The 144,179-nt window shown below is 38.8% G+C and overlaps 4 protein-coding genes and 1 long non-coding RNA gene across 9 annotated transcripts; 3 read left to right on the top strand and 2 right to left on the bottom strand.

Moving 5' to 3' along the window:
* Window positions 1-49,664: 49,664 nt before the first annotated feature.
* On the top strand, window positions 49,665-55,257 carry LOC110878201. The gene is made up of 5 exons (XM_022126473.2): window positions 49,665-50,962; window positions 51,051-51,109; window positions 51,719-51,847; window positions 51,965-52,100; window positions 54,548-55,257. The coding sequence occupies exons 1-5, from the start codon at window positions 50,258-50,260 to the stop codon at window positions 54,857-54,859; spliced, it is 1,341 nt and encodes a 446-aa protein (XP_021982165.1). The 5' UTR covers window positions 49,665-50,257; the 3' UTR covers window positions 54,860-55,257.
* A 1,052-nt stretch (window positions 55,258-56,309) lies between these two features.
* LOC110878200 (gibberellin 20-oxidase-like protein) lies at window positions 56,310-58,761 on the bottom strand. 4 transcript variants are annotated; one of them, XM_022126470.2, is made up of 4 exons: window positions 57,770-58,761; window positions 57,653-57,685; window positions 57,106-57,508; window positions 56,310-56,934 (listed from the first exon to the last, which is right to left on the bottom strand). In XM_022126470.2, exons 3-4 carry the CDS (start codon window positions 57,462-57,464, stop codon window positions 56,331-56,333), a joined length of 963 nt encoding a protein of 320 aa, XP_021982162.1. In that variant the 5' UTR covers window positions 57,465-57,508; window positions 57,653-57,685; window positions 57,770-58,761; the 3' UTR covers window positions 56,310-56,330. The 4 variants fall into 4 exon arrangements, with proteins under 4 accessions (XP_021982162.1, XP_021982161.1, XP_021982160.1 ...); XM_022126469.2 differs by having other exon boundaries at window positions 57,106-57,685; XM_022126468.2 differs by having other exon boundaries at window positions 57,653-58,761.
* Window positions 58,762-66,817: 8,056 nt separating this feature from the next.
* On the top strand, window positions 66,818-72,146 carry LOC110878199 (U-box domain-containing protein 32). 2 transcript variants are annotated; one of them, XM_022126465.2, is made up of 9 exons: window positions 66,818-67,276; window positions 67,664-67,728; window positions 67,863-67,984; window positions 68,112-68,216; window positions 68,379-68,454; window positions 68,543-68,689; window positions 69,657-70,184; window positions 70,891-71,595; window positions 71,846-72,146. In XM_022126465.2, the coding sequence occupies exons 1-9, from the start codon at window positions 67,105-67,107 to the stop codon at window positions 72,026-72,028; spliced, it is 2,103 nt and encodes a 700-aa protein (XP_021982157.1). In that variant the 5' UTR covers window positions 66,818-67,104; the 3' UTR covers window positions 72,029-72,146. The 2 variants fall into 2 exon arrangements, with proteins under 2 accessions (XP_021982157.1, XP_021982158.1); XM_022126466.2 differs by having other exon boundaries at window positions 66,873-67,276; window positions 68,105-68,216.
* A 4,670-nt stretch (window positions 72,147-76,816) lies between these two features.
* LOC110874526 lies at window positions 76,817-79,628 on the bottom strand. The gene is made up of 5 exons (XR_002556025.2): window positions 79,509-79,628; window positions 78,988-79,099; window positions 78,696-78,842; window positions 78,049-78,202; window positions 76,817-77,330 (listed from the first exon to the last, which is right to left on the bottom strand). It is a non-coding gene; the product is annotated as an uncharacterized LOC110874526 (long non-coding RNA).
* A 679-nt stretch (window positions 79,629-80,307) lies between these two features.
* On the top strand, window positions 80,308-81,024 carry LOC110876122. The gene has a single exon (XM_022124299.1). The coding sequence runs from the start codon at window positions 80,308-80,310 to the stop codon at window positions 81,022-81,024; it is 717 nt and encodes a 238-aa protein (XP_021979991.1).
* Window positions 81,025-144,179: the final 63,155 nt, after the last annotated feature.

Consider the following 144,179-nt stretch of genomic DNA (forward strand, 5'->3'; position numbering starts at 1 on the left):
TTTCGTCTTCGGCAACTTGGTGATAAAATCCATTGTCACCATTTCCCACTTCCATTTGGGAATTTCAGGTTGTTGAAGCAAACCTGACGGCTTCTGATGCTCGGCCTTGACTTGCGCACAAGTCAAGCATTTAGCTACATGCTCAGCTACTGACTTTTTCAAACCAATCCACCAGTAGTTTGTTTTCAAATCCTGGTACATCTTATCAGCTCCAGGATGAACGGAGTATTTAGAGCTGTGGGCTTCCTGGAGGATAACATCCCGAAGTCCTCCATAAACTGGAACCCATATTCGTCCGTTTAGTCGTAGCATTCCATCTTTGTCGTGGGATAACTGCTCCTCAGTTACTCCCAACTTTTCTGCAGGATAGTTAACTTCCAGCACAGCTTCCTTCTGTGCAGCTAACACCCTTTCATTCAGATTATTCCTTATCTCAATGCGCTTGGCATTGATTCTGATCGGTTTAACCCTTTCTTTTCTGCTTAAGGCGTTGGCAACCACATTTGCCTTGCCTGGATGGTATCTTATCTCGCAGTCATAATCATTGAGAGTTTCCATCCATCGCCTTTGACGCATGTTCAATTCCTTCTGATTGAACAGATGCTGAAGACTCTTGTGATCCGAATAAATTATGCACTTGGTGCCATACAAGTAATGTCTCCATAGCTTCAATGCAAATACAACCGCACCCAATTCCAAATCGTGGGTGGTGTAGTTCTTCTCGTGCACCTTTAGCTGGCGAGAAGCGTAGGCAATGACTTTGCCTTTCTGCATGAGTACGCAACCCATGCCCGTATGTGATGCGTCACAATACACCACAAATTCCTCTATTCCATCAGGCAATGTCAACACTGGCGCATTGCTCAACTTCTTCTTCAAGATATCGAAGGATTCTCGCTGCTTAGGGCCCCAATCAAACTTAATCTTCTTACGAGTCAACGAAGTTAGGGGCGCAGCAATTCTTGAAAAGTTCTCAATAAATCGCCTATAGTATCCTGCCAATCCGAGGAAACTGCGAATCTCAGTAGGAGTCTTCGGCTCTTGCCAGTTCATGATTGCTTCTACTTTAGCGGGATCTACTTGGATACCACGCTCGCTTACAACATGTCCAAGGAATTGGACTTCTCGAAGCCAAAATTCACACTTCGAGAATTTGGCATAAAGCTTCTCTTGATGCAGAAGTTTGAGAATACAACGAAGGTGTTTCTCATGATCAGCTTGGCTCTTCGAGTAGATAAGAATGTCATCAATGAAGACGATGACGAACTTATCTAAATAAGGTTTGCAGACGCGATTCATGAGATCCATGAACGCGACTGGTGCGTTAGTGAGCCCAAACGGCATCACTAGGAACTCGTAATGTCCATAACGAGTCCTAAACGCTGTCTTGTGTACGTCTTCCTCCTTGACCTTTAACTGATGATATCCTGACCTTAGGTCAATCTTGGAGAAATAGCTTGCTCCTTGCAACTGATCGAACAGATCGTCGATCCTGGGTAACGGATATCTATTCTTGATAGTGACCTTGTTAAGCTCACGATAATCGATGCACAGACGCATCGACCCATCCTTCTTTTTAACGAACAAGATTGGCGCTCCCCAAGGGGATGAGCTAGGTCTGATAAAACCCTTAGCTAATAAATCATCCAACTGCGTCCTCAACTCCTTCATCTCTGTTGGTGCCAATCTATATGGTGCTCTTGCTACAGGTGCTGCACCTGGAATAATGTCTATCCGGAACTCCACTTGTCTATCCGGTGGCAACCCGGGTAGCTCTTCAGGAAATACTTCAGGATATTCCGAGATAACAGGGATATCCTCAATCTTCGGTTTCGGCTCATCAATGGTAACTTGTGCCATATAGATGACACATCCCTTCTGCATGCATCTGGATGCCTTGAGCATGGACACTTGTCCTGGCAATCCATGCTGGGTATCTCCTTGAATAGTAAGTGACTCACCAGATGGAGTCTTTACTATCACTTGCTTTCTATTGCACAGAATCTTGGCTTGGTTACTTGACAACCAATCCATGCCTATTACTATATCGAATCCAGCTAGCTTAAAGGGAAGCAAGGATAACGGGAAGGAATGATTCCTAATGGATATAACACATCCATCTAGAACAGTCGAGGCGGTTTCTATGGTTCCATCGGCTAATTCCACCTCATATTTCACGCTTAAGGTTTTAACAGGAAGGTTCAACAATTTACAAAACTTATCATCTACAAACGACTTATCGGCTCCTGAATCAAACAAGACTCTAGCAAAAACATCATTTACAAGAAACGTACCGGTAATGACGTTGTCGTCAAGGACTGCTTCCTTAGCGTCCATTCTGAAGACTCTCGCATTAGTCTTCTTCCCATCATCTGCTTTCTTCGCATTCTTTGGGCAGTTGGGCCGAATATGCCCTTTCTCGTTGCAACCGAAACAAGTTGCATCCTTCATTTTCTTGCAATCCACAGCTTTATGATCTGTGGACTTGCAGATCCCACAACGTTTCTCGAAAGACTGGGACTTAGACTCCTGCCTGCATCTCCCAAAATGATGCCTCTTACAAACCTTGCATTTGGGTTTCTCACCCGACTGATCCCCTTTCTTGAACCCCGACCCTTTCCTATGGTCGTTGTTTCCCTTGTGTCGTTTCTCAGATCTTCGTGAGGTGTCATCCTCACGTTTCCTTTTGTTTTCCTCCGAGCTCTTCATAGCTCTAAGTCTGACGACATCTTGAGTGAGGGAGAGGGATAGATCAGCTACTGATCTAAATGTAGTAGGCCTTGAAGCCTTGACGCTTGCCTTTATCTCCGGTGCCAGACCCCCAATAAATCGAGCAATCCTACGCGGCTCCGGGGTCACCAGATAAGGCACTAACCGGGATAAGGTGTTGAACGTAGTAAGATACGCTTGACAATCGAGATTCTTCATAACTAGAGACACAAAATCCGATTCAATTCTCTCGACCTCATGCTGCGGACAGAAATTTTCCTTGATCAGTGCTACAAACTGATCCCAAGTCATGCTATACAGAGCGGTCTTTCCAGTAGCTTGTAGAAGCGACTTCCACCATGCTAACGCGTCTCCCTTGAACGACTGGGACGCGTACTTCACAACATCCCTATCAGCACACCCGCTGATATCGACCACAGTATCCATCTCATCAATCCACGTCATACAATCGACGGCTCCCTTTTCCCCAGTGAAATCTCTGGGCTTGCAAGATACGAAGTATTTGTACGTACAGGACCTGCTGTGCGTATCATGGTTCATCTTAACTTCTTGCTTTGGGATGCTGCTGTGGTTGGAGGAGTGATTATCATCCTCAGCTTTCTTCGGCTCACTCTTTTTAGATGGCGGCTTACTATGAGCCCCTGAATGAGTCTTAGACTTGACATGCGTCACTGTGCGGGTTCTACTCTGAGTACCACTAGATTCCTTGAACTGCCTATCCATAGCCTTGGCGACAGCATTATCTATCAGTGCTTGCAATTCTTCACCAGTGACGTGAATCCTGGTATTGTCTGGGTGCTCCCAGAATGACTGTTGGTTTCCTCCGGTTTGGCCATTGTAGCTTTAAGCTACAATAAAGGACAAGGTCTATTTAGAACCTAACAGTATTATCGTTCTAAACGATTTATTAACCATGGTATCAAGAACCTTAGCAGTTAATTTAATAAATTTCATTCAGGCTCTTATTAGCAATCAAGGAATGAAAATATATATATTGGCACCATAGGCCTAGTCACATGGACAATCACTAAATTATAAAATTTAGATTTTTATAGGATTATAAATTGTATAATTAAACAAATAATCCTTTTTTTCTAGACAGAGAGTCATAAACCACAACTGTCACTATATGACATAGTCATAACCCGTAGGTATCAAGTCATTAATAGACTTGTATACAGATATAAAATCTGTAGATAATTTATTAAAAAGGGTGACGTGGGTGATTTTACGAATCACGCTTAGTCAAGAATGTTAACATGTTCTCAGACGTTAACAGGGAGTTGAATCTTTTCAACCAGGTTTTACCATCATGGCCAGGCCTATTAATAAGGCATTCAAGCTAGGTTATACCTTACTAAGATTCTTATAAAATGGCAAATCAAATAAAAATTGATATTTTCCATTATTTTAATATTATATTCATGCATATAAATAAAATGAGAAATCCAAATTAACCATTTCAAATTTCAAATAAAGTACTAGTACATATTTGCCCTAAACGAGACTTTAATTCAAATAACACGAATAACATGCCCGCGCAGGGGCTAAACAACTAACAACAACAACAAATAAAATAAAACAAACCCACGCAGGGGTTAACAGAACCACATACCCACGCAGGGGTAGAATAAGATAGATATACCCACGCAGGGGTAGAATACAAGAATAGATGTCCACGTAGGGACATGAGTAATGAGATAACAATCAAAGGATTCAATGATCCTTCTTACTCTTACCCTTGAGTAAGTCAAACACCTTCTTGAACATACCACTGTTGCGTCGGCGATCAGCTCGCATCTCGTGTTGCAACTCGCGTCGCATACTGTCAATCCCATGCAGGATTTCTTGAACCTGCGGCGGCGACATCATAGGCGCCGGTGACGGTGGCTGGTACTGCTGTGGCTGCGGTGGCTGTGGCTGCTGGTAACCCGGAGGGTAGCCAAAGGTAGACTGCCCAGCGGTCCAAGTGTCTCCAAATGGACCACTAGGTGGAAGTGAGCTGTAGTTCACAGCTTGCCAATAAGGGTCTCCTGTGTAATCATAACCCTGAGGGAAAACATGCTCGAACGGGTTAAACTGAGCTGCACTAGCATAAGCCGGAATCGGCTCTCCATAGTTCTGCGGCGGCAGAGGCGGGATCGGTACTGAAGTGACCTCCGATACGGGATGCTGAGACTCCCCCGTCTCGGACTCCTCGGGAAGAGGTGTGTAGCGGCTGCTACCAACATGTGGAGGGATGCCTATGCGAATCCCTCCGCGCGTAGACATACGCGCATTCCTCCTTGGCCTCTGAGGCGGAGGAGGTAAAACTGGTGGCGGCGGTGGTGACGGAGTGATCACGTCACGCCATAGGGCCTCAGATAGGTCCTGCGGTAGAGGCGGCTGCTGCTGAAGCTGCTGCTGCTGCGAGTGGTGCTGCGAGTGCACCGGCGAAACCTGGTGAGACTGGAGCATCGGAGAGTTGTGGCCGGGGGTGTAATACCAATCATACTGCTTAAATCTCTCCTGAAAGCTGTCCCCACCATTCTAGGGTGATCCCCTAAATGGCGACCCATCCGATATCTCGATGGGATGGTTGGGCGTACCTGACGGCGGTAGCGAGGGGTCCGTATCCTCGTCGACGTCCATCTCGTGACCACCAGAAAAGTGGTCCTCCGGTCCGAGTGGGTTATGACCCACTGGCTCATCCACAAAAGCATCAGGGTTATATAAACCCTGGTAGACTGGTGCTGGATACTGGTGCGGTGACTGATGCAAAGGTATGTAGGATCCATGCGAACCATGGGGCCCATTCTCCGAGTGGGGCCCAAACGAGTGGGGTAATGACGGTGAAGTGCTCGCGGATACCGAGTGTCTAGCAGGCTCGGCGAAAGACCTCCAAAGGTCGTTGGCGGCTGTGTTGTGCGTGGCGGATGGAGCTCGCCTATGTGAGGGCCCTGCCTCATGGTCGTGAGATGTAGCAAATCCTCCTCGACCTCTCATACGGGGCGGCATAGTGATCCTGTCAAAAGTCAAACAAGTTGCACAACAAAATATATAAGACAAAGCAAAATAATAAAAATAAATTAAACGAAATGTTGAACATTTCCTAAGTTCTTTGTCTAGACTCGAAAATCGAGGAATGTGCAATTGTGTAACTGAGATTAAACACATTAGGATAGTGTTTAATTCACTCAGCGTTGGCTCTGATACCAACCTGTCACACCCCGATTTCCACGTGTCACCGGTGGGCCCGGTGTGGGGTACAGTGACGTAGTTGGCATCGTCATAGACAATCAACACAATATAATAATGCACAGCGGAAGCAGAATAGATACATTTCAACTTTTAAATAAATTGCAATAATAAATATCACAATAGTTGAAACGGATCCACAGGCGGATCAAATACAAATAAGATAAAATATTGTTCAACAGATATTTGTCGTCCGAGCTTGCGAGACTATAGTGGACGCTCTTAGGAAACAGCCAGCCTATTTTCGTATAGTACCTGCACTTAACCTTTTGGTAAAAATACGTCAGTTTACACTGGTAAATACAAATCGACTGACTCATTTTGAAAATGATTGAAAATTGATTTAAATGCACAAGGCATAAATATTTTTATTAACTTGGGATAATTAGATAATATAAACTTGTGAACGATTTACATGCACTCGTATCTTTGGTGGCCCGGAATCTGCTGTCCGGGCTAAGAATTAAATGACACACCACATTAAAGAGTTATACACGACGAGTGTACGCCTACACCCCGTGCTCTGGTCGTGGCCATCTCGTAAGATAATGCCAAGGATATCCGGGACACGGTCAATAACCCCCCAAAGCCTAAAGTAAGACAAGACTGTTTAAACGAGTCGCACAAGCTATTCAAGACTGTACACCCATAAGGTGCAGGACTTGTGCGCCCGATCAAGCGGTATTTTAAATACCGTACCCCAAGCCCGTATAGGGAAAATAAGTCAAAATGTATTTACCTGAGCAAGTATGTAACACAAACGGTAAGTGTGGTAGCTTTTACTGGGCCTCCTAATCTGGAACAAAGGTTTATAATTAACCTATTAGATTCCTAACGGGTCCTTTATTTAAGCTTAAGCTTTGACCGGTTAGTTTAAGGATGATTCGGTTTACGCACGATTAAGCGAAAGACCGGATAGAATGTGATTTAGACCCGACAAGTTCGAATACTTGTATAATATGGGTATACTAAATACATTCTGGATTTTGAAATAAAAATGATATCGTTTGACCCGTTTCGGTCAATTTACGCAAACTAGTTACGTAAACCGAACCGAACGCGAAAAGGGCGTTACGGGTAGCCAAAGGAACCAAATGCAAGTTTCCTGATATAATATGCTTTAAATATGATATAATATAGTAAGTTATGTTCTATATTTCCCGGAATAATTTTAAACTCAATTTATGCCTTAGAAGGGCATTTTGGTCTTTTTAAAAGATAATAAAAGAGTAAAATTAGAAATCTGAGTTTCGGGTCTGGTTCATACAGTAAATATACTTAATATAACATATTATATCAGTAGGGTATGGCCCATATATCAAATTTATCATTTAAAACCAAACTATGCACCGTAGGGGTATTTTAGTAAATTCACAAGGGCTAAAAATGCCAAAACTGGAAATCTGAGATCATATACTTATACTTACTGTTATTATATGAAAATATGCTAATTACATCAGTAGGTATGAGTCTTATATGTTTAAAACAAGTATAACGCTTACTATGCGCTTAAAACGCTAAATATGCGATTTAGAGCCGTTTCCGGGTTTATATATGGAAGCTGAGATTTTTATATTTCCAGAAGGCTCAAAATAATTTATTTAACATTTGAAATCAGTAGAAAAAGGTTTCGGGTCAAAAGGATGTGTAAAACTCATTTTATGGCTTAAACGGTCAAAACCGACATAACCCGAAATAACTAGGCGATCTAGGATCCGTTCAGCCAAAAATTAATTAAAAATCATCAAAACTCCCAGAATATTATAATACATCAGTTGGTAAAAAGTTTTGCATCAAAACGTGGCCAGAAACGGGTTCTACGCGAAAAGGGCCGTTTATGTAAATTTATAATATAGTTTTACGCTAATGGCCATAACTCACAATCTGGACCACCAACTGATCCGAAATTTTCGGTGCAAGTTTATATATTAGAAATAAAGATTTCTACTCTTTCACTTTTCCAAAAATCACGTTTTATATCAAAAAGGGCAAAATAGTCAACTTTATGCATAAATCGGAAACATGCATTCGAATCGGCTAAGCCTAGACTTAATCAACAAAAATTCCAGAAAGTGTTACCAAAATAAAAATGGTCAAAAATACTCTCCAATACAGATCTCAAACATGCATGTACGAATCCGAATCGATAGTCTACGAATTAGTCGTTTTATAGGACTTTCGGCTCCGATTCGTATTTATACTATATATTGTCGAGTTGATGATGATAAAACACATTCTTATATGTATTACAAGTTATTTATGATGATCAATCAGATTGCATGTCTAATATATTAACATTCAAGCTTATTTTTGCAAAAATCACTTCTGTTGACTTTTTAGAAACATGTTTGACTCGACAATTAGCATGCATATAGTGGGATTCAGATAGTACCCTTTAGAGGGTTTGTTTCCCACATAAATACCAACATATATCAGGTTTCAATTCGAGAAATGACTGAAAGAAATCCGTTTAATCAGTAAGTCAAAGCTTATGAACAAACAGTTTGACTTTTAGCAATAATCAAAGCAAGAACGGATTATAGAACGAATTGGAAGCTTACAAAGGTCCTATAGGTGCTTAGTGAACACTAGGATCGGCCTTGATGATCAGATTAGCTCCAGGGAGTCTTGAGAACTTTTGCAAGTCTTGAGAGTTCTTGTTCACAATTGTAAATGCCCAAGAATTTGATGAAACAACTGATTTAAAGCTGGAAATTCAGGGTTACTGTTTGCCTAGCCATGCATGGCATTTGATTGGAGCAAAAGGAGGCGAGAACCAGCTGTTTACCACTTAAATTCGGACCCAAATCAACCCAGTTCGCTATTTCTGTCGCTGGCAGCCCCATGCGGCCCGCTTGGGTCAGACCAGGCGGGTCGCCTGACCCCTGATCTGCCAAACTTGATTCCAGTTTGGCAGCTTTAGTCCCTGAACTTGCGCGCGATGTTTCGACTTCATATCTTGACCCGTAAACCCCCAAACTTGGTTTCTAAGAACCTTAGGACTTTTACCAACATGGAAATGTCCTCGGAAAATTTTGCGCTCAACCGAAAAGCCCTGAAATTCGACGTTGACGCTTTTAGTCCTTCAAGTACGGTTTTGGCCATAACTTTCTCATACGTTGACGAAACTTCACGAAATTTTAACCACATATTCTAGTGAGTATATGTTAGCTTCTCAAAGCTTCGGGTCTGCCAAAAGTTCACTCAGAGGTATAACTTTAACATGTTGACACTTTTGGCCCCTATAGTTTGCAATACTTCACTTTTGTGCAATTTCCGCGTCGTATGATCCATGAACCATCCGTTTAAGGTTATAAACATTATGTAGGGTTATCATAGAGCCTATTTATCCATTGTTGACACTTTGGACCCTTACGTTCCATAGTTTTCACTGTTTGTCACTTTTAGTCCCTCTAAAGTATATTTTCACATGCCGGAACCTTATGACACGTGTCAAGACATTATTGGACGAAATTTTTCGAGGTGTTACAATGCTATATGTGATCATGTATTAGGTTTCAAACCATATGTAATGTTAGGGCCTATGTAATTTTTATGTATGTTAAATGTAATACTGTCACACCCCAACCAATGGCGGAATCATCGGAGTGGGATGAAGAAAGATTGCTCATCACACATAACACTAATTGTGACAATATAATTAAAAATAAATTGATTTCATTCATAAAAAAATGTTACAATACATGGAACTTGAAATACAACATGTTCAATACAAGAAAAACAATACAACAAACAAGTACAAAATTGATACAATATATTAAAACCCAAGACGTCTAAATGTGTATCTAAGCATCATCACTACTTCAGTTTCAAAGCATCGTCATCCTCAACCTGTAACATGTTTAAAATAAAGTTCAATGCAAAAGCAAATACGAGTATACGGGTTTTCGTACATAGCATAAGAAGATAAGTTTTAAACAATTCCACATGGCAAGCTATTGAAACAAGATAAACAATAAAATCGGCATGTGTTTAACTAATCAAACCAATGATGACACGCGATAAGCTCTTAACATAACCCAAAGTTTATAGGCGGTGTGTTAATCCTATAGCGCTATATATGTCAAGGATAGGCTCGTACGAAGTTAATGATAAGTCTAACACAACAGTATAACCCCAAGTTTAAAGTATCAAGTAACAAGTATGCATGCATGTATAAGGAATGTTTGTGCATTTAAGAATAAAGTTTAAGTGTAAGTTTTCATAGTTTAACATGTTACACCCCAAATGTGGTAAACGAAAAGGGGGTTCAAGTATACTCACAAAATTGCTAATTCTTCCGATTATCCAAGTGTTGACGAGTGAATGAGTTTAGGAGGTTGAATGTATACGGATTGGAGTTCAAGGTATGTTTAGAGTCGGAATTCAGAATTTAAAAGTAGTAAAGGTATGTATAAATGAAAGTAATATCTAAGTTCTAAGAGTTTGTTTATGACACCATATCAAGTGGTTTCATGGATCCCAAATTGCCCATTGGAATCATAACAAGAACTCTAGAATCTTTGATATGATAGCTTAGGTTTATGATGGGTAATCATGGTTTGATTAACACCACAAACTCAGCCATATTTTTATATAATTATATATAGTTTATATAGTAATTATACCTCCTAAAAACTAAGTCCAATCATGTATTGCCATATAGCATCATGTATGTCAAGCATGGAGGTTAGAATACCTCATTATAAGATTCACCACTACACACACCATCTTGAAGATGGTGGGAGGGTCATGAATAACAATAAAGTAAATCTAATCTAATCAAATCATAAAAGTATTCAAATGAAGGAATGGAACTTAATTTGGAGGGCCAAAGCCTCCATTTGTTCATACTTCACAAGTCACAAGTTCATCATATAGAAGATGATGATTTGTGCTTGTTTTCATCATTTGTTTATCAAGTTTAAACAGAAAATAAGTGAGTGTTTGAACTCATAAATTTTATGGTAATCACCCTAATACAAACCCACAATCATAGAATTGATTGGGAGCTTGATGGGAACAAGATTCCATCAAGTTATCAACATGAAAATGAACATACAAAGAAATAAAAATGAGCATAAATTTTATTACACTTTGGGCCTCAAAAATGGCGAGGTTTCACCTTAAGTTATCCAAGTAATCTTGTGAAAACCTTCCTAGAGGTAATTCAAGTGTTAGGAAGAAAGAAATGAGTAGAAAAGAGCAAATGAAGTGAGTTAGAACCCACTTAGAAAGTCTTGAACTTTCTGATTTTGTTGTTGGAAATCAGCTGTGTTTAAGTGTGTTTTTGAGAGGGTTTAACGGTTGTAAACGTGGTAAAGTGGCTGGAAATAAGTGGGTATTTATAGGGAAATGATTAGGGTTTAAGCGGGTTGGGCTTTGAATGTGATTAGTGGGTAGTAAACTAACAAAACAAAGGGCTTAATGCAACCCATATGTCATCGCAAATTCTGGCAGCCTTTATTCTTCTTTTTACATTTAATTGTTGTATATTAGCTGAATATGTTATGTATTAAAGATATGACAAGGTTTATTTAACATACACAAGGCCTAAAATGCAAAGGAACATGTTTTAATTAAAATAAAAGTGTGATGAAATAGGTGTGTGTAACAAATCAATGTAATAAGTATGTATGATTTGTATTTTGGTATTAATCAAGTGAAAATCATATAACTATCGAATAACCAAGTGTTTGAAGGTATGGAAGGTTTAAGAATTATGAATACACGATCATTGTCTACGAGTTAAACTTACGTTTATGCGAATTACGAATCATGTATCAAACGAATGCACGTATCGATGTATAAACATGTATAAACAATGAGTATTTCACACAAAGGATCAATTTCATTACGATCGAAGTCTCGGATTTACAATGGTTTGGAACGAAATACGATTAGAGAGGAAACGAGTTTCCGAAAATAGAGGTACGATACAATCTTTCTAAAAACGGAAAGCTGCGGAAAGTGAGGCGTTACAAATATGCATATAATGCATGTTTTCATATTTATGATCTGTTAACATGACTGGCCCATTTGAAATGGTATGAAAATGTATGAAATGTGCAATATTTGACATGTGCAAATGTAAACATGACTCGCCCATTTGAAATGATATGAAAATGTACAGACCTTATCAAATGCAGATGTCACACCCCAACCGATGGCTGAATCATCGGGGCATGGCACTGAGCGAAACAGATTGTCCAAAAGTTTCCATAAAAACTATCATTACTATTCAATTTATATAATACGTCCCATACCGTACCTTAAATAGCAAACAAATTATTACAGATAACATCAAGTCAAATATTCTGTTCCGACAACTCAGATTTCAAATATAAATATTATTTATCTGTGCCTAGAGACTCAGGCTGCAAGATCTACAGACAACTATGCTCTAGACTTTTATTCTAGCTTCGCCTCCCTAGCAGATAAGCATCTTAAACACCTGTCACATACGTTAAAATAAAGTCAATACATAAAATGTAAATGTGAGCATACAAGTTTGATAATAGCATAATAGAGTTCGAAATAGTTTACGCATAACCAGCACGTACACAGAGGAAAACGAAGCATGTTAATTATCGACATGGATCTGTCGATACCAATGACTGCGGGTTGACTGCCCGAGGCAGTTCGCAATACATGATTACCACCGTAATCCATGCAAGTAATTGTCCTTAACAACCCCCGTGTGAACGGGTGCTGAGTCCAAACTATAGTACTATCGTCGTTAAGGCAGGTAGTCAGCATTCCACGTGTAAACATAACAACAAGCATTCATTTAGTCACGTAATACATGCGGTAACGGTTAGCGTTTAAAGTAATTGAGTAGTGTGTTCGATTGTGATTTAGAATAAGTAACGTATGTAACACCCAAAAGTGCTAAAGCAAAAAGGGTTCGAGTATACTCACAGTGATTGATGGATTGAAGGGAGCACTTGAGAGTAGGGTTAGCCTGAATAGTTTGATAGCATAACGATAAGCAACGCGCAAAATGGAAAACAAGTGTCGGAGGGTCGGACAGCTGGTCGATCGGACAGGCTGTCCGATCGGGCGGCTGTCCGCTCGGCTTGACAGTCCGTTCGGACAGCAGTCCGGTCAGTCGGTAGGCCGGTCGGATGGCTGTTCGAGTGGATTGTTTCTTCCTTTGAGAAGAATGTGTTCGTGTATGATGGTTTGACTTTTGAAGTTTTCGTTGTAGCATTTGAAAACATTGAAGTATCTTTACCTTTCAGGTCGGTCGATCGAACGGTCGTTCAATCGGCCGGCTATCCGATCGGTTAGGTACTTCAGTAATTAGGTTCTCAGCAGGATGTCACCTGATCGGACGGCTGTTCGATCGGGTGGCACTCCTAGTGCAATGAACACGTTGAAAATCGACTAAGTGTTGAAGTATTGTATCTCATTATCCGAAGAGTAATCCAATCAGACGGTAGTCCGATCGAACAGCAGTTCGTTCAATACTAGACTTCAATGAATTGTTCAAGTGTGGGACCATGTGCTAGCCGATCGGCTGGCCTGGTCGATCGGTTGACTGTCCGATCGGCTGGCTGTCCGTTCGAACAGTCAGTCCGATCGGTCAGCATCCTGACCTGATCAGCCTGTTCGTCTAACACTTGGTTGTTCTGATTGTTTGTCGTTATATCCAGGTGTTCTGACCACAAGTTGAACCATAGAACCCTCGTTCTTACTTGTTCCTCCTGATCGGAGAGGAATCACCCAAATCAGGCCGGTGAACTGTTCGGAACAAAGTTTAACGTTTAACCCAAGATCGGTGAACCTCATGGATAGAATCCAGATCTTGAGTCATGCAACCACCGGAATGATTTGCAAGTCGGCACAAGTTCCGTTCCTACCAGTTTTGAAGGCATTGAGTGTAAAAGAGTTGAAAGAATGCTGGAAAACCATCTTTCAATCCTTTTCACTATATAAATGTTTAGATCTATGAAAGATCCTTGTTTGTTTATGTGGAAATCGGCTAGATCCAAGTGATTCTTGGTAGATTGAAGCCAAACATGAAGTTCTTCAAGAACACCATGATGACATCATCCTAGAACACTTAAATCTTGATGATTTCATGGTTAGAAATCAAGATTCGAAAGGTAGAAAGGTGTAGGAGTGTGTGTAGATCAAGAAAGTACAAGATTTAGGATGAAAACTTACCGGAATCGAGAGAAATCTGAGAAAAAGAGGGGAGCACGAGCTGGTCAGTCAGAGGTTTCCAAAAGTAGAAAGTTTGAGATTGACAAGGGGTATTTATAGGCTGCTAAAAGAGGAAAGGGCTGGCCGATTGGCCAGGCATCTCGATCGGACAGCCTGTCTGATCGGACAGCAGTCCGATCAGCTGGGCTGTTCGATCGGCTGAGAGCCTGCTCGTTCAGCTGCCTGATTCGAGTGTTCGATGCGATGATTTTTGATATTTCGATTTCGATTGATGAAAATACGATAGAGTTTCCTATTCAAATTACTTTTAATCCCAACCACTATATCTAACATACAATCATCTATATCTCGCGCTATCTCTTCTCCACTAATTATCATGGTTCGATTTCGATTGAGTTCGATTGAGTTTCGATTTCGAGTCGAGTTTCGATTGATTATCACACACGACATAAAGTAGATACGCCAAGTAACACATAAGGCGCACACACACGTATATTAACACCAAAATTTGCGTAATTTGAGTCTCGAGTTCGATGATGATTAGATTAGCTCGATTATTGATTAATTGACTTTATCGCATTGTTACTTCCTATTATTCACAGTCGTAAAGCGGTTCGCGTCGATAAATAAACTTCGATTAATTCGATTTGTAATTAAGTACTCCACATAATACAACTAACGTAAAAACATAAAATAGACTAACTACGGTCAAAGGAGTCAATCTTGGCTTTGACTTTGACCTTCGGTAACACGGGGTGTTACAGCCTCCCCTTGTTTAGGGTATTTCGTCCCGAAATTAGGCTGAAAGTTGCACAACACCGTGAATCACATTTGAGAACTTCTCTTTCTAGACTTTCACTTAAACAACTGTGGGTACTTCGCCTTCATGTCGCTTTCGAGTTCCCAAGTGAACTCTGCGCCTCGTTTGCCTTCCCATCGGACTTTCACAATAGGAATGCACGAGCGTCTGAGTTGCTTGGTTTGGCGTTCCATGATTTTGACAGGCTTCTCCATGAAGTGTAGCGTTTCGTTTATTTGAAGGTCGTCGAGAGATACAATTAGATCATGCTCAGCCAGGCATTTTCAGAGGTTTGACACATGGAAAGTCGGGTGGACGTTACTAAGTTCCTCCGGTAGTTCGAGTTTGTAGGCGACTTTTCCGATCCTTTCCAGAATCTTAAAAGGTCCAACATATCGAGGCGCTAGTTTCCCTTTCTTTCCAAATCTGACCACACCCTTCCAAGGTGATACCTTTAGGAGTACGTGGTCGCCAACGTCAAATTCCAGGGGCTTGCGTCTTCTATCGGCGTAACTTTTCTATCTACTTCGAGCTTTCAACAAATTGTCTTGAATTTGGAGGACTTTTTCAGTCGTTTCTTGCAATAGCTCAGGACCGGTTAATTGCGAGTGACCGATCTCGTGCCACACAATAGGCGATCGACATCTTCTTCCATATAGGGCCTCGAATGGTGCCATTTAGATGCTGGTATGATAACTGTTGTTGTACGAGAATTCGACTAGCGGCATATATTTGTTCCAATTTGTAGGATCGTGTTTCGACCCGAACGAGTCGTTTAGAGGAGTTTTCGTCAATTACAGGTGCGGAAAACAAGTAATCAACGTAGAAACAGCTTGCAAATCACTTTAAACACCTTTTTGTATTGAATAATGACAGTTTACATCCAAATCTCGATCCGGCAGCACTTCAGTACGAGTTACAAGGAATATCTAAAAGTTTCGCTCCAATGGCTATATATAGTGCATAGAGATCCGCTTCTATATACATGTCATACAAGCGAAACCTCTAGCTGACATTCAAGCGGAACTATATGATGACATATAAGCGAAACCTTCTATGTCCTTATAAGCGAAACTATCTGTTAACACACATACAATATCCTGTTTTCTCGTAAAACGCGCCCTAATCTAACACTCTAAGTCTAAGACTCGATCCAAGACGAAGTCGACAGATGTAGTGCACCAACAGACTCCCCCTCAGATGTTGACGGAGTCGTCCATCGAGTCACGACAATGCTGTGTCTTCACATCTTCAGTCTTGATCAGTCTCTGGGCTTCTCTCTCTCTATCTTCATCTCTTTCTCTTTTGTCACCAACAAACTTCCTCACTTTGATGTTGACATCTTTTGAGTTCCTCAGCTCCAACATGCACTCCCCATCAAATATTGACTTTTTCTGCATAAAACTCTACCACAAACATAAGTTTTATGATAAACATTTAAGCATTTAGACAACATTTGAAACTTATCACAAACAAATCAATCAATCAAATACTAATGAACCACTTGAAACGGTATCATTTTATCAAAACATCATAATCTCCCAAACCAACTATTCATCATGTTTAGCACTTAGAATTTTGAAAATCAGTTTTTCAATATCAGTCGTCGAAAATCTTTTGGATTTTTCAAAATTTATGCTAAAACACACCTAAAATCTTTTTGGATTTTCTGAGAAAAAAAATAAATGACACCACTAGTAAAACAAAAGAATGCCGAAATGAAATATTTACAGACAATGTTTTTGTGAGTTTGTGCAAGAGGATCATATCAGTTTTGAGACAAATCACTAACACCGTTAAACTTTAAACATTCTCAGTTCAAAACAATTTACCTAGATTGTCAGTATATTGGTCCACTTTAAATTTTCACACAAATTTCAATCGATTCGAGATACGATATTAATGTTTTAGAAACTTAAACTTAATTATGTATCACTCCACTTGAATATACTCCTGAATCCAAATCCAAATCCCAATATTCAGTCTTACAGGTGAGTATACCACAGATGATATCTGTAAAGGGGTTATGTGCGAGGGCCGTGAGAGCTCAGGTCGATACTTCCGTATACGCAGAGAGATGACGGCTTCGACTTTAGGTGGGTCCCCTTTAGAGGATCTTTTGTTACAACAACAGCGACTATCAATTTTATTGTTTCATCAGCTTGCTGAAGGCGATGCTATTTTTCAAGCATTTTGCGGAAAGCATTATCTGGGGACTAGGTCAGTACTTCCATACAGTAGAAGTCCCGGGATAATACCCCAGATATCACTGAGTATAAAGATCTAGTATCTTAGAATACGGGACCTTTCAAACAAGATTTCGGGGATTACCCATATATTCAAGAATAGTTACCCACGAATTAAGCAAGTTTGAATTAGGTTTATATCTCGTTTCAATTTACTAAATGTGCGAAAATCTACTGACACATCCGCAATAAGATTGTTTATCACAGTTTTTCTTTACATTTCTTTAGCGTGTTGTGATAGTCCACTGATGTACTATCATTTCCTCTTTTTCACAACAAAACTCATTTTTAAATTTTTCATGTTTTTGTATTTTTCAAATTTTCTAATGTTTTTGGATTTTCTGAAATTTTTCTACTCCCCCTAAAATGCAAACACATTAAAGAAATTTGAAAACTATCTAAGCTCTTGATCCACTAGAAACATGAAAGTAAACCAAACTATACAAAAATATGACAACTGATATCAAAACACATCAAATTGCCATTCATTTGGCATAAACAATCAGAACTCCCCCTATCAACAAACTATTTTCCCATTTAGATTTCAAAACACTTAAGTTTGTTTTAATCAAAATGGTTTTTCCAGAAAATAAGTTTGATTGATTTTATCACTTGTAGGTTTATCAATAACAAGTTCGGGGTTGTGGTTCATCATATTGTTTTCCAACCAATTGTAGGAAAATACAAGTACAAATTAATGTCCTTGATTTACCATATGCAATCAATGCACAATCAAATCTTCTAACCACTTGTAATTATAACCAACAAATACCACTAGTAAACAAACACAAACAAACCTTTTTACTGTTTGTATGATTGACATTACCGAATAAAACTCAAGAAAGATGCCGATTCATGCTCCACGCTTACCAACCTGGGAGCTCCGGCAAGTCCTGAAACTTACTGTTCGTAGTATGTACCATCCCAGTCACAAACCAGGGATGGTTTAACATTATCTTTCTTCAGTTTCTTCTCATAAAATTCTTTAACCCCATTGACTTTTCGGTCAATCATTTTCCCAAATATATGTTTTACCTTGGGTTAAAAACCTTCTCAGCATCAAATTCCTGTTTATCATTATAAAATTGGTTAGAAATTTCAGTTTTACCAATTTTCTTTTTATAATTCTCAGCCCGAAGTGATGGAAACTCCTCATCATTCACAATCGGAACTGATTTTTCATCTTTTACATCAGCTTCACATTTTGAAACAACTTGTGGCTCAACTGACTTTATGGAATCAGTTTCATCGCCCTAAGATAGCTCTTCTGATTTTGACCTATCAGAATCATCGCTAGAGCTTTCAGCAGCTTTCTTAACAACCCATTTCTGATTGTCAGATTTAGCTCTCTTCTTGTAAAACTTGTTCGAACTCTCACCAATTTCATATGTAGAATCTTGAAACAATTTTGTTCTATCAATTGGTGGTTCGAACTCAACTACTCTTTCCTTGAGTTTACGAGATACTCCCTATTTTGATTGTATTGCCTTAGAACAATCTCGGGCAACATGTCCAACAGTGTTGCACCAGAAACAGGTTCTCGTATCTGTATTCTCCTCAGCCATCTTCTTCAATTCATCTTGCTTCTTTGCAAGGAATTCATTGTTTGACTGCCTCCAGAAATCTTTCTTTTCTTCTTCTTCAGATGACGTTCCTGAAACAAATTTCATTTTGGATTTAAAGTCACGAACATATTTTTCATTTTTCTGTTTTTCTGTAGGAGTAAAACCAAGACCTTTCTTTTTGAAATTACCGTTATGGTTTGATTTGTTTTGGAAACCTGAACCAGAACTGTAACACTTTTTCTTATTTAATATTTGTTGAACTCTTGAGGTGTAAGGATTAGGTTTTTTATTAAAACACAAGTCTTTTACATTAGAAATATTAATTTCTGTGAGTTTGAAAACCTTGTTTATCAATTCAGTTTTGACACCTCTTATTGGAAATTCCTCATCAGAATATAATTTGTCAGAATCATTCAAAGTGTATGCAACTTTAAACAATCCATCATTCAAATTAGATTTTGATAACATGAATTCTTTATTATAAACAATTTTGTCCTGTTTTTCTGTTTGATATGGAGTGCTTGACCCAGACTTTGACTCTGACACGAACTCCGACTTTGACTCTTCTATCTCATCGTTTTCTAACACATGATCCACGACTTTCTTCATCAATTGAGACTGTTGGTCAGTGTCAGACGATGTAAACACAACATCAATACTATCTGGTAGATTGACTGACGACTCCGACTCCCACTGTAAATTTGTTGCCTTTTTGACTCTTTCATCGTTTGGGTATCTTGGCAAATATCCATTTTCCAGCGGGGGTGGACACTTGTTATAACTGACACCTTGTTTCTTACCAGAATCTTTCTTGTCAGTCATTTTCTTCGTGTCATTCTTCTTCTTTTCAGAAGTCTTTTCATCAGCAATTTTTCCAGCTTCCTTCTCTTAAGTTACCTCTTCATCTTCCCATGCCTTCATACTTTCAACTGTCGGATAAATCCTGTCAATGACATAGGAAGTACATGAGTAACTTTTTAACAAACGGTTTACTCTTTCAGTTTCAATTCTTTGCAACTCAAGCTTTTGTTCTAAAGCAGCACACTTCTCAATGTAATTATTCACAACTTTCTGTTTGATCATGAATGCTCCCTGAAGTGTCTTCATTGCTGTTGCTTGTTCTTCACTTGATTGATTGTATTGATTTATGGACTTGTTCAGAACATCATAAGATTCCTTTAACTGATTTATGTTATTAATCAGTTCACTGTTTTTCTTCTTGAAAATCTCACAGTTTTCACACATCACAGGAATCTTTTTAGCAATAACTTCAGCATCAACTTTAAACTTTGGAACCTCTTTCATCTTTTGCCTTCTGTTTACAAAAATATCTTCATAATCACTGCTCACCGGTGTTTTGACCTTTTTCTTCTTCTTTTTAACTTTATCATCATCACTATCAATTTCAGCGATCAACTTCATATCAGCTTTGAATTTTCTTGCCCAATACTCAGTATCATCATCACTATCATCTTCAACCTTTGCCATGAAAGCAGTGTAAGCTCTAGTTTGATCAGGAATATAATCATCCCAAGTAAAATTTTCCCAGCTAAAACCCTCTGGTAGCTTTTCATCTTCTTGATCAATTCAACAAGCTTTTCCATTATCTGGAATATATTTATCCCAGTTAAATGACTTCTTTTCATCTTGATTTACCACACATGCTTTCTTTCCAAAATCTTCAATTATGGATCTTCCATGTGCAGTTTGTGCTTGATGTTGATGTTGTTGTGATGGTGATTGAGCAACTTGATGGTAGATGGCTTTTCTGTAGTAATCATTGTTGTTATTGAAAGGATTTTGAGCTCCACTTGCTTCGCGGTTAGTGCACTCTCTCTTGAAGTGACCTTTCTCCCTGCAACGAAAACAAGTAACTTTAGATTTGTCAAAACCCAAAGTAGAAACATTTGCGTCACGAAGATCATCTCTCCCCGTGATCTGCTTGAATTTCTCAGCTCTTCTAAGTACGCTAGCCAAACACCATTTAATGTCCATCAACTCCATCTCTTCAGCATCTATCTGGTCGTAGTCTTCCTTGGTTAACATTGGATTCCCGATACGACCTGCAACAAAACAACTATAAGATTCCAAAACCGTTCCAAATAAAGACATTTGACTTTTAGCTACATCATCAGAATAATCTTGATCATTTTCAAGATTTAAAACAATATTGCACTGAAGTTTTCTCCCACTCTTAGTTGCTGAAATATTTGGATCAAAGGATGGAAATGATGTGAAACTTGTTTTGCTGCTTGATCCTTTAGATGAGCTATCAGATGAATTTTTTACACTGTAGGCAGTTTCAACTTTTGGAGATAGATTTGATGATTTCTCATTCACCCCTGCTATATAGTATAATCCGATATCCTGTTCACCATCAAAATCTTTCATTCGAATAATTTTTCGTTGTTCCATTTCTTGAGCTTCTATATTTTCAATGAACTTGCTGAGTGTCAAATTGCTAAAACCTTTCTTGTTTCTTAACATCATAAGATATGTGCCCCAAGTTTCATATGGCAAAGCACCAGCAAGTTTTTCGATCAACTCTTCATTGTTTTTCTCAATACTCAATCTCTTCATGTTAGCAAGCAAATTGCAGTATCTTTCGATAATCTCTCTTGTGCTTTCATTCTTTAACCCGCGAAACAGATCAAACTCTTTCTTTAGAAGCGATTTCTTGCTTTTGACCATTTCTTCACTACCACGAAACTTTGACCTTAAAGCTTTCCAAATCGAATATGAAGTTCCATTGTGTTGCAAAAGCACCATAATATCCTCTTTCACTGCTTGTTGAAGAAGACTTAGCATTATTTTCTCATCTTTGTACTTCTTTCTAGCATCAGTACTTAGATCTTTTATCGGAACCGGCTCTTCATCATCATTCATCGGTCGAACGTATTTTGTCTCAACACATTCCCAAGCATCTAGATAATTAGCTTGTACCCAATTCTCAAACCGACCTTCCCAACCTTTAAATTCTTCTATGTTCATGAGTTTGGGTGGTTTTTGCATTGTACCCGTTTCGTTTTCAAGCATTGTGGTTTGTGCAACAGTAATCGGGGTAACCGGTGTAGCGAAGGCGTTGAAAAATTCCTCGTCCATTTTCAAATTTTTAACAATTTTCACAACAGCCCTTATACGCGAACCAGATTGTTCACAAAAGCGAATCTAGTATGTTCGAATAAGCGAGACTAATGTTTGCTCAAAAGAGCGAAACCACTAAGTGCAAATAAGCGAAACTTAGTAAGTCCAAATAAGCGGAACCTACTACGTCCAAATAAACGGAACTACTTGGTTCGAAAGAGCGGAACCACTTGATAAACACAAGAGCGAAAGTAACTCTGTCCTTTGGAGCGAAACTCCTGATAAAGTGTAACAATAAGCGGAACTAATACGTTCACTCACGCGGAACTATGAAGTGTCCGTATAAGCGGAACCTATTCGGATGCTAATTTAACCCATTTTTAATGCGAATTTTAACACCAAACTTTCCAGGGTTTGTCTATATCCAATTACGCACAATCCTTGAAATTTTGAGCTGATTTGACCGGTGAAAATGTCTGAACTGAAGAAAGAAGGTGTAGAAGTAAGAAATCTTGACAAATTCCAGCTATCCTCTGCAAAACTCCTCCTCCTGAAGCTCTAATACCACTTGTAGGATCGTGTTTCAACCCGAACGAGTCGTTCAGAGGAGTTTTCGTCAATTACAGGTGCGGAAAACAAGTAATCAACGTAGAAACAACTTGCAAATCACTTTAAACGCCTTTTTGTATTGAATAATGACAGTTTACATCCAAATCTCGATCCGGCAGCACTTCGGAACGAGTTACAAGGAATATCTAAAAGTTTCGCTCCAATGGCTATATATAGTGCATAGAGATCCGCTTCTATATACATGTCATACAAGCGAAACCTCTAGCTGACATTCAAGCGGAACTATATGATGACATATAAGCGAAACCTTCTATGTCCTTATAAGCGAAACTATCTGTTAACACACATACAATATCCTGTTTTCTCGTAAAACGCGCCCTAATCTAACACTCTAAGTCTAAGGCTCGATCCAAGACGAAGTCGACAGATGTAGTGCACCAACACAATTACCGCCAAAGTCTATGACACACGCACGGAGCATGTCTTCAAGAGCACGGATCGTTCTTTCAATCTGTCCGTCGGTTTGAGGATGGAATGCGATACTTAAGTTAAGCGACGTACCGAGAGCTGCTTGAAACGTTTCCCACAATCGCGACGTAAACCGAGCGTCACGGTCAGAGATGATGTCACGAGGCGTACCATGATTACAAATGATCTCGTCGGTGTAGATTCGGGCTAATCATTCCACCATGTAGTCTTCTCGTATTGGCAAAAAGTGGGCTGATTTAGTCAAACGATCAACGACAACCCAAATGCTGTCGTGACCTGATGACGTGGGCGGAAGCTTCGCTATGAAATCCGTAGCTATACTCTCCCACTTCCATATAGGAATTGGCGGTTGTTCGAGTAAGCAAGAGGGCCTTTGATGTTCAGCCTTGACCCTTGCACAAGTCAGGCATCTTCCGACATAGAGAGCGATATCCCTTTTCAAACGGGGCCACCAGTACTTGTAGCGAAGAGACTGGTACATTTTATCGGCACCGGGATGAATAGAATACCGAGATTTGTGGGCTTCGTCCATTAGAATCTTTCGCAATTCGGTCCGCTTAGGGATCCAAATTCCGTCAAGAAAATAGAAGATCCCATTCGATTTGCTTACAAACTGAGCTCCATCGTGATAGATTCTCTCTTTCTTCAAGGTGCGTTCATTAAAACAAGCATGTTGGGCTTCGCGGATGAGGGTTTCGAGGTCGTGTTGGGCTTGGGTATTACGAATGCTGAGCAAATAACTCCGTCTGCTGAGCGCGTCGGCAACGACATTTGCCTTGCCTGGGTGATAACGAATCTCACAGTCGTAATCGTTGAGGAGTTCTACCCATCGGCGTTGACGCATATTGAGTTCTTTCTGATCAAAGATGTGTTGTAAACTCCTGTGATCGGTGAAGATCGTACACTTGGTACCATACAGGTAGTGTCGCCAAATCTTTAATGCAAAAACAACCGCGCCTAGCTCGAGATCATGGGCTGTATAGTTCTTCTCATGGATTTTGAGCTGTCGAGAAGCGTAAGCTATAACCTTGTCTCGTTGCATGAGAACACAACCAAGACCAAGGTTGGAAGCATCACAATAGACAATGAAACTGTCGTTCCCATCGGGCAATGTGAGAATAGGAGCATTGCAAAGCTTGTGCTTGAGGGTTTGGAAAGCAGACTCTTGTTCAGTTCCCCAAACAAAAGACCTATCTTTATGCGTAAGAGCGGTAAGCGGCACAACGATCTTTGAGAATCCTTTGATAAATCGTCGATAATAGCCCGCTAATCTCAGAAATGAACGGAATTCAGACGGGTTCTTTGGCGTAATCCAGCTCTTAACTGCTTCAATCTTCGCAGGATCGACATGGATACCTTGACTATTCACGATGTGACCCAGAAACTGAACCTCCTCTAGCCAGAATTCACACTTGGAGAACTTGGTATAGAGTCGATTCCCTTGGAGTAACTCGAGAACCAAACGTAGATGTTGCGCGTGTTCGGCTTTCGAATTGGAATAGATCAAGACATCATCGATGAATACGATGACAAAACGGTCGAGATAAGGCTTACACACGTGATTCATCAGATCCATGAAAACCGCGGGTGCGTTGGTTAAACCAAAAGGCATAACAACGAACTCATAGTGGCCGTAACGAGTGCGAAAAGCGGTTTTAGGTATATCTTCTTCCTGAATGCGCAGTTGATGATAGCCTGAGCGTAGATCGATCTTCGAGAAACACTTAGCACCTTGTAGCTGATCAAATAAATCGTTGATGCGGGGCAGGGGGTAGCGGTTCTTGATGGTTAACTTATTCAATTCCCGGTAGTCGATACACATCCTGAACGACCCATCCTTCTTTTTGACGAAAAGGACTGGTGCGCCCCAAGGAGAGGTGCTCGGGCGAATAAAGGCTTTTTCAAGTAATTCCTGGAGTTGGTTCAAGAGTTCCCGCATTTCGGATGGCGCGAGTCGATACGGGGCTTTGGCTACGGGGTTAGCTCCAGGAATGAGGTCGATACGGAAGTCGATATCACGACTTGGCGGTAGTCCAGGAAGATTATCTGGGAACACCTGAGGAAATTCACGGACCACGGGAACGTCTTTTATTCCAGGACTCCCTTTCTTTTCCTTCTCCGCTACTACAATGTTAGCCAAGAAAGCTCTGTATTCCTTGCGGAGATATTTGCTAGCTTGGACACACGACATGAGCTTGAGAGCTTTCGAAGCAGTTTCACCATAGACACACAATAAATCACCATTTGCGAGCGAGAATCGAATCATTTTATCGAAGCACACAACTTCAGCATGGTTTTCGCGAAGAAAGTCCATGCCTAATATGACGTCGAAACTTCCGAGTTGCATCGGAATAAGATCGATTGGGAAGATGTGATTGTTGAGTTCGAGAGTACAATCACGAAGAACAGAATTAACGGCGACAGTTCTTCCAGTAGCGACTTCAACTTCAAATGACGAGGGGAGATAAGAGCGCTTACGACTAAGGAGCTTCTCGAATTCAAACGACACAAAGCAGTTATCGGCTCCAGTATCAAACAAACACGATGCATAAATACCATTCACAAGGAACGTACCATTAACCACGTTGTTGTCAGCCTGGGCTTGGCGAGCATTGATGTTGAAGGTTCTGGCGCGTGCTGCTTGTTGCTGCTGCTGGGGCTCTCGCTTCACAACCCTGTTCGGGCACATGTTTGCAAAGTGGTTAGGATCACCACATGCAAAGCAGAATCGAGCATTGATCGCGGGTGCTTGAGTTGCGTGTTGGCCTTGCGGGGCTGGGAGTAGAGCTTGATGAGCAGTGGCAGGAGCTGCGGTGTTACGGGGACCATAGCGACAGTTTGCAGTGAAGTGACCATACAAATTGCAATGAGCGCAGAAACGACAGGCAAGACCCACCGGATGATGATATGAGCATGTCGGGCATGGCGGCGCTTGAGTAACTGGTGCTAGTCGGTGGCGAGACTGCTGCTGAGCCGGTACGACTTGCAAAGGAGCAGCAGTGGTAGTGACAGCACAATTCTTGTTGCTGGAGCTGCTGTTGTTGTTGTGCTTCTTCCTGCGGCGTGATGACTTTGATGGTTGAGCAGTGGCGGTTTCGGCGGTCGATGCAGTGGTGGCTTGATGCAGAGACTTGGAGGGCTTATCCCAGAAACCAGCTTTTACTCGCTTGTTGTTAATCTCGGCGGCAAGCAGTTAAGTCTCTTCAATTGATGATGTCTTCGCGGCGTGAACAAATTCGGCAACACAATCGGATAGAGCTCGAATGTACTTCTTGATGGCCATATCTAACGTCTTGACTTGATCGGGACAAATGATGCTGAGCTGTTTAAAGCGCGCAGTTAGGGCTGCGTTATCTCCATCCTTCTGCTTAATGTTCCAAAACTCGTCCTCCAGCTTTTGGCGTTCATGGGGAGGGCAGAATTCGTCCATCATAATGGCTTTCAGCTCTTTCCATGTCAGCTCATAAGCTGCATCATTCCCGCATTTGTTTCTCTCGGCCGTCCACCAGTCTAGAGCTCGGGACTGGAAGACGCCGGTTGCGTTTAGGGTACAGAGATTTTCTGGACAGCCGCTTTGGCACAGAGTGACTTCGATGGAATCAAACCATTGAAACATAGCTGTTGGGCCATCTTCTCCGGTGAATTCCTTTGGTCCGCATGCCTTGAACTGTTTAAAGCTGAAAACAGTCTTGGTAGCATCTTTGGGAGCTTCAGTTCTCGACTCCTCAGAAGATTTGCTGACGTTTTCATAGACATCGCTCACAGCCTTAGCTACTTGTTTGGCAATGATAGCAGCAAGACGTCTGTCTCTCTTTTCTTGGCGGGTAAGTGGGGTTCGGTGTCCGGACGACGACATGGTCTGCAACAGACATCGTCGTAGGTCTCAGACACATCAAAATCGAATCTCACCTCACACGTCTACTACTTACTAAAGCTTAGGAACACGTCGAAGCATGTATCACATAAACACATTGGCACATAACCATAGATTCACGTAGTCACAGGAGCACATAAGCACGTATGCACGTAGAGCACAGGGACACACAAACACAGAAGCACATACACATTTAATCACAGAGGCAGTAAGAATACAGAAACCTATCTTTCAAAGCTCGCGTGTCGTTCGTATATATCGGTCGCGTATAGTATATCGAGTAGTATAGTATAATTGTATAGCATGTCGAGTATAGTATAAGCGTATATCGCATCATAATGTCGTCTAGATTGTAGCGACTTGTTACCGTTTTGAGATAGAAGAGCAATGCGAGTCGTGTGTGTCGATCGAAGTGAGAGCAACAATCGAATAAATACTAAAATTAAACACATAAACAGATAAACACACTTAAAACACATAAAATCGACAAATTATAAGAGTCGGCAGTTGCGGGCTCAGAATCGAAACACGTAAAATCGAGAAATAGATTGTCTGCGGTTATTAGACATTGACTACCCAAAGCGATTCGACTATTCTCAATAGACTTGTCATCACATTTCGACTTTCGGGATCGCGTTTCCGCCTCGATTCTTGGGCATTCAGCACGTATTCCCTAGGTCATACTCGTGAGTTCAGGTCGTTGGAGTCCGTCGAGGCCTTGGTGAGATAAATAAAAGTCGGAACAAGTTGTCAAGGTTAGGGTTTCACCCCTAGCTTAGCAACTTCTTCCTTGTTCTAGTAAAATTGAGGAGATTATTCATCAAAATATGGATTTCACTCCTGATTTGGTAAAATCTCCCGTTGAACAAGCGTTCGTTATTGAAAAAGCATAATGAAGAGTTTATTGACAAGTTGATAAAAACAACATTGATCCAGCAATTTAGTCGAGAGTTTGCGGTTTTCACACCTAATCTTGACTAAATCGCCTTCACATTATTGAAAATTCGAGTGCGGTGATAGTGTAGTGTAGGCGAGTGTGTAACACCCCATGTTACCGAATGTCAAAGTCAAAGTCAAAGTCAAGTTTGACTTCTTTGACTGTATCTAGTCTAAATTGTGTGTTGTTAGTTGTATTATGTGGAGTAAGTGTTATTAATCAAAAGAATCGAAGTAATCGAATGTTTAATCGACGCGAAACGTTTTACGACTGTGAATAGTAGGAAGTAACAATGCGATAAAGTTAATCAATCAATAATCAAGCTAATCGAATCATCAATCAAACTCGAAACTCGAACTATGCGAATTTGGTGTTATATTACGTGTGTGTGTGCCTTACGTCTTACCTGTGCGTGCTTACTTTATGTTATGTGTGGTGATCAATCGAATCGAAACTCGAAACTCAATCGAACTCAATCGAAATCGAATTTTGATGAATGGTAGCGAAAGGATAGTGTGAAATATAGATGCTTGTATATAGATATAGTGGTTGGGGCTAAAAGTAATTTGAATAGGAAATGTTGGTGCACTACATCTGTTGATTTCGTCTTGGATCAAGTCATATATTGTTTTGTATAGATTAGGGCTCAATATACGAGAAAATAGGAGAATTTATGTGTTTAGGAGAAGGTTTCGCTTAAATGGTCTTAGAAGGTTTCGCTTGTATGTCAAGTGATTGGTTTCGCTTGAGTGTTCACATAAGGTTTCGCTTGTGTGAACATGTCACTTCAAGCGAAACCTGATCACTATATATACCATTGAAGCGAATTCATTTGAACTTTTGTGATTTCCATACCGAGGTGATGCCGGTGTGACGTTTGAGCTGTAAACGTTGATATATCAATACAACAGTAGATTAAAGTGAAGAACAAGCTATTTCTACCTACGTTTCTTATTATTCCGCATCTGAAACTTAGGAGAACGCCTCTGAACGACTCGTTAGGTCGAGAACACGATCCTACAATTGGTATCAGAGCTTGGGAGGAGGTTTTCTACAGAAATCAGCTGGATTTCATCTTGTTTTTCTTGCTTCTACACCTTCTATTATCGATTCAGAAAGATTTAACGGTCAAAATTGGTTCAAAATTTCTCAGATTGTGCGCAATAGATCAAATACAAACCCTGGAAAGTTTCATGCCAAAATACGAATAAAAAATGGGTCAAAACATCTTCGAACTAGGTTCCGCTTGTTTGGACTCTTGGAAGTTCCGCTTCTAGGTCCCGCTTTAACTGACATTTTGTAGTTCCGCTTGTGTGGCATCAGTAAGTGAGGGTTCCGCTTCAAGAGACTGTTTTGGTGTTTCGCTTCAGTGATCATCAAAGTTTCGCTTCAATAGTATCGCTTGTCCAGACAACATCTCGTTTTCACTTCAAGTTCATTTAGTAGTTTCGCTTCTGTGATCATTGTAGTTTCGCTTATTTGTCACTGTTATTGAAAAACGTGCAAAGTCATTATGGATTCCGAGTTTTACAACGCGTTCACTACTTCAACTACTCCAGCTGCGATTGCTCAGGCCATGAACTTAGAGAACGAAACGGGAACCACCCAAAAGCCCCTAAAGTTGATGAGTATCGAAGAATACTACGGGTGGAAAGATCGGTTCGAGAACTGGGTTCAGGCAAACCATCTTAGATCATGGGAGTGTATATTGAAGAAGTATGTGTTACCTAGAACGGAGTTGCAGGTTATCAAACAGTTATCGGAGTTCACAGATCAAGAACGTGTCATGTACAAAGCCGAGAAGATGATGATTAGTTTGTTGCAGCAAGCGATCAAAGAAGATATATTCATTCTGCTACAGCATGACAAAACTGCAAAGTCGATATGGGATGCTCTTAAAGTAAAATTTGAGGGAAGCGAGAGCATGATTAAAAGCAAGAAGGCGTTGTTAAAGAAAGAGTTTGATCTATTCAGCAGCTTACCGGGAGAGGATACAAAGAAGCTAATTGAGAGATACTGTCACTTAGTGCGATCATTGTCAATGTTGGGAGTTGAAAAGGATCGTGAAGAGTGGGTAGATAAGCTGGCTGATGCGTTGCCACAAAAAGAGTGGGGAACCGATCTGATGATTCTGAAAAACACGGGTGTTTATGATGGGTTGACGATCTCACAGTTCATCGAAAAGATAGAAAGTCAGGATCTGGAACAACAGAAGATCGCTAGGATGAATAGTCCGAGTGGTCAGCAGGATGTAAAGATGTACTATATAGGTAGCATTCCAGTTCCTGAAGCTGAGAGAAGTCCTAAAATCCAAACTGCTTTCAGTGCTGGTGATTCTACGGAAAAAGCTGATCAGAGTTCAACAAAAAGCAGCAGCGGATTCACATCATTTCCGAGTGTAAATCCCAAAGAGTCAAAGACAAGTTTTCAGTCTCAGGGCACAAAGACAGGAAATGGATACGTGATTCAGTGCAACATAGCTCTAAATCTTCCAGAAGGTCAAAGTTTCTCAGAAGACACTACAAAAGACCACATGGCTCTTCTTGGTTCTGTGTTGTTATCTTATGAGGGTCTTGTTGTTGGTCGGATCGGAAATCCTATGCTTACAAAGGAGGTTTACGATCAGATAGACGCCGAAGAAATGGAACTCATGGATATCAAATGGTGTCTTGCAAGTGTTCTTAGGTGTGCTAAAAAGTTTAAGACTATTACCGGGAGAAATGACTTTCTTGATGCTCATGTATCTACTTTAGGTTTTGATAAATCTAAAGTTACTTGTTTTCGATGCAGGGAGAAAGGCCATTTCAAACGGGAATGCAAAGGAAGAGAAGCTAGTGGTGCTCAGAATCCATTCGGAAAAGACGACTACTACTACTACTACTACTACCGGAAAGCCATTTATCAGCAAGTTGCTCAATCACAAGACTCACAGACGGCTCATGGTAGGAAGATCGAAGATTCTAAGAGAGCATGTTTAGTTGATTTCAGCTGGGACAAATACATATCATCTGATGGCAAAGCAGCATGCATAGTCGATCAAGATGATGAGAAACTACCTGATGGCTTTAGCTGGGATATGTTTGTTGATGAGAAAGGAGAGTTCAAGGCTTTCATCGCAAAGATTGTCAGAGAGCCAGACATGTTTGCTACCTGGATGAAGTCTATCGGTGTAAATGTGACGAGTGAAGATGAAAAGTCTGTTACATCTGATGAAATTTCAGAAAGTAGTAATGAACTTTCAGAAAATGTTGAGGAAATTTCAGTGAGTTCAGATGAGAGTGTTGAAAACGTGGCTAGTTCTGAAAAGGAAGTTATATTTGATCAAACTCCATCTGATTCTGGTTCATCAGATGCTGATTCTGAAAAGTCTGTACAGTTTGATCAGTCACCAACTGATAGTAGTAGTGATGATGAGGAAGAGAAACATATTAATGTTGCTAAATATCATCTTTCTCCTGAAAGTTTTCATTTTTATTTTGCAGATCGCATGGAAAAGTCGAAAGCAAAAAGAGCTGAAAAAGAACACATGGAAATGAAGATTGATAGTGTTGCTGAGGAGAATGCTAAGACTAAGCTGGTGAGTGAAGAGAAGATTATCGAAGTTGAGAAAGTAATTGAAGCTGAGAAGGTGAAAGAAGAAGAGAAGGTGATTGAAGTTGTGAAAACAATCGAAGTTGAAAAGATTGTTGAAGTTGTAAAGCCTTGCGAGAAGTGTTTGGAAGCTTGCAAGGAGTGTGCAGCAAAAGATGACATAATTGCTGAGTATGAGAAGAAGAAAGAACAGTTACTGTTTAATCTTAACTATGTGAAAGAATCGTATGATGTCTTGAACAAAACAGTAACTGGCCTTCAAAAGCAAACTCAGAGAGAGAACAAGCACTGACAATGATGAATGCAGTCATGATGTCAAAGCAAAAAGCCATAAACTTTTACATCGAAGAGAGTGCTAAATGGAAGCAAGAGTTGGAGACCGAGAAGATTGAAAATGAGAGGATTAGACGTTTACTGCTTAGCTATTCTAGTTCTGATTATCTCATTGATCGTATTTACCCAACTGTTGCAGGTATGGAAGCTTTTCAAGAAGAGAAGCCGAAAGAAAAGAAAGATTGTGGTAAGAAACCGACTGTTAGCTATAACAAATGTCCACCTCCGATTTGGGAAGGATACTCTCCTAGAAAACCAAACGAGGAGCAACTTGAAAAAGCAGTCAATATAAAGCTTAAAACCGACACTACTGACGCTTTACCAGATAACATTGATGTCACGTTTACCTCGTCCGATACTGATCATGAGTCTGAGTTAATTAAAAAGGTGGTCGATCAAGTGTTGGATACTGATGAGGAGTCCGAGTCAAAATCTGAGTCTGGAAAGTCAAAACGGTCAGTCAACAGGGAAAATTCGTCGGTCAAACGGTCTTACAGTAAAGAATTTTTGTTATCAAAAGAAAATTTGAATGATGAAGCATTTGAAGTAGTTTATACTTTGAATGGTTCTGACAAATTATATTACAACAAAGAGTTTCCAATAATGAGCATTAAAACGGAATTGATTAACAAAACTTTCAAATTAATAGAAATTAATATTCCTGAATTGAAAGTTTTAAAAAGTTTTGAAAAACCTAAAAAATATACTTCAAGAGTTCAACAACGTCTAAACAAGAAAAAGGGTTACAATTCTGGTCCTGGTTTTCAAAAGAAACCTAACCAAAATCGTAGCTACAAAAAGAAAGGTTTAGGTTTTGTTCCACTAGAAAATGATAAAAATGAGAAAAATTCTAAAACAAAAACTGAATTTGTGTCAGGTGGAAGCTCAAATGAGGAACAGAAGAAACCATTCTGGAAACAATCGAACCAGGAGTTTCTTGCTGAGAAGAGAAGGAATGGAACTGGAGTGTTTCATCCAAGAGAGAATCGTACCTGTTACAAGTGCAATGAAGCTGGTCACATTGCATGGAATTGTACAAAAAATGCCAAAACAAAACAGGGAGTTTCTCAGAAACTAAAAGAAGAAGTTGTTGATATTGAACCACCAACTGAAAAACTTAAAGTTTTTGAAAATTCAACATACGAAGTTGGTGAATGTTCAAAGAAGAATAGGTATGAAAAGAAAGGAAAAGACAACCAAGTGTGGGTTGCTAAGAAGGTTGATGTGAATGTCGGCGATGAATCTGGTTCCACAAAGCCAGAAGCGCCACAAGTTGAGGAGAAAATTTCAGTAAATGATGATGATTTTCCATCGCTGAAATTTGAGGAGATTAAAAAGAAAGTTGGTAAAACAGAGATTTCAAATCAGTTTTACAATGAGAAAAAGGATTTTGATGTCGAGAAAACATTCAACGGGAATGTTAAAAAGATTTTTGGGAAAATGTTGAGTGGAAAAGCAAAGGGGGTAAAAGATTTTTATGCTACCAAAAAGGCAACATACAACCCCACTGAGCAAGAATTGAAAACCATCAAGTCTGAAAAGACTTGGATGGAAGTTTGTTTTCCATGATAGTCGAAGGACTATGCCGGAGATCCCAAGTTTATATCGTGGATCAGGAATCGGCATCATTCTAGTGTTTAAAAGTTTGTTTGAAAAATTTTGAATAGTATTTGATGTTTGCAGGTTGAAGGACTACGCCGGAGCTTCCAGGTTGGTAAGTGCGAAGCAGGAATCGGCACTTTGATGGATAACATGTAGACGTAACATTCCTACATGTGGTATTGGTTTACCATATCTACAAGTGGTATTGGTATTGATTGATTGTACCTACAAGTGGAAATTTTTACAAATGGTACAAGAGGTTTGTGAACTGTGAATGGTAAATCAGGGACATTAAATTGTACTTGATTTACTAAATATGGTTAAAATAGACAAGATGATGAACCACATCCCCGAATAGGATGCTAACCTACAAGTGGTAAAACCAAACTCATTTTCCGGAAAAATCATTTTGATTAAAACAAACTTAAGTGTTTTGAGATCTAAATGAGAAAATGGTTTGTGAGAGGGGGAGTTCAGATTGTTTATGCCGAGTGAATGGCGATTTGATGTGATTCGATGTCAGTTGTCTAGTTTTTGTATAGTTTGTTTTGAATTGTCTTCAAGTGGGTCAAGAGCTTAGATAGTTTTCAAATTTCTTTAATGTGTTTGCCTTTTAGGGGGAGTAGAAATTTCTGAAAATCCAAAAACATTAGAAAATTTGAAAAAGCCAAAAACATGATAAATTCAAAAAAGAGTTTCGTTGTGAAAAAGAGGAAATGATAGTACATCAGTGTACTGTCACAACATGCTAAAGAATTGGAGAGTTAAAAATGTGATAAACAATCTCACTGCGGATATGCCAGTAGGTTTTTACACATTTAGTAGATTGTGACGAGATATAAACCTAATTTCAAACTTGCTTGTTCTGTGGGTTAACACAAGCTTGGATATATAGGTAACCCCTGAAATCTTGTTTGAAAGGTCCCTTATTCTGAGATACTAGGTCTTTATGCTCAGTGATATCTGGGGTATTATCCCGGGACATCTGCTGTATGGAAGTACTGACCTAGTCCCCGGATAATGCTTTCCGCAAAAGCTTGAAACATAGCTTCGCCCTTAGCATGCTGATGAAACAATAAAATTGATAGTCGCTGCTGTTGAAACAAAAAGATCCTCTAAAAGGGACACACCGAAAAGTCGAAGCCGTCATCTCTCTGCGTATACGGAAATATCGACCTGAGCTCTCACGGCCCTCGCATCTAACCCCTATACAGATATCAGCTGTGGTATACTCACCTGTAAGACTGAATATTGGGATCTGGATACGGGAGTATATTCAAGTAGTGAGACACAAGAATAAGCTAGTATCTAAGACATTAATATCGTATCTCGGATCAATTGAACTTTGTGTGAAAATTTCAGTGGACCGATATACTGACAATCTAGGTGAATTGTTTAGAACTGAAAATGAAATCAAGCTTAACGGTGTTAGTGACATGTTTTAAAACTGATATGATCCTCTTACACGAACTCACAAAAATATTGTCTGTAAATATTTCTTTACTGCATTACATGTTTCGTTATGACAAAAATCCAAAAAGATTTTGTGTGTGTTTTAGCATAAATATTTTTTAAAAAAAAATCAAAAAGATTTTCGACAACTGATGTTGGAAAGCTAATTTTCAAAATTCCGAGTGCTAAACATGATGACATTGTTGTTTGGGGAAGAGTGTAAAATTGTTATAACATAGTTTTCAAATCAACAAGTGATTCATCATATGCAAATGATTTGAGGGAGAATTGTAGTTGGTACATATGTTATGAGAGTGAGTTAGTGTTGGTGCACTTAAATGTTAAATTTAGAAATCTTATTGCTGGGTTAAGAATGTGCAGGTTTTAGCCAGGTTTCGATTCCTGAAAACCTATGTTTGAGTCAGGCTGATCAATCCTGAAATCCTGTATAGGCCAGACAACGATCCTGAAGATGTTGCTGAAGAACAAAGGAATGCCAGCAAATCGAGAGGGGGAGTCTAAAGATACCTGAGCAGAATGAGAGTAAGAAGAGTCTGTTGGTGAAAAGAAAAAAGCCCAGAGACTGATCAAGACAAAAGATGTGAAGTCACAGCATGGTGATGAACGACTCCATCAACATCTGAGGGGGAGTCTGTTGGTGCACTACATCTGTTGATTTCGTCTTGGATCAAGTCATATATTGTTTTGTATAGATTAGGGCTCAATATACGAGAAAATAGGAGAATGTATGTGTTTAGGAGAAGGTTTCGCTTAAATGGTCTTAGAAGGTTTCGCTTGTATATCAAGTGATTGGTTTCGCTTGAGTGTTCACATAAGGTTTCGCTTGTGTGAACATGTCACTTCAAGCGAAACCTGATCACTATATATACCATTGAAGCGAATTCATTTGTAACTTTTGTGATTTCCATACCGAGGTGCTGCCGGTGTGACGTTTGAGCTGTAAACGTTGATATATCAATACAACAGTAGATTAAAGTGAAGAACAAGCTATTTCTACCTACGTTTCTTATTATTCCGCATCTGAAACTTAGGAAAACGCCTCTGAACGACTCGTTAGGTCGAGAACACGATCCTACAGGAAACTCTATCGTATTCGTATCGTCTTCAATAGGAATCGAAATATCAGAAATCATTGCACCGAACACTCAAAGCAGGCTGTGGGTCGATCAGGCTCCTAGCCGATCGAACAGCCCAGCCGATCGGACTGACTGTCCGATCGAGCAGGCTGTCCGATCGGCTAGCTCTTTCCCTTTTTAGAAGCCTATAAATAGGCCTGTCATTGTCATTCTTTCCACTTTTGGAAACCCTCTAACCGACCAGCTCGTGTTCTTCACTATTTCTCAGATTTCTCCCAATCCCGGTAAGATTTCATCCTAAATCTTGTACGTTTTTGATCTATGCACACTTCTTCACCTTTCTGTCTTTCAAATCTTGATTTCTAACCGTGAAATCATCAAGATCTAAGTGTTCTAGGATGATGTCATCAAGGAGTTCTTCAAGAACTTCATGTATTGGCCTCAATCCACCAAGAATCACTTGAATCTAGCCGATTTCCACATAAACAAACTAAGATCTATCACATATCTGAACATTTACATGGTGTGAAGGATTGAAAGAAGGATTTTCAACTTTCTTTCAACTCTTTTACACTCAATGCCTTCAAACCGGTAGAAACGGGGCTTGAGCCAACTCACAAATCATTCTAATGGTTGTGTGGTTCAAGATTCGGATTCTATCTGCGAGGTTCACCGATCTCGGGTAAACGTTAAACTACCGTTCTGAACCGTTCACCGGCCGGACATTGGGTGATTCCTGTCCGAGCAGGGGAAACAAGTAAGAACAAAGGTTCCATGGTTCAGCTCGTTGTCAAAATACTTCGATATAACATCAAACAATCAGAACAGCCAAGTGTTAGATGAACAGGCCGACCAGGTCAGAATGCTGACCGATCGAACAGACTGTTCGAACGAACAGCCCAACCGATGGACATGTCAGCCGATCGACCAGGTCAGCCGATCGGCTAGCACATGGCCCCACACTTTGACAATTTCATGAAGTATAGAATTGAACGAAGTGATGTTCGATCGAACTACGGTTTTGGTTGAATTACTCTTCGGATCATGAGATACTATGCTTCAACCCTTAAGCGATTTTCAACTCATTTGACGTATTGGCGTGCCACCCGATCGAACATGCCGTCCGATCAAGTGACATCCCACTAAGGACCCATTCTGAAGTACCTAACCGATCGGTTAAGCCGGCCGATCGAACAGGCCGTTCGATCAATCGACCTGAAAGGTAAGGACACTTCAATGTTCTCAAATACTACAACGAAAACTTCAAAAGGACAAGCCATCATACACAAACACATCCTACTCAAAGGAAGAAACAATCCACTCGAACTGTCCGAACGGACTGTCTAACCGAATGAACAACCTGTTCGATCGACCAGGCTGTTCGACCCATCATCACTTGTTTCCATTTAACGCGTTACTCATCGTTATGCTATCGAACTATTCAGGCTAACCCTACTCTCAAGCGCTCCCTTCAATCCATCAATCAATCGCTGTGAGTATACTCGAACCCTTTTTGCTTTAGCACTTTTGGGTGTTACATACGTTACTTATCTAAAATCACAATCGAACACACTACTCAATTATTTAAACGCTAACCGTTCTGCATGTATTACGTGACTAAATGAATGCTTGTTGTTATGTTTACACGTGGAATGCTGTCTACCTGCCTTAACGACGTAGTACTATAGTTTGGACTCAGCACCCGTTCACACGGGGGTTGTTAAGGACAATTACTTGCATGGATTACGGTGGTAATCATGTATTGCGAACTGTCTCGGACAGTCAACCCGCAGTCATTGGTATCGATAGATCCATGTCGATAATTAACATGCTTCGTTTTCCTCTGTGTACGTGCTGGTTATGCGTAAACTATTTCGAACTCTTTATGCTATTATCAAACTTGTATGCTCACCTTTACATTTTATGTATTGACTTTATTTTAACGTATGTGATAGGCAATTAGGATGCTTATCTGCTAGGAAGGCGAGCTTAGAATAAGCGTCTAGAGCATAGTTGTCTGTAGATCTTGCAGATCGAGTCTCTAGAGGCATTTGAACAATTATATTATCTATATTTGAATCTGAGTTGTCGGAACAGGACATTTGACTAGTTGTTATCTGTAATAATTTGTTTTACTATTTGGGATACGGTATGGGACGTATTAATTAAACTAAATAGTAATGATAGTTGTTGTGGGAACTTCTGGACAATCTGTTTCGCTCAGTGCCATGCCCCGATGATTCCGCCATCGGTTGGGGTGTGACAGATTGGTATCAGAGCCATAACTATAGGGAATTAGGCAAGACACGACCTAGTCCGAGTCGCTGTCTTAGAGACCTAGACTATTGTTAGGAACCAACAGACCAAGCTTATGTGCTATACCCATCTATTTCTCGCTATCACTGCACTCGAATTTTCAAATAGAATCAAGCGATTTAGTCAGGATTAGGTGTGAAAACCGCAAACTCTCGACTAAATTGCTTGGTTAATGCTGATTTTATCAATTCATCAATGATTTCTTCATTAATTTTTCAGAACCAGCGAGGAGAATTATACCAAATCAGGATTGAATCCCATATTTTGATGAATAATCTCCTCAAATTTTACTAAAACAAGGAAGAAGTTGCTAAGTTAGGGGTGAAACCCTAACCTTGACAACTTGTTTCAGATTTTTTATTTTATCTCACCAAAGCCTCGACGGACTCTAACGACCTGAAATCGCGAGTATGACCTAGGGAATGCGTGTTGAATGCCCAAGAATCGAGGTAGAAACACGAACCTGAAAGTCGAAATGTGACGACAAGTCTATTGTGAATAGTTGAATCGCTTTGGGTAGTCGACGTCTAATAGCCGCAGACAATCTATCTCTCGATTTTATGTGTTTCGATCCTGAGCCCGTAATTGCTTACTCAGATCATTTATCGATTTTATGTGCTTTATGTGTACTTACCTGTTATGTGTTTGAATTTTTGGAGGATTATTCGATTTTGCCATCACTTCGATCGACACACACGACTTGTATTGCTATTCTATCTCAAGACGCTAACAAGTCGCTGCAATTTTAGACAATATTATGCTACGAATATACTATACCACTCGACATGCTATACGACTATACCATACTAACTCGATATGCTACTCGCGATCGCTATATTCGAATAACTCGTAAAACTTAGACGCAGTCAGGATACTATATGTGCTACTGTGTGCGGATAGGAGAATTACGTGACATTAACTGCATCTGTGATTAAATGCCTATGTGTTTATGTGCTTTTGTGATTCTGTGCTCTATGTGCTTCTGTGCTACTGTGATTACGTGAATCTGTGGTTTTGTGCCTATGTGTTTATGTGATTCATGCCTTATCGTGTTCCTAAGCTCTAGTAAGTACTAGACGTGTGAGGTGAGATCCGATTTGTTGTGTCTGAGACCTACGAGAATGTCTGTTGCAGACCATGTCATCATTTGGACACCGTACCCCTCTTACTCGCCAAGAAAAGAGAGACAAGCATCTCGCTGCTATCATCGCCAAGCAAGTGGCAAAAGCTGTAAGCGAGGTGTATGAAAACGTCAGCAAATCATCTGAGGAGTCGCGAACCGATGCTCCTAAAGATGCTAACAAGACCGTTTTCAGTTTCAAACAGTTCAAGGCATGCGAACCAAAAGAGTTTACCGGAGAAGATGGCCCTACCGCCATGTTTCAATGGTTTGATTCGGTTGAAGTCATTCTGCGCCAAAGCGGCTGTCCTGAAAATCTCCGTACCCTAAATGTGACCGGCGTCTTCCAGTCCCGAGCTCTAGACTGGTGGACGGCCGAACGAAACAAACGCGGGAATGATGCAGCTTATGAGCTGACTTGGGAAGAGCTGAAGGCCATCATGATGAACGAATTCGGCTCTCCCCATGAACGCCAAAAGCTGGAGGACAAGTTTTGGAACATCAAGCAGAAGGACGGAGACAACGCTGCTTTAACTGCTCGCTTCAAGCAGCTTAGCATTATCTGTCCCGATCATGTCAAGACGCTAGACATGGCCATCAAGAAGTACATTCGAGCTCTATCTGATTGTGTTGCCGACTTTGTTCACGCCGCCAAGACATCATCAATTGAGGAGACTTACTTGCTTGCCGCCGAGATCAATGACAAGCGAGTAAAAGCTGGTTTCTGGGATAAGCCATCCAAGTCTCTGCATCAAGCTACTACTGCACCGACCGCCGACTCCACTGCTTAACCATCCAAGTCATCACGCCGAAAGAAGAAGCACAACAATAGCAGCTCCAGCAACAAGAACTGCGCTGTCACAACAACTGCTGCTCCTCTGCAAGCCGTACAGGCCCAGCAGCAGTCTCATCACTGACCAGCTCCAGTGACCAATGCACCGCCAGCAAAGCATGCTTACACAGGTCCCCACCCGCTCTGCCCGACATGCTCATATCATCATCCGGTGGGAATCGCCTGTCGTTTCTGCGCTCACTGCAACCTCTACGGTCATTTGACTACGAACTGTCGCTATGGTCCCCGTAACACCGCAGCTCCTGCCGCCGCTCATCAAGCTCTACTCCCAGCCCCTCAAGGCCAACCCGCAGCTCAAGCACCCGCGGTCAATGCTCGAGTCTGCTTTGCATGTGGTGACCCTAACCACTTTGCAAACATGTGCCCAAACAGGGTAGTGAAACAAGAGCCCCAGCAGCAGCAGCAGCCTCAGCAGCAGCAACAAGCAGCATGTGCCAGAACCTTCAACATCAACGCCCGTTAAGCTCAGGATGACAACAACATGGTTAATGGTACGTTCCTTGTGAATGGTATTTATGCATCGTGTTTGTTTGATACTGGAGCCGATAACTGCTTTGTGTCGTTTGAATTCGAGAAGCCCCTTAGTCATAAGCGCTCTTATTTCCCCTCGTCATTCGAAGTCGAAGTCGCTATTGGAAGAACTGTCGCCGTTAACTCTGTTCTCCGTGATTGTACCCTCGAGCTCAACAATCATATCTTCCATATTGACCTTATTCCAATGCAGCTCGAAAGTTTCGATGTCATAGTAGGCATGGACTTTCTTCGCGAAAACCATGCTGAAGTTGTGTGTTTTGATAAGATGATTCGATTCTCGCTCGCGAATGGAGACCTATTATGTGTGTACGGTGAAACAGCTTCGAAAGGTCTCAAGCTCATGTCATGCATCCAAGTTGGCAAGTATCTCCGCAAGGAACACAGAGCGTTCTTGGCCAACATTGTAGTAGCGGAAAAGGAAAAGAAAAGGAAGGCCGAAGTCAAAGACGTTCCAGTGGTTCGTGAATTTCCTCAGGTGTTCCCTGATGATCTTCCGGGACTCCCGCCGAGTCCTGATGTCGACTTTCGTATCGACCTCATTCCTGGAGCTAATCCCGTAGCCAAAGCTCCATATCGACTCGCTCCATCCGAGATGCAGGAACTTTCGAACCAACTCCAGGAGTTACTTGAAAAAGGCTTTATTCGCCCGAGCACCTCTCCTTGGGGCGCACCAGTCCTTTTCGTTAAAAAGAATGATGGGTCGTTCAGGATGTGCATCGACTATCGGGAGTTGAATAAGTTAACCATCAAGAATCGTTACCCTCTACCTCGAATCGATGACTTATTTGATCAGCTGCAAGGTGCCAAGTGTTTTCGAAGATCGATCTACGTTCAGGTTACCATCAATTGCGCATTCAAGAGGAAGACATCCCTAAAACCGCTTTTCGAACTCGATACGGCCACTATGAATTCGTTGTTATGCCTTTTGGTTTAACCAATGCACCAGCGATTTTCATGGATCTGATGAACAGCGTGTGTAAGCCATTTCTAGGTTGTTTCGTCATCGTGTTCATCGAAGATGTCTTGATCTATTCCAAGTCAAAAGCCGAACACGCGCAACATCTACGTTTGGTTCTCGAACTACTCCAGGGGAATCAACTCTATGCCAAGTTCTCCAAGTGCGAATTCTGGCTGGAGGAGGTTCAGTTTCTGGGTCACATCGTTAATAGTCAAGGTATTCATGTCGATCCCGCGAAGATTGAAGCAGTTAAGAGCTGGATTACGCCTAAAAACCCGTCTGAAGTTCGTTCTTTTCTCGGACTAGCGGGCTATTATCGACGATTTATCGAAGGATTCTCTAAGATCGCTGTGCCGCTTACCGCCCTTACTCATAAAGACAAGCCTTTTGTTTGGGGAACCGAACAAGAGTCTGCTTTTCGCACCCTCAAGCATATGCTTTGCAATGCTCCTGTTCTCACATTGCCCGACGGAAACAATGATTTCATTGTCTATTGTGATGCTTCCAACCTTGGTCTTGGCTGTGTTCTCATGCAACGGGACAAGGTTATAGCTTACGCATCTCGTCAGCTCAAAATCCACGAGAAGAACTATACAACCCATGATCTCGAGCTAGGCGCAGTTGTTTTTGCATTGAAGATTTGGCGACACTACCTGTACGGTACCAAGTGTACGATCTTCACCGATCACAGGAGTTTACAACACATCTTTAATCAGAAAGAACTTAACATGCGTCAACGCCAATGGGTAGAACTTCTTAACGACTACGACTGTGAGATTCGTTATCACCCAGGCAAAGCAAATGTTGTTGCTGACGCACTCAGCAGACGGAGTTATTTGCTCAGTATTCGCAATACCCAAGCCCAGCATAACCTCGAAACCCTCATCCGCGAAGCCCAACATGCTTGTTTCAATGAACGTACCTTGAAGAAAGAGAGGATTTATCACGATGGAGCTCAGCTGGTAAGCAAAGCAAATGGGATTTTCTATAATCTGGACCGAATTTGGATCCCTAAGCGGACCTATTTACGAAAGATTATAATGAACGAAGCTCACAAATCCCGATATTCTATTCATCCCGGTGCCGATAAAATGTACCAGGATCTTCGCTACAAGTACTGGTGGTTGGGCATGAAACGAGATATTGCTCTTTATGTTGGAAGTTGCCTGACTTGTGCGAGAGTTAAGGCTGAACATCAACGACCTTCTGGCTTACTCGAACAACCTCCAATCCCCATATGGAAGTGGGAGAGTATAGCTATGGATTTCATAACCAAACTTCCGCCCACGCCATCAGGTCACGACAACATTTGGGTTATAGTTGATCGTCTGACCAAATCAGCCCACTTTTTGCCAATACGGGAAGACTACAAGGTAGAACGACTGGCCCGAATCTACACCGACAAGATCATTTGTAATCATGGTACGCCTCGTGACATCATTTCAGACCGTGACGCTCGGTTTACCTCGCGATTGTGGCAAACGTTTCAAGCAGCTCTTGGTACGATGCTTAACCTGAGTACCGCATTCTATCCTCAAACCGACGGACAGACTGAAAGAACGATTCGTACTCTTGAAGACATGCTCCGCGCGTGTGACGTAGACTTCGGTGGTAGTTGGAACAAATACCTACCGTTAGTCGAATTCTCGTACAACAACAGTTATCATGCCAGCATCCAAATGGCACCATTCGAGGCCTTATACGGAAGAAGATGTCGTTCACCTATTGTGTGGCACGAGATCGGTCATTCGCAACTAACCGGTCCCGAGCTACTACAAGAGACAACTGACAAAATCCTCCAGATTCGAGACAACTTGTCGAAAGCCCGGGATAGACAGAAAAGTTACGCCGATAGAAGACGCAAGCCCCTTGAATTTGACGTTGGCGACTATGTACTCCTAAAGGTATCACCTTGGAAGGGTGTGGTCAGATTCGGCAAGAAAGGGAAACTAGCGCCTCGATATGTTGGACCTTTTAAGATTCTGGAAAGGATCGGCAAAGTCGCCTACAGACTCGAACTACTGGAGGAACTAAGTAACGTCCACCCAACTTTCCATGTGTCAAACCTCCGAAAATGCCTAGCTGGTCATGATCTGATTATGCCTCTCGACGACCTTCAAGTCAACGAAACGCTGCATTTCGTTGAAAAGCCTGTCGAAATCATGGATCGCCAAACCAAGCAACTCAGACGCTCGCGCATCCCTATCGTGAAAGTCCGATTGGAAGGCAAACGAGGCGCGGAGTTTACTTGGGAACTCGAAAGCGACATGAAGGCTAAGTACCCGCAGTTGTTCAAATGAAGATCTGAAGCGAGAAATTGGTAAGATCATTCACGGTGCTGTGCAGCTTTCAACCTAATTTCGGGACGAAATTCCCTAAACAAGGGGAGGCTGTAACACCCCGTGTTACCGAATGTCAAAGTCAAAGTCAAAGTCAAGTTTGACTTCTTTGACTGTATCTAGTCTAAATTGTGTGTTGTTAGTTGTATTATGTGGAGTAAGTGTTATTAATCAAAAGAATCGAAGTAATCGAATGTTTAATCGACGCGAAACGCTTTACGACTGTGAATAGTAGGAAGTAGCAATGCGATAAAGTTAATCAATCAATAATCAAGCTAATCGAATCATCAATCGAACTTGAAACTCGAACTATGCGAATTTGGTGTTATATTACGTGTGTGTGTGCCTTACGTGTTACATGTGCGTGCTTACTTTATGTTATGTGTGGTGATCAATCGAATCGAAACTCGAAGCTCAATCGAAATCGAATTATGATGAATGGTAGTGAAAGGATAATGTGAAATATAGATGCTTGTATATAGATATAGTGGTTGGGACTAAAAGTAATTTGAATAGGAAACTCTATCATATTCGTATCGTCTTCAATCGGAATCAAAATATCAGAAATCGTCGCACCGAACACTCAAAGCAGGTTGTGGGTCGATCAGGCTCTTAGCCGATCGAATAGCCCAGCCGATCGGACGGACTGTCCGATCGAGCAGGCTCTCCGATCGGGATGCCTGGCCGATCGGCTAGCTCTTTCCCTTTTTGGAAGCCTATAAATAGGCCTGTCATTGTCATTCTTTCCACTTTTGGAAACCCTCTAACCGACCAGCTCGTGTTCTTTACTATTTCTCAGATTTCTCCCAATCCCAGTAAGATTTCATCCTAAATCTTGTACGTTTTTGATCTATGCACACTTCTTCACCTTTCTATCTTTCAAATCTTGATTTCTAACCGTGAAATCATCAAGATCTAAGTGTTCTAGGATGATGTCATCATGGAGTTCTTCAAGAACTTCATGTATTGGCCTCAATCCACCAAGAATCACTTGAATCTAGCCGATTTCCACATAAACAAACTAAGATCTATCACAGATCTGAACATTTACATGGTGTGAAGGATTGAAAGAAGGATTTTCAACTTTCTTTCAACTCTTTTACACTCAATGCCTTCAAACCGGTAGAAACGGGGCTTGAGCCAACTCACTAATCATTCTAATGGTTGTGTGGTTCAAGATTCGGATTCTATCTGCGAGGTTCACCGATCTCGGGTAAACGTTAAACTACCGTTCTGAATCGTTCACCGGCCGGACATTGGGTGATTCCTGTCCGAGCGGGGGAAACAAGTAAGAACGAAGGTGCCATGGTTCAGCTCGTTGTCAAAATACCTCGATATAACGTCAAACAATCAGAACAGCCAAGTGTTAGACGAACAGGCCGACCAGGTCAGAATGCTGACCGATCAAACAGGTTGTTCGAACGAACAGCCCAACCGATCGGACATGTCAGCCGATCGACCAGGCCAGCCGATCGGCTAGCACATGGCCCCACACTTGACAATTTCATGAAGGATAGTATTGAACGAAGTGATGTTCGATCGAACTACGGTTTGGGTTGAATTACTCTTCAGATCATGAGATACTATGCTTCAACCCTTAAGCGATTTTCAACTCGTTCGACGTATTGGAGTGCCACCCGATCGAACATGCCATCCGATCAAGTGACATCCCACTAAGGACCCATTCTGAAGTACCTAACCGATCGGTTAAGCCAGCCGATCGAACAGGCCGTTCGATCGATCGACCTGAAAGGCAAGGACATTTCAGTGTTCTCAAATACTACAACGAAAATTTCAAAAGGACAAGCCATCATACACAAACACATCCTACTCAAAGGAAGAAACAATCCACTCGAACAGTCCAACCGATCGAGCCTACCAGCCGATCGAACAGGCTGTCCGAACGGACTGTCTAACCGAACGAACAACCCGTTCGATCGAACCTACAGTTCGATCGACCAGGCTGTTCGACCCATCATCACTTGTTTCCATTTAACGCGTTACTCATCGTTATGCTATCGAACTATTCAGGCTAACCCTACTCTCAAGCGCTCCCTTCAATCCATCAATCAATCGCTGTGAGTATACTCGAACCCTTTTTGCTTTAGCACTTTTGGGTGTTACATACGTTACTTATCTAAAATCACAATCGAACACACTACTCAATTATTTAAACGCTAACCGTTCTGCATGTATTACGTGACTAAATGAATGCTTGTTGTTATGTTTACACGTGGAATGCTGTCTACCTGCCTTAACGACGTAGTACTATAGTTTGGACAGCACCCATTCACACGGGGGTTGTTAAGGGCAATTACTTGCATGGATTACGGTGGTGATCATGTATTGCGAACTGTCTCGGACAGTCAACCCACAGTCATTGGTATCGATAGATCCATTTCGATAATTAACATGCTTCGTTTTCCTCTGTGTACGTGCTGGTTATGCGTAAACTATTTCGAACTCTATATGCTATTATCAAACTTGTATGCTCACCTTTACATTTTATGTAACTTTATTTTAACGTATGTGACAGGCAATTAGGATGCTTATCTGCTAGGAAGGCGAGCTTAGAATAAGCGTCTAGAGCATAGTTGTCTGTAGATCTTGCAGATCGAGTCTCTAGAGGCATTTGAACAATTATATTATCTATATTTGAATCTGAGTTGTCGGAACAGGACATTTGACTAGTTGTTATCTGTAATAATTTGTTTTACTATTTGGGATACGGTATGGGACGTATTAATTAAACTAAATAGTAATGATAGTTGTTGTGGGAACTTCTGGACAATCTGTTTCGCTCAGTGCCATGCCCCGATGATTCCGCCATCGGTTGGGGTGTGACAGAGTGATAGCAGGACATATAGCACAAAAGCTCGGTCTGTTGGTTCCTAACTATAGTCTAGGTCTCTAAGACATCGACCCGGACTAGGTCGAGTCTAGCCTAATTCCCTATAGTTATGGCTCTGATACCAATCTGTCACACCCCAACCGATGGCGGAATCATCGGGGCATGGCACTGAGCGAAACAGATTGTCCAGAAGTTTCTATAACAACTATCATTACTATTCAATTTATATAATACGTCCCATACCGTACCTTAAATAGCAAACAAATTATTACAGATAACATCAAGTCAAATATTCTGTTCCGACAACTCAGATTTCAAATATAAATATTGTTTATCTATGCCTAGAGACTCAGGCTGCAAGATCTACAGACAACTATGATCTAGACTTTTATTCTAGCTTCGCCCCCTAGCAGATAAGCATCTTAAACACCTGTCACATACGTTAAAATAAAGTCAATACATAAAATGTAAAGGTGAGCATACAAGTTTGATAATAGCATAATAGAGTTCGAAATAGTTTACGCATAACCAGCACGTACACAGAGGAAAACGAAGCATGTTAATTATCGACATGGATCTATCGATACCAATGGATAGAATCCAGATCTTGAACCCGAGATCGGTGAACCTCATGGATAGAATCCAGATCTTGAGTCATGCAACCACCGGAATGATTTGCAAGTCGGCACAAGTTTCGTTCCTACCAGTTTTGAAGGCATTGAGTGTAAAAGTGTTGAAAGAAAGCTGGAAAACCATCTTTCAATCCTTTTCACTGTATAAATGTTTAGATCTATGAAAGATCCTTGTTTGTTTATGTGGAAATCGGCTAGATCCAAGTGATTCTTGGTGGATTGAAGCCAAACATGAAGTTCTTCAAGAACACCATGATGACATCATCCTAGAACACTTAAATCTTGATTATTTCACGGTTAGAAATCAAGATTCGAAAGGTAGAAAGGTGTAGGAGTGCGTGTAGATCAAGAAAGTACAAGATTTAGGACGAAAACTTACCGGAATCGAGGAAATCTGAGAAAAAGAGGGGAGCACGAGCTGGTCGGTCAGAGGTTTCCAAAAGTAGAAAGTTTAAGAGTGACAAGGGGTATTTATAGGCTGCCAAAAGAGGAAAGGGCTGGCCGATCGGCCAGGCATCTCGATCGGACAGCCTGTCCGATCGGACAGCAGTCCGATCGGCTGGGCTGTTCGATCGGCTGAGAGCCTGATTGTTCAGCTGCCTGGTTCGAGTGTTCGGTGCGACGATTTTTGATATTTCGATTTCGGTTGCGATTGATGAAAATACGATAGAGTTTCCTATTCAAATTACTTTTAATCCCAACCACTATATCTAACATACAATCATCTATATCTCGCGCTATCTCTTCTCCACTAATTATCATGATTCGATTTCGATTGAGTTCGATTGAGTTTTGATTTCGAGTCGAGTTTCCATTGATTATCACATACAGCATAAAGTAGACACGCACAAGTAACACATAAGGCACACACACTTATATTAACACCAAAATTCGCGTAATTCGAGTCTCGAGTTCGATGATGATTAGATTAGCTCGATTATTGATTAATTGACTTTATTGCATTGTTACTTCCTATTATTCACAGTCGTAAAGCGGTTCGCGTCGATAAATAAACTTCGATTAATTCGATTTGTAATTAAGTACTCCACATAATACAACTAACGTAAAAACATAAAATAGACTAACTACGGTCAAAGAAGTCAATATTGGCTTTGACTTTAACCTTCGGTAACACAGGGTGTTACAGCAGACCCATATGATCATATCAAATGCAGATTCATATAGATCTGCATTTGATCTATACATTTTCATATCATTCCAAATGAGCCACTCAAGTTTACATTTGTAGATATCAAATATTGCACATTTCAAACATTTTCATATCATTTCTAATAACGTACATAATATTATATATTAGGCAATGAGATATTGCCCCTTGTAATGTTGTCAATTAGTTGTAAACACCCAGAAATAAAGCCTTGTAATTAGCTTTGTAATCTCTATGTATAAAAATGTGTTTTTTCTAAAACGGAATAGACAAAAACACAAAAGAAAGTGTTTTTTTTTTAAAACGCAATAGACTAAAAACACAAAAGAAAGCGTTTATTCTATGCAATTGCCTAAAAAACAAATGAAAGTGTTTATTCTAAAACACAATTGGCTAAAAACACAAAATAAAGTGTTTTTTTTTCTAAAATGCAATGAACAAAAAACACACAAAAATGTGTTTTTTCATTCTTTTGTAAAACGCAATGGACAAAAAACTGTATTTTTTCGTTATTTTGTAAATCACAATGGACAAAAAACACACAAAAAGGGTGTTTTTTCATTCTTTTGTAAACGCAATAAAAAACAGTGTTTTTCATTATTTTGTAAAACGCAATGGACAAAAAACACACACACACACACACACAAAAAATATGTTTTTTCATTCTTTTGTAAACACAATTCTAAATGAAAGTTTAAACTGAAAACTGTTTTGTAATTTTCTTTGAGACATTTTGTCAAACACCTGGTGTGCAACTTTTTACCACTGATTTCTTAATAAAATTGGAACCAATAATGTTGCCCAAACGCATGAATACATCAAGAGAATGTTAGAATCATAGATATCTTCATTTTGCATAGAAAAAATTTGAGAAGAGAAGTACTTGCTTCAATCAATTTCTCATGTAACATCGCATTATGTTAAATTGAAAAAAAAAGGAAATCGCATAAAAATAAACTAGGTTTCTTCAAAAATTGAAGAACACGTTGATTAAGTGTTTAAACCATTCATTGATGAAGAAAATCACGATATGATGTAGTAATTCTAGAGAGAAAAATTAATCTTTTCCAACTACCACTACAGAACAGATGATATAAATTTTGAAATTATGGAGACGACAACGACTGGAAGAGAAAACAAACACCTATCCTATCCCTGCACACCACAAGTATGAGTGTTAATTTAAGACGAAATGAAACTACAACTTTAGTTCTTGTGGTAGACCACACACACTCTTCACCACCAGCTGCTCGAACCTCCTGATTTGATTCCCATAGTAATTATCAAATTCCCCTTTTCAGTTTTCTTCAACTCCTAGATTCTTTTGTTCTGTATCAGGGTTTCAATCTGTCATCTACATATGATTGAATTCAGCTAATTAAACAACCAATCGGTAACCCTAAAGTGGGTACTTCGTTTGGATGTGTTTTGAAGAACAATTCGTGTTGTTCTGAAAGTTTTACGCGTTAAAACAGCGTTTTGACTTCAATTTTGGGGTACCCAGTTGACCCGCCTTCCACCTGTTCGATCAAATGCTTCAGAGATATAATAACTTATCTGCATTCCACCTGTTCGACGATATGTCTCAGATGTTTTTGTCTTCCAGCACCCAACAAATTCCATTAATTTACTTGACTAGTTTGTGTTGACTGATGTTTGTTAGGCTTTCTTGATGTTTTATTGACATTCTTGCATTTACAAAGCTACGATGTCTATATTGTGTGGATTCCCTTTGCTAGAATGTGTATACTGTATCGGATGTGCTCGGTGGGCGTGGAAACGATGCCTTTATACCGCAGGCCACGACAGTGAGACATGGGGCGTGGCGACTGCTGATGAATTCGAGCCGGTCCCTCGGCTTTGTAGGTATATATTAGCAGTGTATGAAGATGATCTTAGAAACCCTCTTTGGGAACCTCCGGGCGGATATGGGATTAATCCGGATTGGTTAATCTTGAAACGAACTTACGACGATACTTGTCGCCGGGCCCCACCATACTTGCTGTATCTCGATCATGATCATGCTGATATAGTTCTTGCTATTAGAGGCCTTAATTTAGCGAACCAGAAAGATTACGCGGTTTTGTTGGATAATAAGTTGGGTCAAAGGAAATTTGACGGCGGGTATGTTCATAACGGATTGTTGAAAGCAGCGGGTGTCGTGTTGGATGCAGAATACGACACGTTGAAGAAACTGTTGGATGATTATCCGAACTACACTTTGACTTTTACCGGTCATTCACTTGGGTCAGGCGTGGCGGCATTGATGGCAATGGTGGTGGTGCAACATCGGCATAAGTTGGGTAATATCGACAGAAAAAGAGTCCGTTGTTATGCTATCGCGCCTGCACGGTGCATGTCGTTGAATTTGGCTGTGAGATATGCGGATATCATCAATTCCGTTGTTCTTCAGGCAAGTTATTTTCATTTTTCAATCGTTTAATTCAATTAAGTTATAAATATGGTCGATAAGGTTTTAATCCTCGTGTTTGCTAAAACAGGATGATTTCTTGCCTCGGACAGCCACACCTTTGGAAGACATTTTCAAATCACTTTTCTGGTAATATCAGTAGGGCTGCAAACAAACCGAATGAACACGAACAAGACCTTGTTCATGTTCGTTTGTTAAGGAAATATATGTGTTCACGAACTGTTCATGAGCACTTACCGAACGAGATTCTATGTTCGTGTTCGTTCGTTAAGCAAATGAGCGTGTTCGTTTGTTAACTTTAGGCGACGAACACAAATGAAAACAAGCTAATTTTCACAAACACAAATGGAAACAAACGAACACAAACAAGTGTTCATGTACAAAATATTTAATACATTGATACTCATTATTAACTTTATTTGTCAGAAATTTTAAAGTATTTAAATAGAATATATGAATTAAAAACACTAATGAACTCTTGAACATAAACGAACGAACGCAACCTCTGTTCATGTCGTTCATTTAACTTAACGAACGAAATTTCTTGTTCATGTTTGTTCATTTATTAAACGAAGGAACACAAATGAACTTCCCGCCGAAGGGTTCACAAACAGTTCGCTGAGCTTTCAGTTCATTTGTAGCCCTAAATATCAGATTTAATATATTTTATAGTCATTATTCTTAGTATTCATTTCATAATGAGTTTCTAATAGTGATTGTAATATTTTCTTTGAACAGTTTGCCGTGCTTGTTGTGCTTAAGATGCGTAAAAGACACGTTCACATCTGAGGAGAGAAAGATTAAAGATCCAAGGAGGCTTTACGCACCGGGTCGCCTTTATCACATCGTAGAGAGAAAACCTTTCAGGTATAAAATTGCTACTTATACAGTTATACCATTTTATTATTAGCCTACATTCTTCAATGTGTGACGTTCTAGTCGGAGAACATGTGTTGAAAAGATTTGTGTTAATTGTGGTTGCAGATGTGGTAGGTTTCCGCCAGTTGTAAGGACAGCCGTCCCTGTAGATGGGAGATTCGAGCACATAGTTCTTTCTTGCAATGCTACTTCCGATCACGCCATCATTTGGATAGAAAGGGAAGCCAAAAGGGCTTTAGATGTATGTTTTCCTTTCTAATCTTTGATTATTTGGTTATTTAGTTAATGCGGTAAAAGATTGTATATCGGTCAAGGACTGATATTTGAGATATAGGTTATCGCGATGGGATGTCAATAATTTTAATATCATGCAGAATTTATATATATATATATAGGGAGGGGCTCATGCGAGAACCACCCTTATTGTGAGAACCGCGAGAACCAATGTGAACACAACCTAAAATAGCTAAAAAAACCTAACCCCCCCCCCCCCCAAAGCTAAAATGCTAAAAACTAAACCCCCAAAAAACCTAAAAAAATCTATTTTTTTTTAAATATTTTTTATGCTCAAATCGCTACTTTTAGTGGCCAAAAAAAAAAAATTTTTTTTTTTGGCTTCGAAAAGTAGCGATTTTTATATAAAAAATATTAAAAAAAAATTGTCTGATTTTTAGCTATTTTTAGGCCTTTTTTTGTGTTCACATTGGTTCTCGCGGTTCAAGCAATAAGAGGTGGTTCTCGCATGATCTTCTCCCTATATATATATCTATATATATATATATACATATATAGCAATTTAACACTAACAATTCAGTATACTCTCCTACCATTATCAAATTAACCTTTTGCAACTTGCAAAACACTAACAATTGATGCAAGTAGGAACTAATTAAGACTTAAAACTCTAACAATTAATAAATAAGACTTAAAACACTAATAGCAACAATAAGATGAAAGACGGACGAATGGTAGAACTAAGAAGAAAGATACTGATATCGGGAAATTCGGTGATATATCAGTCAAATATCGGTCAACTTTGCCGATAATAGCGGTACCGATATTCTGACCGATCTATGACACCGATATTTTACATGGGGATCGATAACCGATATATCACCGATATTAACCGCATATGCTTCTATGAAAATCGTTAATCCTGGTTGACTTACCTTGATCCATATAGTTTAATAGAAAATCATATTTTAATATGTATCCAATATTCCCTCTGTCCTATTAAAATTACAAAACATTTTTTGGGAAGTTTTGGTCATGAAATCATCCATTTTTTTTATTACAAAGAATCAATGAAATTGGATTAAGGATCATAAGATTCATATATCTAATCTTTATCAAAAGGGTATTTCGGATATGTGACAAATGTTTAAGCATCTTCTTAGTCATTTGACATAGGTAGCCATTTTACCTTTTTGACACATACTTTCTCAAAAGATTCTTTTTGGAAAAGTATATTATATATTATAACATTTTGAAGTTGCAAATATAATAGACTTTTTAAGTTTTCCATATTCACCACAAAAATTTTCATGATTTTTATCTAGCAACATCTTTTTTGCCAATCAAGAAAAGGTCGCTTATGACACAGGCGTTTTACTGTTCAATTAATTCAATTGGTTATTTTTTGATAACATAATTAGTTGAAATATATTTTGTTTTCCTTATATAACTTTTTAAATAGTTGTTTTACAAAATTTCATACAAACCCACATTCACGCTAGGGACTATCTGAGAACGAATATGCAAAAGTTGAGGACTACAGCTATAATTTTAAAAGGAGTGAATTGCAAGTTTTGTTCTTTATCTTTAGGCCATTTTGCAAGTTTTGTCCTTTATGTTTAAATTTGACGAGTTTTGTCCTTTATGTTTAAAAGTCAAGCACGTTTTACCCTTTGGGCCTTAAATATCAAGCACGTTTTGTCCTTTATGTTTAAAAATCAAGCATGTTTTGTCCTTTATGTTTAAAAAATCAAGCATGTTTTGTCCTTAAAAATCAAGCACGTTTTGCCCCAAAGGGTAAAACGTGCTTGATTTTCAAACATAAAGGACAAAACTCGTCAAATTTAAACATAAAGGACAAAACTTGCAAAATGGCCTAAAGATAAAGGACAAAACTTGCAATTCACTCATTTTAAAAGTGTAGGGACTATAGGTGAAAACAGAGCAAACCACAGGGACTATACGGACACTTTTCTCTAAATTTTATTTAAAACTGAGTCTGATCAAATTTGATAAACCTTTTTGGGGGTCTTCTCTTTCAGTTGGTATAGTGAGCGCCAGAATTATAACGAGCCGAAACAAAATCAACCAAATTTCTGAGGCGTTGTGCGGAACCGAGTTGGCTCTAATATAACATATATTTTTTATGTTTCCTCTTTTGGTTGTTATAGCAAGTGTGTAAACCGTAACGAGCCGAAATGAAACCGACCGAATGCAACGAGCCAAAACGAACTCGTCCGAATACCCGCCGCGTAGCGCAGGCAACCCCACTAGTTACAAATAAATTGATACCATTCATCTTTATTTACAATATTCCTTTATTCTATTCAAATGCATATCATAAATAAAACAAGTAGTCAATCATTTTTCTTAAACCATGTAATTGCATAATGCATACTATGATCTATGTTTTAAATTTGTCATAAATAAAGATTTAATCTTGTTGTGTGACAGTTGATGTTGGAGAAAGATCCAATAATGGAAATTCCTGCAAAACAGAAAATGGAAAGACAGCAAACTTTAGCGAAAGAACACGGTGAAGAGTATGCGGCTGCACTGCAACGGGCTGTGAAATTAGCAGTGCCGCATGCAGTGTTACCGTCTCAGTATGGCACGTTTCAAGATTCAGAGGACGGGGAGGGATCCAGTGTGGAGTCGTCCAGGAAGCATACCCCGGGCGGAAGTTGGGACGAGCTAATTGAGAGTTTATTTGATAAAGATGAATCTGGTCAGATGGTGTTAAAGAAATCGCATTCTATTGTTTGATTCTGTAAGTGTTTTGTTACTCGAAATAAGGTGAAGTGTATAGTACGGTCGTCTTTTGGTTTAACGAAGAGAGAAATATGAAGATAAAAAGGTACTGTGTGAATCTCATGAGGTGAAAACTGGTTTCATGGAGCAAAACAGAAGTGCAGTTTTGACTTTTGAGTAGTCTACTTGTTTATGATTTGGTATGGACTCTGATTTCTTCAATAGATAAGCTGGAGGGTCAAAACCGGTCCACTCAAATTGGGTTGTTTTAGAATAGTATGGCTTGATTAGGACCAAAGTGGACTGTAGTTCAAAAAGGGGTAGCGGCGCAGCTTGTTGCCCGTTTACCAACTATCTTGATGTAAATTCATATAAATATGTCTGAGAATGGAAAAAAAGTATTAAGAGTGATCCATACGGTATTTTTTTTATGCGGATAGTAGCGGAGGGTCGCTGGCTAAATTTGTTGTATTTAAGTATTTCTTTTTGTAATTTTTTAAATTCAAATTCATTACGAAGTGTGTGTGTATTAATATTTGTAATTAAATCTATCAATTTCATAAATATGTATTTCATTTATATTAAGTTATTAACCATATAGACTTGTCTATATATTCTGGAGTTTGAGTTATTAATTTGATACTAATGTGTGTTGTGTATGTGATGTTTATAAACAATTAAGAGGATTTTTTCTTAACGTGTACTTGATGTGTACGCCTGAGTCCGTCCTGTGAGCATTGGTGGTTTGGCGAACAGTAATGGTGGTGGGTGGTGTTTTCCCATTTGGACCCGTTTCAAGTTAGTAAGATTGACAAGTAGGAATGTTCACGAGCCGATCTAGTGCCTGCTTGAGCTTGGTTCCAACTTCAAGCTGAGCCAGCTTGACTTGGCTCGAATATCAAACCGAACTGGAAAATTGAGCTTGAGCTCGGCACAGTTTTTTAAAAAAATGTCTCATTTTGGCTCAGTTCCGGCTGGGTTGGATTGTTAAAAGATTGTACATCTTATATTGGGATATATAAGATATTAGAAGTTGGGATTAATTTATTTAAAAGCCAAATGAGGCTCATTTACAAATAGAGGGGAGTGTAGCTTGCTTTACTTCGTTTACAAACCGAGCCAATTTTTAGCGAACTTTTCTCAAACGAGCTTTGAGCCACAAAATATTTGGACAATCCTATTTATAAGAGACCCAATTCGACCCATTGTATAATTGGAAAAGACCCAGATGACCAAATCTACCCATAACTAAACAAAAGTACACAAATAAATAATTGAGATGTTTTTTTTATAACTTTTCAAAATTGCCACCAAAAGGTTCTATCTATCATCATTGAGTACATTATGGTCAACCTACACATGTTATCATAAAGAACTCAAAACCAAATGAGGCACTAAATCTTAAGAAGAATATGCACATGGAACAACAAATGATCAAACTGTCCAAATAATAAGAAAAAAAAAAAAAAAAAAACCCAACTCATCTTCAAATGCCAGCAAAATCTTTCACAGTGAATCCAACTTTCTCAAACTTCCCCCTCTCACTAGTCTCTCTAAACTTCAAATACTCACTACACAAAAACGGTTTATAACATCTAAAACCATCACCCACAACTTCATTAGGTGCAAAAACAACCTTATTGTCCTCAAAGCACCAAAAGAACGCAAGTGAAACCCGGCTTCGGTTTTGGCTTCTACGTTCCTTTAACATAACCCGATGCTCGGATGACCTTAGTTTTCCATTGCTCCAAGCATGTAACAAATCTCCAATATTCACAACCAATGATCCTTCAAACGGGTCGATGTTTAACCACTTTCCCTCTTTAGATCTCACTTGCAACCCGCCGATATCATCCTGGTAAACTATGGTTAAACAACTCATATCCGTGTGCATGCCCAGCCCTTCAACGTCTTTTCCCATTACCCGTTTTTCAGGCAATGAGTAGTTATTTATCCGTAAATACCCTTCGCAGTTTGAAAATTCAGATTTGAATCGCGCATCGAAATCTTTCCCCAAACACATTAGTAAAATTTGGGTGATTTTCTTGGATAATATCCTCATTTTATCTCCATATTCTCTTACGGCCTCGCTGTTTAAATAAAAAGAAAAAAACCCGATATGATAAGTAACAGAAGGTAAAAATTTTGACCCGTTTACTTATCTAACGGGTCATATTGTTCAAACAGACAACTATATAGTCTATTTCGACCCGAACCCATTTTGACTAATTACCCAATACGCAAAAAGATGTATATGTTACCAGAATTCTGAATTCGGCTGGTTGAAAAGGGCTTCAGCGGAGCTCCGAGCAGAAGCATGGAAATCCGGTCCAGAAACTCGAAGAGATTCGAAAAAGGGGGAAGCAATGAAATGAGGCGTGTAAGTTTTCGTTTTTGAGAAGGGGCCCGCTTTGAGTTTGAGTTCATCGGGAAGACTAAAAAGCTGACACGATAACGAACGAAGTTTGCTGTGAAGATCTTTAGAGATTCCATGGTTAATGATATGAAAAAATCCCCATTCTTTGCAGGCGAGAGAAAGAGACGTAAGAGAAGACGGGCTTATCGGTTTCGATAAATCGAAAACAGGAAGTTGTTTCGAAATTTGGGATGCAGCAGGCATGATGGAAGATGAATAAAGTGTTAATATGCATAATGCTTATAAACCTGTTTGTAGGAGACAACATTTGTATTATATTAATAACCATATGCAAATTTAATATTCGAAAGTTGCTATTTTTGCAGGGATAAGCGTCTAGATGTAAGTGCAAACATAAGAAAGCCGCAATCAGTTTAGAAGAGTTGACTTACAGGTTGGATGTTTTGCATAGTCAATGAAGAGGCCTGTTGGAATAATTCGTATCAGATAATCGGCTGTAACAAATTTTCATCGAAAAAGATGGTGTTCGGATGTATATCGAAACTTACTTTACGAGCAAGAAACAAGACGAAACTTGACCACAAAGCAAGACCCCTTTAACAAGGCATAAGTTACTTTAAACAACCATCACCTTTGATTATAAAAACAGGCATAGGAGACAGAAACTCCCTTCATTACGGTCAATGCAGAGATTAAAGGCCATTAAACTTTAACAATCAATGATACTTAAAAAAGGTTCAACTACAATGAGATTAAAGCGACCCTTTTCGCCTTTTCGTCGCCATTAATGTCTTCATATAGTTGTTAATATAATGCTTTCTTGTAAACTAACCTGTTAATATTAGCTGTCACTCCAATTGCTTGTACTACAAAGGTGTGAGGTAGTCAAACATGTACAATAATTCCCATGTGCAGTTTGAGAGCTAAAATAGCTGGAGTGATCCAAAAAAACATGAAAAACTGACACATTATGCATACAATATTACAGTATAATGAGAAATACAGATGGAAGACAGTAGTCTCATATATTTCAGTTATGTTGAACTACCTGATAGGCTGATATAATCATTTTGGCATGTTAAACCCACATCCCCCTCAATCATATTTTTTTTGTTGATGATGATGCTGGATTCAGTCATGTTTACTTCCGGTCAAAATTAGGGGTGTGAATTTCTAACACGACACGAACCTAACACGAAATTTGCAGGTTTGGGTTTAGTCTAAATGGGTTCGGGTCAGTTTCGAGTTGAACCCGTGAGCCCGTTTAGCTAAATGGGTCGGGTTCGGTCAACCTGGATGGTTTGACCCGTTTAATCCAATTGTATTATATTTTATTTTTTACAGCATGTTTTATGTCGTGAATTAAATTGGATGGGTATTTTTATGTCATAGCTATAATTTAAAAAGAGAAAGTGACTTAAGATTTTATGATTAAAATGTATTTGTAGGGGTTGGTTCCGGTACAAACCATATTTATCGTACAAACCGTAAGAACAGATCCTAGCACTTAAAAAAAGTTAAATTAGCACATACCAAAACAATACATACATAAAAGTAGCACTTTGAACTATATTAGCACATGAAAATTAATCAAGATAATTGATTTTAGCACATATTTGAATTTTATATCAGCACTTTTCTTAATCAGCACATTGAAAACAAAAGGAAGATCCACATAAAGAATTAATTGTTTGTTCGTATATTTAAAGGGAATTCAATATAATTGATATTATTTAGGATATTATTTTATCATTTCTCTATAATTGGTTAGATGCCACGTGCCACTTTTTAAATGGTTCTTACAGTTTGTATGCGAAATGTGGTTTGTATTTGATCCTACTCCTGTATTTGTATAATATACATTTTTGTTTTTTAGTAAAATTTTAAAGTTGATGTATTAATTTGTTTTTTTTTTAATTCAGGTTGAACGGTTGTGTTTGAGTCAACCCACGAGCATTCGAGTCGTTCTGGTTCATATGTATCACGATTTTCGGATCCAGGTGGTGTTCAGGTTCAATCTAAATTTTTTGGGTTCAGGTCAGTTTGGACTCAAAAACACGACCCGTTTAGCACCCTAGTCAAAACCCTAAAAATTGTTAATTGCACTCAAGTTTTTTTTTTTTTTTTTTTTTTTTTTTTTTGTGATAATGATGATGTTGTTGGATCCAGTAATGTTAATGGATGTTTAAAACCATAGAACAGAATCAAAACCCTAGAAATTTAGGATCAAAATTAAGTCTTTAAACACAAAATTGTGCATCAAATGACAACATTTATCATGAAAACATAGGCAAAACTCAAAACAAATTGCTAATAATCAAGTGTGTAACATGAAAATCAAAGAACTAATTGATTACTGTGACGAATCTGAGGGCTTCTTGAGGGAACAAGAGGACTTAAAAGCTTCGATTTGAGATTGACACTTGTTGTAATCGCCTTTGTGTTCTTCTAAACACTTCTTCAGAGCTTCCACGTCGCATGCTGAAGCTGTCTTCTTCTTCACGCCGCTGTTGTCGTCCATTTTCTCAAAATCAGTGCGATTAGTAAAACACCCGTACAAAGGGTGGTTCGTTTCAGGGTATATATTTGGAGGTTAATCCATAAAGAGAGTGATACCGAACCGAACTGGGTTTTACTGTAGAGGGCCTTCGGACGGGCGGGTTTTCCTCGGAACTAGTGACTTGGTGACTCGGGTGATTAGTTGGCCGTTAAAAAAATCCATAAAGAAACTGATCATAACACTCAACAATCGGGACAAAGACCGATTAGTGCATGTACCCTTTTGTCTTTTAGCTATCAATGCCACCACATGATGCATGATTAATTGTCCTCAGCTTTTAACATTATTTTCACGAAATTAGTAAAATAACGTTAAAATTAGTGCACTTTCCCTTTTGCCCCCCGATGGTCCACACATATATACATTACTAGTAGGGTGCCCGCGCGATGCGGCGGGGGTGACACTTTGCATTGCGGCACTCGTTTCTGGTAGTTTTTTTATTCGTATAATATTTATGATAACATTATTGTGGTGGATATATGTCATAAGTGTTCCACATATGTAAAGCTTTGTTTTTTTATAAAAATTAATAATCAAAAGACAAAAAATATTGTTTTTTTTTATAAAAATTAATAATCAAAAGACAAAAAATAAAAGATAAGTTGTTATAATTGTAAAGTATGTTTATTTTATTGGTTAAATTATAAAGTATAATTTTATTCTTTAAAGTTTCATAACTTTTTTTAAATATCCACATAGTACTCATCCAATAAACTTTAAGTTTAAAATTTTCGTTTTTATAAAAACAAAAAATAGTATTTGACGCGTAAGTACGTTTTAGACCTTTAACATAAATTGTTAAATTTCGTTTTTTACAGATATAAAAAGTTTATATTTTTATAAAATTCCAAGAACTGTTTTTATAAAAAAATAGGATGTTAAGAGTTTAATCTTTATTAATTTTATATCATATTAAATTCAGATTTTTAGTTCATAACTAATCTATACTATATTATAATGCATGAGGAAGGGGCATTTTAAGATACCCAAAAAATAAGAACTTTTCCCCATCTTTATTTATAGAAAGACCCCTAAAATGAGGGTAGTTTGGTCTTTTAAACATTATTTAATTTTTAGTCCCTAAAATTATTACACTTAAATCCCTAATATTTTAACAAAACTATAGATAATTAGTTACAATTCACCCCTCCATAACAAAGTTATAATTTTTTTACGTATTCTTGACATATCTTTTAAACTATATTGTTTAAAAAAAAATCCAAAGATAGCATGACGACCTACACATTTTTGTCGACGTTTCGGTAGTTGTCTTGTTCAATATCGACACACGGATTAAAAGGTACAAGTCGATTATGCGTTAATGTACAAGTAATTAATACTTGTGATCTAATGTGCCTAATCTACAAAGATGTGCTCCATCTATGCAAACAAAAACAAAAGGAATTAAAAGTACCGTAACATAAAATAAAGATATTATGTGTCACGTTTTATTTTATTAAAACTGCCTAATATCTATACTTAAATATATTTTATAAAAACTTAAAACTACCCACAACAAACTTCCTAAATAAAGGGGTGGCAAATCTAAAATTAAACTCTAATGCACTTCTATAGTTATTACTATAAATATAGCAGGACACTCCTATATCTATTGCTAAACAAAGTTAAAAAAAATGGATCCAGTTCTGAATTTAATTGTTGCGAAAGGTCAGTTTTGTTATATCGCAGCAGTGAATATCTTTTTTTCTTTTATTTACTTTTATGTGAATGTTAACGTATTTGATTTTTTAGATTCAGTTGCATGATGAACATGCCAATTTAAACAACACATTTGTCGAACAAGCTTCTAAGGTATTGATTTTGCAGGTTTTTAAGTATTATTTTTGCGTATATTTTTCATATTAACATGTTCGTTATGTTATTATATGTGTGTTTTATTGCAGGATGATGGTGATAAAAGTATTGATATTATTTCTTATGGTGCACTATTTAGTCCATACAAGTCTAATCTTCAATGTGAATTTAGTGAAGATATAATTTTAAGGTTTATTTAATCTTTTTTTAACTTTTGTATTCAATTTTTGTCATTTATAGGGATCGGAAGTTTGAGACTCAAAGGAAGAGATCCAAGAGACTCTCTTAATGTAAATGGAGTGAGGTTATTAATTTAGACGATTCTGAGGACAATGACAAAGAAGAGGAATTAGAAGATACTGCCGATTCAAGAATAAACCAGAAAACCGGATTAAAAATACGTCGAGTGTCAATTCAGAAGCGGAACAGATTTCATGCAGTCTAATATGAAATCCATCAAGTGTTTTTATATATATTTTTTTTCATTTTCAGTTGTTATGTTTGATCTAGACGTATGAATAAAGTTTATTTTATATTTGAACTTTATCTTTTGTGTTAATATAATGCAGTTATTAACCATATTAATAAAGTTCAAATAAAGTTAATATCCTAAATTTACAAGTCAACTGAACTTATATAAGTTAACATCCTAAAGTTGCAATAAATAGATATTGCAGTTAGATATAGTCAAGCTGAAATTATAAAATATTGCAGTTATTCTTGGGTGTTAATCCAATAATTTGCATTTCTTAATTAAAAAGTAATAAAGTAATAAACTTTAAAGCTAAACTAAAAAACTGAACTTACTATGATATAAAGTTAATAAAAAAATAATTATTTTATAAACATTTTTATAACAAGTAATATAAATAAAATACTTCAGAAATTTACAATATTTACTTGATAAATTCTAAACTGGGTTGCAATTTTTTAGTAATTATAAGTTTAACGATATTGTTATAGATAATATTAGTCAATTCTAAAAGAATTATGTACCAACTTGACTAGATACATAGCAGTACATTGTGTTGCATATTTCTAGGGATTATTAGTTAAAAGTAGACTCATATAGGTAAGATTAGTTAGGAACTAAAAATTTGAACTTAGTATGATATAAAGTTAATAAAGATATAAACTCTTATCATCTTAATTTTTTTTATAAAAACAGTTATTGAAATTTTATAAAAATATAAATTTTTTATATTTGTAAAAAACCGAAATTTAACAATTTAAGTTAAAGCTCTAAAACGTACTTACGAGTAAAATACTATTTTTTATTTTTATAAAAACGAAAATTTTAAACTTAAAGTTTATTGGATGGGTATTATGTGGATATTTAGAAAAAGTTATGAACTTTAAAGAATAAAATTATACTTTATAATTTAACCAATAAAATAAACAAACTTTACAATTATAACAACTTATCTTTTATTTTTTGTCTTTTGATTAACAATTTTTATAAAAAAAACAAAACTTTTATATATGTGTAAACTTATGACATATATCCACCACAATAATGTTATCATAAATATTATACGAATAAGAAAACTACCTGAAACGAGTGTCGCAATACAAAGTGTCGCTCCTGCCGCATCGTGCGGGCACCCTGCTAGTCTTATCTATATAAGTCTACTTTTAACTTATAATCCCTAAAAAATATGCAACACAATCTACTATGTATCTGGTCAAATTGGTAAAGAATTCTTTTAAAACTAACTAATATTATCTATAACAATATAGTTGAACTTATAATTCCTAAAAATTTGCAATATATTTTAGTATTTATCTACTAATGATTGTAAATTTCTCGAGTATTTTATTTATATTACTTGTTACAAAAATGTTTATAAAATAATTATTTTTTATAAAAACAAAATGTTTTGTTTATAAATAGAGTAAAAAAACTGTTTTACACAAGTAAAGTTTCGTTTTTTAATAAAAAAATAATAATCAAATGACAAAAAATAAAAGATAAGTTGTTCTAGTTGTAAGTTTATTTTGTTGGTTAAATGATAACGTTTATAATTTTATTCTTTAAAGTTGATAACTTTTTTTTAAATATCCACATGGTACTCATCCAATAAACTTAAAGTTTAAAATTTTTGTTGTTATAAAAATAAAAAATAAAAAAGAGTAGTTGACTCGTATGTACGTTTTACACCTTTAATTTTAATTGTTAAATTTCGTTTATATATATATATATATAAAACATTTATATTTTTCTAAAATTTTAAAAATAGTTTTTTATAAAAAAGATAGGATGTTAAGAGTTTATATCTTGATTTAACTTTATATCATAGTAAGTTCAGTTTTTAGTTTAGCTTTAAAGTTTATTACTTTATTATTTTTTAATTAAGAAATACAAATTATTAGAATAATATCCAAGAATAACTGCAATATTATATAATTTCAGCTTGACTATATCTAACTGCAATATCTATTTATTGAAACTTTAGGATATTAACTTATATAAGTTCAGTTGACTTGTAAATTTAGGATACTAACTTTATTTTGAACTTTATTAATATGGTCATGCATTATATTAACACCAAAAATAAAGTTCAAATATAAAATAAACTTTATTCATACGTCTAGATCAAAGATAACAACTGAAAATGAAAAAAAAAACATAAAAACACTTGATAGATTTCATATTAGACTGCATGGAATCCATTCCGCTTCTGAATTGACACTCGAGGTATTTTTAATCGGGTTTTCTGGTTTGTGATTGAACCGGCAATATCTTCTAATTCCTCTTCTTTGTTATTGTCCTCAGAATCGTCTAAATTAATAACCTCACTCCTTTCCATTCAGAGAGTCTCTTGGATCTTTTCCTTTGAGTCTCAAACTTTTGATCCTTAAAAAGGACAAAATCGAATACAAAAGTTAAAAAAAGATTAAATAAACATTAAAATTACCTCTTCACTAAATTCACATTGAAGATTAGACCTGTATGGACTAAAGATTGCACCATAAGAAATAATATCAACACTTTTATCACCATCATCCTGCAATAAAACACACATATAATAACATAACGAACATGTTAATATGAAAGATATACGCAAAAATAATACTTAAAAACAAGCAAAATCAATACCTTAGAAGCTTGTTCGACAACTGGGTTGTTTAAATTGGCATGTTCATCATGCAACTGGATCTGAAAAATCAAATAAGTTAACATTCATATAAAAGTAAATAAAAGAAAACAATTATTCACTGCTGCGATATAATAGACCTGACCTTAAAATTTTCACTCTCGCATGCTTGGTTTTTCGCAACAATTGAATTCAGAACTGTATCCGTTTTTTAACTTTGTTTAGCAATAGATACAAGGGTGTCCTGCTATGTATTTATAGTAGTAACTATAGAAGTATATTAGGGTTTAATTTTAGATTTGCCACCCCTTTATTTAGGAAGTTTGTTGTGATTAGTTTTAAGTTTTTATAAGATATATCTACGTATATATATTAGGCAGTTTTAATAAAATAAAATATGACACATAATATCTTCATTTTATGTTACGGTACTTTTGATTCTTTTTTCTTTTTTTTGCATATATAGATGGAGCCCATCTTTGTATATTAGACGCATTAGATCATAAGTATTAATTACTTGTACATTAAAACATTGTCGACTTATACCTTTTAATCCGTGCGCCGATATTGAACAAGACTACTATCGAAATGTCGACAAAAATGTGTAGGTCGTCATGCTATTTTTGGATTTTTTTTAAACAATATAGTTTACAAGATATGTCAAGAATACGTAAACAAATTATAAGTTTGTTGTGAATGGGTGAATTGTAACTAATTATCTATAATTTTGTTAAAACCTTAGAGATTTAAGTGTAATAAGTTTAGGGGCTAAAAAATAAATAGTGTTTAAAAGACCAAACTACCCTTATTTTAGGGGTCTTTTTATAAATAAAGAGGGGGGGGGAGTTTTTATTTTTTTGGGTATCTTAAAATACCCCTCACTCATGCATTATAATATAGTATAGATAGTATAGATATAGTAGTAACTATAGAAGTACATTAGGGTTTAATTTTAGATTTGACACCCCTTTATTTAGGAAGTTTGTTGTGGTTAGTTTTAAGTTTTTATAAGATATATCTAAGTATAGATATTAGGCAGTTTTAATAAAATAAAATGTGACACATAATATCTTCATTTTATGTTACGGTACTTTTAGTTCTTTTTTTCTTTTTGCATAGATGGAGCTCATTTTTGTAGATTAGACGCATTAGATCATAAGTATTAATTACTTGTATATTAAAGCATTGTCGACTTGTACCTTTTAATCCGTGCGCCGATATTGAACAAGACAACTATCGAAACGTTGACAAAAATGTGTAGGTCGTCATGTTATCTTTGGATTTTTTTTAAACAATATAGTTTATAAGATATGTCAAGAATACGTAAAAAAATTACAAGTTTGTTGTGAATGGGTGAATTGTAACTAATTATCTATAATTTTTTAAAACCTTAGGGATTTAAGTGTAATAAGTTTAGGGGCTAAAAAATAAATAGTGTTTAAAAGACCAAACTACCCTCATTTTAGGGGTCTTTCTATAAATAAAGGGGGGGAAAAATTCTTATTTTTTGGGTATCTTAAAATACCCTTCCCTCATGCATTATAATATAGTATAGATATGTGCATACCGCAAGTGGGGCGTCCATAAAGAAACTGATCTGAAACCTAAATAGATGAATATTTGTAGGGTGTTATTGGTTTTTTTTTCCCAGGTTTTTGTTTGAGAAAATGTGACTCGGTAACTGGATTCATATAAGATTTGGGTTGGTCGCGTTTGGATTCTCTAGGTTAGGGCTTTTTAGGGTATTATCTAATTCGAGTTCGGGCAACTTTGATTTCAAGTCTCGTTTTGGGTTTTTGGGTAAAAATGGACTGCCCTAAATACCCGCGTTGAGGTAAACGAGTTTTACCGGTAATTTCATCGTCATACCTACGGGCGGGTGGGTTACCAGGTTTTCCCCGGAATTGATGGTGGACTCGGGTTCCTCTCAAAGTACTCCGTTTGGTCCAGTAGGTGTCCCGAGAGTGCTCGAAATTAATTCTGTTTGCCGTTAAAAAAAAAAAACTTAAAACTAGTACAAATAAAACACATAAACATCAAGATAACCTCTTAAAACATTCGTTTGGACACCAACCCGATCTACACGGTTGACTCTATAGTACCGAAGAACAAGTCTCCACAACCAAGACAACCAACCAACCAACCAACCGAAAGAGCTTTTTAACTTTTGAAAGTGAACCCAATGGCCATCAATTACTTAACGATAACCACTGTGTGTGTGTGTGTGTTTCCACCAATCCATTCACACTCCTTCACAATCTCTATCTCTATAACAAACCAATCCTCAATTTCATACCCTAATCCTACAATTTCTTCTTCAATTCCACCACATCTTTTCTAGGGTTCCTGAACATGCTGTTACAGTGAATGCTACTATCAAACATCATTATTTTATTAGGGTTTAACATCGATGGGGAGTGAAGCTGAATTGATCGATGAGGAGATTGAAGAGTTTAACCACACCATATTTATTGCAGTGGGGATGAATGTTAAGGACGGTAAGTCGCTGATTTTGTGGACTCTGAAGAACTTTTCTGGAATGAAGAAGATTTCTCTGCTTTATGTTCATCAACCTGCAGACTGTAAGTCGGCAATTTCACTTTCTGTTTATGTTTAATCGACTCTTCATATGTGTTTAATCCACCATTTTTGATGTTCATAATGTGTATATTCTATATGTTTTTAATCTCACTGTTTTTGATGTTCATAAATCATAATGATTATTTTCTGTATATGTTTAATCGACTGTTTTTGATGTTCATTTTCTGTATATGTTTAATCTGACTGTTTTTGATGTTCATATTGTTTATCTTCTGTATGTGTTTAATGACTGTTTTTGATGTACATATTGTTTATCTTTTATATGTGTTTAATTCACCATTTTTGATGTTCATATTGTTTATTTTCTGTTTGTGTTTATTCGACTGTTTTTGATGTTCATACCGTTTATTCTCGCTATATGTTTACAGTGGATGATAAATTATCTGTGCACAAAATTCTGAACGAGTACAGTCTCACTCTATCTCAGGCAGGGGTATATGTTCTTGCTCTTTTCTCAATATTTTTTTCCAACTTTTTATCAGCATAATTGTAGAATACTGAATATCAATTATTGAAAATTTCAAAATATTTTGAGATTTAGAAATTGGGAATTTTTGGTTTCGGTAGGTGCAAGCAGGTAAGGTGTGGACAGAAGCCAATGACGTTGAAACAGGCATTGTAGAAGCCATCGAGCTACATCGTGTTAAATGGCTTGTAATGGGGGCTGCATCTGAGAAGCTATATTCGAAGTATGAAATATTGAAATATACGGTTACTTTGTATTCCAAATATCACAATATTTCAGTGTGGTAACATGTATGTAAGTTATGTTTTGTTATTATAGTCATTAATGGACTTAATTTGTTAAGATTGCAGGGATATGTTGGAGATCAAGTCTAATAAAGCAATACATGTTTGCCAACAAGCGCCGATCTTGTGTCAAATCTGGTTTGTTTGTAAAGGCCACCTCATCTATACAAGGTAATTTTTGCGGTGCTGAATGATATGTATCCTAACAATTCATTTTGACCTTAGCAAGTCGGTTAAATGAGATCTTAAACGGTTGTTCGTTGATGTAAAAGCTAAATTAGTTGTGCACTTATGCGTATGATTTCTAATTTCGTTTCTGATTAATGATGCTAGACGGAGTGGATTAACTTTACCCTTACCTCATGAATCACAAGACAAACTGGTTCGGTCAATTTCGGCTATGTTTCTGGTATATCACAAAATTTGTTTGTTTGTTTTCTTTTATATAAACATACCCATATATAGATATGTTTATGGATACTATCTTCTTCTTTCAGGAAGGACCACAAGGGCTTTCATCTTCTGACTTGCAGGATAGACTCGAGAATGCCACTAAGGATGCTGAAAAGTCAAAGCAAAAAGCATTTGAAGAGTCAATTAAACGGTGGAGAGCTGAAGAAGACGCCAACGAGGCTTTACGTAAGGTAAATGTGGTTTATTTAACTGTTTCCCACTTGGTTTAATTCACTTAATGTTTTACTTCTCTTTGTTTATTACCGCTGCTGGTTATGGCTAATATAAACATACTATAGGGCTTAAGTTTAGGATAGTAACGGTGATGTTAAAACATTTCATAGCCGTTGTAATTTTCAACCTATAAATTAGCAACCAATTGTTGCTTTCTATTGTTGTAATTTATGCATTATGAGTTTTTCGAAAAAGTTTTGGCAATTTTCATTTTTAACTTAAAGGTTTTTATCTTTTACATTTTAACCCCTTTGACTTTTTTACCTTCAACCCAAAATTTTTCATCTTTTACAATTTAACCCCAACATTCTTTTATTTTCAACTTCCTAACCCCATAATTTCATCTTTCGCAAGTTTTTCGTTTTAAATTTTGTGAGTTAACACGTCGCAACGTGCATTTGAGGTTTAACGTTTTTTCGTCTTTGTTTTCCCGTTTGACAGGCCCGTCGCAACGCGTCAAATGTTCTCTGTTTGACAAGTTCGTCGCAGCGTCCGAGTCCTAAATTGGCTTAGTTATTCTTTTCTACGTTTTACGTTTATAATTTCTTCACATTAACACGACGCAACAGGTGTGCGTGATTCAACGATTTTATGTCTGTTTTTCATTCAGTGTTATTTTTTACATTTTTTTTGTTTTATTTGTACGAGCTCTTCTGATGTTGGTGCTCGCTTGCAGTGGTGTGGCATTAGTGCTACTTAGCACGATTTTACGAACATATTTAACCTATTAAGTTTTTTTCTAATAATTTGTGTTGAGTTTACCATTATACCTCATTTACTTAAGAAAATCTAATTTTTTACGTGCATATTTTTGTGTATGTGTCTGTATAAATTCGATTTCCTCTATTTTTTGACGTAAACTTTTTTCTGGAAACTAGTTTGATATATTATGCAATTTGCTATAACTTTCCAATGTGTTGATAGGCCGAAGAATCAGAAAAATCATTAATGGAGGAAAGTGAACGAATAAAAGAAATAGTGGTTACTCTAACAACGAAAGCTCAAGAAATAGAAACAATGAAAAATCAACGAGATCAATTCATAAAAGAACTTCAGACGGTCAAAGATCAACAACCGGGGCTTGTTGACCAAATTTCAAGAGCCCGTGAATCAGAAAAAGAATTAGAGGAGAGGATTATTCAAGCTGTGAATCTCTTGATTACTTTTAAAGAAAATCGAGATAACTTGCAAGACACGCGTGATAACGCAAGGAGAGAAATTAATAGGCTTGAAAAATATGTGCGCGTGGAGAGCACGGATTTGTCACATGCAGAATTTTATAAACCGTCTTTTATGGAAATTATGGAGGCTACGAAAGATTTTGATCAGTCTCTGAAGATTGGAGAAGGGAAACGCGGTAGCGTTTATAAAGGAATTCTTCGGCATCTTCGGGTAGCGATAAAGATGCTACCTTCGCTTGGTTCTCAGAGTGATGCAGAATTTGAAAATGAGGTAATTCCTTGGTAAATAAATATTAGAGGTGGCAAAATGGGCTAATTGGGGGGGGGGGGTCAGCCGGTCACGTAATGCCGTAATGGGTCAAATCGGTAATGGGCTGGGCTTGTCGGTCAGCTCATTGTTTGTGCACATGTGCATTTTTTAGTTTGCTAAAGGGTTTTTGGATTTACGATCGGTATCATGCCACTCCCAACTTTCAACTTATTTTCCTCCACCACCCCCAAACTAACTGAACCCTAACCCAGTTAGCTGACGTCAGATGCCACATCACTAAACAAGTGCCACGTCATAAAAAATCCACGCCAGACGGCACGTCACTAAAAAAAGTGCCACATTAGATGCCACATCATTTAAAAGGCCACGTCCGATGCCACGTCACTAAACAAGTGCCACATCAGCAAAAAACTAATTGGGTTAGGGTTCAATTAGTTTGGGAGTGGAAGAGGATAATAAGTTGAAAGTTGGGAGTGGTGCGGTACAATTCGTAAGTTAGGAATGCTATCGGCTAATGGTGAAAGCTGGGGTTATTTAAATCCAATAACCTTTTTTTAATTACTAGAGTGCTAAATATGATTAACATATAGTTTGTTTTGTATACGAAAGTTTAATAATTAGGACATTGTAAGCATTCTAGTAGATCTTGTATATACAAACTACACTTGTGCTTCTAACCCGGGTCATTATAATTATTTTGATGCAGGCAGAGATTTTGAGTAGAGTACGGCATCCAAACCTCGTAACGCTAATCGGTGTTTGTCCAGAATCAAGATCTTTAATTTACGAATATCTCGAAAACGGCAATCTTGAAGATCAAATCGCTTCTCTTGAATGGTATGACCGAATAAGAATTTGTTCCGAAATATGTTCTGCCCTAATCTTCCTCCACGGCAGTAGACCGCAAATCATCCACGGAAACTTGAAGCTTACCAATGTTCTTCTCGATTCAAACCACGTATCCAAGTTAAGCGACTTAGAAATCAACCGTTTGATTCCCAATGTATTACACAACGATGAACCTGAGGTTTCTGTTTATATGGATCCCGAAATGTTGGAATTTGGAAAGCTTGCTGTTTCTTCGGATGTATACTCGTTTGGAGTTGTATTGTTAAGAATGTTAACAGGGAGACCGGCTTTAAGTGTTGTAAAAGATACAAAATGTGCGCTTGAAAATGGGAGTTTTGGTACGATTTTGGATTTGACAGGTGGTGATTGGCCGATTGAGCGTGCAAAGGAGTTGGCGTATTTGGGTTTAAGATGTTGCGAAAAGAACTCGATGAACCGGCCTGATTTGGTGGATGATATATTGCCGAAGTTGGAGACGATGAGAGATCTTGTAACGGTATCCCCAGTTGAGTCTGAGAATCATCACAAGATTCCGTCTTATTTTGTTTGCCCCATTTATCAGGTACGTTCCTCAAAAAAAAAAAAAAAAAAAAAACTAATAATTGATGTTAAGATTGAAACTTTGGCGGGTCATACATAATGGGTCAATGGGATTGGGTCAAAATGGGTAAATTATCTGTACAGCTTGAAACTTTGAAACGTAACCATTTATATGGAAAACTCATTACATCTTTCGTCCTTTAGCACAAGTGTTTATGTTCTTGTGGTGTATTGAACGCGCTTCTTATGTTGTATGAATAATTTATTTTCAGGAAGTGATGAAAGATCCTTACATAGCAGCAGATGGTTTTACATATGAAGCAGATGCCATAAAAGGTTGGTTGAACAGTGGCCACAAGACTTCACCTATGACCAACCTTAAGCTTGACCATTGTGACTTGCTCCCTAATCATGCCCTTTCCTATGCAATTCAAGAATGGCTACAACATTCCTGAAATACCCTTATTTCTAGTTTGACTTTCTTTGACTTCACCTGTCTTGCACAAATCATACAAATGTATATGAACATTCAAGTAAAGCATTATGAAATTGTGTTCATGAAGTATTTGTTTTCTCCTTAGCAACTTAGCATCATGTTAATGTGTAGTGGTGCACAAATAACCCGAACCTGGACCCGTACCCATTAAGAAAACTTGGAACCCAACCCTATGCACCAGGTATTACTTTCAGTTCCAAAACCTGTACCTGAAACCGGGATTGATTTGTACACGATTATACCTTAAAACTGGTTCCAGTATTATACCCGTAACTGGGTTTCCGAACCGGGTTTTCTTGTATACCCGAAATTCACATGTATGTGCAGCCCAACCCCTCAAAAAACTCCCACTATACCCAAAAAATACCTGAAAATAGGGATTTTCCTATACCCGAAAATAGAATATTAAATTACCCAGGCAGAGGGTACCCAATTCCATATCCTACCTGGAACCAGTGACTGGGCATGAGTTTTCAAGCCACCCGGTTTTGGCCAATACCTGATTTCTTCATACCCGGTCATATCCGTGCTTGTTTCATACCCGCAACTGGATTTAACAAAAACCTGGTTTTGTGCACCTGTCTAATAACGTGGTCATGTGGTTAGTTGATTGGTAAAATGTAATGGTTGTTTTGGGCCTTCTGTGGGTTAGATACAAAATCCATATGTTTACAACATATTAATTACTCATTTTTAACTTATTTAATGCACAAAAAAAGTGGCTTCTCATATTCTTAAGATCCTGAACAAATTAATCATATAGTTTTTACTAATCTTTTTATTAAGGTGTAACCATGTTAAAGTTTTGTATATACCGGATCAGGAAGTAGAGTGTGTATGAATTGTCCTCATTTACACTGGTTTGTATATACATTTACACTGGTTGGTATATGTATGTCTTGTTGAAGTAGACTTGGTTTCAATATTTTTTTCATTTGTTTCTTTTATCATCTCACTAGGTTATAACCCCGTGTATTACACGGGGTTGAATAAATAAATTTTTTTATCATCTCACTAGGTTATAACCCCGTGTATTACACGGGGTTGAATAAATAAATTTTATATACTAAATAATAAAACAATATATCTTTAAAACCTCATTTATCGTACGGGTTGAATAAATATAATTTTATATATTAAATAATAAAAAATTATATCTATAAGAACCATATTGTACAGGTTGAATAAATGTAATTTTATATACAAAATAAAAAAGTTATATCTGTAAAACCACGTGTATTACACGGGTTAAATAAATGTAATATTGTTTATCAAATAATAAAATAATACATTTTTAAAAAACCTCATTTATTACACGGGTTGAATAAATGTAATTTTATATACCAAACAATTAAAAAAATTACATCTTTAAAAATATGCACATTACACGGTTTGAATAAATTTAATTTTCTGTACTAAATAATAAAAAATATATATCCTTAAAAAACCCCGTATATTGTACGAATTGAGTAAATCTAATTTTATATATTAAATAATAAAAAGTTATATCTTAAAAAACCTCATGTGTTACATGGGTCGAGTAAATGTAATTTTATATAGTGAAAATAAAAATATTTAATATATTAATACAAAGTTTGGTTTTCGTGATAAAAATAGATTATTCTGTTGTTACAAAATTTGTTAACGGAGTCTCAATAAATTTAACCCTTTATTTAAAACTCCGTAAATGTATAAATGATAAATAATATTAGTTAATTTAATTTTAAGTTTCGTAAAATTTATTTTATACCAAACTAAACAAAACGTTCAAATATAATTAATTCAAATAAATAATATTATAAATGAGAAGGAGATTAAACTAAATAATAATTATTCATAATATATTAAACTAATGATATTTAGTAGGAGAGTTATATATAATATAAGATATTAAATTAAATAATATTTTGTAGGAGGATTATCTATAATTAATTAGAAGAGATTAAATTAAAATAATAATTATCTATAAGAGGTGGCCTAATATGATGACAAGTGTCACTAAAGTGGTTTCTTTTATTATAGTAGTTAGATTTGATGGTTTTTTTACTACTCGAGACTTATATTTTCTTTGTTTAAGTCTCTACAAATTATTAAATTACAAATACAAATTCACATAAAAAATCAAGCAATTCCATATTTTGATGTAAATTAGATATATTCATACGATTTTCCATTAAATCTCTATCTACATCTAATAATATAAGAATCTTTCTATATTAATAAATGAAAATCTCTTATGGGAGTGTGTCTGATGCTTTCGCATCTTATTTTCCTATTTATCTCTTATGTTAAATAATAATAATAATAATAATAATAATAATAATAATAATAATAATAATAATAATAATAATTTTAAACAAAAGCTAGATAAGAATAAATAATTTATTCTATAAATAATTTTAAACAAAAATTTAAATAAGGATAAAGGTTTGTTTTTATATAGTCATAAAGTTATATCCTGAATATTATGAGTAGATATATATACTTTGGAATTCGATGATTGTAATTATGGTAAATTAGGAATCAAAGTTTCTCGTTTGATATATACTTAATAATTGTATTATTGTTTTTTCACTAGAATAAATAATTATTCTAGTTCCGGGGCATATGCTTCTATCAAATTATATGTGTGTTTAGATGGATCGCTATAATGGTTTGAACTCACCCTTATAGTTACACAATTCTTTCAAATGTCAAATCCAGACAACTTAGTTTCACCTTTGTAATGTTAGGCGTACTGTTATAATTGGTTTAAACCCCTCATTTATCGCACATTGCATCAACATTTAGAAATAATACCATTTTTAAATATAACAATTCTATACTCCATTCAAACATAATTTAATTCTTGATTTTACTGTATAATTCATAAAAAAATGATGAAATATATAAAAACATGGGGATCGATTTTCACCTTTTGTACCGTAAACTTTCTTGAATATAAATTTGAGACAGGTGTTTTTTTTGAATGAAATAAACAAATAAGCATTAAGGTGCATAAAACTAACTAAATAATTGTATCTAATAATTTGAATGTATCATAAAACGAGATTCAACCCTATGTAATAAATGTGTTTTTTTACCTAATAATAATTAAAAAAACAAATTAAAATATTATAATAAGTAAATAGTAAATTAAAGTTTATTTTTAAAAGATAAATTTTGATGACTGTATATGTTAACATATGACATTATATTTTATTCAACACGTGCAATACGCGAGTTTTTTTAAGATACATCTTTTTATTATTTATTATATAAAATTACATTTATGCATCCCATGTAACACACGGGGTTCAAAACTAGTACTATATAATATAAGAAACTAATGAGGGACACGTGTCATTCATTAGAGACATCTACTTTTTAGTTTTTTTGTCTTTCTTTCCTACTTAATTAAAATTATTTTTTTAACTAAATAATATACATTTATCTATATCTATATCTAGATTTTTATATTTATCTTCTGCTAAAGGATCAACTAATATTATTGATATATAATCTTTATCTTTATTTTTTTCTTATCTCTTATTTATTTAATATTTATTTTCTTAACTATTTCTTTTATTTTTCTGCTTATTATTAATAACTATTTAATATTTTATTAATCTAACCATGTGTAACAAACACGTTTCCAACCATTTAATAAACAAAAAATACAAAGTAAAAGGTTATAATACGTAAATAATATATTAAAGTTCATTTTACCAAAAGGTATCTTGACGACCATGTATGTTTACTGATTAAATTATATTTATTAAAGCCGTGCAATGAACATGTTTATTCAACCTATCTAATACACGTAACTCAAACCTAGTAATTAAATAAGTCATTCTGTTATAACAACATGCCCGGCCCGTAGGGTGTGCCGGATGGGCCACCGAACAGGGCCCAAAGCTTTTAGGGGCCCAAAAAATTCTTATTTTATATATGAATTATATATAAATCAAAATGGCTAACATATGTTTGTGTAGCTCAGTTGGCTGGCTGAGCCTCCTATTATTTCACCAAAGATGTAGGTTCGAATCCTGCATCTTTACATATTTTTAATGCTGCCTGCTTCTCTACATTTTTTTAGTTGCTCCTTATTACTAAGGGCCTGTTTCATATATTTTATTTTAAAGCTCTTTCTTATTACTTGTATTTCTTCCACATAATTAATTAAAGATCAAGTAATTGCTCTTTTGTTGTAATATATAAATTTATGTGTGTGGATTTATGATTTAGTTAGGCTATGTTTTTTTAGTGGCAAATTTTACATTAGCTCTACTCCTAAACTACACCAATAAATACTAAAAATAAATTTGTATGTTTTTTCTCAATCTTAAACGGCCTAGATTTATGAAATAAAAACGTTTTTGGGCCATTTAAGAATTTTGAATTTGTGATTTTGTGGCCCAATTTGCTTGGATTTGAATGTATGAAGATTTGCGAGTAGGGTCCAAACTTTTTATCTCGTACAGGGCTAAATTTTCACTACAAGAAAACGAAGCATTAGCGGCGACTTTTGTCGTCACTAAAAGTCCCATTTGTCGTCGCTAATGGCTTTAGCGGCGACTTGTCGCCGCTAAAAGGTCGCCGCTATTGATCCGTCGCTAAAAGCCCTTGGTCGCCGCTAAAGATGTCGTCGCTAATACTTGTTCACTTTTAGCGGCGACATTTTGACCTTCAGTGACGACATATGTCGCCGCTAAAAGTCAAAAAAACCAGTAAAAAAAATTCTGTGCTGCTGTTTATGGTTTCCAGTTTTACTACTATTTCCCCGGCCTGAGTAATCACAACAGGCTCGTTTTATGACTGCCGATCATTGCCATTCTAACCAAATAACCTTTGAGACCAACCCATTCTAACCCTTTAGCCGGTTCCCATTTAACCCTTTAACAGATCCTTAGTTTCAATCCATTAACATCTAAATGTATTCGGGTTATGTTATACAGTTAAAGGGTGGGTAAAATCAAAATCGGCTCGACTAGTTTGCACCGGCAAGGAGTGAATAGGATATAAGTTCTTAGTCCAGATTATGAGCTTGTATGCATCCATAAAAAACTTAAAGCTTTTAGTTTTGAAAATATGACTAAACTACAAAAGAATCAACTAACCAATCAAGACTATAATTACTCATCTGGTTACAAAAACGTTAATTTAAAACTGCAGGGTATAATGTTACCTCCACGTAGACCGCCACAAATATATAATCACCAAAGCAGCAGCAGCATGCCATCGGCTCGTCCACTATAAACACTGAAATTTAAAAATCTGACCTATGGCAATTCAAATTGTTTATAGTTAGAATAAGAATTAAAATTAGAATGTTCCTCAATGAAAGTTGTTTTGATGACAACAATCTTTTCATGAATATGAATATGCTAGAAACAACAAAATTTGTCATGAATGAGACCCACCAACTACCCAGGTACTATAAACTATTCAAACAAATAAAAACAAATTGGATCTCAATGGAAGACAGAAGTGCAGCCTATATATCATTTAGAAGAAAATCAAACTTTAAAAGAAAGTCAAAGCATATATGTGACACCTAAAAATTTAGCCATATTTATAGCGTATTTGGAAGTGTGTTTAAATAAGAAAAAAAGAACAGAGATAAACATAAAAATAACCCATCGATATCTACCCTAACTTTAATCAACTATTTTTCTGCTTCTAGTTCATCAAGTTGCAACAATCACATTTCAAAATACACATTCACACATCCCTTTAGATTTAAAGTACTCATATGTAATTAATGAATTCTCCAAGGTGACCTATAGTTCTTATGTAACAGAAGATCAAAAACCTCCATATTTAATGCAAAAGATGTTCAATTCTGGTATCAACTAAATTCTCAAGTTCTTAAATTACCAAGTTACAGTCTTTCCACAATTCTCTTAACTCACAAACAATAGACTACAAAACAGATCCAATTCAAAACAAAAAATATTAAATGATACAGCTAGGGCTTGTGAATAAAAAAGTGCAAACCTTGTTTCGCCGCCAGTATAGTACTCCTGAGGGCCCTCTGAGTCACTCTCAGAATCAATGGCAGAGAGGCAATTCAGATTGGAAAGAGTCTGAATACCACTGGGTCGACTAATTGATGGTTTCGCAAACCGAGTACGATACTTCAAGACAAATCCTATAATAAACCAAATTGCACCAACTCTCATCAGCAAATGAAACAAATTATAAAAATTAAAGTTCATTTTGACCCGTTACGTTTAAGCATGTTAATGCCTTTTTCACAAACTCTCATCAGCAAATGAAACAAATTATAAAAATTAAAGTTCATTTTGACCCGTTACGTTTAACCATCCAATCAAAGAAGACATGGCTGCATTCTTTTCAGTTCGCCTTTGGTTCACCGTAAATGTAAACAGTTTAACCACTTTTGATTCAGTTAAGTCACCTGACACGTTTCATTTTAAGACAAAAGCACATCTATTATGAGAAAAATAGGCCAGGTAAAGGGTAACTTTCAAATCATTCGACTCATTTGACCCATTTAATTTCCAAATGCCTTTACTATTTATCAAGACAATCCTAGCAGAGCATTAATGTGCACTGTATAACAAAAAACTGTGGTAGAAAATGTAATAATCGAATGGTAATTTGTGAGTTTTAGAGTTTACCGTGATCAACAACCAGTGACACTAAAAGACCAGATCAGGAAATAGACTACACAGATCTCGGCTTGCCAATCGTGGTCGCCGGAAGGCAGCTTCACTTAGTTTTTTAATTGCTGGAGCAGATTTGTTTTGAAATCCTGAGGCCCTAACCTGCCGTTGAATACACTATTCATTTCCAATTGTCTTACTAACATATAGTAATTATGCAGACCTGAATAGCCATTGACTATGCCCCGATATTCCATACCCATAAATTTTTATGTTCAATCTGCAACCGGTTAGCAATCTCCCATACCTGAATAGTCATTGAGCAAGCCCCGAATGATTGTTGATGTTGTATTTATGAGTGATGAGGATGACAAAGCAGGTGACGGACACAAAACCGACTCCAGAGCAAAAGACACGCCCTGCAACAACAACATTGAAACCTAAAATACACAGCAACCTAATACACTTGACACCAACCTAACCCAAACTGATTTCATAAGGTTAAGTTTTACAAACCACCAACCCGGGTTGAACCCCAACCCGGTTTCACACTCAACCCGGTTTGACTTTTCTAGGCTTCACTCCAAACCAGTTTGAACCCGGTTCGGGTTCAAACCCTAACCCGATTGTGCACCTCTAACTTCAACTACTCTCTAAACCTATGTATCAAAAAAATGCAGCAATTAACCTCTAATTGAAGTCAAGAACAACACAACAACAACACAATAACCAGCTATACTACATTTAACTACATAAATTTGACATTTTTAACTCAAGAAATTTGTGTAGATAATAGAAATTAGAGATAATCATACATAACAAGGATACCTGGTGGTCCGACGATGCTGAAGAGGTTGTTCGGAGAGATGATGCAGCGTCGCAGATGAGGTGGTCTGGCATGGTGTGGTGTGGTGTGCGGCATTAGACAACCTAGGGTTTGGGGGAGGGAGTGGTGTGATTTGGGAGGGATTGAGTGAGGTCCGTCTGACCCCGCCAAAGGTTTTTGATACAGTTATTAGCGGCGACAAGTTGTAATAAAACATGAACCATCAGATGATGTTGTCATCGAACGGCTGTGGATGGATTTTAAACATTGGACACGGATAACAACCTTTAGCGGCGACTTTTCTGAAGTCGCCGCTAAAAGTGTCGCCACTATTGCCAATATTTCTTGTAGTGTTTTTTTTTGTGATTTTCGAAGACTGCCCTGTATAACAAGTCAATCCGATTAGTGAATCGGTAAAAGTAAAATGGCCGGTAGTATAATCACTAATCAATCCAGTCACCAAACAATATTTTATACCCTACATTTTTTAATTTAAACTCCAATTTATAGGCCGTGTAAATACATTTTTTCCATGGAGAATCACAACTCGGTTGACACCCGCCTACCACGTAGATAACGACCTACGACTACGGTTTCATAGAATCTGGTCGTTGAATCGGTCAAACTCACGTACAATATCCACGTGTCATTATTCCCACAAACCCTACTCCACGTTTAACACCCCTCCTTTCTCTCTCATCCTCACAAACCCTAATTTTCTCTCTCATCCCCACTCTCAAAAACCATTTCCATAAAAAACTGTCTTACCCATTTTCAACAACAAAAGTCACCGGAAAAAAAATGTCAGGTGGGGTTGTCCCGGCCGACGAGATAGTCCTTAGAGAACAACAAACACAATCCAATACCCAACCAAAATCCCAACTCCACCGTGGCAACATATTGTCATTCCAACAGCTCAACGCGCTCGCGGTCGCCATCGTCCTGTCCGCGACCGGGATGGTGGCGATCGAGTCATTCGCATTCGTACTCTTCTCATTTTTCTACATGTATTTCCTCTCTAAAATCGCATTCCCTACCCTAAACCGGTCCCAAAACCACCCGGTTTTCGACGATAGCAGCCGCCTTCTCAGCGTGTACTCGTTCGTAGGAGCCGTGTTCGGGCTGTTTCTACCTGTGGCTTATATATTTGAAGGGATTATAGAAGGTGATAAAGAGGGGATTAAAGCGGCAACTCCGCATGTGTTCTTGTTGGCTAGCCAGTTGTTTTTGGAAGGTGTTGCGTATTCGGATCGGTTTTCGTTGCCGATGCGGGTGTTAGTGCCGGTGGTGTATAATTCTGCGAGGATTTTTTCGTTAATGGAGTGGTTGAGGAGTGAGATATCGAAGGTGGAAGTAGAGAAGTTTGGTGGGAGTAGTAGAAGGGTGGTTATGGGGAGGGTGTTAGCGGTTGCTAATTTGGTGTATTGGAGTTTTAATTTGTTTGGTTTTTTGTTGCCGGTTTATGTTCCTCTTGCTTTCAAGAGGTATTACTCTGATGAAAAGAATATTAAAGATTAAGACTTATGATAAAAACATTAATTAAACTAAATCATGTTGTTTTTTTCTTCAATATGCATGAATGAGCTTAGGTTGAGGTTGTGTCTAAATATGATACTTCGGTGTGCATGTGAGAGGGTGAGATTTTTTTAATATTAAAAAGTTCTTTAAAATCACGAGATCATGAGATCTGTGGTTGATATAGAACCAAAAAAACAACATTCGTATCCAACCCCCAAACCTTTATAACGAGTTGTATATAATTAACAAAATAATGTAACACTGACAACTTACAAAACTTGTTTGTTATAAGTTTACTCAAAGATACACGTTAAGGGAAATACTATATATAATCACTTTAGTAGGGATTTTACGTTGTTGAAGTATGTGTTTAGTTTGAGGTCTTTTTTCAAACTTCTCTTTCTTTAGATGAGACATGTATATATCCAAGCATGTGGTGGTACCAACTTTGCATTGTTATGTTAAGTTCGCTAAATTATGAAGGACGTACAATTAGGGTGAGCAGAAAACCGAAATAACCGATAAAAGCAAACCGAAACAAATACCGACGGTTTAGTTTTTGGATTTTTAATAACAAAAAATTTTGGTTCGGTTTTCGGATAACTATTTTCAACAATCGAAAAAAACCGAACCGAACAGATAAGTTACAATCCATATATTTTTATGTTTAAGTTTAATTTGTTGTTAGTGTTTAACCAAATGCTAGCAGAAATTATTAATTTTATTCTAGAATGTTAAGAGTTTATAATAAAACCCTTACATGTTTACTTATAATTGAGATGATCTATTTATTACCTACAAGAAATAATAAAATTTAGTATAACAATTAAATGATCTTCAAAATATTATAAAAGCAGATGTCTTAATAAAAACTTTAGAGAAGCATAAAAATAGATTAGAATGTTAGGTTTATGTAAGCAATATTAGACTATTAGATTAGAATGTTAGGTTTATGTAAGCAATATTAGACTAGGGGAAGGTTCATTTGAGAAGAAAATCTAATTGAGAAGAAAAACAACAAAGGGTAATTTTGTAAAACATTAAATAGTTTTTTCACTTATCTCATTTATTATCATTTTTGACTAATTAATTAGTCATAAAGACTATTATCCTTCACACTAACTTTTTTTTGCCTACACACATCAAAAGTTATCCTACATATTTTGAAATTCATCCTACACGTTGAAATTTATCCTACACAACTCGTAATCTATCCTACATAACTCGTAATTTATCCTACACTTTAAATTATTTTATTTTATTTTTTTGAAAAAAATATATATTTTGAAGATAAGTTACAAAAAAATTAATGTAGTTAGCTATTAAAGAGGAAGACTACAAATTAATGACCTATGTAGATTTACCAATGTACCCTTATAGTAATATTAAATACTTATATTAATTGAAGTAAAATAAGACATTCTTATTGGTTGAAATTTCTTCTTTTTTCTTCTTACAAAAAATTTCTTCTCATTTGAACTCTCCACTATCAGATTATTAGTTAAAGAGGTAACTATATCAACTTAAAAATTAAACATATAAAAGATTCTTATCTTTTAAATTATACTTTTTAATTTTTGAATCTTACATAATTTTGTTCCAAAAACCTAAATAACCGAAAAACGAACCGAACCGAACCGACATAAAAACCAAAACCAAACGATTATATGAAAATATCGAAAATCGACATTTCGGTTTCGATTTTACCCAAAAACCGCTAACTGAACCGTGCACACCCCTACGTACAATACTAAACATATAAGTGTTACCGACGGACATTTCCATCAGAAATCCGTCGGTGAATGTCTATCAATAACATGGGCCTACGTAATTTGTTTATTGATGATTACGTACCGATGGAAATCACTAACGTGTGTAAATGGTAACAAACAAATACTCTACCAATTTTAGATGCATAGATTCAATTTTAAATTGTAAATTACCGATACACTAAAGTACACACGTAAACAAGAAAATGTTTCAATTAGTATATGATATAACTATGGTAAGATATCGGATATCAATTATGGACACAATCTCTCTTGATTTTAAATCCTATATCTATATTCAATTGATGAAAATGAGATTTATGTTTTAAAATGAAAAGAAAGAACTTTGAAAAAACAAAGAAGAGAATATTAGAAGGTTGCAATCAAGAATCGAAAAGATAATGAGTTAGATATTGAATCCTCTAAGTGAAAATAATGTTTTTTTGATAAACTACTTGTTAAAGTTGTTTTAGAGATACTTTATTAAAATAATGTGTGAAATGCTAGATAGATTAGAGCAAAATAAGGTTAATCTCAAAAACTCAGAAATTCATGCTATAGACACACATAAACAATCCGCAAGTTTACTTTATCGTCCCTTATGGTTTAGAGTTTCTTAATCGGCATTGACGGAGCTTAGTGGAAACTCAGGTGTGCACCCGTCCCCCCGAATGTTTCGGTTATAAGTGTAAAATTTGTTGGTGCACTTGTGTCTGTACTTTGTCTGTATTCGGTCACAATGTAAACGATGTCCTTGTAAGTCATGTAAGTTGACCAAGTCAACCGTCCTCCTGGTTTGACTCAGTCAACAGTAAGTAAACTTGTTGGAAGTTGTCTGGCTCGAAGGTTGAGTGATCGAAGGATAATGTAGATCCTTCGATCACCTCGAAAGATATGCTTCGACTGATGGTCCTCGAAGGATGATCCTTCGAGGTCCTTCCTGATCCTTCGAAAGCATTGTATCCGAAAGATGATCCTTCGGACCATCTTTCGAATCCTTCGAGCAGACCTGCTGTATATGGGTATATATATACCCATGCAGTGTTGAGGACAGAAGACAGATGCACACAGATAGTCACACCGAGAGATAGAGAGCAGAGAGCATCCTGTCTGAAACACTCACACACTTTGAGAGTTTATAGAACATTTCTGTACACATTGAGCTTGTAACCGAACCCTCATTGCATTAATACAAGTTGTGTTAATCGGTGAACTTGTGTGTTTGTTTCTCTACTTGCTACTAACTCGGTTTGCTTGCTAGCTTGGATTCCGCACTCGCTAGTAGGTTTGTATAACAAGGTTTAGGTTCGTTATCCTCCGCGAAAAGGGACCTACAAGTGGTATCAGAGCCTCGCTCTTTACCTTGTTTAAAACCGGGTTTTTACAAGTTTTGGTGTGTTGAAACACTTGGTTTTGCACCTGTTTTTACTTAGTTTCTTGCATTTTCTTTGAGTAAAAACGTGTATAAACTAACCGGGAGTGTTTAAAGTGGGGTTGGGTAACTTAAAACTTGTTTTTGAGTGATTTGGTGAATTCCGGCAATATTCCGGTTAAGGTTCCGGTCACCGGTTTCTGGGTTAAGTTTTCCTTTTTGGGTAAATTATCTTTGAAAATCTTGTTTGGTGGGAAAGTTGTCAGCCTGCCATACCATTCTGCCGAAAGTTGACTTACCTACCCATCACCTTTTCACCAACCCGTCACATCTGTGTCAGTGTGTCAGTGCACATTCGAAAGATATCCTTCGACTTCGAAAGATATCCTTCGACATCGAAAGACCATCCTTCGTTCAGAGACAGCTCGATAGATAAACATCTTTCGAGTAGTCCTCCTGAGTCCGAAACATATCTTTCGATAAGAGAATCTTTTCGAAAGATAGTTGTTCGAAAGATAGTTGTTCGAAAGATAAGGATTTATCTCGAAAGATAAGGATCTTTCAAGTGTGAATCTTTCGAGATTTTGAATCCTTCGAAGCCATTGCTCGAAAGTCAACAGTGATCTTTCGAACACTGTTGATCATTCGAACAAGTGTGATCTTTCGAAAATCAGCTATACGAAAGATAAGGATATTTAACTCGAAAGATAAGGATCTTTCAAAGGAGAATCCTTCGAGTTCTTGAATCTTTCGACATCATTGTTCGAGATTCAACAGTAATCTTTCGAGTACTGTTGATCCTTCGAACAATAGTTGGTCTTTCGATTGTGGTCTGTTTATTGTTAACAAGTTTCTGTGATCTCAGATCTTTCGATCAGGATCCTTCGGCTGTGTGATCTTTCGGGTGGCTATTATCCTTCGAGACATTGATATAGTATTCATTTTTCTGATCAAAAATGAATCCAGCATGGGGTAATCCGTCAACTGCAGAGAGGAGTACGTTTTCTGCAAGATCCAGTGTGCCATGCAATTCTGATATGTATTTTGAAACTTCTAGTACTTCGTTTGCAAGATCCGTTCCACATGCTCCATTAAAAACGGAGTACGTCACAATCACAGATTGTTTTGGCAATCCAAAACTAGTTCCTGTAAAGCCAGCTCCCACCACAGACATGTATGGAAATCCATTACCCCCAGTTGCCGTACAACACCATTATTCTACTGTAGAATCATCATTTCTTAATCCCAAGAACAGTAGTCAGACAAAAACGGCGTTGTATGCTGAAATTGTCAAAGATGTCAGCAAGGGTGGATCCTCGGGGAATGATAACAGTTCTGAACATGTTAGAAGTTCAGATGAAGATGTTTCAACTTCAGTTGAGGGTGATACAACTTCAAGTTCAAGTGAGGATGGATCTGAATGTGAATCATCAAGGGAGATTGTTGATTCTGATGCAGGAAGGCCAACACCTGAGAGTAATTCCAGTCAGGTATGTGTTGATGAACCAACTGCTGTAGATTGTGATAATTGTGCTAGATTAAAGGCAAACATGTCTGAGTTGCAAGGCAAACATGATGCTTTACAAGCTAGTTTGTTTGACTTGCAAGACAAACATGTTTCATTGAATGCAAGGTGGTGTGAATTGCAAAGCAAACACGAAGCTTTGCAAGAGAAATATGATGTGATTTTTATCCACAACCAGAAGTTGACCGTGGATCTTTCAAAATGCACAGAAGCCAATATGTTTTATGAAAACCATGAAAAAGAATTTAAGTCAATGATTGAGACATTAAAGAAAGATAAAACTGAATTGACTAAAATGGTTTCCAGAAAACAAACGGACATTAATTTGTATATCTCACGTCTTGAGACAATGCAAAAAGAAATGGTCTGTGTAAAAACGGAAAGTGAGGCAATCCAACTCAAGCTAGATAGCTATTTGAGTTCTAGCTATGTGTTGGATCACATCATTGACGTTCAGAAAGAAAAACGGGATGTCACATGCATAGGATATAAGAAATGTCCACCACCTGTGAGACACAATTATGATGCGATGCCTGACGAGGAGGATAGAGTGTTCTTTGAACCATCTGTTCCTCTAGATGTAAAGGAGTTTGCAGCAGGACTCGGATACAAGAAAGATGTATCACCAGACTCAGATACTTCAGCGGATGCATGTGTGTCTTCTGCTGAACTGAATCAGGATCCTCCAGTCATCATTGAGGATGCTGATTCTTCTGATGATGAATCTGATGATACCATCCCAGCAAAGTCTGACGCGGTAGCCAAAAATGAGGACATACCTCTTGAGAATCACATTCTATGTGATCCCCCTGTTCAACCCGCTAAGATTGTTGCAACTGAGTCCTCATCTGCAAAAGAGTCGGAGGGTGTGAACTTGCTGTACACTCTCGTTGGTGATGATAAAATCTACTCTGACAAAGATTTTCCTATTAAAAATGTTAATCAATCTTTAATAAGTAAAGTCTTTGAAGATTCGACAAGTAAGTTTTTGGGAAAGACAGGACCACGTGTTACAGTTACACAGTGTCCTCCTATTCCAAAGGCTGAAATTCGAAAACAATTTGGGAATAAGAAATTACCAACAGTACAAAAACAGCAAAATCATGCCAAACCTAAAGGAAAAACACCGACTCAGGGTCAGAAGCAACAGACCCAAAAGAAAAACAAGAATGTGAACTTTGTGAAATCTAAGGGAACGGACAAAATCGAGACTTATGAGAACAAGTCTAACTTAGATTTTGTTAAACAAGCAACAGTGTTGAAAAGAAATGATCCAAACTGCTCAAAACCTAGTACCTCGGGATCACAAAGTTCATCATCGTCGGCTAGACGATCACATGATGCTTCGGGGATTGTTGAACGAAGATATTGTTTTGAGTGTGGAACAATTGGACATATCATTCGAAATTGTCCATATCTTCATAAGTTGAAAGCAAAGGTTGATGATCCCCGTGAACAAAATCATGCCGCCCAAGAGAATAGAAAAGGCAAACAGGGCGAAAACAAGAAAAAGGTTCGGAAGATAAACCTCGTGAAATCTAGAGGGACTGATAAAATTGATACTTCCAAAAACAAATCCAATAAGGATTTTGTTAAACAAAGTAAAATTTTGAAAAGAAACAGTCAAAACAACTATACACAACACACAAACGGTTGTGATGTAGGACCAAGTACCTCTAGATCACGAAGTTCGTCATCCAGCTATTACAGTTATGATACTCCGAGGTTTGTCGAGCGGAGATCATGCTTTGAATGCTGTGAGTATGGGCACATCATTAAGAATTGTCCATATCTCACCAAGAGAAAGACAAAAATTGATGCCCCCCATGGTAACAATTACCATAAAAGATCTGTTTCACCAAAACAGGACCCTCGTCTTGTTAAACAACGAGCAAAGAAACAGAAAAAGAAACAAAGAAAAGAAGTTGAAAAGCTTTTAATACCGGAGATTATTCAAACAAAATCTGTTAAATCGGATGTTAAACATGAAAAACAGAAAGAGATTTGGATACCAAAACCGGTAACTGTTTCAGGGGGAGCTACATCAATTCCGAATCATCGGGAAATGGATGTTACAATTCTCGATGATGACGGACAACCCAAGTCTGTGAAGGCTTGGGTCCCACTCTCCAACTAATCTCTGAGTGAGTGTGCAGGAAGTTCCAGGAGGAACTATTGATAGTCTTAGGGTTGTTGATAGTGGAATGTCCTTGCACAAGATAGGCGACAGAAGAAATTGTTGCCTTTGATGGAGAGAGAGGAAAGAAAAGAAAATGTGGCTGAATGAAGTTGCAAAATTCGACCAAATGAAGAACGTGCCAAAAATTTGGTCATTCTGGTTTTTGATCGGGTCCACAGGAACGAATGAAGTGAAATGTGTGTCGATGCCTTGGCGTGGATTGAACATCCGCACACCATTTCTGAAAGAGAAAGTCAAAGACCTTCGCTGGTACAATGTGGAAGACCAGCCGGACCCGGAGGTTTATGATTTTGTTGCTGTCAAGAGACTTTTCAGTAGTTGCAAATTCGACTTTGAAGTCCACACCGGGTGGATATCCAGTTGAGAAAGTGCTTAGATTCCTTGCAATGCACGGAACAGTTGCAGGATACGCCTTTAAATTCTTAATCTCTCCTATACTTGTCGATATTTAAGCTACTTTGTGAATTATTATTATCTCGAACAGCACTCTTTGACCTGACACGTTGATCTCGGATATCACCTCACACGTGAGTGTTTCAATATGAAACTCATCAATGTTGTCATGGTCCGTACCGCTTACTGTCATGCCAACTCATTTTTCCAAAATTTGTTAAATCTTTTCTGATAAAACTTAATTTTGGTAAACGGCATTAAGGTCAAGCAAGAGTAAAACCAACATCGGAAAATCATTTTTGTAAATATCTTTGTGTGTTTTAAATTTATCTTCGTTTATTGATTTTAGGGGGAGTAAATCCAAAAATCTGAAAATCCAAAAACATCGAAAAATTTCAAAAACACAAAAACAATAGAAAAACAAAAATGAGTTTCCTGGAGAGCAAAAGAGAATATGATAGTACATCAGTGGTCTATACTAACCTCTTTAAACCTTAAATGCAAAACGATAAGCAGCTCTATATAAGATGTATCGGTAGGCTCACAATCATTTTAAAGTGTGCAGGGTGATATAAATCTTAATCGACTGAAGATCAGGTGGGAACCATTCATTGGCATATGGTCTTAGTACCGAAATTTCGTTTGATAGATTGCCGAGGTTCTGAGATATTCGGTCTTTATGCTGCTTATCATCTGGGTATCATGGTTGTATCTTTTACCGAAAAATAACGGGGACGCAAGTCTAGATCTTCCATGATACTATACATACGTGTACATATTGCATACTGCATTCGACCTCAATAAGTGATAAACAATCACATGTCCAAAACAAATAAGTGATAAAATATCACATTTTTCCGGGTGTCAAGTTCGTCTCTCTGCTGTACGGAAGTACTGACCTGTTCACGGACTTGCACCTGTGCCCTCATGCATACGAAAATCAAGTTCCTCATCAATAAGTGATTATATCACATAGGGCTTGTTTTCAAATCAAAATAAGTGAGTATCTCACAATTTATACGGTCAAACAGATGATAATCGGTATACTCACCGGTAAGATGAACTCTCGTGCATACCTTGATACGGGAATGTGTCGTGATGTGGATGAACACCGGTCGGTAAGTATAAATCATACCTTAACGTATCCCCTCGCCATGATTACATCTGATAAGTTGAGCTTAAGTGGACAACAATACCGATAATTGTTATAGGATGCTTATCTTAATGTTAACTAACTGAACAACAAGAGTGTTTTGGCATGACCGTACACTGATATGATTCTCTTACCCTCGAAACTCGCAAAAAGAATGTCTGTATATATTTATTTACTGCTTAACTTTTATTATTTCTTTTAAACAGTTTCGTCGTTTGGTGCATATCAGCACGACATTAGCGGTGATGTCGTTTGATAACACTCAAAGGATTTTAAATTGTTGTCTTTTACTTTCAAAAATACCAAAAAGATTTTAGGTGTGTTTTAATATAAATTTCTTAAAAGCCAAAAAGATTTTATTTCTGCTTTATTTTCGATCGTACGATGTTGGAGCTCGAGTCTTCGTTACCTGAAACCTGACTGAAAACCGAATTGACTAAATCTTCATAAACGGTCGAAATTTGCATGTTTGAAAGTTAAAAGGCTAAAATTGGCAAATTTATTAAACTTTCAAACTGTCGGACGGTGCTTGTTTGTGACATGGTCATTCGTGTGTCATTTGTTTATACTATATTCCAAGCAGTTGTTCTCATTACGCGTTTAGATTTCTTGCATGTGCAGATTCTAAAGGCTGGGAGAACATAGTCGATGACAAGCTCTGGAATGAAGACACGACGAGAAGGCGCTCAAGTGATGAAAATGATCGAGTTGCCGTTGGCCATCATCAACACCACAAGGATCTCACTTCATAAAGATAAAGTCTTTTCACGAGCTTATGTTAAGGGGGAGTTTGTCAACACACTTCCTACATGATACGGGTAGTTTGTTGATACACTATCTGCTTTCAAGACGTGAAGACTTTGAAGATCCTCCGACATTGAAGACTTGAAAGGACATCAGAGTTTTGGGAACTCGAAGACCAAAGATCGTCTAAGTTCGAGACGAGTCTACAACTATAGAAGATAAAGACAAAGCTACAGCCAAGGGGGAGTTTGTTGGTGCACTTGTGTCTGTACTTTGTCTGTATTCGGTCACAATGTAAACGATGTCCTTGTAAGTCATGTAAGTTGACCAAGTCAACCGTCCTCCTGGTTTGACTCAGTCAACAGTAAGTAAACTTGTTGGAAGTTGTCTGGCTCGAAGGTTGAGTGATCGAAGGATAATGTAGATCCTTCGATCACCTCGAAAGATATGCTTCGACTGATGGTCCTCGAAGGATGATCCTTCGAGGTCCTTCCTGATCCTTCGAAAGCATTGTATCCGAAAGATGATCCTTCGGACCATCTTTCGAATCCTTCGAGCAGACCTGCTGTATATGGGTATATATATACCCATGCAGTGTTGAGGACAGAAGACAGATGCACACAGATAGTCACACCGAGAGATAGAGAGCAGAGAGCATCCTGTCTGAAACACTCACACACTTTGAGAGTTTATAGAACATTTCTGTACACATTGAGCTTGTAACCGAACCCTCATTGCATTAATACAAGTTGTGTTAATCGGTGAACTTGTGTGTTTGTTTCTCTACTTGCTACTAACTCGGTTTGCTTGCTAGCTTGGATTCCGCACTCGCTAGTAGGTTTGTATAACAAGGTTTAGGTTCGTTATCCTCCGCGAAAAGGGACCTACAAAATTTCCGATTTTTCGATCGAAAATTTTAAAATTGTAAAGAATCGCCCCCCAATTATTTTGCCTAAATATTTATACAATATATAAATTGGATCCTATGACTTTCTGTCCCCCGAAACTTTTAGTCAAGCTCCGCCACTGTTAATCAGGTTCTTACATGTCAACGGCTTGCGAATTACAACCCATACAAGATCAATTGTTACTATACAGTAATATTGCAAAGGAAATGAACAGTAATTATATTATATAATAATACTAATTACTAAATAATATATTAATATAATAATACTAATCATTATTATTTTCTTTACTTTTTTAGTTTGATAAGCTTGGTGTCAACCAATATTGATATCAAAAATACAGGTACGGTCCGGTTCATTATCGGTACATAAAGGTACAAATCTGCACCAGCCTGATACAGAAAACACCAAAATTCGGTACCGGATTGAGTTTGAAAATCTTTTAGTTCGGGAAATTCGGTACTGCTACACGGTACTATTTGCTCATCCCTGATCACGGGTGTCGTACAAACAACAATGGTATCGTACAACTTTTTCTTCTTGATTTTCTTCAACTTTTAATGATTTCTTTTTTTTTTAGTTTCAGGGGTAGAGATGAGCTCGGTGGCAACCGATACCAAAAATAGCGGTTACGGTACCGACATATGAATGTAAAAATGGGTAGCGAACCGGTATTAAAAGTCGGTACCGAATTGGTACTTCGGATCCTTCGGTTACCCAGTATTATTTGCTCATCTCTGACCATGGGTTTTATACGAACAACATCATTAATGTTATGGGTCATTTTCTGAACATATATCCTGACTAATATTTTGCTTCTGATTGTTTACTTGTGATCAGGATACCGGATCAGGATATTGGTAACATCCTGGTGCGATATCCTGATATTGTCTGAATTAATCACGTACAGATTAAGAGTTACAAGTCTCCAACATTCAAGAAGGCTTCTTTCCCCAAGACTCGGGCAAATCAGTTGAAATAGAGACGTTGATCCCGAATGACCAGGACTGCAACGTTTATTTGGGAATATTCGGGGCATCTCGGTTTATTAGGAAAGTTGGTTATTTTCGTTTAACTATAAATAGTATGATCGGATCAAGTTAAGGAACTAACTTTTCATTCGCACAATTTACTCTCTAGTTACTAGCAATCACTACACACCAACACTTGTAATCAAATCACATTGTAACACCTAGTTGATCCATCATATCCTGCACTGTATCCTGACATTTGAAGTAATAGAAGAACAAGGCAGCTGCGATTGTCAGCTCCCGAGGTTTTGTGCCGGCGATCTAGATTGATCAAGGGCTTTTCTCGTACATCTCGTGTCACCCTCTACTTTTTTGTTCATTGTTTCATCTTGGATACAACTTTATATCCTGAGCTGTATCCTGAAACTGTTTTTTGCAAATAACTTTACTTGAATATTTTCAACACACCTTTCAAGCACACTACCTCACTTAACTAATTTGATCACTAAATTGCTTAGGTAATTTTTGACCAAAACAATTTGGCGCCCACCGTGGGGCAAGTGGTGCTATTTTTAATCAATACTTTGTTAAAATCATTACTTGGTTTTCTGTTTTCTAAATTCTTTTCAAAACTATTCTAAATGGCCTCAAGATCAAATATAAGCTCTTCCACCATATCTGCTACAACCTCTGCAACAATTGGTTCGGTGCTTCCACCACCTCCTCCGAGATCTCAAGCCTCTTCCCAAGGAACTGAAATTCATGTGGCTCGGGATGTTATTCCCACTCGCAATGTCCAGGGATCCGGTCCTGTTTTAGCTTCTAATGAGGAAATTCTAAATTTGTTTGGTAGTGTACAGGAACAGATGAGGCAACAGCAGGAAACTAATCAGACGCTGATGAGAGAGATACAACTCTTGAAGTCAAGCTCGAGCAGGCCTGCTGAAGATACTATCACTCCCTTGCAGCCCAGGGCTTTGAACTTCAGTTCTGCAGTTTACACTGAGGATAACCGGGGAAATATCGTGCCTAGCCATCCCCAGAATCCTACTCCTGAGATACCCTCTTCGGTTAGAGTGTCAACTGTGAGGGGCTCAAGATATGCTTCAGGATATAGCCAAAATCCTCAGATTGGTAATGTGTCTAATAATATTAATACACTTTCCACTAACGGTGTTGGATCTTTGCAGGATACAGGTATGACATCAGCATTATCTAGGGAGCTTCAGAAGCTAAAGGACATGATATCCAGTGTGCCTAGGGTGGTCCAGCCAATCCCAGAAGTATCCCAGGACAGTCACAGGATATCCCAGTTTGCGCATCCTATCTGTGATGCCGAAATCCCAAAAAGATTTCAGACCCCTAACATGAAGCTCTACGACGGAAGCATGGATCCTGAGGAGCATATTGCCCAGTATAGGGAAAGGATGGAAATCAATCCTAGTCCTCCGGATCTTAAGGAAGCATGCCTGTGCAAGGTTTTTGGTTCTACCTTAACAGGATCAGCCTTAAAATGGCTCTTAAACGTTCCTCCTCACTCAATTACTTCATTTGCTCACTTGGTTAATTTATTTAATAGTCAGTTTTCTTGCAGCCGAAGTTTTGAGAAACTAACCAGTGACCTTTACAGGATAACTCAAGGACCTCAGGAATCCTTGAGGGATTATGTGAATAAGTTTAGCCGGGAATCCTTAGATATCCCGCATCTTGATGTTGCAACAACTGTGCAGGCCTTCAAGATGGGGTTGCAGAAAGATTCTCAATTTTACCAGGACCTTGTAATGAATCCCTGCAGGAATCTGGATGAAGCTCGTAACATAGCATTGAGATACATTCGCCTGGAGGATGATAAAAAGATGCAAGAGAGAATGAATTCGTCCACAACCTATGAGTCAACTAACAGGAAATCAGAATCCTCATATAAACCATATCGCTTAAAGCCATATGGCAGAAATGATGGTAAAAAAGTCAATGCTGTTGAAGATGAGGATCCTGAAGAGTATCCTGAGTTGTCTGAATATTGTTTTTCTGTTAATATACCTGAATTGATGTATGCTATGCAGGGTTTGGGAGACAGAGCCAGGTGGCCTCGGAAGAATCAACAAAAGGCTGATTGGAAGGATAAGTCCAAATGGTGTGCCTTCCACGAGGATTTCCGACACGTCACCGAGGATTGCATTGCTCTAAGGAAAGAAATAAGCTACCTGCTGAGCAAGAGATATCTAAAGGATCTGCTGGGAAGAAAGAAGAATAAAGGGCAGGATCCTGAGAAGGATCCCGAACGAGCAGCGCCACCCCCAGCAGATGCCAAGATAATTAACTTTATTTCCGGAGGATCTGATATTTGCGGGACTTCATATTCCGCAGCCAAGAGGCATGAAAAGGAAGCTAAGGCAGAAAGAGGAGAAAAGCCGACCAGGACGACGACGCTCACAACTGACAAAGTGATCACTTTTGATAGTGATGACAGGGATACTGTTCAGGATCCTCACCATGATGCTTTAGTAATTACTTTGTATGTCGCTAACCATTTTGTGCGCAGGATACTGGTAGATAACGGCAGTTCCGTCAACATAATTCAGCAGGAGACGTTAATAAGAATGAATGTATCCCCGATGGATATTACTTCGAAGTCCATCGTGCTCGTTGGGTTCAGTGGAGAAGCTAGGAATACCGTAGGGGAGATAAAATTACCAGTATATGTTGAAGGAGTTAATTCAATACAACGCTTTTGTGTGATGGATTCATTATCCTGCTATAACATTATATTAGGTAGGCCTTGGATCCATGATATGAAAGCTATGCCATCCACTTATCATCAGTGTATCAAGATCCCGACGCCTTGGGGAGTTGTCAAAGTGGATAGTGACCAGCAAGAAGCAAAGGAATGTTACTCATCCTCGATGAAATCCTCAACCAAGCCTAATGCAGCATAGCAATTAAAGATGAGGGCCCAGGATATTCTGGAGGCTTCTGAGCAGGATGTAAAGAAAATTATCCTGGATCAGGATAACTCGGATATCTCAGTGCTCGTAGGAACCAATATCCCCCAGGATATTGAAAATTAATTGACTAACTTTTTGAAATGCAGGATGTCGACATTCGCATGGAAACATGAGGATATGACAGGCATCTCCAAGGATATTATAACACATAAGCTTGGTATTGACAGATCATTTAAACTAGTCCAACAAAAGAGAAGGAAATTTGCTCCGGAACGAAATATGATCATCCAAGAGGAAGTTGAAAAGCTACTAAAGAGCAAGATGATTAGGGAAGTGAAGTTTCCCAAGTGGCTGGCTAATGTGGTTGTGGTGTAAAAGAAAAACAGGAAATGGAGAGTATGTGTGGATTATACCGACTTGAATAAAGCTTGTCCCAAAGACCCGTTTCCTCTACCTCATATTGATTCGATGGTGGATGCTACCACTGGCCACGAGATGCTAACCTTCATGGATGCCTCTTCAGGATTTCAGCAAATCCAAATGGAACCCTCTGATCAGGAGGATACTGCTTTCATGACACCCACAGGTATTTACTGTTATACTACTATGCCTTTTGGTTTAAAAAATACAGGTGCAACATACCAAAGACTGGTGAACATGATGTTTAAAGACAAACTAGGGGACACCATGGAAGTATACATTGACGATATGGTAGTAAAATCCAAGAAGGCTGAGGATCACCTTCAAGATATTAAGGGAGCATTTGATATCCTGGACCAGTACAACATGAAATTGAATCCTGCTAAATGCCACTTTGGAGTGGGGGCAGGAAACTTTCTAGGGTACATTGTTTTGGTCAAAAATCACACAAGGATAATGTAACCAAACTTTATATAAACGGGGTATGATGCTTGGTTAATTATGAAAGTAAAGGATCACTTCTGTGATAAAGATGCAAAGACACAACGATTTATACGAGGAAAAAGCCCTTGATCAGTATATGATCTCCGGCATAAAAAACCTCGGGTGATGGCAACTACCGATCACCAAACTTCAATATAAGAACAAAATGTTTACAACTTCGGATGATAATGAGCTGAGTACAAGGATCACTATTGTTTCGAGTGTCTAAGTGTGTGAGAGTTGCGGTGTATGTCGTGTCTCCTCTTCCAAATGATGGAGAGTGGTATTTATACAAGTGTAGGTGACCTATTTTAGGTAAAAGGACTAATTATCAGCTCATTACCCCTTTAGAAATAAAGACAATCTAGCCTAAATTGCTGCCCATGAATCAAGCCATGTTTCCATATCCTGTGCAACGTCTTTCTTCAATTAAGCTCTTGCCATAATTGTGAAGACGCGTCCCTGGATCATGATGCCTAGAGCGTATCCTGCTAGATATTCCTGCAAAAATAACATTGCATTAAGCGAAGATGATCGTTAGTATGAGGATCCTATAATGTCCCATGATCCTGATCTTGAAGTCCGGCTGAGGATCACTGTCTGCCAAAGAAACAAGGATCACTGGTTAGGGTCACGTGTAAGGATCACCTATATTAAAAATCCAGCCCTAACAATTGCCCCCAAAATATAAGGAGTTTATTGTAAATTGACGAGTTATATTTTGTTTCGATCTTATCTCCAACGGGCGATTCCGAATAACTAGCCGTTACACATGGACTAGCCGTTGTGATCATTACGTCATAGATGTGACAATCCCTGCAGATCATGATTATAAATAGGAGATAGGGTGAGGATCAGTTTGTATTTAAATTCAAGATACACTCCCTTTATATTCTGCACCGAAGATTGATCAGGTACTCTTCTCTTTCTCTCTTTCTTTTCTCTTTGCTCTGTTTTCTGCTTCTACTCTGTTTCCGTCTCGTCACAAACATGTTGCTCCGGAATTCTCCACACAAGGATTCCAAGAAGGATAGTCCCTTAAAAAGCCAGGGGATTATCAAGGATTCTCCTACGGAGAGGTGTTGCTTTACTGATGTTCACATAGACAGAATTCGTCATTGCTTTCCGGCGAATGCTGTTTTCAAGTCCTTCACACCTACCGCTCTGAGTGACTCTGTTTCGGATACCTGGGTGGCTTTTCCTGCTACTCCATTTACCATAGGGTATTCATATCCTTTTCCATTGTTCACCCAATCTTTCTTTTCCTTAACCGGCATCTCATATATCCAAGCTATGCCGATGATCTGGAGGGTTCTGTATACCTTCGAGAGGATCATCGAGCAGGAAGGGATTGATCTGGGGATGGCGGAGTTAGCTGAGTTTTACGATCTCACCACCTTTGGTTCTCACCGGTATTTGTTGAAACGGAAAGCCGGGGAGGATCACCCTGTCTTCAAGGTTACTAAGAACGATACAAACTGGAAGCGTCGCTTTTTCTTTGTTAGGAGGGATTCCATCCCAGATGGGAAGGATCTGCCCAAGGAATGGGCCACTCATGGTAGGATAGAGGATCCTCGAAGGATCACTATCAGCCCCGTCTCATATAATGAGGATCACTAATATCTCTTTTAACCTCTTGTGCAGCTATATCCATTGCTCATCTGAAATTAAGCCCTGCTGCAAAAGAGAGAGTCCTAGCTTTTAAAAAGCTTAATCCTGAAATCAGAAGTTTCCAAGTCACCGTCCAAGATTCTCAAGAAGTATCCTCTGCATCTGCCACTATGTCAAGTAAGTATCCTTATAGAAAATAAATTAAATGTAGGATTGTTTGATTAATAAAGCAACTTATCTTGTTTTTGATTGTGTAGGTGCTGGAAAGTCCGCCAAGTCTGTCAAATCTGCCTCCAAATTTGGGATAAGTGATCTTGCCAATGTCACATCTTCAAAGAAGAAGGCTCCTGCTGCCAGTCCTTCAGTATCAGCTCCCAAAGCACCTATTCGAGGCAAGGGGAAGAAGAGGAAGACTACTGAAGATCTACAAGGATTTCCCCTCCTCCGTCAGCAATTCCTTGATTCTGTCAACGAGGTTAGGATCACTGCCCCTGTGGGTTATCCTGATGGTTTTTTGAGGATCACCTGTGTCTGATGTCATATCTTGTTGTTTTTGCAGAAACTTACTGAAATAGAGACTTATGTTAACCACGTTGAAGATCAGGATCGCCAAATTGCCGACCTCCACCAGATGGGTGCACTGAAGGATCTCAAGATAGCCGATCTTGAGAAAGAGCTCCGGGCTACCAGGAATGAAGCTGTCAAAGCATTGATCAAGTTTGACTACGAGAAGCATGATATCACCCAGGATGCTAAGGTTTCTGCTGCGATAACCATGTACAAGATCCAGCTGCAGATGGCTGCAGAGGCTCAAGATCCTTCCTTTGACAAAGGTACATGGGACGTGGAAGGTTGGAAGGCAAGGCTGGCAGAGTTGGAGGATGATGATGATGCTGAGGATATCCCTATGCTTGAAGGTGGAGATGCTGGTAAGGATCAGGGTGAAGCTAGTGGAGCTGGTGGTGATGGTGCAGCGAAGGTTTGAGCTGCAAGATTGGGCGATGATGGATATTTTTGACTAGGCCGGAGCCCAATTTTTTAGGATTGGTAGTGGTTTTTTGTGGTTGTTGATGGTTTGAAACAGTTATGGTCTGTAACCTCTGAACAATAGTTTCTTAGGGTTAAGGATCCCGGATCCTTTGAACAATAGGTAGGATTACAAAAGGTGGAGGGATCCTCTGTTTGGGGGATGAAGCCTTTGTGATCCTGCCGCTTTTATTTTCCTGCACAATGCTAAGACCGCATAGACAATGGACACCCTTTGCCAACCCATGTGGACGGGCCACGTTTTGCTGGTAGAAATGTGGGTTGGCAATTTTGACAACTTTCTTGAAAGGGTTAATGATCCTTTTGTTTAATAATATAACTTTAACTTTTCTGGCTTATCTTGTGTTGTTATTCTTATCTTCTTGTCTCTTAGTTGTTTTTGTAGTATATTTGTTTGAAGTGGCAAGAGTTGAAAATATATTTAATAAAATTAGGATATGATCCTAGATCAAATATCCTGATATTGAAAATATTCAAAGTATTTTAGTTCAAGGACCATAGGTTTGGTTGTCAAAGTATAAGGGTCGGTTAGGATAATGAGTATAATCAAAATAGTCAAGGATCATACCTGAGGATCCAAGTTAGGATCCTACCCTTCAATCGGGATAACCATAAGTAAAACTTTTAATGGATATTAAGGATTAAGGATCCTTAATTGTTTAACTTCGAAAACCTGAAAAAACGGAACATAACTTGGGACTAAGCCAATGTAAGAGATAAATTAGCAACTGGGGACATGCCCAAAGGATAACCGAGAATGATCCCGGAGGATCACTAGGGACAAGCCCAAAGGATAACTGGGGATGATCCCGGAGGATCACTGGGGACAAGCCCAAAGGATCGTATGTAAACTGGAGTATGGCCCTTACTGGCGACTATCCAAACTTAGTGACATGAAAATGTCAAAACCTTAGCTAACGTGAAAACGTTAGAAACCTTAGGAACGGATGTATGGTACGTCTACCATTATACGGAGGATCCTGGGTATAGCCAGTACGATGAGGTTGTCAGCCCCGGAAGTGGGTACTGGTCCCAAAGACGTGAACTATATCAGGATCATCGAGCGCTGCTGGCGGAAACTGGGGATAATCCCAAGGATAACTGGGGTTGGACCCAAGGATCTGCGGTGTTTTTGAAGATCTTTGACGATATGCTGAAGATACCTGGACTTATCATAACTCAAATGTTTCGTGAGTAGAGGATGAAGGATGCATGATCCTTATCCTTAGGTAAAAAGTAAGAAAATGCAATAGTTTCTAGGATAAGCATATTACCAGAGTAGGGATCACTGATATCACCGGGATCCTTTAAGGATACTTCATTGTAAGGATCACGTGCACGGAGGATCATGTTCACATGAAATATTTCTTTAAGTGAACAGCATTCCAGGCTCTTGGCAACAAGTTTCCTTCCATGGTTAGCAACCTGTATGCCCCCTTTCCTGCTTCGGCTTCAATCAAGTAGGGACCTTCCCATTTTGGTGCTAACTTCCCGTCAGCAGGATTGATAGTATTTTGAAATGCTTTTCTCAACACCATGTCTCCAACTTGGAACTTCCTTATTCTGACATTTTTGTTGTAGGCACCAGCCATTCTTTGTTGGTAGCTTGCCATCCTTATCCTAGCTAGATCCCTGATTTCCTCAATAGTATCCAAATCCTGAGCTAGGATTGTAGCATTTTCTTCAGGATCACGAGCACTTGTTCTAGCAGTTGGGATCACCATTTCTGTTGGGATCACTGCTTCTGCCCCAAATACTAAAGAGAAAGGTGTTTGACCAGTGGCATTCTTGGGAGTTGTCCTATCAGCCCATAGCACATAAGGTAACTCCTCTGCCCATTTCCCCTTCTTGGATCCTAGCTTCTTCTTCAGATTGTTGATGATGATCTTGTTGGATGATTCTGCTTGACCATTGGCTTGTGGGTGAACTGGTGTTGATGTGATCATCTTGATTCCCCAACTGTCACAAAAGTTAGTAGTTCTGCTTCCAATGAATTGGGAACCATTATCACATACAATTTCAGAGGGAATGCCAAATCTAGTTATAATGTTTCTTTTGATAAAGGATATAACTTCTTTTTCTCTGACTTGAGCAAAAGCTTCAGCTTCTATCCATTTAGAAAAATAGTCAGTCATGGCAAGCATAAATACTTTTCCACCAGGTGCTTTAGGAAGCTTGCCCACTATATCCATTCCCCATCTCATGAATGGCCAAGAGGATGGTATAGGGTGTAGCAGTTCAGCTGGTTGATGAAGGATATTGCTGTGTCTTTGACAAGGATCACATTTCCTGGCATATTCTACAGCATCCCTTTTCATGGTTGGCCAGTAGTATCCTGTTCTAAGGATCTTTGAGAATAATGCCCTGCCCCCAGTGTGGTTTCCACAATCTCCTTCATGGAAGTCTCTCAACACTTCTTCAATTTCAGGATCCTCAATACATCTTAAGTATGGTCCTGCAAGGGATCGTTTATATAGCACATTATTTAAGATTGTAAATTGAGATACCTTGATCCGGAAAGCTCTAGGATTTTCTCCCATTGGAATCTCTCCGTTTTGCAAGTATTTCATGATTGGTGAGACCCATGATCCTGAATAAGATTGAGCTTCTTCACTAGGGATTATTGCAGTATCCTCTTCTATTTCCATGGCCACTTGATTTTCAATAGCAGGAGCCAGGATATGGATGATAGGGATACTTATGTCTTCTGGAATTTTCAAGGATGATCCTAAGTTGGCCAATGCATCAGCTTCCGTGTTATCCTCCCTTGGTACCTGTGTTAAGCTGAAAGAAACAAAAGAGAGTGCCAATTCTTTGACTATCTCTAAATATTTGGTTAGTTTTTCACCTTTAACAGCGTAGGATCCGTTAAAGTGATTGGTGATCAATAATGAGTCTACATATACTTTAAGATATTTTACTCCCATATCCTTAGCAATTTGCAAGCCAGCAATCAAGGCTTCATACTCAGCCTCATTGTTAGTTGCTTGGAACTCACAGGCTATGGAGTGGGGTATTATGTCCCCCTGTGGCGATTTTAGTAGGATCCCGAGCCCTGTGCCCTTGACATTTGAGGATCCGTCAGTGTGTAGTATCCAAGGATCCTTGGTTTCATCCAGCTGCTGGACCTCCAATTCTGCTTCTTTTTGTAGATCACTACTGAAATCAGCCACAAAGTCGGCTAAGGCTTGTGATTTAATGGCTCTTCTTGGTTCATATCTTATATCATGGGCACTAAGCTTCACTGCCCACTTAGCCATTCTCCCTGACATCTCCGGTTTCCTGAGGACATTCTTAATTGGAAAATTAGTTTTAACAACAATAGTATGGGTTTCAAAATAATGCCTTAACTTAGTGGATGCCATGATTAATGCAAGAATAAGTTTTTCGAGGTGTGAGTACCTGGATTCGGCATCAAGTAGGCTTTTACTTACATAGTAGATAGGATATTGTGTACCTTCATGATCCTTGACAAGGACAGCACTTACAGCGGTTGAGGATACCGCCAGGTATAAGGATAACACATCTCCTTTTTCCGGTTTAGCTAATGCTGGTGCTGAGGACATATATTCTTTGAGGGCTTGTAAAGCGTCTTCATGCTTCTTAGTCCATTCGAACTTCTTATTCTTCCTTAGGATATCGTAGAATTCTTTGCATTTTTCTGAGGATTTCGATATGAACCTGTTCAAAGCTGCTATCCTGCCTGTCAGTCTTTGAACATCCTTGGCATTGGCAGGAGATTTGATATTTACTAATGCTTTGATTTGTTCCGGACTTGCTTCAATGCCCCTCTGGGTTACCATGTATCCTAAGAACTTTCCTGCCTTAACACCAAAATGGCATTTCGAAGGATTAAGTTTCATGTTGTAACTATCAAGGATATCGAATGCTTCTTCCAAATCCCTTAGGTGATCCTCAGCTTTCTTTGACTTGACCACCATGTCATCTATGTACACTTCCATAGTTTTTCCAATTTGATCTTTGAACATCATATTCACCAGCCTTTGATATGTTGCACCTGCATTTCTTAGTCCAAAAGGCATGGCAATATAACAATATAAACCGGTTGGGGTCATAAAGGCTGTATCCTCTTGGTCAGATGGTTCCATCTGAATTTGTTGGAATCCAGATGATGCATCCATAAAGGTCAACAGTTCATGCCCCGCCGTTGCATCCACCATGGAGTCAATGTGGGGTAATGGGAAAGGATCCTTGGGACATGCCTTATTCAGATCAGTGAAATCGACACATACCCTCCACTTTCCATTTTTCTTTTGGACAACAACCACATTGGCTAACCATTTTGGATACTTTACCTCTCTGATCATACCTGCTCGAAGTAGTCTCTCTACTTCTTCTTGGATAATGGCATTCCTTTCTGGTGCAAACTTCCTCCTTTTTTGATGGATTGGTTTGATAGTCCTGTCAATGCCAAGTTTGTGAGTAATAATATCCTTAGATATACCTGTCATATCTTCATGTTTCCAAGCAAAGGTAGATTTTCTTCTTTTGAGGAAGGATATCATGTCTTCTTTCATCTTGCCAAGGATCCCTGATCCGATATAGATTTTTGATTCAGGATCATTAGGATCCAAGAGGATTTCATCCACATCTTGTTCCCTTGCCTCCAAGACATTCCTTGGAGGATACTGTAATTGCTATTGCTCCCTTGGCTTCGAGGTTGGCTTCATAGATGAGGTATAACAATCCTTAGCCTCCTGCTGATCACTGTCGATCTTGATTATTCCCCATGGGCTAGGGAGCTTCACACATTGATGGTAGGTAGATGGGACTGCTTTCATATCATGTATCCAAGGCCTGCCAAGGATAACGTTGCAACAGGATAAACAGTCAATAACACAAAATTTCTGATAATTATGTAATCCTTCCACGTAGATTGGGAGTTTGATGTCCCCCAGAGTTTTCTTCGTTTCCCCACTGAATCCTACAAGCACGGAGGATCTTGGTATGATGTCTGATTCTGGGATTCCCATCTTCTTCAGGACATCCAGCTGGATAATGTTCACTGAGCTCCCGCCATCAATAAGGATCCTGCGGACAAAGTGGTTAGAGATAAAGAGAGTGATAACTAAACTATCATGGTGAGGATCCTGAATGTTAATGCGATCATCCTCATCAAATGTTATCATCTTCCCTTCTGAGACACTTGATGTTCTAATAGGCCTTTCACCATTGTCCATTTTTGATTCTTTTGCATGTCTTTTGGCCGCCGAGAAGGATGTACCACAGATGTCTGATCCTCCGGATATAAAGTTGATCACTTGTGCATTTGCCGGAGGTGCTGGAGCTTTTTCGGGGATCCTTTCAGGATCCTGGGTCCTTTGCTTTTTTCTCCCCAACAATTCTTTTAGATGCCCCTTGCTTAACAGATATCCAATCTCTTTTCTTAAAGCTATGCATTCTTCAGTTAGATGCCCGAAATCCTCATGGTATGCACACCATTTCGACTTGTCTTTAGTCCCGGATGGTTTATCGTTCTTCCTGGGCCATCTAGCCTTTTCACCTAGATTCTGCATTGCAAGGATCAATTCATGATTATCAACGGAAAAACAGTATTCTGAGATTGGAGGATAATCTTCATCATCCTCTTCTTGGTCAACAGCATGCACATTCTTGTTCTCATTTCTATGGTAGGATTTGAATTTGTTGTTCTTGAAGGAGGATCCTTGCTTCTCCTGTTTTGAGGATCCTACTTGTCTCTCCTGGATCCTCTTGTCATCCTCTAGCCGGATGAACCTGAGTGCTCGAGTTCTTACTTCATCTAGATTCCTGCATGGTGTCATAACAAGATCATCATAGAATAATGAATCCTTAAGCAGTCCCATTCTGAAGGCTTCAACAGCCGTAGCCATATCCAAGTTGGGAATGTCCAAGGATTCTTTACTAAATTTAGTTATATAATCCCTTAATGATTCATTATGGTTTTGAGTTATCCTGTACAAAACACTAGTTAATCTTTCAAATTTTCTGCTGCAAGAGAATTGGTTATTGAATAAATTAACTAAATTAGCAAATGAAGTAATAGAGTAGGGGGGAAGACTTAGCAGCCACTTAAGAGCTGATCCAGTAAGAGTGGATCCAAATCCTTTACATAGGCATGCTTCCTTCAACTTTTCTGGGATAGGATTGATCTCCATCCTCTCTCTGTATTGTGCTATATGTTCCTCTGGATCCGTTGTGCCATCATACAGCTTCATGGTAGGGATATGGAACCTTTTGGGTACCTCTGCATCACAAATTGGTGGTGCAAAGCGAGATACCTTGTGGCTTCCATCTGCAATCTCTGGGATAGGCTTGACTACCCCTGGAACACTTGAGATCATATCTTTTAGCTTCTGCAACTCCCTGGCCATAGCATGATTGGTACCTGTATCCTGCATGAATCCATGGTTAGTGGTAGGATAATTATTTAAAGTGTTACCTCCCACTGGGTTCAAGTTAGGGAATCCATGTTGCTGGGATTCTGGAACGGCGGAGGGACCAGTGGAAGCAATGGTCTGCATTGGAATGAAGTCCCCTTGATGGACATCTAGACTTCCTGTTTGCAAACTTTTTAGGGATCCTGGCATCTGGAAGGATCCTGGTGTCTGGGACGATCCTGGAACGAAGGAGGATCCTTGGCCCGGGAATGATCCTGGAACAAAGTAGGATCCTTGAAACTGCTGTGCCCCCGGATAGGCTCCCGGATTCATGAAGGATCCCAAATGCTGGGGGTAGGATCCTGCCGGCTGGAAGTGTGAGCCTAATGCCTGAGTCATTGCTGTCGATCCGTGGTGCAATCCTCTTGATTCTCCCATGATTTGCACGTCTGGCATTCCTGATGGCTGAGAAGTAATCATTGGAGTATCAAAGCTCAAGGATTTGGGCATCAATGGAGAATGATCCTCTGCCGTTTTCTTCTGTCTTTTGAGATCTCCAATTTCCTTGAGGATCCTTTCATTAGTTTCATCCTGCCGCTGCATACGATCCTTCATCTGCAAAATCAAAGTAAATACATCACTAGTACTGGGAACATAAGAATTCATAGCAGAAGAAGATGGAGGTTTAGAGTTTTGTCTCTTCTCAGCATTCTTCTGGGATCCTGCCGGTGGAGGAGGTAGAGTGCTTTGAGACGAGGTGACTGCAGACATCGCCGTGGACATGTTTTTCAATGATGAAGCCATGTAATGATTTCGAACAGAAAGTTTTCTTATGAATGAAGCACCAATTGCCCCACGGTGGGCGCCAAACTGTTTTGGTCAAAAATCACACAAGGATAATGTAACCAAACTTTATATAAACGGGGTATGATGCTTGGTTAATTATGAAAGTAAAGGATCACTTCTGTGATAAAGATGCAAAGACACAACGATTTATACGAGGAAAAAGCCCTTGATCAGTATATGATCTCCGGCATAAAAAACCTCGGGTGATGGGAACTACCGATCACCAAACTTCAATATAAGAACAAAATGTTTACAACTTCGGATGATAATGAGCTGAGTACAAGGATCACTATTGTTTCGAGTGTCTAAGTGTGTGAGAGTTGCGGTGTATGTCGTGTCTCCTCTTCCAAATGATGGAGAGTGGTATTTATACAAGTGTAGGTGACCTATTTTAGGTAAAAGGACTAATTATCAGCTCATTACCCCTTTAGAAATAAAGACAATCTAGCCTAAATTGCTGCCCATGAATCAAGCCATGTTTCCATATCCTGTGCAACGTCTTTCTTCAATTAAGCTCTTGCCATAATTGTGAAGACGCGTCCCTGGATCATGATGCCTAGAGCGTATCCTGCTAGATATTCCTGCAAAAATAACATTGCATTAAGCGAAGATGATCGTTAGTATGAGGATCCTATAATGTCCCATGATCTTGATCCTGAAGTCCGGCTGAGGATCACTGTCTGCCAAAGAAACAAGGATCACTGGTTAGGGTCACGTGTAAGGATCACCTATATTAAAAATCCAGCCCTAACATACATGGTGACTAAAAGGGGGATAGAAGCAAGCCCGGAGCAGATTAAAGCCATCCTGGATATCAAGTCGCCTTCAAATATGAAGGATGTTCAATGATTAACAGGGCGAATAGCAGCTTTGAATAGATTTATCTCAAGATCCTCTGAAAAATGCAAGAAGTTTTATGATATTCTGAAGAAAAATAAGAAATTTGAGTGGGCTGAGAAGCATGAAACAGCCTTGCAGGATTTGAAGCAGTATCTTTCAACCGCACCTCTGTTAATGAAACCTGAAGATGGCGAACCACTATCCCTATACCTTGCTGTATCAGGGAATGCAGTAAGTTGTAAAAGATCATGAAGGTCAGCAGTATCCTGTCTATTATGTCAGTAAAAGCTTATTAGATGCTGAAACTAGGTATTCTCACCTAGAAAAACTAATATTAGCCCTAGTTATGGCATCAACAAAACTTAGACATTATTTTGAAACACATAGGATTCATGTTAAAACCAACTATCCTGTTAAAAATGTGCTTAGGAAACCCGAGATGTCAGGTAGGATGGCTAAGTGGTTGGTAAAATTAAGTGCATTCGATCTAGTATATGAACCTAGAAATGCCATAAAGTCTCAGGCTTTAGCTGACTTTGTGGCTGATTTCAGTAGTGATATCCAAAATGAAGTAGACCTAGAGGTACAACAGCTAGGAGAAAACTTAGAATCCTGGATATTGTATACTGATGGTGCATCTAATGTAAGAGGGGTAGGTTTGGGTATACTACTAAAATCGCCACAGGGGGACATATTACCCCAGGCTATTAGATGTGAGTTTCCTGCCACTAATAATGAAGCAGAATATGAAGCTTTAATTGCAGGATTAGAATTGGCTAAGAGCATGAATATCAAGAGTCTACAAGTGTTTGTTGATTCTTTGTTAATCACTAATTATTTTAATGGATCTTATGCAGTAAAAGATGAAAAATTGGCTGAATATCTTGAAATTGTCAAGAAATTAGCAGGATATTTCGATGTTTTTGCACTTGAACAGGTACCAAGAGAGGACAATGCTGAAGCTGATGCCTTGGCAAATCTGGGATCATCAGTCAGGATATCAGAAGGGACCCAAATACCGATATTACATATCCTGTATCATGCGGCGGATCCTCAGGATAAGGAGGTAGTAAGTGTTCAGGATCCTGGTGTCTGAGTATCCTGAAGAGGATCCTAGATCCTGGACGGCTCCAATCACAAGATATCTCAAGGAAGGACACATCCCCAAGGATGAGAATCCTAAGGCCTTTAGGATGAAGGTATCACGATTTACTATTATAAATAATGTTTTGTATAAGAAATCTCTTGCAGGTCCATATCTGAGGTGCTTAGAGGATCCCGAGACCAAAGAAGTGCTTCAGGATATCCATGAAGGGGATTGTGGTAACCACACTGGGGGCAGGTCATTATTCTCGAAAGTATTAGGAACAACATATTATTGGCCTACCATGAGAAAAGATGCTGCAGAATATGCTCGAAAATGTGATGCATGCCAAAGACACAACAACATACTACACCAGCCTGCTGAACCACTGTATCCTATTGTGTCCCCTTGGCCGTTCATGAAATGGGGAATGGATATAGTGGGAAAATTGCCAAAAGCTCCAGGAGGAAAAGTCTTTATGTTGGCAATGACGGATTATTTCTCTAAATGGGTTGAAGCTGAAGCATTTGTTCAAGTCAGAGATGAAGAAATGGTATCCTTCATAAAAAGAAATATACTGACTAGATTTGGTATACCAGCTGAAATAATTTGTGACAATGGATCTCAATTCATAAGTAAGAGGACTACTGACTTCTGCAAGAGTTGGGGAATCAAAATGATCACATCCACACCAGTACATCCTCAAGCAAATGGACAAGCAGAATCCTCAAACAAGATAATTGTCAACAATTTGAAGAAAAGGCTTGGAGCTAAGAAAGGAAGATGGGCAGAAGAATTACCCTTTGTTTTGTGGGCCGATAGAATGACGATAAAAAGTGCAACTGGCCAAACCCCATTTTCCTTGGTATTTGGAGCAGAAGCGGTGATCTCGACTGAAATGGTAATACCTACAGCAAGATCCAGCCTCCGGGATCCTGAGCAGAATCCTGAAATCCTATGCCAGGAATTGGATACAATTGATGAGACAAGAGATGCAGCAAGGCTAAGGATGGCAACATATCAACAAAGGATATCTAAAGCATATAACAAGAATATAAGGACTAGAAGGTTCCAGGTTGGAGATTGGGTATTAAGAAAAGCTTTTCAGAATACCACTAATCCTGCTGACGGAAAGTTGGCCCCAAAATGGGAAGGACCCTATGAGATTGAATCAGAATCAGGGAAAGGAGCATACCGACTCAAGAATATGGAGGGGGATATGCTACCAAGATCCTGGAATGCTATACATTTAAAGCTCTATTTCAAGTGAGTTAGGAATTTAATTTCTAACTCAGCATGGTATGAATTTTATCTCTTTTAATATGTTTAATATTATTTACTATTTTGAACCTATTACTGACTTAAGCATCGGAGGGGTGTTAGCTAGGCTAACACCCACCTTAGCTTACAATTGTTTTGCAGAATATGCTTCGGGATATAGCTCCAGGATACACACTCAGGATACTTCGAAAGATTAGAGGATTGGTCCCCTCTCTCACGTATAAGGGATCCTGATCCCTTCATAGGTTTAAAGGTATCCACCTTTCTCACGAATTGGGTTTAAACACCCCGTATGGAGCGCAAGTTGTCCAGGGATAGTTCAAGGTGGCGGGACCAGTTCATGTAAAAGTGGCTGACAATTTCGTCACTATTGGCTATATCCTGGATCCTTAAGGTATATGAAGATTGATCATCCTCTCTCACGAAAGGGTATTTTCATACTCTCTAAGGTTTAAAGGTTTTCACCTTTCTAAGTCTTGGAGTTTATACACTCCCGCCTGTAGCGCATGAAAATTTGGGATTTTCCCCAAGATACTAAGGATTTATCTCCAGAATGTTTTCGGGTTTTACCCCAGTAACATTGTAGGTCCCCTTGAGTCGTATGGATCTTCACAGAATTGTTAATCCAATCAAGAGTGCGGAATCCTCTTGATCAGAATATAGCAGAAAACGTGTAGGAACAGAAATCAGCAATTCACTTTCAAACTGGGTTTTCTATTGATTATCAAACCAATGTATTACAATCAATCAAAACCCTAACTCTCTCTCTCTCAAATTCGTCCAAGACTAGTATCTCTCACGAATTCTCTCTCAAACACTGTTTTTGGCTGATTAACCTAAACCCTAAAGCCTAACCTTGTTTATATACCACAAGGTTTGCTACTTGGACTAGGGTTTCCTACATGGGCAAGGCCCAATTCGTCCCCCCTAGACCCAATGTGGGTTTTGTTTAGCCCAAACTCTATAATCTCACTAATACAAAGCTAAACCCGCTAACTGTTTATCGTTTAACTAATTATAAGATATCCAAAGACCAAATCTAAGCTGTTGTCACAGAATATGCACCAACAAACTCCCCCTTGATAATAGCTTCATAAAAACTTTGTCTTCAGTCTTCTTGCAATCTTCATGTAGTCTTGCACTGTCTTTGGTCTTTGGATAGCTTCAGCTTCAATAGCTTCTGTCAGCAACATACTCCCCCTAAGCTGATGCATCCAGTCACCAAATCTTCAACACGTTAGCACTTGAGTAAACTCCAGTTTAGCATTTGCAAAGCAATCTTCAAACTCTTCAACTTTGTCTGCAATGTAGAAAGGAGGTTCTACCATGCATCCAATCAAACTCTTCAATCTTCTCAGCAACTTCTCAGCAACAAACTGCTTCAATCTGTATACTATAAAACAAACATCTCGAGAAACCATAAGAATTTTTCAACAAAGTTAAATAAATTATTATTTTTCAAGAGATAGTTAAACTGTTGGGATTGAACCCTGCCAAAGGAACAGATAATGAAAGCCAAAACTGGATCAGAGTAGTGGATCCAGAATAAGCAGATGTTCGCATGCAAGTTTCTCCCCTTGAAAGTGTTTTCAACATCTGCTGACCTCCTATCTGCTGATCATGCAAACTGCTGACCTACAACTGCTGATCAAGTCAAAGTTTGTTGAAGAACTAAAGCTCTGCTGTTCAATCTACTGCCTTGTTTCAAGCACTGCTGATCATGACAAGTACTGCTGGATTCACAGCAGTGGAAGGATGCAGCAGCTGTTTAAGTTTACTTTATGTAATGAACTGTAACATCAGTAGTTAGTATAGCAGTGTTTGTATAGGTCAATTGTTAAGAGTTTGTTAGGAGGTTAGATGTCACTTTCATGGTGACGTCAGCTTAGATGCTCAGTGGTTTGTTAGTGCCTATAAATAGAACAGTGCTCTGTACTGTTCTGTTTAGCTCTTTCACCATCTTCTTCCTGCACGAACAAATACTGAACATTTCTTCTGTTTGATTGTGAAAAGTTTGCTTCCATTTAATTTCCGCTGCACAACTCATTCATAAATCCATCTTAATTCAAACACAAATCACAATCAATCCAAACTCAGATCCTAACAATTGGTATCAGAGCTTGGACAGTCAAATTTGATTTAACAATCATTTTGACGTAAATAGTTCAGCTCGATATCGTTGATACTGATAGTTTGTTCGTCTTGTTGAAAAACAGAGCAAGGTTTAATCACCAATAAAGTTGATTAATCAGTGCCTGTAAAACAACCAGGATGTCGTCACAGTCTCAAGATGATAAGAATAACATTGGCTCGCTTTTTAAACCTCCTATGCTTAATAGAAATGAATACAACATCTGGGAGAGAAGGATGTGTCACATCCTTGCTCAACAGAACACTGGATGTTGGAGGTCTGTTGTTTTCGGTCCTCATGTTCCTATGGTGCCAAGTGCTGAGGACACCAAGAAGTTCGTTCCTAAACCAACTGAAAATTATACTGAATCTGATTTTCAGAAGTTCGAACTTGATGCCAAAGCAGTTAGCATCATAGCTTCTGCACTACCCAATGAAATCTATGCTGGGCTGTTACATTGTAACAGTGCCAAAGAATTATGGGATGCATTGAAGGAACAATTTGGGGGAACGGAAGAGGTTATTGAAAACAACAGGGAAATTCTAAATCAGCAGTATGAAACATTTTGTCACATCAAAGAGGAGTCACTAACCCAACAATTTGAACGTTTCAGTTGTCTCATCAGTGAACTAAGGCTTGTTAAAGTTACATTTCCAAATGCAACTCAAAATAGCAGGTTCCTTAGATCATTGCCTGAAAAATGGGACACAACTGCTTTTGTCACCAGGAATTCAGCTGAGTTCAAAGATCTGACCCTGACCCAACTCCATGGTAGATTCCTAACCTATGAAAAGGAGTTAAACAAGTAAAGGAAGTTGCAAGAATCTGGAAAAGTTACTGATGACCATTCATTTGGCAGCACAGCTCTATTTGGTCAGGAAGAATCTGGTAGCAGCAGTAAGGATCAGAGTTATGATCATTTTATTGACATAACTGCTGGTGGTAATTTTAACAACTCTGATTCTCACTCTGCAAATTATGCTTTCACTACAAATACTGAAAACCAGATGTCAGATAACTTATGCTTTGAACTAAATGATCTGCAACATTTTGATCCCACTGACTTAGAAGAGATGGACATTTTGCATCAATTGGCTTTGCTTAGTGTTAGAACAAGCAAATTCTACAAAAGAACAGGGAGAAAATTCCCAGGGCTTCATGGGAATTTAAGGGTGGGGTTGGATAAGTCAGAAATCAAGTGTTACAAGTGTAATAGGCTAGGTCATTTTGCTAGGGAATGTAGGAGTCAAACCACTGGTCCCATAATCACTCTCCCTGGCTCAAACCCTAGACCACAACAACAAAACACTGTGCACTATACCCAATATGCCCCTGCAGCACATGTTAACACTGCTCATTATGCTGCAACCCCTGTGCCTATGCATTATGTTCAAACCACTGTTCCACAAATTCAGTATGTTCAGGCCCATGTTCCTCAGGCACAGGTGCAAACAGTTGCACCTCAACAAGCTGCTCTAACAGTGGTTCAACCAGATCAGCAAAGCTTCTTCACACAAAGCTTTGTTGATTGGAGCAGCATGCCTGAAGAACTTGGTGATGAAAATTTTGCTCTTTATGCCTCTAATGATACTTTTGATGATGAATTTTGTTTGATGGCATTAGAGTCAATACCAGAAGGGATAGAAACTGAAGGTGAACAGCTAAGTGCTGAAACAATGGATGAAGTTGCTGAAGCAGTGGTTACTGCAGTTGTTGGTAAACTACTGCTGGAAGAAAATTCAGAAACCCTGCTTGAACCACTGTCTGACCCCTGGTCCAAAGAAGACAAAACGGAAGAAGAAAAGAAGAAAGCTGGTGAGGAAGAAGTTAGAGCTGATGAAGAAGGTGATCATCAATGTGACTGTGCCATGATGGCTGCTGCTAAGGTATCACCTCAAGTTCTTGAAAAACTGTGTTCAGACAAATGTATTATCGCATTTGCTAACATCAAAGAGGTAAATGAAAACCTTAGGAATAAAATCTTATCTGATGAAGTCAAATTTGAAAAGTCATTAAAAGAACTTAGAAACAAATTGGCTGAAAAAGATAAAGAGATCAGCAGTCTAAAAGAAGAGCAGGGCATTACCAAAACCCAACTTCAAACTATGGTAGAAAAATACCAAGTTTGTAAAAAGGAGTTAGAGTCTACCCAGATCACTTGTGAAAGATGGGTAGAATCTTGTAAAAGGTATGAGGTTATGCTTAAGAAACAGCTTAAAAGCAATGTCAAGTTTGGTATAGGACATAGAAAATATGATGATCTTGTAAACACTGCTGAAATACAAGCTGTTTCTTCTGAAATCATACCAACCAACATAAATAGCCAAGAAGTTAAAATAACTGACAAACTTGGTAACAAAATTACTCTGGAAAGATCTGTGGGATCTTCAACTTTTGAAGAGATTGAGAAATACCAATTTAAACCCACATGGTCTGATAAGTGTGACATACTGAAAACTTCAAACCAATGGATTTCACAACCACTGATGGTGTAAAAGCTCCAAAAGCAAGGGTCATTCCTATCAAAGATATCCCAACAGAGGTTCAAAACTCTGTTGCAAAGGAATCTGAGAAAAGGAAGAAAAGAGAAAAGATTAAAAACATGTTTTGTGATTTTTGTGAAAAGAGGAATCATCTAACAAAAGATTGTTTTCATCTAAAAGCACATGATCTAAACAAAACAAATGTCATTGTTCCTGCTGAAAGCTGCACCATCTGTGGCAAAAATAACCACAAAACTAAGGAATGTGTGTATCTCAAAAACTTTGATGAAAAGAAGAAAGAGTACATTGCAAAAACATTCTTAAGTTCATCAGCATCATCTGCTAAGTTCACCAAGAAACAACCACTGTTCGTCCCTGTCCAAACTGCTGTAACAAAACAGTTGAACCAAACATCTGTTCAAAGGGATGTATAGGTGATAGATGCACCTCCAGCCAATCATATCAGAAAAGGCAAGGAAAAAGCATCATACCAAAGGATTCCACACGTTTATGAGGCTTACAAAAAGCCCTCTAAACCCAAAGTGAACAGGTATCCTTTTGGTTATCAATAGATGATTGGCCAAGACCCTCAACAGTGGTTAGAGAAAAACATTCCTAAAAATGTTCAAACCCCTGAGCTAGCCACTGTCCATGCATCTGTTATCATCCCAGACACTGTTGAGACCCCATCCAAAGCCTTATTGGCTTTGGAAACCTTAATGAACTAATCCTTTTACTTCATGTGCAGGGAGCTTCTGCATGCTTAGATAGTCTTTGGTATGTAGACAGTGGAGGCTCCAGGCACATGACAGGATGTAAAGCCCTACTCAAAGATTTCAAAATCCATGGAGGGGGTGATATATCCTTTGGGAATAATAGTAAAGGGAAAGTTCTGGGGTCTGGTACAGTTCAGTCTGGAAATATAAAATTTGAAAATGTCAATCTAATAGACAATCTGAAATTCAACCTCCTGAGTGTCTCACAAATGAGTGACAAGGGGTATGGGACATTCTTCACAAAGGAGTGTTGTAAGATTGTTGGACCAGAAATGGTTGAAAAGATTGAAGCAATAATAAAATCGGAAAAACAAAACTTGTTGCTCAAAGAAGTTGCAATGTTTATGTTGTTGATATGTCAAGAGAGTGTCCCAGAGCTGATGCCTGTCTGTTCTCAGCTGCCTCTAACAAAGAGACAGAGCTATGGCACAAAAGACTGGGGTACACAAATCTCAAGACAATCAATGAGATTTCAAAAAATGGCTTAGTGAGAGGCTTGCCACAAAAAATGTTTTCATGTCCTGAGTATTGTGTTTCCTGTTTAAAAGGAAAACAACATAAAAGCTCTTTCAAGCCCACTGAAGAGTCCAAAACAACCCAGTGTTTGCAAATGCTGCACATGGATTTGTTTGGCCTAGTGCAAGTCATGAGTCTCAAAAAGAAGAGATATTGCTTGGTTATTGTTGATGACTTCTCTAGGTTTACATGGACCTTCTTTTTACACTCAAAAGATGAGACTGCAGGCATTTTGCAAGACTTTGTGACACAGGTTGAAAAGCAATTTGACCTTCCAGTGAAAGTCTTCAGGAGTGACAATGGCACAGAATTCAAAAATAAGGAGTTGGATGCCTTCTGTGTGAAGAAAGGGATTGTAAGGCAGTACAACATCCCTAGAACACCAGAGCAAAATGGGGTTGTTGAAAGGAAGAACAGAACTTTGATTGAGGCTGCCAGAACCATGCTTGCAGATTCAGGTTTGCCATTAACTTTTTGGGCAGAGGCAGTAAATACTGCTTGCTATGTCCAAAACAGAGTTTTAATCAACCCTAGGCACAAAAAGACTGCTTATGAAATTCTGTATAAAATAAAGCCATTAATCTCATATTTCAAAGTTTTTGGTTGCCCATGTTTCATTTTAAACTTAAAAGATTCTATCTCAAAGTTTGCAGCCAAAATTGATATGGGATACCACCTGGGATACTCAACCACTGCTAAGGCCTACAAAGTGTTCAACACACGGACCAAAGCAGTGGAAGAGACTTTGAATGTAAAGTTCAATGAACTTTCATCAATGAAAATCCCTGTAAATCCTGCAGAATTGTTTGATCTTGAAAAATTCACTTTTGAAAATACTGCTGTCAAGACTAACAGTGCAGGTCCATCAGAGGATTCATCACCAGACTATGGATATGAGATCATCATTCCTCAACAAAAGTCCGCCACAATGGGAAGAGCAGCAGATGTCCAAAACAGCTGTTAAAGCTCAACCACTGCTACCTCAACAGTTGTTGACCAAAGTAGCCCTTTAACCCCAGCTTCCACCTCATCAAACACTGCTGACAAAAGTCCTCAAACAGTGGATCAAAGTCAGCAGGTGTCCACACCTTTACCCCCAATGCCACCACCTTTTGAAGCCACTGCTGGGTCATCAAAGTCACCAGCAGTGGTTAGCTCAGATGATGCACATCTGCAGCCCTCACCACTCAATGCCATTGTTCCATACCAAGGAGAGCTCATCTTCTTGAAATCTCATCCACCAGATCAAATCATTGGCAACTTCAATGAAGGGGTGCTCACAAGAAAGCAATCTCAAAACATTTATCTTTTTGCTGGTTTTCTATAACTCCATCAGCCAGTCAAGTACCAAGAGGCACTGAAAGGCAACAGCTGGGTATAAGCCATGCAAGAGGAGCTCCAACAGTTTAGAAGACAACAAGTATGGGAGCTTGTTCCATTGCCAGAGGGTGTGAGTCCTATTGGCACAAAATGGGTCTTCAAAAATAAAACTGATGAAAGGGGTATTGTTGTCAAGAATAAAGCCAGGCTTGTGGTTCAAGGTTACAGACAAGAAGAGGGCATTGACTATGATGAAACATTTGCCCCTGTAGCAAGACTTGAAGCTATCAGACTCTTTCTGGCCTTTGCTGTCAACCACAACATCAAGGTGTATCAAATGGATATCAAATGTGCATTCCTCTATGGTAAGATTCAAGAGGAGGTTTATGTTTGTCAACCTCCAGGTTTTGAGGATCCATTTAATCCAGATCATGTCTACAAGCTGAATAAAGCTTTGTATGCCCTGAAACAAGCACCAAGGGCCTGGTATGAAACTCTGTCCACCTTTTTACTTTCCATTGGTTTCACCAGAGGCAGGATTGATAAAACACTGTTTTCAAAATGGAGAGGGAAGGATTTGATGATTGTCCAAATTTATGTGGATGACATCATTTTTGGAAGCACATGTAATAAAATGTGTGAAGAGTTCAGGCAACTCATGACAGCTGAGTTTGAAATGAGTGCAATGGGTGAACTCCAATGCTTTCTTGGTCTCCAAGTAAGGCAACTGCAAAATGGTACTTTCATCCATCAAGGCAAATATGCCAAAGAACTTTTAAAGAAATTTGATATGGATGATTGTAAGCCATGTAGTACACCCATTGCAACCAATAAATTGGTCATGTCTGAAGAAAAGGATGATTTGGTTGATCAGACCTTATATAGAAGCATGATTGGGTCTTTATTGTACCTAACTGCATCTAGACCAGACATCATGTTTGCAACATGTGTTTGTGCAAGATCCCAATCAGCCCCCAGAAAGTCAAACCTTATTGCTGTAAAAAGGGTATTCAGATACCTCAAAGGTACTCCCACACTTGGTATCTGGTATCCAGCTGATGGTAAAATTGAGCTTTCAGGTTTCTCAGATAGTGACTTTGCTGGATGTGACAAGACAAGGAAGTCCACTTCAGGGGGTGCCAATTCCTAGGCAACTGCTTAGTGTCTTGGCAAAGCAAAAAGCAAGCAGTTGTTTCCACATCCACTGCTGAAGCAGAATATATAGCTGCTGCAAGCTGTACAGCCCACTGCTCTGGCTTCAAAATCTGTTACTGGATTTTGGTATCACTGCCTTGAAGACACCACTCATGTTGGATAGCCAGGCAGCAGAAAATATCATCAAAAATCCAGTTTCCCACTCAACCACCAAACACATCGACATCAGACATCACTTTGTGAGGGATTGCTATGAAAAAGGTTTGATTTCTCTGCATCATGTTCCAACTAAGGATCAGCTGGCAGATGTGCTAACCAAAGCATTAGACACATCCACCTTTGAAAGCTTGATCTCTAGGATTGGCATGCTAAACATGGAATAACAGGCAAGACATCACTTTGTAAGGGATTGCTATGAAAAAGGTTTGATTTCTCTGCATCATGTTCCAACTAAGGATCAGCTGGCAGATGTGCTAACCAAAGCATTACACACATCCACCTTTGAAAGCTTGATCTCTAGGATTGGCATGCTAAACATGGAATAACAGGCAAAATCCTGTTTTTCTATGAATAAAAGCATTAATATGTTTTCAGAAAATAAAAAATCCATCCTTAAAAATAGCTAAAAATGAAATTTTCATTAAAATCCTTAAAAGTCTGCCATAACCACTAATGAGTTCAAAAGACTGTTCTACTTCAAAAAGACTGTCCACTGCTGAAAGCCATCCCCTGTTCTCTCATTTCTTTGATAAACAATGTTGTTCAAAAGCAGTGTTATATCCACCGATGAGCTATCCACTGATAGCAAAAATCATCCACTGCCTTCCATACCGTTACAACCACTGCTTTCTTCAGTAACTTTCACAAAATTATTGTCCTTCACTTCATCAGGGGATGGTACGTGGACATTACATAGTGGTCAGATCTTTTGTAACCGCTGCCACGTCAGCCTTCACTTTTTCTCCATAAAACCCCCTTTTCAAACCCCAAACAGGGTTTCACTGTCGAATTGGATTCTTAAAAATTCTCTTCTCAAAGCAGTTTCCATTCCATTCCATCCAATTTCTTCACAAACTCATCTTCAAAATGACAAAATCGAAATCATCCGCAAAATCTTCCAAAGGGGCCTCTCAAAAGGCTACCTCCACAGAAATCCCACACGAACCGTCTCATAATCTTCTGGGTCTTCTCACGAAATCCGGCACCATCGATACATTTGATTCCATCCTCGATATGATCACTGCGTCAAAGTACAAAACTTTGCTCACAACAGATGCTCCTATCTACCTGCAAACCCAGAGAGAGTTTTGGAAAAATTGTACCCTTGACAAACAAGGTGAAGATGTCATAGCCATTAACTCTACTCTACAGGAAAAAGCAGTTCAAATAACACCAAAATCCATATCAGAAGTCTTTCAGCTCGATGATCAAGAAGGTAAAGATTCTTTCCCCAAAAACAAGTTAAAAATTGACTTCATTGAGAGAGGGTATGCAGACACAATGATGAAGAGGGATACCTTACAAAAAGGTTTCTTCCCTCCTGCAACAAGATTTTTATTCCATACCCTCCTCATGTGTGTTTCAAATAAAACCACTTCTTTTAATGAAATACCAATGAAGATTCAAAACTTGGGATATGCTATTTTACAAGAAGAAAATTTTAACTATTCCAAGGTAATCTTCAATGATTTGGTTAAAAATGTTGAAACAAAATCATTCTTACTGTTTCCAAGATTTTTAAGTTATTATTTTCAGAAAAAATTCAGTAAGGATGATATTGCTATAATAAACCAAGGTGAATCTTTACAAATGCACAACTTAACTGCTGAAACTTTTACAAGAATGTCAACACCTTGCAAAACACAAGCAGTGGTGCCTGAGCAGACTTTAGCAGCAAACACTGCTCCTCAGACATCTGCTGCTAAGCCCACTGCTCAAGGTGATCAAGGTAGCAAAACAACTGCCTTGAAACCCACACCTAAAATCACCAAAAAGCCAAAGAAAAAGAAAAATCAAAGACCCCCAAAACCTACCAAAAAGGCAACTCTGGAGGATGAGTTACCAGAGCAACTGCCTGTGACAAAACCAAAGTCACAAGAAACCACTGCTGCTACTTCCTCACAGCAGTTGGTAAAAATATCTCAACCCATAGCTGAAACTCCTCCTGTCTCTTCACAAAAAGAACAGGTTGTAGAACAAGGGTCACCACATCATGATGCTCTGGAAGCACTTGTTTCCATCATCCACAGCCCAATACCCGGGGCAAATCCTCTTTCTACACCCAAATTCACATCCCCATTTCCCCCAAACACCAAACTACTGTTGGATGCAATTAATTTGAACCTGGCACAAACCAGTCCTTCTCACTCACCTGTTCATGAGAATATACCTCAACATGAGACTGGGCCTGATGCATCAATCTTTGCTAACCCACCAACACAACTTGAGGAGGTTACACCCCCTGAGTTACAAGTAACTCTTGGTGGTAATCCAAGTGAAGCATCCACTACAAGTGTTGAACCTATAGGTTTACACTTGGACATTGGTTACATCAATAAGACTTCCTTGGAGGTAATTCCTTCCATAACACCTCTGTTATCTGCTAGTGAGTTTGTATTAACCACTGGTTCCATCAAAAGATTATCAAGTTTTGAAGGAAGAAGACCCTAGTACCAAGAAAAAGGGGCATCAGTGGTTGATGTTAGGAGTACACTCCCTACCTCAACCTCTAATACAACCACTGCTAGTGGGAAATCAGATGATCCCATTAAATTGGGTGATGGTTTAAAGTACCAGGAATTGACGGAAAGAGTTGAAAAACTGGATACATCTGTTGTAGAAATCAAAGAAATGCTGCAACAGTTGTTAACAGTTCAAATGGTACCATCCACTGCTGTTCCGCCTCAAGCACCTGCTCCACCACCAGCAGATGTTACAAATGAGCTCTGGAATCTTTTTCAACCATTTCTCCACCAACAACAACAGATGGCTGAGCAGCAGCATGAAAAACATGTTCAAGAGCTCAGAGAAGCAATGGAGTCTAGTTTCAAAACCACACAAGCAGACATCAAGGCTCTAAAAACACATCTGTTGGCAACCACTGGCACTGCTCCTCCAACAGTTCTGTTTATTGATGAAATCCCCTCAGATAATGCCAAAAAGGGGGAGAAAATTAAGGAGTGGATAAAGAAAAGGATTGATAATGGGGTGTATCTTGATCCAGAAAAGGATTCAATGCTTAGAAACATTCCCTTGCCAGACGGTAGCAAGAAGGTTGATGTTACCCAGAATGCACTAGATGATGGTGTCATAAGTGTAAAAAGGGATAGAGCAGCAAAGGATTTGTCAAGGTGGAATGAGGAGAAGAGAGCTTTCATGAAGCTGAATACACAGGGTTTTTCTGGTGAAAAGGATGTTCAAAATCCTGTTCCAAAAAGAAATCTTACTAGAAAAGTAAGGAAACCCAAATCCACACCATCCGGTCTTCCTAAGCATGCTTCAAAACCACCATCCAAAAGCCACCAACATCAAACCTCCACCCAAACAATTGCTGAAACCTCTGTTGTACCAACATCTGCTGGTACTTCAGTTGTTACAACAACTGCTCTCACTTCAACACACACCACTACCACTGCCTTATCACCACCAAAAACAACATCTCCACCATCACTTCCTGCCATAAAGCAGAAGACAGCAGATGTTAAAACATCTGCTGTAATGACAACAGTGGTTGAAACACCAGTTGTTTCAACAGCTGTTTGTCAGTCACAAACCACTGCCACTCAAACCACCTCCACTGTTCCACCCAAATCGTCATCTGCCTCTCCTAAAATAAAAAGGAGAAGGATTATCATATCAGATGATGATTCTCCATCACCACCACCAACAGCTTCAAAATCCCAAGCACTTGTCACAATTCCAAAACCCATTCCTCTCTCTTCAGCTCAAATCCAAAAGCCATTACCTCCTACAGGTGTTATATTCCCTTTGGAACTCATAGCAGTTAGGGAAGAGATTAAATCTTTCTATTATGAGGATGACCCTGCCAAAAGGAGTTTGCCATCGATTGAAGGATATCCCAGGCCAAATAATATTGAAGAATATTTGAAAATCAAGGCCAAGCAGGCAGAGGATATCTCAATCAAAAATAAACATGGGAAATCTGAAAGAGAATTTCAACAAAACTATCAGTTTCTACTCACACAGGTCAGATCTATGGAGCAGTTTGCCAAAAATGTATGTCAGCAAATCTCTGAAAGGGCAGATGAGTCCTTGAGAAAAGACCCACATTGAAAATATCATGACCTACAAGAAATACAAGGGGGAGAAACACATGTACAAAAACTGGACCATTCCTGAGCTTGAAAAAGAAGTAGCCAGGATTCATGAAATGATCAAAAATAAGGTCAAGCAGTCTCCTCCTGAACAATTCAAACAAATTGAAGCTAACAAAGCTTTAGTGTTGAAGAGAATGAAAGAGGAGCTAGTAACAGCTGATTATGGGTCAAGGAATTCTGTGTTAAAGTGGGGAGAAGCTAGGGTCAGGGCCACCTATAAAAGGTTGGAGGAACATAGGAAGAAAGATCCTGTTGGACCGTTCTTTGACCCGAAAAGTCAGTCAGAGTAGCTCATCCTCACATATAAAGGCGGAATCAGAATATGCAAGGTAACAACAGCTTGTCCTATTAATTTCCTTTGCTTTTATTGCTTTTCTACTGAAATTTTGACAGAGTTTCACTCCAGCATACACACATACGTACTTGGACCGCTCAGACGTCTCCCCTATATATAGACATCCTGGTTCGCTCATATGACATGCCATATGAGCGGACCTGGTACAACTTGACACAAAAGCGAACCAGCTAAGACCTAATGAGCGGACCATGATGTTCAATGACAAATAAGCGAACCTAACTCTATTTTTCATAATATTTACAGTTTGACCCCCTGTTGTCCAATCTTGACTTCAGACTTTTTGTAGACGCAGTCAACAGACATTCCGTGCATCAACAGACTCCCCCTTGGATGTTGACGTAGTCTTTATTAGTCTTCAGTTCCATAGTCTTCAGTCTTAGTCTTTTCCTCAACTCTGTCTATTCTCACAAGCATTCTTCACAGGTTTCAGGATTAACACCTGTCTCTAACTTCAACTTCCCAAAAGCTGTTGATCCAGACTCCCTCTTTCACAGACTCCCCCTCTCAGTATGCTGAGATCTTGAGATATCTGGTTCAAGCTTTGACAATTTGCCTCCGTGGGAATAATAAAGTCTCCAAACCTGTTACTCAATTAACAACATTACAATCTATCTTTTCAAACAATAAAACACAAACTCAATCAGTTATAAATATCCACTCAAGTATTCAGGTCCAAATTAATGACCCTGATCACTTGATTAATCTACCAAGTTCAATTTAATGACCCTGGTTGATCTTTTGACGAATCAAACTGATTTAGTAAAATCATTTTTAACTTTTTCTGAAAATAACAAGTATCAAATTAATGAACTTGTTTTTGACACAAAAACAATCAAACTTCCAACAATGTAACTCATTCTTCAGCTCAGAATCTCCTGCATCTGCTTCATCTTTCTAGAATCCGACAATCAACTTTCTACTCTGGTTTGTCTAAAATAAAGCAGAAATAAAATCTTTTTGGATTTTAATGTGATCTAAACTAAGAAATGAAATAAAAAAAACTTAAATTGCGGAAAGTAAACTATTTACAAGTTTATTTTTGGTAAGCGTGTCAGGGAATCATATCAGCTTTTCAGACAGATTACAAGTACCGTTAAGCTACATTACATACTCAGACTTAAACAATTCACCTCGATTGTCGATATACTGATCCATCTTAAATTCTCACACAAACTTCAATCTATTTAGGATACTGTTTAAGTGTTTTAAGAACTTAGATCAATTCATGTGTCCCACCTCTTGAATATACTCCCGTATCCAGAATCCCAATATTCAGTCTTACAGGCAAGAATACTACAATGATGTCTGTACATAAATTAGGGGTTAAATGCGAGAACTGAGGGATCTCAGGTCAGAACTTCCGTTCAGCAGAGAGATACCAGCTTCGACGTAGCAGTGTGTCCCCTTTAGAGGATCTTTTCAGCTACAACAGATGATTATCAATTTTATTGTCTAATCAGCTGAGGGCTTTATGCTATATTTCAAGCATTTTGGTGAATGTATTAGCCAGGGACTAGGTCAGAACTACCGTTCAGCAGAAGTCCCGGAATAATACCCCAGACATCATAGAGTATAACCACCTAGTATATCAGAATACGAGACCTTTCAAACGAGATTTCAGGGGTTACCTATATATCCAAGTAGTGTTCCCCACGAATTTCACCAGTTTGAAATTTTAGGTTTATATCCCGAATAAATCTACTAAATGTACGAAAACCTATCGACACATCGTTAGTGAGACTGTTTAACTCATTTTGTCTTTCCAAATCTCTAGCATACTGTAATTGTCTAGCTGATGTACTATCATTTTCCCTATATACACAAGCTCTTTTTCAATTTTATCATGTTTTTGTATTTTTACATTTTTTACTGTTTTTGTATTTATCTGAAAATAAACTATGTACAACTATCTATCTCCCCCTAAATACCAAAACACGTAAAAAACCGATAAACCATCGCAGATTGTTTCTCATCTTCATCCGCAACAGTACTCTCATCAACGCTCACAACCCCATCCGACACCGAAAGCAATTTCATACCATTAAGTTTTAACAAATATTGAAACCGATTTTTATCAAAAGCTTTGGTATGCAAATCAGCTTTTTGTTCGTCAGTGTGGATTTTCTCAATTCGTATCAACTTTTTCTCGAAGCAATCACGAATAAAGTGATGACGAATCTCGATATGTTTAGTTTAGCGTGATGTACTGGATTTTTAGTTATATTAATTGCGGCCTCATTATCAACAAACAGAGGTGTGTTAAGAAACTGCAAACCGTAGTCGCGCATCTGTTGCTGTATCCACAGGATCTGAGAGCAGCAACTACTAGCAGAAACATACTCCGCTTCACATGTAGATAACGCCACAGATGTTTGTTTCTTACACTGCCAGGTAACCAATCTCGGACCAAAGAACTGGCATCCTGCAGTTGTTGATTTCGCGTTGACTTTGCAGCATCCGAAATCTGAATCGGAATACCCTTCGAGCGTAAAATCGCCTTTTCTAGGATACCATAACCCCAATGACGGAGTACCTTTCAGGTAACGCAATATCCTCTTGACAATAATCATGTGCGATTCTCTCGGGTTAGACTGAAATCTTGCTGCGAGGCACGTTGGGTACATGATGTCAGGACGTGAAGCAGTCAGATACCTCAAAGAACCTATCATGGAACGGTAAAATGTTTCATCAGCCATGTCTCCGGTGAGATCTGGGTGAATCCCATGATTAGTCGCAAGTGGGGTAGCAGCTGGAGTAGAAGTTGACATTCCAAATTTCTCTAGAATATCATGCACGTACTTCGTTTGATGAATGAATAACTTGTAATCCCAAAAAGAATTTCATCTCCCCCATTGATGACATTTCGAACTTCTGCTTCATCACCTGTTCGAAATCTTTGCATAATTTCTCATTTGTTGACCCAAAAATTATATCGTCCACATAAATTTGTACTATCAGAAGATGACCATCAACGACTTTAGTGAAGAGAGTGGCATCCACTTTTCCACGTATGAACTGGTTAGCGAGTAGGTGTTGAGACAAAGTCTCGTACCAGGCTCTCGGCGCCTGATGTAGACCATACAACGCTTTGTCCAGCAGATAAACTTTGTTCTTGTGGATTGGGTCAGTAAAGCCCGGTGGCTGACCAACATAAACCTCCTCTTTGACCTTCCCATAAAGAAACGCTGATTTAACATCTAACTGATATACTTTGAAATTCTTCCAAGACACAAATGCTAGGAAAATTCTGATAGCCTCTAGTCGTGCGACAGGAGCATAGACTTCGGTAAAATCAATCCCCTCCTGTTGACCAAAGCCCTGAACAACGAGTCGAGCTTTGTTCCTTACAACCACTCCTCTATCGTCCCTCTTACATTTGAAAACCCATTTTGTATTGATTTTCCTTTGACCATCCGACAAATCAACTAACTTCCACACTCCCAAGTTTTCAAACTGACTTAACTCTTCTTGCATCGCTATGACCCAAGAGTCTTCAGTAAGCGCCTCTTTGTAAGTTCTCGGTTCGACCTGCGAGATAAAACAACTTAATGAAAATTCAGTTTGTAAAGGTGCTACTGTATAATAAAAACATGTTAAGCCCTGGTCAATTTGACGTCTCGTGCGAACGCCCGATTGCAATTCTCCTATTATCAACTCTTCTGGATGATAAGAAAGAGTTCGCAGCATCACTTCGCTTGGAACTTCTACATTTCCCTCCAGATTAGTAACATTCTGCTCTGCATCTTGTGCACCAACTTGGTTTGTTTGACTTGATAACTGGATCTGCTCCTCCTCAAGGTCTGAATCACCATGGTCAAAAACTGGCATATTTTCAGCTTCTTGATCATCATTCACTTCCGACTGATTACCAGGAGCAACTTCATCATCATGTTCACCAGCATTACTAGGACCTGCTTCATCCTCATTTGAAGTTTCCCGAGGTCTTCTAGAATACTCTGCTGGAAACCTGAGCTGCGACTCATACTCTCGCAAAATATCCAGCTCATCAAAGAAATCTTCTTCTTCCTCTGATTCTTCTCTCATGTCAAACGAATCCCAAAGTTTGTCATAATGATAACGCCATGAATCACCAGGATTCTGTGGCGGCATAGTGTATCCTTGACATTCAACATTTGCTGCCTCAATAATCTGCTTGTCGCTTGGAATGAAGACATGTCGCAAAGGACTTGAATAACCCACAAAGATTCCCTCAACGCTCTTCGGACCAAACTTTCCTTTAGGCTCTATTACCGTACAGGGTGACCCAAACGGTTCTAGATACTTCAAATTCGGCTTACGTTTATTGAGTAGCTCAAAACATGTCTTGTTGAACTTCTTCACAGTAAGAACTCTGTTGAGAGTATAGCATGCAGCAGAAACAGCTTCAGCCCAGAAATTAATTGGTAACTTAGAGTCTGCAAGCATCGTTCTGGCTGTCTCGATTAGCGTCCGGTTTTTGCGTTCTGCAACTCCATTCTGCTGCGGAGTGTATGGAGCACTAAACTCATGCAGTATACCTCTTTCATCACAAAATTCTTCCATCTTACTGTTTTTGAATTCAGTACCATTATCACTGCGAATTCTACAGATCGGCCTCTGGTACAGATTCTCAATTCTTTTAAACAATGCCATCAAACTATCAAAAGTTTCATCTTTTGATTTCAAAAACATCACCCAAGAAAATCTGGAATAATCATCAGTCACGACCAAACAGTATAAATCTCCTGTGATACTCTTGACATTCACTGGACCAAACAAATCCATGTGAAGTCTTTCCAAAGGTCTTGAAACTGAATTGACTTGCTTTGTAGGGTGTGACTTTTTCTTCTGTTTGCCTTTGACACAACTTATGCACTCCCCTTCCAGATGAAAACCTTTAATATTCACTCCAGTAACCAAATCGTTATGTACCAAGTGATTCATTTTCCTTAGGTGAATATGCCCTATCTTTCGGTGCCATAACCTTGACTCTTTTTCCGTTGCTCTAGACACAAAACAATGAGCCTGACCCATGGTTGTAGTAGCAATGCTCATGTCCAACACATACAGATCGTTGACTCTTGGTGCCCTCATGATTATCCACTCTTCAGGTATCACAAATCCCAGTTTCAAGATCAAACATTCTTTGTCGGTGAAATGAGTAGTATACATCCTGTCACAGATCTGGGAGATACTTAGCAGGTTGTTCTCCAGCTCAGCGATGTAGTTAACTCTTTCAAATGTTATAATGCCATTTGACAATGTTCCTTCACCTATGATCCTTCCTCCTTGATTACCCGCAAAACCCACATAACCACCGTTAATGCTATTCACATCATACAGCAATGCGGTCTTCCCTGTCATATGCCTTGACGCTCCACTATCCATTATCCACCTGGATACAAGTTTTGGAAGATCCTGCACATAACAAATCATCATTTAAACAACTTCAAGAAAAATGCCGATTCATGCTTCGTAATCCAGGAAGCTCCGGCAATTCAAACTGTTTAGTCAAACATTGAGTCCACCCAGGCCTCATCAGCCTTAGGTGCAACCTTGACTCTCGCAATTTGAATTTTGAAATTTTCAGCCTTAAGTGGCAGAAAATTTGCATCATAATCAACAATAATTGGCTCTTCAGCCTTTTTCTCTTCAGAATTTGTAACTTTCTTCTCAACTTTTGATTCAATTTTTGGTTGCCACACCTGTTGAGTTTCTGCAACCCGTTTATAAAATTTATGTTTTGATTTACCAACTTCTTTACGAGTTCAGTTTTTGCTTTTACGTTGTCGATTTTAACGTTTTTCTTCTCAACCACTTTCTTCTCAACATACATCGGTGCTTTACCCTTCACATCAACCTTCTTTTGTTGAACCTGCACAGCTTCAGTCCTAGGCTTCACATATGTACACTTTCGTGCAATATGACCAACCTGTTCACATCTAAAACAAGTACGAGTATCAGCTACCCGACTCGTGCCTTCAGACTGAGCCTGTGAAGCTCTCTTCTCAAAAAATTCTTTGTTTGATTTTGAAAAAAATTCTTTTTCTTCATCAGCAAGTGAACTTGAACTGTTCACAAACTTTTTCTTTTCGACAAACCTCTTGTGTGAAACATTCCTTTTCTGAAACAGTTTACCCCCCTGATAACCACCCGACCAATTGTTTCTGTTGTTATTGTAAAAACACGGTGGATAACCAGTTTTCTTGTTGTAAACCCTGTCTTTCTTTCGACTCAGAGTATTCACTGCTGACAATTCGACTTCAACAAGTTTGAAAACATTTGTCAATTTGTTCAAGTTAACATTCTCAATCGGAAACTCTGAATCCGAAAACAACTTATCCGAACCCATCATTTTGTACATGACAAGGTTTGATTCTTCATCTAAGTTGTTCTTGGACTTTTGTTTCGGAATGTATTTGTCTAGAAAACACCCATCCTCCTCAGAAGTGTCACAATCCGGTTTAAGCACTTTGTCTACCACACTTTTCACCACATCACTTTGGACACCCTCGTCATTGGAAGACGTGAACGTGACATCAATGTTTTCAGGAAGTGTAACATCACTTTCTTCCTCAAGTTCAACCAACCCAGATTCCTTTTTAGTGTAATTGTGCAAAATCGACGGTGGAACTTTGTGAAACCCTACACCGGCACCATCTGAAAACACATCCTCGCCAGCTTTGTTTTTTCCTATAGGTTTAGGAACAATATGCTGCAACACAAAGCTTGCAGAGTTATAACTGTTAAGTTTCAACTGAATTCGCTCATTCTCTATTTCAGCTTCTTGAACTTTAAGTTACAATTTAGCGATCTCATCCAATTGTTTATTAATTGATTCTTCTTTTATTCTCACCACAGCTCGCAAATGTTCATTTTCTTTAAACGTTTTACCATTTCGTTCATCACTTTCTTTAACTGTGGTTTTGAGTTTTTCAAATTTTTCAGAAATTTTACGATTTTCAAGAATTAACTTTTCATTTTCAGTTTTAACCTTTTCATGATCAAATTTATCTTTTTCCATTTGAGAAGTTAACTCTTTGATTCGTTCAGTTGAAGCTCTCACAGTTTTGTCACGACCAAGTATTTGATCCTCAACACTGCTGACCTTAGCTGTCAGGTTTTTAATTTTCTCATTGTTGAGGTACGTGACCGTACTACAGAAATTGCATTCTTTTGTGCAATTTTTGCAGTCAATGTTTCCATCAACCTTCTTACCTGACGCATTAGCTGACACATTCGGACTGACCTGATCCTTAGACTCAGAAACAGAATTAGGATCTACCTCAAGTGCTTTTGCAGCTAGCACTTTGTCAGCCATCTTTCCCAGATTTTCAGCTGTCAACTCCTGCGTAACATCGATCAAGCCCGTATCAATCTTTTTCACTTCATCAATCTCTTCTTCTTTCTTTTCTTTCTCCTCTTTCTCTTTCTCTTCTTCAATCATCTTTGACGTTGGTGTTCCCCACCACTTGTGCTGCCAATATTCATCTTCTTCTTTATACTCCTTGATGATGGCCTCGATATCAAGCGTTTTGTCATCAATTGCGATGTTGCCATACTTATCAAGGTAGCACTCTCTGTCTGGATCCCATCTATTCACTCCTTTTGCCTCTAGATATACACCAGAAAGTCTGATAATCTTGTTTTCAGCAACCATCTTCCGGTATCTATACTTCTGTTCCTCTGTTTGATTATCTTTCCATGGAATAGGCTCATTCTTTGCCATGAATGCATAACCAACAGCATCTTCTTCAGGCAAAACCTCTTTGCTCCAATCTTAGCCCTCATCATCATAAATCACAGCTAAAGCCCTCGATTTGTCTCTGTTCTCTTCCTGCTGCTTCAATCTGGGCGGCTCGGATTTATTCTGATGGTAGATTGCCTTCTTGTAATAGTCGTCTCGAAACGGATTCTCAGATTCATCAGCATATGCATTCCTGCATTCCCTCTTGAAATGACCCTTCTGTTTACACTTAAAACATGTTACCTTTGACTTATCGAATCCCAGCTTTGTAGACGGACCTCCGATTGTCTTCCTCCCGGTAATTTCCATGAAACGCTGAGCACGTCGAACAACACTCGCCATTGCCCAACGAATATCTATCAGTTCCATTTCCTCCGGGTCTATCTGATCGTAGTCTTCTTTTGTCAGATTTGTGTTCCCGATCTTTCCGGCCACCAAACCTTCATAGGACTCCAACACAGACGCCAGAAAAACCATTTGTTGCTTAGCCGACTCTTCATCAAAGTTCTGTGCGTTTTTCAGATCTATCGCGATGTTGCACGAAAACTTCGCATCAGAACGTTTTTCAGAAGACGAAGATCCACCGTGATAACCACTGTGGCTTCCACTGCTTGAACTGCTTTGATTTTCTTTGCTTGCTGGAGATACACTCTCAGCTGAAAATGCAGTCTTTGGAGAAGTAACTTTCGGCATCAAGCTTTTCGGATAGTAAAGATCCAAGTTTTGCTGATAGGATGAGTGATTGACTTTGTAAGTTTTCTTCAATTCAAGCTCATGACTTTCAACTCTCTCAATCACAACATCTGGAGTCAAATTTTCAGGAGCAATAGTGTTCTTCAACATCAGTGCGTAGTATCTCCAATCCACTTCATCTGGTAATGAATCGAACAGTTTGTCAACAAGTTCTTCATCAGAATACGTAATCTTATGTCGTGCAAGTTCCAGCTTCAGATGACCGAACCTTTCAATCATTTTACAAACCGATTCATTTTTAAGACAACTAAACATGTCAAACTCTTTTCTAAGAAGTTTCGTTTTATTTTTTACAATCTCTTTGCTACCAAGACACTTCTTTTCAAGTTTTTCCCACAAATCTTTAGCATTGGAGTAATCTATCAGCGAAATGATATCTTCTCGCACCGATTGAAACAATAATGACACACACTTTTGCTCTGCCACAAAGGATTCAATTTCGTCAGCTGATGATAAAGTTTCTCCACTTTTGTCTCCATGAACATATCCATTTTTCAAACTCTTCCAACTTGCAAACGCGAAAGCCATCAACCAATCCTCAAATTTTCTCGACCAACGGCTATATTCCTCGATTGCCATAAGCTTCGGAGGTTTGTTGAATGTACCGAATGCACTCTCAGACTCCCAAGCTTCCTTCTCTTTCTCCTTTGATTGATTCTCATTTGTATTGTTCGAAGATGTATCGTTGTTTCCCGAACTACCCGTGAATGCATACATGTCGCTGAATGGATTCATGAAAATATCATCCATTTTGATCGTACCTGCAAAATCAACCAACACTTAGAAAAATTTTCGAGATTTTTGAAAAACAGAACCACAAAAGCGGACCAATCTGTACACGTGACAGATAAGCGATCCAAACAGGTTCAGATAAGCGAACCAGCAATGTCCGTTCGAGCGGACCAGACAAATATCAGTACTAAAAAGCGAACCCAACTATGTCCGTACGAGCGAACCAGAATTGTACGTTCGAGCGGACCAGAAAGTATCTGTTCGACCGAACCGGTATGTAAAAGTGTCTGAAAAAGCGAACCAAAACAGGTATTTCGAGCGAACCAGAGCTGTACGAAAAAGCGGACCACCTTGTTCGAAAACGTGAACCACTGTTTTTAGCCGGTTTTAACCATTTTTAGTCCGAATTTCACTCTAAAACTTTCTAGGGTTTGTTATTAGTGTGTTTTACACGTTATACTCAAATTTCAGACAATTTCGACCGTAGGAACCACTAAAAACCGAAAAAGTATGAGAAAAAGTGAGAGATTTCTGCAGATATAAGCTGTAGTAGTATGAACTCCTCGTCCTGAGCTCTGATACCACTTGTTGGACCGTTCTTTGACCCGAAAAGTCAGTCAGAGTAGCTCATCCTCACATATAAAGGCGGAATCAGAATATGCAAGGTAACAACAGCTTGTCCTATTAATTTCCTTTGCTTTTATTGCTTTTCTACTGAAATTTTGACAGAGTTTCGCTCAAGCATACACACATACGTACTTGGACCGCTCAGACGTCTCCCCTATATATAGACATCCTGGTTCGCTCATATGACATGCCATATGAGCGGACCTGGTACAATGTCACACCCCCAAAATCCACCTGCGGAGTATCACCGCTTGGGAGCGTGACATGACCAGGATCAAGCCACCAATCATATTGAACATGTAATTAATATCAAGTAAAATAAATGTAAACCAGTCATTCAATACGATAGGTGTGCAAAACATAATTATAGTTTCAAAGTGTAGCGGAAGCATAAGTATGAAAACCCAATGTGAGTCATAAGTTCAAATGTTTAAATGTGTTAACATGGCATCCACGATCCATGCTCCACAACGACCTGCTCCTCCCTGTGCAAGCTCCATGTATCTAACGACCTGCAAGGCATGTAACAGAGGATCAACAACTAGTTGAGCGAGTTCACAGTTTATAGTTCAGTAATTGTAATAGTGTAATAAGCCTTGTATTCGTTCATTAAGTCATGTATCGTAATAGTTCGTATCGCAGCCCTCTAGGCATGTATGCGAAGATTAGGGAAAGTTCTCAAGTATTCTAGACTAGGTATGTTTGTATCACGGCCACCCGGCACCTGTGCGAAGTTTTAGTGTATAGTTCGCAGCCTTCCTAGGCATGTGTGCGAAGATTAGTCATATTATCGCAGCCAATCCCTGGCATGTGTGCGAAGATCAGTCATATTATCGCAGCCAATCCCGGCGTGTGTGCGAAGATCAGTTCTATAAGCATCACTAGTCTAGCAGTATCTTAACCAATCACCTTCCTCACCCGAGGATCATATCACTACGTTCCATTATCTAGAGAAGTACAAATAAATATATCAATCCCATTCCCACCCTGGGAACCCCATGCCTTGGCTGTGTGAACTCACCTTGGTTTGCTCCGTATGCTATGCTCTAGGGTTTATCAAACGTCTAAGTCCGTTACACACGACCTAGGATACATTGCACATGATTCATTCAATTAGGGTTTACCAATCCTTGATATTCCAGCAACTGTGTTTTGTGTGTTTATTGTGTACATGATGATACCACATAGAATGTTCACACATGCAGGATCATACAGTTGCATTCAATATCATACAATCATATACATAGAATCATACATCATGTAAGCAGTCAATCCTATTCACATAATTCATGCGTAGCGTCCCTGATTTCACGGTTTAATCTTACGTGGATATTAATCTAGTGGCCACTGTTAACATACTGTATACATTTAGCAGTGTTAATAACTTCACATGTTTAACGAAGTCAGGGACTTAACAAAGTATCATACACAGCTTAACAGAATTAACATTATATAACATGCAGCTCGTTGTTTCAAATTGATCATTACACAACATCAGACAGGGCCTTGCCCTTTGCAAAACTCAGACAAGTGTGTGGGGGTGGGGTTTCCCCTGTTCAAAAGTCGGACAAGAGTCCCTAACATGAAACTCGGACCCTTATGTGCCATTAAAGGTCGGATATAGAATGTGGGGGTTAAAAATTCGGACAAGAGGGGCAAAGGGATTAAAAGTCGGACAAGTGAGGAATCCCTTCACAAATTCGGACCAAGGGGGTGGGGTTCTAAGCTTAAAAACTCGGACACATGTGTGGAGCATAAAACTCGGACAACATGTGGGTGTCAAAAACTCGGACCACCCATCTATAACACTAAAAGTCGGACTACACAATGGAGTTAAAAACTCGGACTCCCTTCAAGGTTAAAGGTCGGACATGGACAAGAGATACAAAACTCAGACTCCTATGTTAACAAAGTTCGGACTAGTTCTGATATATGTAAAAGTCGGATAATAGAAGATAGCATAAAACTCTGACAACCAAAGCTCAGACAAACAATTTCTCATACGTTCATTGAGATTATAACAGTTACATTTTCATATTATCAAGACTAAGAAACCCTAATTACAAACCTGTACAGTAGTAAACAAATCAACAGTTAATCATTCTTACATATCACGATTCTAAATTGTCAAGCAATCGATTGTACGACTAATCACATCATTATCACAATTATCCAGAATCAAATCAAAATTACAGAAGTATCATATGAGAGCTAGGGTTTTCATGAACACACAATCAAGAATGGATAATGATCAAACAATCAATTAGGTTTACAAGTATTACAATAATCGATAAACAATTACCTTGAATGATTCTAGTGAAAGATGAATCAAAAGTGCGGAAATGTCTTGTGCCAATGATGATGATGGTGATGATTGCTAGGGGATTAGAGAATACAGTACTTTGGTTTTGTGAAAAGTGATTAGTGAACAAGGAATTAGGGTTAAGTATTACTAGGATTTCACTAATTGCCCTCCACATCCTCAAGTATTATATTTTACAGTAGTACACCATCTCAAACAGTTTCACAGTTTCACCACCAAGTTTATGCATTTGATAAGTCTATCACAATTAACACATAACCATGCATAATCACACATTACACTTCATTGTATTAAAACGTTACAGTTCCATAGTCAATTATTTGTGCAAATAAACAATTAAACAATACATGATCGTGCAATAAATGCAAAATAGGAATCTTGGAAATTCGAGTTGTCACATTATCCCCAACTTAAAAGAAATTTCGTCCCGAAATTTGGTACGCACTCACTGAGGAAGCTAGGTAAGCTGTATTGTTCACTGGTTTTCCTGGGGTGTCACATCATCCCCCCGTTGATTTGGAATTTCGTCCCGAAATTCCGCAGTAGTAGCTTCAGTCTAAGTAGTGGTTGCATTGTTTCCGAATAACTAAGGGTACTTTTCTTTCATTTGGTCTTCGCGTTCCCAGGTGTACTCTGGGCCACGTCGGGAGTTCCAACGAACTCTAACAAGAGGGATTCTCTTGCTTTTGAGGACCTTAACATCCCGGTCCGTGATTTCAACTGGCTCCTCGACGAACTGCAACCGCTCGTCGATAGTGAGTTCCTTAAAAGGAACTATGAGGGTCTCATCTGACAGGCACTTCTTTAGATTCGACACATGAAATACATTGTGAACTGCACCGAGTTTAGCTGGTAGGTTTAGCTTGTAGGCCACTTTGCCTATTTTCTCAATGATCTCGAACGGTTCGACATACCGCGGATTGAGTTTGCCCCGTTTGCCAAAACGAACCACACCCTTCCAGGGTGAGACTTTAAGTAAAACCCGGTCCCCGACCTGAAATTCCAAAGGCTTCCTACGCTTGTCCGCGTAGGCTTTCTGACGGTCGCGTGCTGCCGCCATGCGTTGTCGTATCTGTGCAATCTTTTCCGTGGCGTCCACTACAATCTCTGGACCCGTGATCTGACTATCCCCCACCTTTGCCCAACAGAGAGGTGACCGGCATTTACGTCCGTACAATGCCTCGAATGGAGCGGCTTGTATGCTGGTGTGATAACTGTTATTATACGAAAACTCCACCAAAGGGAGATGCTTTTCCCAGCCGTTGCCGAAATCAATAACACATGCCCGAAGCATGTCTTCAAGAGTCTGGATCGTTCGCTCAGACTGCCCATCCGTCTGAGGATGATATGCTGTGCTCATGTCTAATCGTGAGCCAAAAGATTTGTGCATCGCTTGCCATAGTTCTGACGTGAATTGTGCATCCCGATCCGAAATGATGGAGGTGGGCACCCCGTGCCTCGAAACAACTTCTTTAAGATAAACGTCTGCGAGAGTGGAGAACTTATCCGTTTCCTTAATAGCCAGGAAGTGTGCAGACTTGGTGAGTCGATCCACGATCACCCATATAGTATCATTCCCACGCTGGGATCTGGGTAGGCCTGTAACGAAATCCATGGAAATTTCTTCCCATTTCCATTGCGGTATCTTGGGTTGCTGAAGTAGGCCCGCTGGTTTCTGATACTCCACTTTGACTTTTGCACAAGTCAAACACTTGCCGACGTAAGTAGCGATGTGGGCTTTCATGCTAGGCCACCAATATGTTGTTTTGAGATCGTGGTACATTTTATCCGACCCTGGATGTACCGAGTAGCGGGACTTGTGAGCTTCGTCCATTACCAGCTCACGTAAACCACCAAAAAGCGGGACCCAAATACGCCCCGTTACATAGTAGGCGCCGTCTTCCTTTTGTTCCATTCGTTGCCTTGAGCCGCGTAAGGCTTCAGCTTTGACGTTTTCGGGCTTTAATGCTTCCATCTGAGCAGTTCGTATCTGTGCAGGAAGTCTGGACTGAATAGTGAGCTGCAAAGCTCGTACATGCCTAGGTAGAGTGTCTTTCCGACTGAGAGCGTCAGCCACAACATTGGCTTTGCCTGGATGATACTTAATAGCGCATTCGTAATCGTTAAGTAACTCGACCCATCGTCGTTGACGCATGTTCAATTCCTTCTGCTTGAAGATATGCTCGAGACTCCTGTGATCGGTGTAAATTGTGCACTTGGTACCGTACAGGTAGTGTCGCCATATCTTAAGCGCAAAAACAACAGCTCCCAGCTCTAAATCGTGCGTCGTGTAGTTCCGTTCGTGAACCTTGAGTTGACGAGAAGCGTAAGCAATAACCTTATCCCGCTGCATCAATACACAACCAAGTCCCTGTATCGACGCGTCACAATAGACCACAAAATCATCCGTGCCTTCTGGCAATGAGAGAATAGGCGCGCTGCAAAGCCTATCCTTTAAGTACTGAAAAGCGTTTTCCTGAGAATCTCCCCAACGGTAGGTGACACCTTTCTGTGTCAGTAGCGTAAGCGGCTGCGCGATTTTTGAGAAGTCTTTGATAAACCGCCTGTAGTAACCCGCCAAACCCAAGAATTGGCGTATTTCCATTGGAGTGCGAGGCGCTGGCCAATTCCAGATCGAATCTACCTTGGATGGATCGACATGAATCCCATCCCTGTTCACCACATGGCCTAAGAAGTGGACTTCACGAAGCCAGAAGTCACATTTCGAAAACTTTGCGTACAGTTTCTCCTTTCGAAGAAGTTCCAAGATAAGTCGTAAGTGCTGCTCGTGTTCCTCCTGACTCTTGGAGTAGATCAGAATGTCGTCGATGAAGACAATGACGAACTTGTCAAGATAGGGTTTGCACACCCTGTTCATAAGATCCATGAAAACTGCAGGCGCGTTCGTAAGCCCAAATGGCATGACTAGAAACTCGTAGTGACCGTAGCGAGTTCTGAATGCGGTTTTGGAGACATCCTCATCCCGGACTCTCAGCTGATGATACCCTGACCTCAGATCAATCTTGGAGTAGTAACTCGACCCTTGCAACTGGTCGAATAAGTCGTCAATACGAGGAAGAGGATAGCGGTTCTTCACTGTGACCTTGTTCAGTTCGCGGTAATCGATGCACATCCTGAAAGTGCCATCCTTCTTTTTCACAAATAATACTGGAGCTCCCCAAGGCGAAGAGCTTGGACGAATAAAGCCCTTATCCAAGAGCTCTTGTAGTTGCTTAGACAGTTCTTCCAGTTCCGTTGGAGCCAAACGATACGGTGCGCGAGCTATAGGTGCTGCTCCTGGAGCTAGCTCGACTTGAAACTCGACCTGGCGATGAGGCGGTAAACCAGGTAAATCTTCAGGAAACACTTGAGGAAATTCACGCACAACTGGAATATCCTCTATTCTTTTCTCCTTTATCGATGCATCAGTAACAAGTGCCAAGATGGCAGTATGTCCCTTTCGTAAACATTTCTGAGCCTTCAAGAAAGAGATGATGCCAACCACAGCACCACTCTTGTCGCCTTGAACTTCGAGAGGTTCCTTTCCCGCACGAGGAATACGAATGATTTTCTCATTGCATAGGATCTCCGCCTGCTGCTTGGATAACCAATCCATGCCGATAACGATGTCGAAACTACCCAAAACTATGGGAATAAGATCAATCGAGAAGGTCTGACCCGCTAGAACGATGCTACAACCCTTGACTACATGCGTGGCTTCTACACTCTTACCATTTGCTAGTTCTACGACATGTTTGGTGTTTAGGGGTGTTGGTGTACGTTTTAACAATTTAGTCATTTTCAAAGACATGTAACTCGTATCCACACCCGAATCAAACAAAACAGTAACATATATATCGTCGAGAAGAAACTTACCCATAACGACGTTAGGATCATTTCTGGCATCACCCTGCCCCAACACAAATGCACGACCCCTTGCTTCATTGCCGTTGTTGTTCCCACCGTTGTTGTTGTTCCCATTGCCCTGGTTGTTGTTGTTATTGTTATTGCGATTCTGGTTCAACTGGGGACAATCACGCTTGAAATGACCTTCAGCCCCACACTGAAAACATCCCCTGTTACCCCGCTGATGCTGCTGCTGATGCTGGTTCTGTGGAGCTGGTGGTGGGTGTTGCTGATTCTGATTTGCAGGTCGCGAACTCCTGCAGTCTTTAGCTTCATGCCCTAACTTGAGACATCTCTGACATCGTTCTTTACGACACCGCCCGCTGTGGTGTTTGTTGCACTTATCACACAGTGGGTGAATTCCCCGATATCCACCCTGCCCCTGACTGCCTGATGTCTGCTGACTCGGATTGACCCTAATCAACCGACTTTATCGAGAAAGATTACTTTTTTTAGGGCAAGAGGTTGTTATCCAGGAACTTGTTCAGAAATACCGTAATGAAAGGAAGATAGGAGTTGGTAGTCGTTTGTCTTACGTTGCTGTGCTTGAGACTGAACAGAAACTGATCCCTTGCTGGAATCCCCCTCCCATTTTCTCTTGTTGTCACTGGGAGTAGCAGAAGTAGTGACAGCAGTAGTGGTAGCATTAATACGTTTTGGCAGCCTGTTCTGATCCACTGCCTGATCTGTAATACGATGAGCAAGGCGCTGAATAGCCTGGATATTATCAAGATTAGCCGATGTCACATGGCTCTGGATCTCTGGCGCTAACCCCTTGAGATACAACTCAATGCGCTTGACTGGAGGGTCCACCATAGTTGGACATAGCACGGCCAGCTCATTCGACCTTTTAGTGTAAGCTTCAATCTCTGACCCAGTCATTTTCAAATGGTAAAACTCATCCTCCAGTTTGTGGATGTCTTCTCGAGTGCAGTATTCCCTTTTTATCAGCTCCTTGAAATCATTCCAAGGGGTGGCGTTAGCAGCTGCCAACCCTAGGATCTGTACTTGCGCGTTCCACCATGTTAACGCGATTCCTTCCAAAGTACCAGTGGCGTACTTGACCCTGTGAGCCTCAGGGCATTCACACATTTCGAACACAGATTCTAGCTTCTCAAACCAATGGAGGAGTCCCACTGCCGCCTCGGTGCCACTGAATGTGCCTGGACGACAGTCCATGAAGTTCTTGAAAGTGCAAACGGGCTGATGAGCGTGTTGACCTCCTGCGTTTGCAGCTGCAAGTGCCGCAGCTACTCGTTCATTGATAAGTGCCGTCAACTGGTCTTGAGTCATGTTCACACGTCCAGACATGATCTTCATAGTAAAAGTAGTGTAAGTGAGAATGGTTCGCGAGTAGTGCGATGACAGAAGAGTGTAAGCACATAAGTGTTCTCAAGCAATAACATGTAGTGAGCAAATGTAATCTAAGCATACTACGAGCAAAGTTCTATGCAATTCTAGCATGTAGGCAATAAACATAAACCTTATTACCTAGGATGTTGAGTCTTGCACGTGGAGCGAAGCGTCGTTGTGGATCGTTGAGAACACTGTTCTGGTTATAGTCTGGTTTTAATAAAAAAAACGTTTTCCCCGTATTAAAACCAAGTTCTCTATAACCCAATGGCTCTGATACCAATCTGTCACACCCCCAAAATCCACCTGCGGAGTATCACCGCTTGGGAGCGTGACATGACCAGGATCAAGCCACCAATCATATTGAACATGTAATTAATATCAAGTAAAATAAATGTAAACCAGTCATTCAATACGATAGGTGTTCAAAACATAATTATAGTTTCAAAGTGTAGCGGAAGCATAAGTATGAAAACCCAATGTGAGTCATAAGTTCAAATGTTTAAATGTTTTAACATGGCATCCACGATCCATGCTCCACAACGACCTGCTCCTCCCTGTGCAAGCTCCATGTATCTAACGACCTGCAAGGCATGTAACAGAGGATCAACAACTAGTTGAGCGAGTTCACAGTTTATAGTTCAGTAATTGTAATAGTGTAATAAGCCTTGTATTCGTTCATTAAGTCATGTATCGTAATAGTTCGTATCGCAGCCCTCTAGGCATGTATGTGAAGATTAGGGAAAGTTCTCAAGTATTCTAGACTAGGTATGTTTGTATCACGGCCACCGGCACCTGTGCGAAGTTTTAGTGTATAGTTCGCAGCCTTCCTAGGCATGTGTGCGAAGATTAGTCATATTATCGCAGCCAATCCCTGGCATGTGTGCGAAGACCAGTCATATTATCGCAGCCAATCCCGGCGTGTGTGCGAAGATCAGTTCTATAAGCATCACTAGTCTAGCAGTATCTTAACCAATCACCTTCCTCACCCGAGGATCATATCACTACGTTCCATTATCTAGAGAAGTACAAATAAATATATCAATCCCATTCCCACCCTGGGAACCCCATGCCTTGGCTGTGTGAACTTACCTTGGTTTGCTCGGTATGCTATGCTCTAGGGTTTATCAAACGTCTAAGTCCGTTACACACGACCTAGGATACATTGTACATGATTCATTCAATTAGGGTTTACCAATCCTTGATATTCCAGCAACTGTGTTTTGTGTGTTTATTGTGTACATGATGATACCACATAGAATGTTCACACATGCAGGATCATACAGTTGCATTCAATATCATACAATCATATACATAGAATCATATATCATGTAAGCAGTCAATCCTATTCACACAATTCATGCGTAGCGTCCCTGATTTCACGGTTTAATCTTACGTGGATATTAATCTAGTGGCCACTGTTAACATACTGTATACATTTAGCAGTGTTAATAACTTCACATGTTTAACGAAGTCAGGGACTTAACAAAGTGTCATACACAGCTTAACAGAATTAACATTATATAACATGCAGCTCGTTGTTTCAAATTGATCATTACACAACATCAGACAGGGCCTTGCCCTTTGCAAAACTCAGACAAGTGTGTGTGGGGGGGGGGGGGTTTCCCCTGTTCAAAAGTCGGACAAGAGTCCCTAACATGAAACTCGGACCCTTATGTGCCATTAAAGGTCGGATATAGAATGTGGGGGTTAAAAATTCGGACAAGAGGGGCAAAGGGATTAAAAGTCGGACAAGTGAGGAATCCCTTCACAAATTCGGACCAAGGGGGTGGGGTTCTAAGCTTAAAAACTCGGACACATGTGTGGAGCATAAAACTCGGACAACATGTGGGTGTCAAAAACTCGGACCACCCATCTATAACACTAAAAGTCGGACTACACAATGGAGTTAAAAACTCGGACTCCCTTCAAGGTTAAAGGTCGGACATGGACAAGAGATACAAAACTCAGACTCCTATGTTAACAAAGTTCGGACTAGTTCTGATATATGTAAAAGTCGGATAATAGAAGATAGCATAAAACTCTGACAACCAAAGCTCAGACAAACAATTTCTCATACGTTCATTGAGATTATAACAGTTACGTTTTCATATTATCAAGACTAAGAAACCCTAATTACAAACCTGTACAGTAGTAAACAAATCAACAGTTAATCATTCTTACATATCACGATTCTAAATTGTCAAGCAATCGATTGTACGACTAATCACATCATTATCACAATTATCCAGAATCAAATCAAAATTACAGAAGTATCATATGAGAGCTAGGGTTTTCATGAACACACAATCAAGAATTGATAATGATCAAACAATCAATTAGGTTTACAAGTATTACAATAATCGATAAACAATTACCTTGAATGATTCTAGTGAAAGATGAATCAAAAGTGCGGAAATGTCTTGTGCCAATGATGATGACGGTGATGATTGCTAGGGGATTAGAGAATACAGTACTTTGGTTTTGTGAAAAGTGATTAGTGAACAAGGAATTAGGGTTAAGTATTACTAGGATTTCACTAATTGCCCTCTACATCCTCAAGTATTATATTTTACAGTAGTACACCATCTCAAACAGTTTCACAGTTTCACCACCAAGTTTATGCGTTTGACAAGTCTATCACAATTAACACATAACCATGCATAATCACACATTACACTTCATTGTATTAAAACGTTACAGTTCCATAGTCAATTATTTGTGCAAATAAACAATTAAACAATACATGATCGTGCAATAAATGCAAAATAGGAATCTTGGAAATTCAAGTTGTCACATACAACTTGACACAAAAGCGAACCAGGTAAGACCTAATGAGCGGACCATGATGTTCAATGACAAATAAGCGAACCTAACTCTATTTTTCATAATATTTACAGTTTGACCCCCTGTTGTCCAATCTTGACTTCAGACTTTTTGTAGACGCAGTCAACAGACATTCCGTGCATCAACAGATCCAACAGCTCCACAAAAACCTGACTACTCCAAAGCAGAGGTCTCAAAACGACCACCAAAGCTGCAAGCCAAAAGAACCACTGCTCCTGCTGGTGCTGCCATCTACAAAAGAAGGAGTCAAAACCAGTTTGGTGATGAAACAGTTCAAGATCTAATAGCTGGAAATGAGCTTGTAAAAGAGGGCATTATGTTAATGATGAAAGAAGAATCTGAACTGGAACAATCTGCAAATACTGCTCAGCCAGTCATGAATAGGCCAGCATCACCAAATACCTCATCAAATAAAAATCTCCCAAGAAACCCACCAGGCTCAAAAGTACTAAAGTGGAAAACTGATAAACAGAGCCACGTACTGACAGTGTTCAAGTCTAGTGGAGAAGTGAAGAAATTAACAAGGTAACAAGCTCTTGGCCAGAGTATTGAAGATTTGCAGGATCTCCTTGATCTTCCACTTAGCTGGGATGAAGATGATACAGATGCCTTAACCTTTGAATTACAACTCAAAGGGCAAATAAGGGAACTGCTGATGAGGCAATAAAGATCTACAATAATGGAGAGTTTTGGCATTATCTGTTCCAGGGGGAGATTGTTGGGATTGAACCCTGCCAAAGGAACAGATAATGAAAGCCAAAACTGGATTAGAGCAGTGGATCCAGAATAAGCAGATGTTCGCATGCAAGTCTCTCCCCTTGAAAGTGGTTTCAACATCTGCTGACCTCCTATCTGCTGATTATGCAAACTGCTGACCTACAACTGCTGATCAAGTCAAAGTCTGTTGAAGAACTAAAGCTCCGCTGTTCAATCTACTGCCTTGTTTCAAGCACTGCTGATCACGACAAGTACTGCTGGATTCACAGCAGTGGATAGATGCAGCAGCTGTTTAAGTTTACTTTATGTAATGAACTGTAACATCAGTAGTTAGTATAGCAGTGTTTGTATAGGTCAGTTGTTAAGAGTTTGTTAGGAGGTTAGATGTCACTTTCATGGTGGCGTCAGCTTAGATGCTCAGTGGTTTGTTAGTGCCTATAAATAGAACAGTGCTCTGTACTGTTCTGTTTAGCTCTTTCACCATCTTCTTCCTGCACGAACAAATACTGAGCTCGGGCTGAGGGGGAGTTTGCAAAGCATACATGCAATTGTAATCAAAGTTTGAAATAAATTTAAGCATTTGATTCTTTGTTGAAAATGTATGTTTGAAAGCATTTCTTTTGTTTGATTGTGAAAAGTTTGCTTCCATTTAATTTCCGCTGCACAACTCATTCATAAATCCATCTTAATTCAAACACAAATCACAATCAATCCAAACTCAGATCCTAACATAAACTGTATCACAGATTAAGCATTTTCAACTTTTCTCCAACACGCAAAACTTTTGATCAACACACAAGAACCTGTCTGATTTTGAAATTTTGAACTCAATTTCTAACACCGTCTCCCCCTATCAGTAACAATTCCTCCATGAATAACAGTTTTCCGTACGTTAAGAATTTTAAACAGAAAAAGACACTATTTTTGGATTTTTATATTTTCTGAAAGCAAGTAAATCTATTTTTGTGAGAATCACCGGTAGGAAGATCATATCAGCACAATCAAACTGTTTTCACATTATTATATAATTCTTTATGTAATGTTTTAGTGAAAAATAGTTCAAGACGATTACCAGTATGTTTGTCCACTTAAACAAAATGCATGAACATTTCAAGTACCATTA

This window comes from Helianthus annuus, chromosome 9, assembly GCF_002127325.2.
Source record: "Helianthus annuus cultivar XRQ/B chromosome 9, HanXRQr2.0-SUNRISE, whole genome shotgun sequence".
Taxonomy (NCBI): domain Eukaryota; kingdom Viridiplantae; phylum Streptophyta; class Magnoliopsida; order Asterales; family Asteraceae; genus Helianthus; species Helianthus annuus.

Bases quoted from the DNA above. Each gene is read 5' to 3' on its own strand.
- LOC110878201 (XM_022126473.2), top strand. From the start codon at position 50,258: ATGTCTATATTGTGTGGATTCCCTTTGCTAGAATGTGTATACTGTATC. The intron at 50,963-51,050 runs GCAAGTTATTTT...TTGCTAAAACAG, and splicing joins TCAATTCCGTTGTTCTTCAG to GATGATTTCTTGCCTCGGAC. The intron at 51,848-51,964 runs GTATAAAATTGC...TTGTGGTTGCAG, and splicing joins GTAGAGAGAAAACCTTTCAG to ATGTGGTAGGTTTCCGCCAG.
- LOC110878199 (XM_022126465.2), top strand. From the start codon at position 67,105: ATGGGGAGTGAAGCTGAATTGATCGATGAGGAGATTGAAGAGTTTAAC. The intron at 67,729-67,862 runs GTATATGTTCTT...TGGTTTCGGTAG, and splicing joins TCACTCTATCTCAGGCAGGG to GTGCAAGCAGGTAAGGTGTG. The intron at 67,985-68,111 runs GTATGAAATATT...TTAAGATTGCAG, and splicing joins TCTGAGAAGCTATATTCGAA to GGATATGTTGGAGATCAAGT.
- LOC110876122 (XM_022124299.1), top strand. From the start codon at position 80,308: ATGTCAGGTGGGGTTGTCCCGGCCGACGAGATAGTCCTTAGAGAACAA.
- LOC110878200 (XM_022126470.2), bottom strand. From the start codon at position 57,464: ATGCCTGCTGCATCCCAAATTTCGAAACAACTTCCTGTTTTCGATTTA. The intron at 56,935-57,105 runs GTAACATATACA...TTATTTAAACAG, and splicing joins CAGCCGAATTCAGAATTCTG to CGAGGCCGTAAGAGAATATG.